This window comes from Melozone crissalis, unplaced genomic scaffold (genome assembly GCF_028551555.1).
Source record: "Melozone crissalis strain CALT ecotype California unplaced genomic scaffold, PUWL_Pcris_2 ptg000018l_1, whole genome shotgun sequence".
Taxonomy (NCBI): Eukaryota; Metazoa; Chordata; class Aves; order Passeriformes; family Passerellidae; genus Melozone; species Melozone crissalis.
Genome location: NW_026535796.1, coordinates 43384474 through 43528652, shown reverse-complemented (window position 1 = coordinate 43528652; position 144179 = coordinate 43384474).

Here is a 144179-nt window from a genome sequence, read left to right as displayed (position 1 = left end):
TTTTTCTCTCAGCCTTCAGTGAACTGATCCTATCTTCAGGATAGAGAAGAGGGGAGATCTGAAATCAGATATTCCTTGTTATGCTGAAATAAAGGCACACTAAATTAAACCTTCACAGTACTTCTGATTGGAAAAAAGAAAAGGAAAAAATACAACAACAAAACACTGCATGGATTCAAAATGATATGCTTATTACAGGAAAGTCCCTGATTTATTTTTTCCTTGATTTTTAGTGTAGTAAGGATAAGAGGATTTTTTGTGGAAGGATGGGACAGGGGGGTATTTACTTGCATCAAGAACTAAACTTCTGGTGTCAATTTAGCTTACTTAAGAATTTCTTGCTATAAGACTAGTTAAGATAGTACTGAATGGAGTATTTTTATTTTGACTTTTGTGGGACTAAGTGTAGTTTTTGGGTTCATTAAAGCTGGTTTGAGGAAAAGTAGCTTTCCTAACCCTGGACTACTGCTGCTCATAGCATGGAACACATGAAATGATGTGTTTAGAACTTTTACTGGAGGAGCAGTTGTAGTGTATATTGGAACATTTTACAGCTGCTGAAATAATCACTTTATTTATAACTGTAATAAATTTGCTTGCTAAAATGGGGTTGTTTAGAACTATTTTGCTGACAGAAATGAGGACAATATGAATATATGCTAGCAATTAAAAAACATGATTCTTTTAAATAACAAACCAGGAAAAAGTTAATATTTGAATTATTTTTCTTTGACAAGCAAGTGTATAGGATTATTTTTTGTCTGTAAGATGCAAGACATCTGCAAAGTCTGCCAGTAAACTAGATACCATTTTTCATATATTTTAATTGGATTCAGTGCTGTTGATTTAAAGTAGTATATTTTTTGTGTCTCATTAAAAGATGAAAGAAACTATGAAAGCTGCCTCTTTACCTGAAAATAAATACTTCCTGGACATGCCTTTTTAGGTAGAGCAGCAAAGGGAAATCAACATGATTGAAACATGTTTTTCTGAGCCAAAAAATCCTTTCCAACAAATTTAGCACGGTATTGCAGTGCGTGAGCCCAATAATGAAAATTTTGGGGGCAGGTAAGAGTTACACTTGCAACTGCACATTTGTTAAGTGACCTCTCCAGTGCCACTGGACCAAGCAGTGCCTGCCATGGGCTCTCAGGCACATTCTCTGTGCTGTGCTCCCTTCTGAGTGCTGCCATCACAGGCTCTGGCAGATAAAATGCTTCAGGATTGGGATGTAAGGAGGGAGGGCTGGACTAAAAGGAAGATGTGCCAAACATGTCCTTCAGCCATTTCTGTAAGTAACGAAGTCCAAGAAAGGCTGATTGGTGGCTGAGCCAAAGGAGAGCATCTCTGAACCAGATTTACAGTGGTACAAAGACGTATTTTTCTCTTTTTTTACCACATCTTTCATTTTCAGTGCCAGAAAAACGGAACCTAGAAGCACTGAGTTGAGCTTGGGCACTGGAAGGCAACACTTCACTTGCAGACTTCTGACCACGTCTTACAGCCAGACATGCACTCTGCCAATTCTCATAGTGTCATAGGTACACCCAGCTCTGAAACTATAGCTTTAGGTTTTACATTTCATCCTTAATCAAATTAAATTTCCCTTCCTCTGCAGGGAAAGGTGCTGAGAGGCACCATTGTGCTACATTATCCAGTTTCAGTTTTGGGGATTATTTTGTGCCCAGACAGTTCAAAACCTCAGCAGAGTAACCTCTCTCCCATCTGCCCACCAAAGAACCAAGGCCAGGTCTATACAGCCTCACTTCACTCTGGGTATGTCAGTATGGGAGGTTGGTGATGGGGACAAACACAAGCCATCAATCCTGCTTCTCTCCCCCTCAGGGCTGCCCCAAGGCTCAGTGGAATTGATGGAAATACTCACACCAGTGTGCACAAGCTCGGTTTAGGTCTTTCTATATCCAGAGAGGTACACTCATTCTGGAAAGGTCAAAATCACACCCATCTACCCCATCTTTTTTAACAGCTTGCTGCATGGATCTGATGCAGCAAAAGCTGTGCACAGAAACCTCTTTTAGCACTGATGACAGCAAAGTCTGTAAATTTAGCAAAGTTTCCAGCAGTGACATGGAAATAGAATAGATGATTTAAACAGGATTTTCCATTCTTGCTTCTCACTTGTCCATTTTTTTTTTTTTTTTTTTTTTTTTTTTTTTTTTTTTCTGAAACCTCTAAATAAAATTGTTAATAGCCAGAGGCCTGGTAACTTGGCAGGTCTGGAAAAGGCTGGCATGGGGAAGCTTGCATGGGCAGACTGCAGATTTGACATCCAGGTTTTGATCAGATCTGAACAAGAATTTTAATGAATCAGCAAAGGTATTTACCTCTGTTGGACAGTTATGGTAAACATGCTTGGGGCTGGTTAGTATCAAGATAGGTACCTTCCAGAGGAAAATAAGGAAGAAAGAGAGTGAGAAGGAAGAAAAGAGGCGCCACTCCTTCTTTTGAATGTCTGATAAACTAAAGCCCAGACTTCATTAAAGAATACATCTCTGTTAAAATGCCTTCTTCCAGATTAGATACATGTAATTGAGATACAAGATCACTTGTATTAATTACATTGAAACTTGCTTATTTAATACTGATACAACTCACAGAAGGTATTAACAATATGCTTTTGCTAGCAAAGAAATGTTTTATAATGTAGCTAATAATGAGAAACAGTATTATTGGTACTATTAGCAGATGTTTTTTCCGTGTCTGTACCTGTGAAATGTTCTTGAGCTTTTGTCATGTGGAAGTTTGGTGAAAATCTGGGGTTAATGTTCTAGGCTGATTCTTTAATCATCTTTTTGTATTTTTTTTTCTTTTCTAAGTTTCTTTTTCAGGTCACATACGTACTTCTTTTAGAATCTGCCCCTAAGAAGGGTGCCTCATTACTAGCAGCAGTAAACTCTTAAGATGATCCATTACATTTATCTGTATTTCTATTTTTTTAATTTTTATTCACTTACTTGGACGCTGGTAGCCCAATGCAATGGAGAAGACTTATTTTGCTGATTGTTTTGCAAATATTAAGAAGATGCCCCAGACAATGATTTAACAACTCTGACATGTTTTACTTCACAACCTTATGGTGTGAAGGTTTGCAGTGGCCCAGTCCATTTGTAGGAGGTGCTTCCTGTACATTCAGGTCTTTGGTGCAGAGCAGAGTCCATACCAAGGGAGAAATAAAGCTTCTAGGGACACAAAGTCAGGGCAGATTTCCTGGCAATGGTCACAGATCTTGTTGGCTGAAATGTCTACCAAGGACCTGCCCTGGGCACACAAGGGGACAGAAGTGCTGCGCCACTCTGTGCCTCTCAGTTTGTGCACAGGAGAAAAATCAAGGGGAGTAAAACAGGGGTAATTTTAACTAACACAGGAGAAAAATGACCAATTTTCCAGATATCCAGGATGAAGAGACTTGCTTGTGGTTTGCACATTTAGAGTTAACTGGTGGTGTGTGGCTAACACAGTTTGGAATAAAAGGGCAATGTAAAATATACATGATCTGTTGGTTTCTTTGCACAGAAATTTCTTTGATGTTTGCTATAGTGTCTATTTATAAAATTTGTGCTTCCAGGCGGGACAACATGTGATTCTTTTTTCTCCCTACAGCATTTCAAGTACTTTGTTTCATTTTTAGATTTTCTTTAAAATTAGGAGAAATACAAGAAGAAAATCCTAGCCCTTCCAGGCCAGTTGCAAAGATCCTTTGTGCATGTTTTTACACTGCAGGTTGATGACACAGCTACAGTTTTTATTTTGAATAAAATGTTAAGGCTCTACAACAAAAGAGACAAGAGACAATACTTTGAGTGTCACAGTCCTTGGACATAAGAAGAGATCTTTTAACCCTGTGCATTGGATTGTCCTATATTATGATGTCAATTGCCAATATAAAATGTATTTGATGTATGTCTTTATTACCATTGCTTTCAATGGTGTCAGATAAAAAAAAAAAGTGGTGAGTGGCAGGGGAATTGTTCTGTGTAATCACTAATCAAAAAATATAGGAATTAAATTGAACAACCAAGCAAATATCATCATCATTTTGAAGGAAGAAATTTAACAGAAAATTCAGGAAGAAAGAAAGTTTGGGAAGAACTAAACTTGGAAAATATCCTTGCACAGAAATTAATAAGAAAAAATAAATGAAAGAGTTTTTAATATATCAAGGTGTTTTTAGAAAGTGGTAACAACAGTGCAAATGACAGAAAAACCCCAAACAAATAATTTTAACAACAACATCATCACAAGATACACACTTAAGAATTCTTAGAGCTTGAACATATAGCTCTTGTGGGAAATTACACACTGGAGTTGCTGCCAATAATGCCCTCTTCTGGCGATGCTATTGCAGCTAAGGCGATGTGTCAGTCATCTCAGGACCCTGCATCTTCAGCGTGCAGGGCGAATTCGGCTGTAGACAGGGAGAGACTTTTATCTGAGTTAAATGTCACAACCCCTTTCTTTCCCCTGTTAGTTCCAAAGACTAGCTGTAGGTAAATTATTTTAATAAGGTAAGAGATACCACAGTACAGTTTTCTTTTCTTCCTTTTTTTTTTCCCTTACCCCAAATAATGCTCTCTATGTCATCTGTATATTTATGATAGCTCAAAGACATGGGTGTGTGGATCTAATTAAAAATGTGAAAGGGTTTAGCAGCCTGCTGCTTCCCTGTGAGTCTCTTGTTGCCAACTCTTGGCAGCTCTGCTGTCACTGAGCCAAATGTTTAGTCTTCAGCTGAACTACTGCCAGTGAGCTGCGCTGCATTCTGGGACCACAGAGCCTCGAGGTACCGTGTTAAACTATCTCACATAAGGATGTGCAGTGAGCTGGACTTCATATTCAATCACCCAAAAGAAAAGTGAAGGAGAAAGCCTACTTTTGCCTGGTGAGCCTTAACGGTGTACAAGACACAATGACCAAATCCTCCAGGATTTTGCATCAGGGAAAACAAATAGTTTCTTGAGGTGGATCAACCCATGCATTTGTTTTATCTGCCTATGCAGCAATGGCAGTAGTTATATTTAGCAAATTTAGTTTAAATCAATCTACTCTGGATAGGGAATTTTAAAAAGAAATAGCAAAACCCTGGCTTTCTGCAGTGTGTCTCTGGCCTTCATGTAAATTCCTCATGTGAAACAAATATATTCCAACTCAACTCCAGGTATACTTAGCAAGTATGGGGCAGTTTGGTACAGAAAAAAAAATTGGCATATGTGCATTCCAGTCAGCAGCAGGAAAGCTATGTTGATAGAAACGTGCTTAGCACAGTGGTATTGCTTAATAAATTCAGGTATAATGTGGAGATAGATGGGGTTAGAGGCTAAGCTGGCCTGTAGGCTTTGATCAGTGCTCCAACTCACTTAGGGCTTAAAGTGGACTGGAAGAATTGCCAGGTCTCATGAGTCAATGATGGATTTCCAGCAGATCAGAATTAAATTCTGCTTTTAGCTGTTCTCCCTGCACTCTTTTCTGCAAGGGAAATTACTTCTGCCAACAGCAAAGTAGTGTGTGTGTCTTCATGATATTTCTTTCTCTTTTCTATTTATCCTCTGTCCCATTTCTATCTTTTGTTCTCATGCTTTTCTCACTTTCACACCATTTTTATTCCCTTCCCTTCCCTTCCCTTCCCTTCATTTTCATTCTTCTCCTAAGATTTTTTCTTCATCTGTCTGGACTTCACATCACCCTTTTTTTTTCTCTAAACTTTTGCTACCCTTCTCTACATCTTCCCTTCACTATTGTAATGTTCTACCTGAGAGAATGAATGAGCCACCACTGATGTTAGTTCAGGGACTTAGCAGACACTTTATTCCTGAAAATATTTTCTTTGTAAGTTTTTGAAACCAGCACAATGGCAAAACAACAACAAGGTGCTGCTGATTGCACTGTTCCTCCAACTCTTAATGCTGGGTATTTAGGAATAAAACTACAGTAAAAAAATGTTGGCTTAATATCAAAAACTTGTCTGCGTTCATTCATAATGCTAAGTATAGATTAGACACACAGCACTAAAGGGGCAGAGAGAGAAGGAAAAAAATAAACATTTACACTAATGATCACGCATTTTTTTGCAAAAAGGCATTTAAAGAAATAGAAGTGGGCACAAGTGTGCAACACACCTGAACTCTACCTCTTTGATCTCTCCTCTTGGATCCTTTTTGTTGCAGTGGGCCAGCTCTGGGAAGGAGGTAGGACTCAGAAGCCGCTTGGCATCCAGCCCAGGCTTTGTGGGCCACTGGAGAGATGGATAGCTAGGTGCAGAAGTGCCCTGAGGCAGGTGTTAAAATGTTGTTCTTAGTTCCTTGGTGGTAATCATTGCAAAACAATCCTGTCTGCTCTATTCGTATCAACAAGCTGCTTTCCATGGCTCGTTGCTAAGAGACAGGACTGTTGCTTACAAGTTGCTTAGTGCCTTAGACTTTCATAATTTATAATTTATTATCTTAGCATAAAAATTTGTTGGGTTTTTTTGTTTTATTTTTCCACCAACCCAGTAATTGTTACATAAAACAAAGGTCATGTATCTACCAGAGTAGCAGTTGCTCTTATAATATAGTTCGCCTTTGTATGGTTTTGGTTCTGTGAAAGGAAAATGCTATTATAAACTGAAGATGAATATCATTTTTGTCCATTAACTTCTTGCATTATAAGACTCGTTAGGTCAATGGATTCCCTCAAGATTTCTTTATTATTGAAAACATTTTTCTATCCATCCAAAAAGGAAATGAATTGAAATTATTTCAATTATGACACGAAACATGTCGGCTCTTCTTGCTTTGCGCTTCAGCACCTAATAGTTTAACTCAACTATCCTACTTTCACAAAGTTAGTTGTAAAGACATTTAACCAATTCCAGAAATTACTTTTGTGCATTTCTCTGGTTTTGTGAATATACAAACATTACCTTGCTGAAGTGTTTTTTACTAAACACTGGTTATATCAACTCAGTGAGGAGTAATGCCAAAGAGGAAATGAGAATAATTTGCCAACTTGTTAAGTTGCAAAATAATTCTGTCATGGTTCACCAGTATAAAGAAAAAAAAAAAAAAAAAAGAAAAAAAAAGAAAAAAGGAACTTATTAAAGAAATTATTATTATACTCCCTGGTGTAAATTAAGGATACTGACTTGGAGTTAGGTTTTACTTTACTGTTAAACAGGAAAGATGTTCACACAGCTGATGGTGTGGTATTAAACTGAAACATATCCAAGAGTTCCACAAGTACAAAACACTGCTACAGTTGATGCTTTAGACAAATGGAGGCAAAGGAACTTTTGCTCCATCATGTCAGTGAAATTTTTATGCCAGTTAGAACCAAGAACTTCATCAAAGAGAGCTGTAGAAATGGCTCTGGAAATGGCTTGGTGCAGATAGTGCTCCCACTGCAAAGCTTTTCAGGGAGTGCCTACCCAGCAAAATAAAGGTGTGTTTCCAGCATACCTGACCTTTTTCCATCCAGCAACAGTGAAGTTAGGCTTGCAAGCACAGGGCAATACAGCCAGGGCTAAGACATGTATCACCACACCTTGCTGTCCCAGCTAACTAATGTAAACAAAATTATGTGAATGTGTTCTATGGTGACACCTACATTTTATGTTGGATGAGTACTCTTGAGTACTTCAGCAGTGTAATTCCTGTTTAGTTATGCAAGAAAAGTATATTTTAGTCAGTCTAAATGCATTCTGGAGCTGGGCCTCTAACCAGTGAAGATTATTCATGGAGTAGCCATGATCACTCAAAAGCCCATCCAATCTACAACAAGAAATTTTCCATGACTTCTAGTAGTCCATAAGAAATTTAGTTCCTCTCAATAGTGTGATGAAAGATACTGCCTTCACTTCAGGAAGAAAATGCAGATACAGCTTAAATAAATGAGATGCTGAAAACGTGTGTTCCTGAAATACTCTGAAATCCTGCTTATTAATTCTATTGTATCTCCCCCTCATACAGTTACTTATGTAAAATAGGATCCAAAACAACGTAAAAGAAGTCATAGTGAGTTGGTATTCTGTTACTTGTAGAGTTTGAGTGACATGGTGTTAACTTGAGGAATCTGGGTGAGGAGAACATCCTCCTCTCATTTTCCTTGTTTATGAGTATCTTTGGCAATAGTATCTCACTTTCCACAAAAAAGGGGTAATTTATATGCATGCAAGTGTAATGGTATGATCCATACCTCTTTTATATAAGTTCATGTTATTTAATTATTACTGCTGCAACCATTCACTTAAACATCAGAAGAGATGAATAGGGAGTAGGAATATAATTTATGCATTGACCTTCCAAGAAGGGAACTCCTGTTGACTCTATATATACATCACAATTCTCCACAGAACCAGCTTGAACATATTTAGTGAAAGGAAAAGGTGGATTCACATGCTAAGGAACTGATATGTTACATGAAATTTTACCAAAATTGTCCTTCAAAACCAATATGTATTTATCCTGCTTTATTGAAGGGGTTGGTGGAGGAGGATATAACCAAATGGCAATAGCTGCTCACTGTTTCTTAGATAACATGAACTGGAAAATGCATCAACAGTAATATGTCTACAGACGGAGACTTGACCTTCTGAAAGAGTTCCTAAAATCTGTGAAGGAGGATTTTTGGATTTTAAACTCTTATGCTTGTTGGGAATAGAAACAGATTTATAGTTGGCTGCTATGTTAAGGTTCTTGGGTGAGCAATAGGCACCAAATGTGTGGAAGTCATTGTGCAAGCACAAAAGAAATAAGCTGCAGAATGTGTTGTTAAGTGGCAAATCTACAGTTTTAGTCCTTAGGTGAAGTTTGGTGAGAGAAAGAATCAGGGATTGGATCTTATGACCAATTCTTCTGGAATTCATATGTGGAAAATATCCAAATGTTCTTGAAGGGCAGTGTTCGGTTGTTCCCTCAGGTATGTCAAGTCCATAGTCTAATCTGAAGGTTCATGTGTGGGGCTCTGTCAGAAATCTGACGAATTATTATATCATAGAAAATCAATGCATGTTCAACAGGCTAGATCCTGGGGTTCAGAAAGGTAGGGTTGATGGATCATTATCTAGGTACAATAATAGGTTCACTTGTATTTTATCAGGACAGCAGTAACTGGTCAAATAAGTCACGTGAACTTGTTAGACAAAAATAACCATAAAAAAGTGAAAATACCCTGAGCTTTCAACAGGTCAGTTAGAAGCTATTAATGCTTTTTAAATGGGGGATTGGGAGGTGGAGGGAAGGGGAGGAAGATTCTGTTGCATTTGTTTGGGGGCTTTTCCTCCCCCAATCTAAGTTAAATCTTTCTCTGTTTGGACAAAAAGCTCAGTAAAATCTGGGGAGGAGATATTGGTCTGAAGGGCTATAGCACAAACATGCTGCTGTGTCAAGAAAGCCCCCCTGGCAGATTACAACTTTTGGTGAACAGAGGAAATATATTTCTCTTGGTTTTGGATGATCTGCTTTCACAAGCACCTAGTATTTTTTATCTCAAGTAAATAAAAACTTGTGATTTCAAAAGAGTTTAAAAATAGAAGCATTTGATTGAAGGTTTTCTTTAATGTATTAACAAAACAAAACTGAAAAGACAAAGCTCATCAGAAATCAGTTTCTTAATTACCTGATTAATTTGTCTTAGGGGCTGCTGGAGCTCTCCTGAGAAGATACAGGGTCCTGGGCCACCCAGCAGCAGCTCAACATCTTGAATGCTCAGGCCCCTCATCAGGGAAAAGAATTAAAGGGAGGGCTCTTCACTGCTCCCCTCTCAGGCAAAATGCCCACTGAATTCAATAGGATTTTTGCATGAGTAAGTCAAGCAGGATTTGGCTCTGGAAGGACATAACAAGATTGAGCAGACTTGGTTCCCAGTAATGGCATCCCATTGTGCTGTGGTATGGTGGAACACGCAGTGCTGGAGTGCATTCTGTCAGTGCCTCTGTCTTCCAGAGGATATTGTAATATCTCATTATTGTGAACTAGAAGAAAGGGATCTTGTAGAATTAGAACTGGAGATTATTGTAGGGTTTTCAGAAGTACAAAAAAAGAAAAGCCAAGAAATGTAGTATTATGAACACAGGATATTAATAGCTTACTTTTGCTCTGTGAAATGTCTTTAATTCCAAGTATATTGAGGCAGATGACATGTTTGTCAGTGATGCCTAGTGGCTCCATTCTAACTTATGGATACATTACCAAAAGTCTGTCTAAAAAACCTAGCTTGTGAGTTGCTGATTGTCTCCTGAGAGTATCTAAATTATTTACTTCTCCCTGATCTTATTGGCTCTAAAAAGCTGGTGTCTTGTTTTGGATTTGTGAAGTGAGGCATCTGAAACAGGCCTTGAAAAGCATCCTGAGAATCTGGCTTTGGCAGCAGGGTGAAGTCTGGTATTTTCCCTGACTCAGGTCTGTGCATTCCTACTGGTGGACACTGGACACTTGATCACAGCATGGCACAGTCACTGTGTTCTAGGGTGATCCAAGCTCAGGTCAGCCACAAATTCCACATGTCTTGCAATGTGCAACCTCCCAGCCATTTCTGGAAGAGCTGGGATAGGTGACGTGAACCACAGGTTTTGCATGTTATGTGAGCATGCCCTGCCCATCCATGGAGTGGACTGCCATGTGCTTTGGGCACATGCCAGGGAGTAGCTCAGGCCATGCTCACTCCTGTGTGACTCAAACTTTACACCCACTCAGAGGCTTTTGTCCATGTGATAGAAGGTGAATGAGAACATAGGCTGGAATTTGAGTGAATAAATATTTGCTCAGAATATGTTTTAGACATGTCCAGTTTGCACCTACAAATACACCAGTGTCACTAGATGAACAAATTCCAGACCAAATCTTTCCCAAACCTGGGTATTATAGTGTTTGCTCTAGACTTTTAAGAGATACTTACTGAAGAATATGTCTGATTTTGCTAGGTCACCTTTGTACAAATGGGAACAGGTACCAGATTAAGGGGTGTTTTTGGAAGGTACCAGGTGTGTCCATGACCTCACCTCAACTGTGGCCATCCTCACCTGGTGTTCCCATTATTTGAAGAAAGTCCAAACAGGTGCAAGAGTTGCACAAACCCTTAGGAAGCTGGAACTTGCCTGTAAGAAAAACCTCTGAATGCTGTAGTAAGAGAAATGGAGTGATCCATGGGGTTTTTTATGTCACCCTAATGAAAACAAAAATCAATGGTTGTCCTGTCTGGGGTGTTTGTCCATTGATACAGTGCCTGCTGTTCTCTACTTGAAGAGAATTCCATGTGTAGGTCCTTTGACATACAGAAAGAATATTTTTGGAAAAGCACTCTAAAAGGTGATTTATACAGAGTTTATATGGGATGAGTTCATGTGTGTATACACATACACAAGTAAAATATTGGTAAACTGAAATGTGGAAAGTGTCAAGTACACAGAGAAAACCTCAAGGGTCAGTATGACTTAGTGATATTATCTAAAAATGCAACTATTTCTGCATTTACAGAGTCTCTGAAGCTGTCAGTGGTACCTGGAAGGCATAGCATGAACTTTTATTTAATACAGACCTGCCTCTGATGTGCGTTATTAATTGATATTTATAAAGAAGTGCATTAAGAGTTATCTGGGTATAGGCAGTACTATAAAGCTATAAATATATTTAGCTAGATTTTATTGTTCCTTAAGATCAGTCACCAGAGACAGAGAATGATATATATTTGATATGAATAACATCTGTATTTGTGTCTAAATAGAGGAGGAAATGCATCTGTCTTTAGTAGATGTCTCTTTTTAATGTTTCAGCCTGCAAGAACTGCACATTAATAGCAGCTTCTTCCCTGAGGAAGGTTTTGAACTGGAGTACTTGAGAAGAAACTTACAACAGAGCAGCCTAAAGTGCCACCCAGTCCCTTTTAATTAGCACATATAAGTCCCCCAACATCCAAGATATGATTGAGACTTTCTGCCATTTCATTTTAATATCAGTGTTATATGTTAACGTTTGTCAGACTAAGCTAAAAAACCACTTCTTTTTATGTTGTTTCCCACATGCAGAGCAGACCTCTTACATTTTTGTTGGCTGCTAACGTACTAAGCGTTTTTTGGCAGCATGCGGTTCTGGATTGAAGCCATGCATGCAAGTCTTCCACAGTAAGTATGGCCCAAAGGATTAGAGATCAATGGATTTAGTTATCTGGTGAAGTTCCCCTGCCTCTCTGGTGCTATTAAAAGGTTTTGCTATTGTAACGAGCACCAGAACTTTTCATTTTAAACTTGCTCAACTGAGGCTTCCACTTAGGCTGCAAAGTGTAAGAAAGTTACTGGACTTCTGCAGGCAGATTTACTGTCATGCCACTGAAATGAAAGTCCAAGAAAAGCCCCTAAAAAATACTTCATACATTGGAAGACAAAAATTTTTCATAAAGAAGGAAAAAAACAACACTGCAGTGTGCTTTCTCAGTGTAATCAAAATATGCTGTCTTAGAGAAAATTGCCTTCTAATTAGCTCATAATCAAATCCTGAGAAATAGGGCAGAAACTTTTAGGAAAAGTCTGATGCCTGAAGCCCTGCCAACCTGAGTAAAAGGAATCTTCCGTTCCAGGAGCTCAGGGGCATCCAAACCACAGACCTGGCCCACAGCTGGGCTGCTGCTGGCTGTTGGCTGCAGACTAGTGGACACTGCTCATTGCTCCCCACTCTGACACTGACTCTGAAGCTTTTGTGTGCTGTCCAAAGCTACTGATTTGGGCCCCAGAACACCTACTTCCTCCCCCTTTCCCTCCACAAGGAAATGTGAACAGCTGCCGCAGAGATTTTCTCTGCTGTGCATGTGTAGAGATTCCTCCTGTGTTTGGCGTCCCTGCACTAGAGAAATCATCATAAAGCCCTACAGGATTTGGCCTATGCTGTGTGGGAATATCTTAACTTTCAAGTTTGAGGGACTAAGTAGTTTTTCATTTTCTTATTTTTAAACATGGGACTTACCAAACAGAGGAAAATTCATAACCCAGGTGATATAGCTCTTTTTAAGCTGGACAGAAGAAGCCATTCCAGGCATTTTGCCTCCTAATGGGCATAGTAGGTAAAAATAGAGCTCAAGTTCGGGTCCACTCTGTGTGTGCAGGGAGTGGAAGGTGAGCAGGAACTGTACTACACTTTCCCACTATCTTTGCCCAGGCTTCAGTACAGATTCAGGCTCTGGTCCTGTAGTTACTAAACTTTATAGGGCTCTCTGAGAACCTTTATGACTACAAGAAGGGAAATTAGAGGAAGAAAATTATGGAAGAACAAATTCAACCTTCCCACCTTTTTATTAGCAAGTTGCAAACGATGACACATACCACACTGTCATGAGTGGCTGGTAAAAGCTGATAAAAACCCAGAGAGAGTCAGCAGGACAGATTCCAGCTTTAGCCATAGGTTAACACAGCATTAATTTTCTGTGTTCAGAGCTGTATCTTACATTGCACTGTGTATTTATGAAATTCTTTTCAGCTGAAGTGACCCACACACATCTGAACAGCCCCAAATCATACCAAGGTGGCCCTCCTAGCACACAGTTAAAGCAAGAATCACCAACAGCAAAGACTCCACAGCTGTTTACTCAAAGTCTTACTGGGGTGACAGCCACCCCAACATCTTTGGCACCTCAAAGTAGAACATAAATAAACCTGCCAAATGAAGGACAGGACAACATGTAGTGGAAGAGGGCACTGTCCTGAAAAGATGATCTGGTTTTGCTAAAAAGCTAGCTGTTGATTTCAGGATTTTGCTGTCCATGAAAAATGCCCTCAATTGCTAACTGTCCTGAAAAGCTCTTCAAACTAGTAAGTGTGCCCAGAAACAGACTTTCAGGCTACCAGGCTCCCCAGGGAAGCCACATAGTTCTATATTGCAGGGAACAAAATCTTAATGTACTCTTCTTAAGGGCAGCCAGATAAAATAAGAGCTAATCCAAACACCAAACCAAATCCAAAACCTTTGAGAGAGTGGAGATAAATATTCTCTAAGTTATCCATGTAAAGTATCATCCAGGCATAAAAAGCTCATCTAACTTTGCTGCTGTTCTAAAGTCCTAAAAAATCCCTTCCTGCAAGTATCTACCATTTTGAGATGATACAGATACTTTGGAGCTTCCATTCACACAAGCAGAAATTTTTGAGCCTTACCCAATGTGAATATCTAAAACTTCCCCAGTTTTAGAGCCTCACCCTTCAATTTTTTAATGTGCTTCTAGTTCTACCTATTTATCAACAACCCCGAATTCCCATCCAAAAGTTTCATATTAATTTCTGTTTTCAGATCTTCTGAAGCTCTGAAAAAGTAACTCTCTTTCTCATAGCTGGAGTGCACTAAAAGTTTTCCTTGTTAGTGTCTGCTACTGAAGGTGGTTTGAAGCTGGGAGCAAATGGGGATCAGAACTTTCTCAACATTGTAGCTGGTGTGTGTTTGAGATTTACCCCAAGGCAGTAGATGTAGGAGCCAGAAAAATACATCAGATCTGAATGCTGCCTGTTCTGGGGGAGCAGCTGTATCCTGAAGTCTCTCTTCCCAGCCACAACCCTTTCCCATTTGTGATTCCATTCCTAAGGCAGCACCCAGCCCATCACACTGCTCTCATTGTCAGCATCTGCAGGTGTCTCCAGGTGAAGCTTATTTTGATTTTTTTGTGTGTGTTCTCTTCTACTTCATTCCTATTTTAAGAACAATAATACTCTTAATTTTATAACTTTTCAACAATCTTATTGAACTATTAGCTTTAGCCTTCCCTAATTGAGCTCACATATACCTATGTTTACATTTTTGTGGACTTCCTGTGTGTTTGCCCATTTCTTCTTGCTTTTTTTTTTGTTTTTAGTGGTCTCAGAGTCCTAAACCATGCAGACAGACTTAAGAGATGTGCAGCACTGACAGGGACTGCAGAGGAAAAGGAAACCCAGCCAATTTCAGCCTCTCTGCCACTTGCATCAGAGCAAGAGTGGTTAGAGGAAGAAGCGTAGATTTAAGGCCATGATGTACATGGTGGCTAAAAGTAAGGCTATTACATCATGTGTGCCATCATAAAACATCCACCCATTTCCTCAGAAAAGTGGGAAAACATATTATAAAAAATAAAATATAGTGTTCTGTAGGAGCCAATAATTTAATAAAAAAGGGTTGTCTGGTCCTTTACTAAATTACATTAACAATTTTCAGTTTTCTTTGTTTCTTTCTTACCAGTTGGGGAATTGTGTTTAATTTAAAATATTTCTCAACAGCTTACAAAGAAAACAAGTCTAGAAGCAAATGTCCAAAGTTATTTTCTTCTGTTAAATGACTCATACTGATATTGTTCTCAGTCTGTGTTTATATGTTAATGCAATCATACATATGTCCTTCCCCTGATTTCCTAGCGTGTATTCTTTCACTACTCTTCTTGTAGCACTCCCCAAAGGTTTGCCTGTATCAGTCCACAGTGACTGATTTACACACCAGAAAGTCTCTGAAAGCATAAAGATGCATCATGCATAGTAGTGCCTTGGTTTAAAGCAGGGAGCAGCACAAATTAATTCCCATGATATTTATGGGAACTTAAACATAGAAGGGCAGAGAATTAAAAACAGGGATGCACCCCAACAGGCAGGGAGACTGCTGGCTAAAATTCTCCCTTGGATGAAATCTCACCAGGAAAGAGTTTGGAGCCTAACCTCAGAGTTTACACGCCAAGCTCTTCAGTCTGGTGCTATTCTAGATGTACCAGTTCAATCTGTGGCGGTGCGTGACTCAGCCAGACCTCACACAGCTGAACTGAGCTTGGAAGCCTCAGCCTATGAATTCCTGGGTTAGACTTCACTTTCTCTGCCTGTTTTCTATTAGCTCTGCGGGTTTTCAGGCTTTTATGGCAATCCTCTGACTGAAAATTGCTGCTGCCCAAGACAGCCTGACTGCCAACAAGGTTGCAAACACAGAAGATCTTTTTCAGTAATTCTTTGGGCCATGAAAGGTTGGTTATTTCCAAACTTTTCATTAAATGTACATTTCTGAAAGCTTAAATGTTAATTTCCATACGCTCTTCTCTCTCTTTTTCTCTCTCCCTCTCACTCTCCTTTTTAAGCTGACATCAAGAATTCAGGCACAGAAACAGAGAGAGAGAGGGAGAGGGAGGGAGTAAAATTATATTTTTCATGTAACTCTACTGAAGTCAAAGAACTCACACTAAGGAAAATCTGGGGCTGCTCTGTTTATTTTCTTACTCTTGGTTTGCTTAATTTCATGCCACTTAAAATTACATTTAATTGCAGCAGTTCTCTATTTCATTTTCAGTTGTGCTATTTTCCCAGCATGTTCCCCAGGACATTGGAAGAAGAGAAAAGCTGAATCAGTTTGGAAAAACATAAATATTTCTGAACGTGTGGACAGTTCTCACTTCTCATGTGTGGGAGGAATATTTCACTGCCCTCCTACCCATCACTCAAATGTCCTGATCAAGTTATTGAAATAAATTATCTTAAAGAATAATTATCTGAAAAGAATTCTTTTCCTGTCTCAAAAAGCACATCTACTACCATATAAGCTTTTTTACCTACATAGCTTACACACAGGCTGATTTCAATAAATAAACTGAATGATGCCTAAATCCTCTGAGGCACTCACTCTTCAGCACTCAATAGATCTGAAGTTGTTTTACTGGCAAATAAAAGTGTTCCCTCAAAACTCTCACTCTGGTCTAATTGCATTTTTTAAACAACAGCTTGTACCAATGAGACATTTTTACTCTGGAAGACGGGGCCCTGACATGTGGCCAGCTCCACCTGGGCTGGGGGAAACACAGATCGAGGATTTTGCTAAAAAGCCTCTTGCTGAGGTTCCTTGGCACTCATCAGCACAACCTCTTGGACCACGTTCACTCTTACTTTCATTTCCAAATTCAGTAGGTACTCACACAGTGGAGCTTAATTCTCTTGAAATTCATGGCCAGTGAGTTTCAAAGTCACACGTAGGCATTCACATGCATGAGTAGTCACAAAGGAGATTGCTCATGGACCAAAGAGTGAAACCCTGCCACGTGACTTAGGGAAGCACTCATAACTCAGTTACACATCTTGAATGCTGTATATGGAATATTTGGAGACAGCTGTTCATGATTAACCCAGAAAGGTTTTAAAATATTTACATTCTTCCTTGTGGCACTCATTCAGCAAGGTACTCAGGCATATGTGTAACTAAGCAAATAAATAGCAGAGCATGGTAGGAGAGCACAGCGAGAGGAATAACTGAGATGCTTTATTCCTTCTGTCAATGGATATCCCCTCCCAATTGATAGGTGGAAAGAAATTTGGGTATAAAAAACCATACAGGTAAGGAGAGGGCACTGGTCTGGAAGTGGACTGTTGTGACCTGTTCACATAACAGTGCTGGTCCTAAGAAATGTGGAAAAAAATCACACAAGAGAATAGAAAGCACATGGGATAATTTTTGAATGGAGTCCCAGTTTAATATATTGTTAATGTCAAAACCCCTTGTTGCAAGTAAGTTTTGCTTCTGGATTTTTCATGAGCAGGAAAAAAAATGATACATTCATTGGATGATTTATGCATTTCAAATTATTTGCTCAGCTCACAACAGAAGGAATTGATACACTGCAGAAATCCATATTACATCTATTTCACCTTCTTTTAGCTTTGAGGCTACATGGCAAAACAGCTTTGCTTAATGCTATATTCATGTGTCCTATGGGAGAATAACTACTTTTTTGTACCTTTTCTGAATCTGTATATTCATTAAAGACCCATACAAACACACAGAAGCACTGAAATATGAAGAGAACCCCAAAAGCCAAGGCAGCTGAGTTGGAACATATTTCTGAATTTGTTTGCAAACCTGTGACAGTGAACAACTCTCAAAAAATAATACTGCTAGGTGAGACTGCAAAGTTTTGGGGAAGTTCTTTGAACACATGTAAACATGATATGTGTAGGCAAATGTTTAACTTGCCTTTTTTACTTCTACAAATTATATTATGAAATCAGACATCTCTGACTTCTTAGGAATGTCAAATCAATGTATTCCTTCAAAACAGATAATTGCAGGGAACTGCTCTGCTTCTCTGCTTCTATAGTTTTGATTGTTCCACTTTCAGACTGATAATGATCAGACGCTTCAGTTGTTTTAGCAGTTCATTTACATAATACAGGTAGTTTGGGAAACATCACCTGCAGCCCCAAATGTAGTGTGTTAGACACTGCAGACTGAACAAAAAAGAAACAAACACATTGAGTTTATGCAACTGGAGGACAGAGACAAGTCTTGTGCTTTCATTCACTGCCCTTTGATCACAGGGACCTACATTTTAATCCATCCCAGGCAGAATCATGGAAAATGTATTTGATCTGATAGCTGTATCAGCACTACTTTAATACTCTTCATTCTCAGATTCAGGATTGAAGCATCTAGATTTAAAATGTCCTTCTGCTGCCAAAAGAGATTGAATTTGACAGATGAGGATTTATGAGTGCTGCTCACATGTGGCAGAGGTCACCTCATATGGTCACTCCTATATTGTTCCTACGAGAGAAGGCACTGTAGTGGTTTGGAAGCAGTAATAGGAAAGATATAGTGTGTGTCTTGTTACCACACACATAATTAGGATCTTAATGAGAAGCTTTCTATTAACATTGTATTAAGGCTAGTGACCTAGAGTGATACAAAGTCAATGGACCCATTACATTTCGTGCCATACTGTACAAAGTCCCACTGAGAGACACAGAATATTGAAGGACCGTCCATACGATGCCCTCAGGGTCTATTCTCTCTTTGATGCATATGTATAACTCTCATTAATGTTAATAGAAGTTACTCCTGAATAGCTGGGGGAGAACAGACCCTCTGTTTAATATGAAAGTGTACTAAGAGGAGATTCCACGGGAGCTTTGGGATCCCAAACAATGTCAATGCAGTTATGACAAATCAATAGGTGAGCAGCAAGTGAAATCAGCTGCACATAGTCCATATTGTATGACCAAAATACATTGGACAGAAAATGCTACCCTCTTCCAAACCTCCCCGAAGGAGATCTATGGTATATTTTACAATGGAAACCACCTAAGCCAAAACTGTCATATTCTTTGTTCATCCCTTCCTCTTATGTAATATGCTCAGGAAATTATACTCATTATATAGACAAGAAACCACCTCATCTAACTTTCATAGTCTAAAGATCAGTTTAATCTACTTTTCTAGACTCCTTTTATGATTCAGAGGGACCATAAGCCACCTAAAGAAGATAGTAAATTCAGATTGTGTTAAGACAAGATGATTCAGCCTCTAGGGGTACAAATTTCCCCCTGCTGGCTGCACAGGAAATGTACCCTCAACTGACTCATACAACATGAGATGCAACCACTTTGTGGTCCTAAAATGCTAATGTAGCTGCATGAGGTCCTCAACCTTGGTTTTCAAGGATCAGTCCAACTGCTCTATCCTCCTTAGTGCTTTCCTTTCTTGACAGACAATGACTCTAGGTCCCTGGCAGCCTTCCTATCTTTGCAAATGTAGAGTTTTCATGAAAAATAACCTCTGTGATGCTCAGTAGGTTTTTTCTTTGAGAGCAGCATATTCTCTGCAACAGTAAAACAGTAAAACATTGCAACAATGCAACAGTGCAACAGTAAAACATTGCTGCAGATGCGCTGCCTGGCACATGTACAATTATAATCATTCTCTATATGGATACCATGACGCAACCATTTGGATTATTTTAACTCAAGATTATAAAAGATCTCAACATGTACCTAAAGTCTCTTTCTGAAACCCCTGGGCAGACCCTCCATGACTGCCATAGACCTGGAAGAGCAGGGGAAGCTGGGGCAAGGCAAGCGGGACAGTGTGGGGTTGGCAGTCCCACTGCATGCCAGCAAGGAGAAAAGAGCAGATCCAGTGATGGTTACTGGTTCAACCCATGTCCAGTGACCATCCTTGAGTCCATGGAGGTGAGGCAGGTCCAAAGTCATGCCAGAAAGCCAAGCCAGTGTGGCTCAAGAGGAGGCCTAAAGTGATGGCCTGAACTTAAAGGCAGTTCTCAATCAAGGAGGAACAGGGCTCTGCTACAGCTGCAGGTCAGACACCTGTGTCACAGTGAAGATGGCTGTGACAAATCTTTGAGTCCCTGACTTCAGAGTGAATGTGGCATAAAATAGGAAAAATGGAGTGGGAACAATGGAGTGGCCAAAAAGGAAATTACTTTTAATGAGAAATAAAAACAGGGACGGTGCCCCAAACACAGTACATGGACAAGTTCCAACAACCAGAAACAAGGGAAAGGAAACAATATACAGTCTTGAGGGTGGAACATTCTAGAAACAATGCCATGTATGGAATACAAGTAACCAATAGGGGTGTAGAACTTGGCCTAATTAACATAACTACTCCAAAGGCTCTTTGGAAGAGATCTCAGGCTTGCCTTCACTCAGATGAACGTTTCCCAGGGCTTGAAGCTAAGGCTTGGTTTGTTAGGGGCAAAGTCTGGCTGACCATGTATCCTAGTCAGGCTGACTGCCACAACCAGCACCATATCTATGTTGGCCTTGGGTCCAGAGAGCCAAACTCCAGGCAGGAGTTTGAACTATTACTGCCAGGTGGTGAACTCAGGTTCTTAGCAGCTTTCCTTCACAGTGGAAATTTAATAAATTAAATTTCTAAAATGCTTATGCTGTTACATTTTATTGCGTACGTGCAATAAAAGCAATCAAAGTTGCTCTGAATTTTGAAAGAAAATATGGATGATATGTCCAACTGAGGGGCTAGAGGAGGGCCCTATCTAGGCATGCATCAACTGAGGCACTTTTAAGTTGTCATGAGAATGAGTCAAGGAGTCCTCGAGGCTTTATGCTACAGTTCTCTTCTTCAAACAGCAATGCTGGCAGTGAACCACTGTGTGTTGTGTCATTAGACCACCTTGGAGCTAGGACAGGCGCAAGGATAGATCTGAATTAGTGAAGGATGACAGAATGGGAAGCTACTCTACTGTCAGGTCTTCTCTATACCTCACCATCATATCTGGCCATCACTTCATTTAGGTATCTTCCCATCCCTTGGGCAATGCCTTATCTGTGATTACTCTATGACCACATTATCTTTTATCAGGCCCCACTCTGACTCACCCTGCCCTGTTCTGTACCTAGGAGCACGTTCCCAGGAAGTGGGGACTAGTCATCAGTTTCAGCACACCGAGGTTCAAAGGCATTGTTCACACCCGGGGTGAAATGCTCATAGTGCCTGGTTTAGACCCGTGCAGGAGAGCAACCACAAAGGCTGCTACCATTGTCAGCCTGAACTCCTACACATTAAAATAGTCCCTACAACCTCAAACATGGCTGTAAGGACTACATAATCTGTGGTTTGGAATTTTTCAGTGTTTCCGGTAATCACAGTCCTGGTGCTTGCGCTGAAAAATATACAACCTACAATATAATACAAGACTGAAATATTTTTGAACAAAACCAAGCAGTCAATGAAATGACTATGTATGTATAGGTATCTGCATACAGATATGCCTAAATTTGGCAGTGTGTGTTTGAAGATACGACTTTTTCTCCCTTTGTATGACTATACATTGAGACACATGCAGCCAGTGTGTGTACATACTACATTTAGTTAAAAAATAAAGACTTCTATTCATATCTGCCTTTATAAATGCATAAATGTACAGACAGTTTCTTGGCCACAGCTACTGCATGCTTGACAGATATGGTCACCTCATACCAGACCTCACCTAGACCTGGGGCAAAGACAAATCCAGTTTGATTGATTGGGATATTGTGTATTCATTCATTAGTCCAGGCTTTGGCAGACAAGACCTGGCAGGTATCTTCTTGTAAGCAGACGGCTTTCCTGGTGTGGTCTTGGCTTTTCTGGCAGCTTAGCTGTGAAATTTTATACACTTCTGTGGCAGGGACTAAGGCTATCAGGACTCCAAGATTTCTCATATATTAGACAGCATATGCAGATCAAACCCCATGCTGTATTCCCTGTCCCTAAGAAAATAAAGTCTGAAATGGTGCTTTTGGGCTCTTCTATGTAGGGTGGATCTGGGCCCATTTTTCAAAGTTTCTTTTTACAAAGAAAACACCTAGAGTTTGCAGTAGTTTCATATATTAAAGTTTCACATATGAAAATTGGAAGTATCTCTTCCAATTGATTTCAACACAGTCCCCCAAGCCTGGGCTGGATTTTAATATGCCCTCAAGAGAGAGAATTAAAATGAAAATTATAACCAAAATTAAGGATCAGAAACCAAATGAAAACTTTCAATGATAGTGCCTGATTTATAACTCAACTGCATGTCAGAAGTAAATATCTCTGGGTTTTAGAGATATCTCATCATTAAGGTTAGTGTTAAAATCTGAAGGCTGAAACCCTTTGGTTACTGAAGCAGCCAGCACAGGAAAGCAACTCATACTGGCCACTGAAATTCTTTTTTTCATTCGTTATTTTCACTAGGTCATAAATCCACCACTTTGTAAACTAGCCAAGAAAAATGTAAATTGGATCACATACAGAGGACAGAATTTGTTCAAAGTGAGGAAAGTTCATCAGTTAAAAAGTACCAATGAGACCAAACTAAAATAAATGTTCTCAAGCTTTACTTTCAGAAAACCTATTTTATGGTATTTAGATGGTAAAAAATGCATTCACATCCACTAGAAATCTCTTTATGTACCACAAGAATGGAATAAAATGCCTTATTATAAATAAAAATCAGGACTAGAATTTTGAGGGTTTTTTTATATTTGTAGATTCTTGGTGTATGAAGGGCAAAACAAGAATTTAATAAATCTGGTCTTTCCTTTCAAAGAAAGAGTTAATACAAATTATGCACTTACACTTTTAAAATTTCCAGATATATTAGGCTTTGAGAAGGAAAGCAAAGCATGTAAATATTGCTGGTCTGCTTCTTTTTTTTTTTTTTCATAATTCAGTCAACATGTAGTCTTTGTTTTTAATTGAATAAAGCTGACAGCATTATAGTCTCTGCACTCACATTCTTCCATTGCCAGATCAGAACTAAGCACAGTTTTAGACTCTGAACCTGGAACAGCTTAGATTAATGCTTGACTTGATGGGTATGATTTGTCTGTTCAGTGGGTTGTCTTCAATGCAACTTCTCATTCTTCAAGGAGTTAAGCAGGCCTGAAAGTAATTACAAGCACAAAGAATGAATACATTTATTGAGGTCAGTATGACATGGCAGAGGGAGATCAATATTCGTTTGAGGGGACACAGAGTAGTTATATTATTATTAAATAATTAAAAAATACTAAATGATTCATGCTTTGTTTTGCTTTATTCATTCAATGTTTAACAGGTAGAATTTTCTGCCACTTGATTAAAGACAGCTACATTTCCTGTGAGAGCATAGCCAAAATTATTGTGTAGCATTATCAAATAAAAGTTTTGATAAAATAGACCTTTAGCAACTGCTCACTAAACATACCTAATTTCTGCTAGTGAGATATTTACTCAGTGTGTTTTCTCTAGTACCTTGAATGAATTATCTTCCAAGTATACTAGGAATAGATGTCCTATAATTACTTACCTTTGGCATTAAGTAACTTTTGGGCTGTGATTGGTCATATCCTATTCTTTTTTTTTTTCCATCGGATGCCTAAATCTGTTATAGTTGAAAGATGAAACCTTCCCATTAACTGTAATTGGCTCTGGATCACACTTCTAGAGGAAACTAAATGGAGTACAATATAATTCACACACAAATGTGCTCACTGAGAATTCTGCTCACTGCCAATGACAGCACCATCCTAGGAAGTAGGTATCATAGCAAAGCTCCTAAAATTCAGTAGTCTAGTCTTACAAATGCAGTTTCATAAAAACCTCTACCAAAAATCTCAGAGAAGAAATCTCCAATGGGAGGGAAACCTGGAAATCTTTAATATTATTGATAGCAGTAATGTTAGTAGTACTAATAGTAATATATGTTTAAAGAGCCAAGAAAATGGTGAAAATTACCTCAGAGAGCAGCAAATTACAAAAATTAGTGTGGCTCATTATTCATTTTTAACTACCTTAATTTAAGGGAATCCACTTTTATTTTGTAGTTGTGTTAAGTCTGTGTGCAATTGACTACTCAGACATAAAAGATATTTTCAAAAATTGCTCGAACAGTTGTTATATAGGTAATCAGATATTTGTGCATCAAAGGACAGATGAGGCCACAAATAAAATGTAGTTGTGTAGATTGGAATAGAGATAAGTGTAACATTCCCTGCTTATTAAATACATGTTTAATAGATAAATGCTGCATCCTCAAGTGAGATTGATGAAAAGCCCACAGAAGAATATTTTTACAAACCAGATGAAAGTACTGTAGTCTGCTTGTTTAATGTATAAGCTTTTCTGGTTTTTTAGGATGACTAGCACAAAAACCTTGTTTTTTAATGCTACACCAGAGTATGTGTAGCTAGCATGGAAAATTCTATGTAAATAATGCTATAACAAGGATGTGTTCCCACAGCAAAATTGGACTCCCTGCAATATGTTTGTATTTAACTTGGTTCACTCAGGGCAAATGTTTTTGAAAAAGCAGCTATTCCAGGGAATTGATGTTTGACAGGCAGGGCTGTCCCCAGAATTGGCTACCCCTTGGAGTACTGAAATGAGAGAGCTTTGGTTAGTGAATGTCACTGCATTGCCAGTTCATCACCTGTTATTATGTGAGCAACTTATCAAGGCAGGGCTGCATGGCCCCCATAGAGAAAAATAACATCCTGACGGGAGCAGAATGGTTTATTTTGTACCCAATCTAAATAAACAAAGTTGAAGAGAACTCAGAGATCGGCTCTCCTTCCTACCACTGACTACACAATACATAAAGCCAGTGATGACAACTTTTCCCTCTTCATTGCTTTTCTAAAGAGCAGAGGCTGGTCTGAAAGATAGTGGGTCAAAGGATAACACTTGACAAAACAAAGGGTATTTTTCACCTTGTGAGCACAGATGAGGACCAGACAGACCAGTTTATGGGACATGACAACCTGCTGTTTTGGATGGACTGCCAATGCTGCCTTGTTCTGGAAGCAGAGTGGTCCCTGCTCAGCAAGCGCAATGCTGTTTGCAATGGTGGCATGGCAGCTGCGCCCTTGCAAAGCCTTGGTGCATCCTGCCTGCCACAAACACCAAGGCTGCAGGAGGTCCTGCTACTCCACCACTTCTCTTCCTTCCTCATCTCTCTTCAGTGCCCAGTTACCTGGACTATGAGCTAACACCATAATTGACCCCAGCTAATTTTTCCTCTCAACACTTCTCTCTTAAATGCATCAGTAGCCCCATTTTGCAAATGTTGAAAATTAAATAGATCAAGTGGCTTCTCTATGGACACTGAAGAGCTCTCTACTGGATGGGCTCAGTCCCAAACAGACATGCAGGACTGACTCCAGACATGCAGCACACTATTCTCTCAAACAGTTATTTTCGCATCAGTTGCAATGCAACTTTGTTCAGATGCCTGGTTTTTTGGTGTCTCTTTCTCAGCTAAAATTTCCTTTATAATTGATAGTGGGGAAGAAACTGTGCAAACTTCATGCAGGAACAAAATATTAGAGAGACCTGTGAAAAGAATTTCAGGGCACCATTACTTGGGAAAGACAGTAGTAACTTCCGAGGTCAAAGGCTAATTCTGGGCTGAGAATTGAGGCACAAAGAGCTTTAGTTGCTTACCTCTAGGGAGGTTGTGGCATTGTTGGGAGCTGAGCCCAGAATTTCTGAATTCCAGTCATGTTTCATGACCACAGGATGACTCCAAGACTAGCTGTAACCTACAACTGCCCTTGCCCAAGAATTCAGCCAGGCATCTTGCGATCAATGAGAAGTAGTTTATTGCTTTTGATGAAGTACAGATAAATTTCTAAATAAGTGTCTGAGTAAGTAGGAACCAAGTAGTTTTCCTTCAACAAGACATAACCTGACATATGACATATTACATTGCCTTCTCTTGCAGAGAACTTTACTTCCTCTCCTGGAGCTCTGTGAGTTTTTGAGGTTCCATCCAGTCTTGAAGGCATATGGCAAAACTGAGTCCCCCCGATCCAAAATAGAGATGAACCTTCTTTAGGGAATGACTTAGGTTTTCTTCTGACAGCATTAGTTTTCCAGGATTTATAATACGTTAAGATATTTTTAGGAAATAGCAGCACATGCCAAATGTTTGCCAGAGTGTTTTATGACCTTATGGTGAGGCCTTCTTAAGGGGCAGAACATTAGCAAAAAATGGTGTAGGATTACTATAGAGAAGTATATATAGATATAGATATAAAATTATGTATTGTGCCAGAAGAAGCAAATCAACACATCCTTGATGAAACTGGTATTCCCGAGGGAAAAACAAACAACCAAAAAACAACCCAACAGCAAAACAATATGCACAATATGCATAAAAAAGCCTAATAATTTTCGAGCAACAGATTTTACAGGAGAGCTCTCCACTACAGAAGATTTCTTAATCTTCAATTTTGCCTAATACAGTTCCTGGCTTCCTACAAGGGACTAAGGTGATCAAATCCCACTGGAACCAACTATGTGAGCAGATTCCTGTCCTTGAACTCACAAGTGTTCTCACCAGCTAAGTATAATGTTAAATTATTAAATATCATGCTAAATTAACAAGTAACAATTAACAGGGAAGAGAGGAGAGCAAGGGAACAAGCAGAAAAATACGGACCGGTTTTTAATATACCGCTTTAAAGTTGGCCATGTTGAATGGAGCTTGATCAAATTGGTCCAGCAAAAGACAACCCTGCCCACACTGGAGGGGTTGGAGCTAGACAATCTTTAAGGTTCCTTCCAATCCAAGATATTCTATGATTCTTTCATTCTATGAATTTTCATTAAGAATAATTTTTCTTTGAAACCAAATCAAATTCTTCCGTGGTCAAGGTGCAGTAGTGATACTACAGGCCTCTTTCATCCTTCAGGTTATTTTTCTTGTGAAACAGAACTAAAGGAGTTGGAAATTTAGTGAAATATCATGGGTAAAATCTTACAGAGTCAAATTACTTTCCCCTTAACTTTTAAGTGCACTAATGCTTCCATGCATGAAGGATAGAATTTGTATAAGGCACCTTTTTGAATACACGCAGTAAGGTCAAGCTTAGGAAAAAGAGGTTATAAGTACCAGTTCTATCAGTTAAGTGGTATGGAGCAGTACCAAACAAAATCCAGGGCATTAGAGCTTAGAGCTGTGACTGAAATCTGAATTAAATAATACGCTCTATTTTCAATAAATTTATTCCCCTGCTTCATAAATAGTGGGGAAGATTGCATCAATACTGCTACTTCTGGTCTTCTTAAAATTAGCATGACAAGCTTCATGGAAAAGTTATGAAAGAAAAGGAAGAAAGAAAAGGAGAAGGGAGAAGAATGAAAGAAAATTAGTCTGTTCCCCAGTCTAGAAGCACTGCTTCAGCAAGAAACTTAAGCACTTGTTTAACTTTCACTGCATATGTGTTTCTATTAAATTCAATACACTCTGCTGAATAAGACAGCTCGCTTCCAAAACTTCAATTTGTGATGCCCTGTAAGAAAGAAAAATATTGAAATTCAGGTTTGCCTGGCACACCAGGCTGTCATTAATCTCACATGGCAAAGCCACAGTGTCTTTAATTAATAGAATATCATATTACTAAAGCTAAGAATAAAAATTATTGCTTTTTTCCCTTAACTTTCATATGACACCTGACCACTGCTACATGGAATATTTAACTGGAAATGAGTTCATATAATAGTCACATATTCAAGAGATAAAACAAATATGTGTTCAGAAAAGTATGAAATATGCTTACCAAAACATATTTACAATATTTTTAATAACACTAAGTTTTCATGAATAATCAATTGACATTAAAGATGACAGGATAGATTCAGTTCATACTCATTCTACAAAATAGTGTATTTGAGTGGCTAGGAGCATTGAATTTTCACCAGTGCTTTGCATAAGAAACTGTATTGTCATATATTCAAGGTTACTTAATGACAGTGCTCTGGTATTTCCTCTGTTTAGGGTAGGTTCTCTGTACAACCATATGGGGCTCATCAAAATCTATCATGGAGTGACTGATCCACATTTTGGCTAAATTCAAGAGCAACTGAACTTTTTCAGTGATGCTGTAAAATAAAATGAGTAATGTTACAGTCAAAAGTAATTTACAGTCTGTAGATTTAGGCCTTGTTTATATACATAGTTGCTGCAGTTTAATTAAACTGGTGCCAACCTCCATTTGGACATCCTTCTGTTTTAGTTGGTTTAGTTTAAGCCTGTTTTAAGTGACTTACAAATAACCCAAAATATGAAGGTCCACACCAAACTTTCTGTACTATCTTAAACAAAAGAATTTAAAGTCAGATTTTTAATTGACATCAGTACAGCTCAACAAAGAGCCAAGTCTCAGATGCAGAAGGGATTATGTGAAGTGATGCAAAGGATGAAAGTCCACCTGATATCTATTAGTGGTAAGTACAATGCAATAATTTAGAAGCAAGTGCTAAAGGAATACAGATGGAAGGCATTAAGTGAAACTAACAATAATTACAAAGACTAATAACGAGAACAGAGAAACTCAAACGAGGTTGAACCAGACTCATGGCCTCATGTGTGCCTTCTGTGCGCTGGCCACTTTCAGCCAAATCCCCAGTAGCTCTAGGGTGGGTATGTAAGGTTTTCTTCTCGAGATTTAGATCACTGCCCTTCTGATGATAACAGAAAATATGGAAGACGGAGGAGACTGTGGTAGAGGCAGCAGGCACTGGGACAGGATTTCATTACATTCCCAGGTTTGTCATCTCTGCTTAGCACATCAACAGCACCTGCTGGTAAGAGACACAGCCTTTTCAGACAGAAAGCTCCAGTTTCTTGCTAGCTCACAGTTCCCCTGGGGCAGAATGGAAGACATGTATTTATGGCAGGCAATAAAGAATATGCATAAAGTCTTTTTGGGTCAGCCAAATACATTTTATTGAATCAAATTACTTCAGATTTCCCCGAAAAATCTGCAACTCCGGCCTCCCTAAGTATATTGGCACAAATTCTTCATCCTGATGGCAATAAGGTTTTTCCATGTACATCTGCACCAGAAGCTGCTAAAGGATTCCTACAGGCAACTACTTCTTGTGAGCTCATCCTCTTCCCTCATCCCATCATCACTAACTGTGGAAGGAGGATGCCAGCACACCATGTCAGAATTTTCCAGAAATATAAGGACTGGTACATATTTTAGTCCCATCTAATTCAATAGTGGTGGTTTGCACTCACTGCCAGGTGGCAAATGCTCAGATTTCCATTGATGTTAGGGGGAAGTTGTGCAGTCTCATCATGTAAGAGAGAAGGACTGCTGAGGCATGGATTGAGATGTAGTCTAGCAGGGCCTTTCAGAGGCTGATCAAATCAAGAGATTATCTTTTCAAACCCTTAGAAAAGAGAATCAAACCAGCTGGACTTTCCTGATAATTTATAGCATTACACTTATCCAATGGACATATAAATTTTGTTTTAAGTGGTAGCATAGGGTCCTCAGCATACATTGCTTCAAAAAGGCCATACAAAGCATGAAAGCATCAGACAGTATCAGGAAGGCACATACACATAACTTACAATTATCCACATTGATGTTAAAAATGAAACATTTACATAAATTAAAACATTCACTTTAGAATGATTCTCAGGTGTTTTCCTAGGAAGTAGCCTGTAAGCCTGGAACAAAAAGTCTGTATCATATAAACATTTCTAAAGACATCTAAATCATCTCACAGGTTATCACAGAATGGTAGCTGAAAGGGCACATTGGCTAGTTACATTTAAAAGCTGCTGGTTAGACAAGCATTTCTGTGGTAAAGGTATCTAAGAAAAGTGGTTGATTAGCTTTACAAATTGACAATCATGTTGAGATCTGTATAGAGTCAGACCTTGATACTGTCTTCCTTGTCCTAATGTAATTTATGTATTTGATGGCCTTGCCCACTAGAGAATATGTACTTAAAGCATAGCCTACTAGAGTCAGGTGCAAAGGAAAAACAGCACAGACTTCATAAGAATTTTATTTTCTTTCCTAAGCAACAAAGAAAAGGGGATAAAATCCTATCATTGTTTTGACCTTAGCAATAAATACGCCCATGTACTCATGTATTGTTTGAGTGCAATGAATAACAGACTACCCTGCTTTAAATAGATAAACAGGTAATGGTTAGGGCTGTCTCCTATGCAAAGTCATATGTTATACAAATACAATCATAAAACAATATTGCAAGCTTTGTTTTAATCAAGACTAACATTAGGACATATACATTCCTTTGTCAGGACTGCTTCTATCTGCAAGCAGTTGAAGTTTTCACACTTGGAAGAAAAGGAGCAGAAAAGATATTGAGCTGTCTAAAGTTTTTTTGCCTGTATTATTCTTTTAGACGTATTCAGTACGTGCAATTCACTGTGCTGCAAAACTAAAAGTTATCATATGTTAAAACAGGACTGAACCAAAACCCAATTAGTATATGCCAATGAACAAAAGTCTGGAAAAATCTTAGTTCTAGATGCTTCTGCCCATTTTCACAAATTGCCTATGTAATCTAAAACAGGATGTGGTTGTGAGTGTCCAGACTTGAGAGAGGTCATTTTATTGCATTGGCAAAGGAGATGATCTATTTTGTGTCTGGCTCAAGCTCTGTTGTGCACGAATCCACTTTTCAAACTAACATGTCAGCCTTTAGAGAGCAGAAGGCAGTGGGGCACATCTTCTTGGTCATGTGGATGCTTGCCTAAATCCTAAGCAGGATTCCTTAGGATTATACTATTATTCCTCTTTGGCCACAACGGCTGTGGAACTGCTGATTCCTTCCAAATCTGGCAACAGAGAAGTGTGAGCCCAGAGGCAGTACTTCAGGAATGCAAGGTGAAAATTTTTTTACTTTTTTCTCTAGAGAGGACTATTGAAAGGTGGGCGGAAATGATTTTACCACAGAAGATTTGCATTCATGGTTCTGGGTTTGTCCTGAAACAACCAGCAACATCCAGGAAAAATAGGTGGGCATGCTGTCAGTCATGCTGACTCACACTGGGCTGTTGTTTTCCACACTTCCTCCTGTCAGTCTCTTTTACTGCGTCTTATATTTGGACTGCAAGCTTTGGGGGAAGAGGTGGGGTTGGAGAATCTGATCCATGTGCACACATTGCTGAGGATAAGGACAGTGGGGTACAGTGTAAGGCCCACTGGTGTCTAGTATAGTGTTATCTCTGCTGACACCAAGGCTGACAACAGTGACACTATATGCAGGTAATTAACACACAGAACGCTCCACAGCCATGTGGCACTGACTCATTTTCCTTCCTCTTGATTTGAATGAAAATGCTACAATGAACAGAGGAAACTCTAAGCCCGCAGGCTTAAAATGCACAAAAAAAAAAAGTTTGTTTCCATACAAAAAAATTAAATTGTGAAACTCATTGTCATGTCAAGTAAAGATAGCTAAAAGTAAAAAGAGAGTTAAGAATGGATTATATAAATTTATGGATAATAGTACTATTGGTGTCTATTAAGCCCAGTGGGGTAGATGCAAGTCTGGGCTCACTAAATTCTTCAGATTATGTCAGTGAGAAACTGGGCAGGAATACCTTGGGAGTATCCCTTTGTATAAACCCAATCCTTTTTCACTTCCAATGTATCATCTACTCACCACTGTTACAGAATCATAGCATGTACTGAGTTGAAAGGGACCCATGAGAATCATTGAGACCAGCTCCTGACTCTGCACAGGACACCCCAAGAATCACACAGAGTGTTGTTCAGATGCTTCTTGGACTCACACAGGCTTGGTGCTGTGGTCACTTCCTTGGGCAGTACGTTCCAGTGCTCAGCCACTCTCTGGATGGAAAACCTTTTCCTCATGTGTAAAGTAAACCTTCCCTATTCCACTTCATGTTATTTCCTCAAGTCATGTTACCGGTCCTGAGAGTGAAGAGGGATAGACAGAAGAGTGGTGCTAACAACCTAATGTTCAGACTTCAGCCTGAATCAATATGTGTTCTGAGAAGGTTAACTGCACATACTCAAGATTTGGCCAGACCAAATACCCAGAAAGGGGACTGTGGCTTTAAAACTGGATTATTTGCCTATATCAGTCATGGTCTTGGTAATTTTTTTCATACCCGTGATTATTAACAAGTGTCACAGAATTACAGTATAACAGAACAGCTGAGGTTGGAAAGGACCTCTGGAGGTCACCCTTCCTGCTGAAATAGGGCCAGCTGGAGCCAGTTGCCTAGGTCTATGTCCAGACAGCTTTCCAATATCTCCAAGGGTGGAAACTCCAAAAGTTCTCTGTACAACTTGTGCCAGTGATTGGTGACTCTCACTGTGCAAAAGCCCCATGTCCTGATGTTCAGACAGAAACTCCTGTCTTTCATTTTGCCCAGTCTCTGGTCCTGTCACTGAAAACCACTGATAAGAGCCTGTCTCAATCTTCTTTACATTCTCTTTAGATATCTGTACACATTGATAAGATCCCCTCAAGTCCTCTCTTCTCCAGGCTGAGCAGTCTCAGCTCTCTCAGTGTTTCCTTACAAGAAATACTCCAGTCCCTTAACCATCTTAATACCACTTACTGGACTTTCTCCAATGGCTCCATGTCATGGGGGTATCTTTCTGCTACTGGGCAGCCCAGAACTGGACACAGTGCTCCAAGAGTGGCCTCACCCGTGCTGAGTAGAGGAGAAGGATTTTCTTTAGAAATATTTTGTCTAATCCAGTTCAGGATACCTGTAGCCTTTTTTGGGGTGACATTGCTGGTTCATGTGTAAAATGCTGTAGATGGCATGTAGGAGAACACACATTGTCATAATCATTCTAGTGGGTTTTCACTTTCCATGTATGGCCAACAATGTTTTGCAATAATAAAGCAAACATGCATACATGACATATACACTAAGCAGCCAGCTCAGCTACAGGATACATGTAGAATGGTCACATAATGCCCACCGCCAGCATTATTTTTGAGGTAAAGTGAGCTGCTCTATCTATATGGAGGTTTACTCCTTGGTTTCTGTGAGGAGACTGCCAGCAATGCTGGCAATTAGTGCCAGTTGTGGTGGACTTTTGAAGTTGGCCAGTAAATTAATTGGTGGCTCACAGGTGCCACTTGGAAATCTGGGAACTCTGTGGTCTCATAACTGTCCTTTTGGTCCCCATTCTAGCCCTGCCATTTCACCGGGTTGTTTCATCAAGGAAAGCAATTATAAAAGCTGATAGCTGTTTTCTCTAAATTGTTGGCAGGGAGCCAGCATTATGCTGTGGAGGTGCGGTGCACTGCATCAAGTGGTTGCACTGAGTGACGCTCTGTAATGATGTGATGTGGCTATGTGATTAAATACTGGCTTCCTGCCGAAACATTCTCCCCGGGAAACAATTGTCACTGCACTTAGCATCTCTCCCCGTTTGAGTGCAATGTGCCCTGCTTTTACAAGAAGGAAAAGGCTTTTATTGCTAAGGGTGAAAAACCTGATGTCTTTGACTGGTGCCTTCTTTAGCTAAGCTCTTCCTGAGGCCAAGGACATGAAGGTTTGGTCTCAGGAAGGTTTTGTCTTTCAGCCAGACACTGTTAAAAAATACTGAGGAAAACCTACAGGAGAGAAAACTCAATTTACACTGTTGTCTATCAAGTCCTTCCATCCTCCATATACTTTGTACCAGGCTTAATCCAGGGCCTACTCCAAACACTTTCTGAGTAAAAGATAATTTTTTACAGTCTGCTTCTATATCTGCTTCTAGTTTCAATGGGACTGTTCAAAGAGCCTCTGATACCTTGCAAAATATATGGGCAAAGCTTATTTCTCTGAGATGCCGTGCTCCCCTTTCCAGAGTGACAGCCAGTCACTCTCAGGTTCTCCCAGTCCCCTTCCAGGCTGGTTTTTGAATTACAGGAGATCCCTGTATTTTTTGAGAAAGAAGTTTAGTTTCTAGCACATTTGATAAAGGACAAACCTAATTCTAGGCAAAAATGAGACAATGCCAAAATAAAACTAGTGGTCCTCTACTTATCTTAAACTCCTTTGAAAATGCTGGCAGAAGAACAAATCTCCTTTGTGTTCATAAGAAACACACGAGCAAGGTAAATCCAAACCTCTGGCAATTTCCTAATTAATCCCTATTGACCTATTAGCTGTTAGGGAGAAAGTAGCTACTCTGGATTCCCAGGACTCGGTGGAAATACATCTCTTTGGCTCTGTAGCCAAAGCACTCAGGGTCCTTGGGAGAGCAAGGTGTGAATCAGAGAAGGAAAAGAGGGGGACACCTCTTTTATACAGCTAGCACCATCTAGTGACAGCTGCCAAAGGGACCTCCAGTAGGCAAGAACATGAGCACCCACGTGCCTATGAAACAAACAGAAATGCAAAAGATTGCAAAAAAGAAAACATTTAACCTGCCTGCACTGTCCTACCTTTCTCAAAACAAGCTCCACATACACAGCTTCATGTACATCTTCTGGAGACGTAAGGTTGTGATCATACAAACCTCTCCACAAGCACGCAGCTTCTGATATTAGCAGGCAGGTCAAACTTGCCCTGGACACTGGTCTCAGGTTGAGCAGTGCAATCAGTCCTGGAGGCACTGGTAGGTGTGTGCAAATGTGTAACAAAAAGATAAGATCTGAAACAGAGACAGGAGAAAACCTCCAAGGCATGGATGCCACAGGCAGGCAAATCTTCCATTCACACAGGTACAGAAATGTGAATGAGTGCCTGCTCCATCAGTGGGACAGAACTGAGTTCTTATAGGCACTGTACTTTCTTAGATCACTAAAAAAGTGTGATTATCTGAACACACATGATTCCTGATTCTCAGTAAAATGTCTCTTTTATCAAGGAGGAATTGCGAAACATGATGGCACGTAAAATTCCAGCAGGATTGTGTTGCTAATGGTTGCCTTTGAAAATTATGGGTAGAGTAGATGTTAATATTTTTCATGGCAATTCTTTTATTTTCTCCTTGCAGTATCCTCTTGAATACTCTTTACTAAACCTGCCTTGGTATCAATAAAGAGGACGTTTATGATGCAGTAAAATAGGCAACACTTTCCTCAGAGTTCCTTCACAAATAAACCTAACTTCTCCTCTAGGTTACAATTCTTTTTCCACTTTGAGTTAAATTTGAAAAATATCCTTATACCATTTTAGAATTCTGTTCTTTCTCTCATGTTGCTTCAGGAACTAAAAGGCTCGGTGTCCTTACCCATTAAGAAAAATTGGAACATAATAGTTTTCTCCACATTTATGGCTAAATAAGTGAAATATATTATATTATTCTAATCTTCATATTGATACTATCTGAAAGAAAACTTACAGAAAGTAAACAGCAAATACTTACATTGCATAAATGAATTTTCATTTCATCTTAACTCTACCTCCTTTCAGACAAAATACTTGCTTATGACAAAATGAGCCTAGACAGACAAAAAAGATTTCCCACATATTTAAAATGGATCATATTCTTAGACAGGCATAATATGCCCCATATCAGAATCTGACCTCTATGTTTGAGAATAAAATATTCACTATAAAGAAGTCATTATTTTCTTAATGAGATTTTTTTTTTCATGTAGGTTCTAATAAATTAATCTGTGATTTATTTAAATATTCTCTTTTTAGATTGTTGTACAGATTTTGTATGGAAAAAATGTGACAAATATATAACATCAGAATGGGAGAATACCTTGACACACCTCAGGGTATATATGTCCAGAACAGCCCAAGGAATTGTAATATTAACTTTACAGCCCAAAGTAGGTCTGCTGACAAGTTATGATGCACGAGGGATTTAGCCCAGATCTCCCCAATCACTCCTTGCAGAGAGGTGTTCATTCATCTCTAACGTGGACTTCTGTACACTTCATCTAAACTTTGATCAATACCTTTTCTTTTCTGTTGAATGTTCATCCAGAACAGGAACTTCAAGACATAAATGAACTAAAAATAACAGTTTATTCAAAAATAGCACATTGTGGATTGCTGTAATTTTTTTCTGTATTAAAAGGTCTTTGGGGAGAGGGACTACCTTCACTTTTTTTAACTTTACTGCATAATTCCAAATTAGTGGCCTTGCCAAATTAAGTACTATAACTCATCTTCCATTTTCATGTACTTTGTAAGTACATGCACGGATGATTATGAAGGCAAAAAAAAAAAAAAAAGAAAAGGGGAAGTGAGCCTCCAGGTCTAACACTCTCTCATTTCATTGTTGTTGCTTGTCATGCAACTGCATCACTCCCTGCACTGTGCATGAACAGGACTGTTGTTCCCTTCATGGCAGAAAAATTACCCCTTGGTGCCAAGCATTTAAACCAGGTGTCAAAGGAAAAAAGAAAAGAAAATTATATCCTACTTGACACTGGACCAGAATAAATTCATTTGCTATTGATTTCCTTATTCAGAAGCTTGATCTTCCTTACTCATTTCTCATACACAAATGGGAACCAATATGCCTCTTCTGCATAAAAAAAAAGAAATTACAGTATTAATCAAAATCAGATAAATGAGGCAAAAAGCTCAACCCTGCCCTTGTGCCTAACTAATTATTTTGAACAGCTCTGGTCTGTTCACCTCTGTGCTGAGTTGGTAATGTATCCCCCTTTGGTCGATTCAAGATCTCTAGCAACACCTATGGGAGAGTCTTTAATTAATCCTCTGTTACTGTTGTAATTGCATTATCCTGGGGGAAAGCCTGACTAGCCAGGAATATTATTTTAAACGTATACTGTAAACAACATATGTCCTCAGGAGAGTTCAGTTAATACAACCATTTTGACCCTTTCACTGCTGGGTGCTTTACAGTTTATTTTCATAACCACTAAAAAGAACTTTTTCCTTTTCATGTGGGGCTATTTCGCCTTCATGTTTAAAAACTATATAGTGCAATTACATATCTACCCACCAAATAAAATAATTGCTTGCAGGCTGCTCAAAGTATTTCCTACTAAATGAAGGAGGCACGGACATTTTTCTCTGTTCCAGTTTACTGTCTCATTATGAAACACAGTGCTTTTTGAAAACAGATTTCTCTAACAGTGGCATAACCTCTGCCTCTGTTGTGCCTTCCATACATGCTGCAAAGCAGTATGATATAGCCCAGCAGGATCACCTTGCTCTCCTCATTTCACTCACACATTTGATATAAAGGCAGGATTACACATCTTTTGGAGGAAGAGAGCAGGAGCCTGGAGTGCTGCTCCCAGACTCACAGTTCTTCCATTAATTTTATGAATTTTTATCAATTGTAATAGGTTAAAATATTCTGATTTCTAAAAATCTGAGGACTTTTTAAATATCCCAAGCTCTGACCAAAATTGTAAGGTAATTAATTTGCAGTGGCATTCTCCAGGGTTAATTTCACAAGCTTTCTGTTGTCAAAAAAAACCCCAAAAACATGCAACTTCCTTTGCTTTCTCAAGGAAGAGATGGGCAAAGTATTACCTGCTATTTCACCAGAGCTCTGGAAATCTGTGCAGTGTCTGAGACCTCCCCCTGGAAAGTGTTAAGCAAGTACTTTTAGCAAGGGCATGAATAAGAAGCAAAATAGGACTTTAAGGCTGTTTTTTATTGGATGCCTTGACCATTTTTTACTTCCCTGATCTACCGATACCAGGTATGACAGGTGCAGTGTAATGAGATCAACATATTAAATTAAATGTAGAATATTAAGGAAGGTCCATCTCACACAATTTTTAACACTTTTACTCATTTTAGGCACAAATATTACCTCTAAAATATGAATGGATTTACCTTGCTTTCTGATTTCAAGTAAATACATAACACCCACAGCTGGTCACTTATTTGTGCCCATTTCTCCTCCTAAATATTTTTCTTTCTTGTTTGTGAGACAACCACTCAATAAATAGCAGCTATCTTGCAAACACTCTCATTAAATACTCTTCTGCTCTTTGAAATCTCAACCTGTCCCAGGACCTCAAGTTCTTAACAGGCGTATTCAAATGAAGGCTCAGGAAACCTCCTCCCTTCTCTTGCTCTTTTTTTCTTTCTTTCTGAGTTATGTTGGTAACCTTTCCTGAAACTTCTGAATAATTATTGTTTGCAGGACAGACATAATGAAAAAAATCTCCTCAGTGGGCCAGTTTCAGAAATTAGACATTGATTGGATTGCACTCAGAAAAGTATGAGGAATATGTATACAGCTACAGACAAAAAAAACCCCAAAAGTGGCACAAACCCATTACCTAGAATGAGTGGATTAAAAGGCTTCTAGGCTGAATAGGACTCAGCTGAGCTCTTCCTCATGATTCTCCCCACACAAATAGTATTTTTCCAAGAAAAACAACTTGTATCATTCCAGAAAGACACTGTATATCAGGGGAAAAAAAAAAGGTTTTGTAGTGAAATCGTGTTTTCCACAGTGTGAGAAAAAGATCATGACCACACTTAAATCATACGGGATTAAGCCATAATGTATGAAAAACCTTTTTACAAACAGAAATATTTTCTCTGGATTTAAGAGAAAGTTCAACGGTAATTAATTTATAAAAGAAAAAAGCAAACAGTACATTTCTTAAACTAACAGTCCTGAGAAGATGGTACGTGTATCTCTCTTCTGGAAAATTTATTAAGCATTAGGAAACGGGGGAGAGAGAGAAAGAGAGAGACCAAATTGAATCTCTCTGTTCTTGCCAGTTTTTGCTGCTGTTGTGAATTATCACAAACTTCATAAATGTAAGTGAAATGGGACCCTTGAAGTCTCAGTCACTTTATTTCAACAGAATGTAACCATATTCCAATTTGCACTTGAATTAATGGGAGACTACATAGCTTTGAAAGTCTTAAAGTGCATGTCACACCTATTATAACACATTTTATTAATCAGTGACTTACATTAAGAAAGACCATCCAGCCCAGCTTTCTGCAACTCTTTCAGGAGAATTAAAAAAAAAAAAAAAAAGGGTAAAAACCCCAAAACAAACAGCCTTATTTGTTCTTTGCATACAGTAGCTCAACAATAACACAAACTGCTCAGTTGAACAGACACATTACGAATGTGCTATGCTGAACATTTCAGCTTTTCTTAAATCAACTTCACTAATATGTTCATGTCAGATATTTTAAGAACATTGAATGCTAGTCTTTTGATATCAAGGGCTTCTTTTCTTCCACTCCTTCTTTCTACACATCATCCCTCATGTCCAAGCTCCATCAGAGCAAATGCATTCTATCTCCCTTTGATGTTGTCAAATATTTGGATTGGAGTTTGACAATGTTGATATAGTGCTGTTAGTCAATATTCATTCATAGGTGTAACATGAAATGTTCAAGAAGCCCCTGATACATGTTGGGAACACTAGTGATACACAGTGTGTTCCAGTGGAAAAAAAAAAAAAGATTTTCTGCATACAATTCACAGCAATCCAGACATCATCACTTTGGGTGTCCTGCTGCTGTTATATTTTCATGAAGTAGAGAAACATAAAAATTTTTCTCTTATTCTTTCCATCTGAATGCCTGAGAGAACAGGACCATGCAATTGCTATGCATGTAACAGCAGTAGTATTAATAACTTCTGTGAGCATATATTATCCATATTCATTATAACAAATATAGACTAGAGAAACTATAAATAGAAATTGCTGTTTTGCTGAAATGCAGTGGGAATATTAGATCTACATAAGGAAAAGAGCAATATAAAAGGATTTGAATTGGCAATGAGTCCAAGTTTGGGAATGTTTATACACATGAGCTTTGTCTGATAATATTTCTGTACAGGAGACACACAGCAGCCCACAGAACTCTTCAGAAACTTTAGTGAGGCATTTCACACTAGTTCCAAATGAAAAATAAATAATGTCTTATAACCTGGATTCTTTGATACATTTCTCTTTTTCTAGGACACACCAGTATAATTCTTGGCAAAATAATCCAATGGGTTTTTTTTAAATGTTTGCATACAACTGTCGGGTTAAATTCTACCCTCCTAAGCATGAGTGGCAAGGACTTATAAATGATAACCTATGGCAAGTAGAGCTGGAAAAGATTCAAGAGCACAGAATGCCCCAGTTCTATCTATATATTAGAGTGTTTTGTCCACTTCAAGTTTAACTTGCATCAAGCAACCAGATTTTTGTCTCCTCCTTTGGGAGATGAACAGACTTTTCTTAAAAAAAAAACCACTTTCTGATACTAATTCTACTAATCCTAAACCTTCGTATCCTTAGGTTCATCTCTTGTTCATTAAACAAATAGAACCTGACCTACCAAACTGTAATTTATAGCACTTTCTACAATATACTGTGCCAAACAAACAAGCAGACTATAAAGACAGACACAGATACTTTTAATTTTGTTTATTTTTCATTTGTTCATTCTATGAGGCCTCACGTAACATCTGTGGCTGACCTCAAATTAAATTACATCCTCACTCTGCTTGCATACCCTTGATACACCAAACAAACAAGTGAACTCAAAGCTTGGCATTTCTGCATCTTTATCACCTCTACATGCAGCAGCAACTGAAAAATTTCTCCTACTTCTTGTGGAACACTGACAAGCTGTTGAAATCTCTTACATCAGGCAAATGGGCTTTATTATACAAGAGACCGCTTCATAAGTGCAAACCTTTTGGGATGACAAAAACCCACTGAATTCTCCACTTTCCACCAAAGCTGCCAGCAATTTCCTGGTTTTGGCAGACTTACTAACAAAATTCTGTTAGTGAAGGCAGAAATTCTAAGCCCAGGTCCAGTTGCTGCCAGTCTGCCACACACTGAAAACAGATCTCAAATTTCCACATCTGATCATTGTTTGAAGGGGCATTTAAAAGCTTACATTTGGGGGAATTTCTTTCTGTAGTGGGAACATTTAATCCTACTGATATCCAGACGATAATGAAAGAGAAGTAAGTCCATGGCAAAGTCACTTCAAATTAAATTGTTGTATTATTTCATTTATTAGGTGAAAGATGAGGGCCTGATCCTAAGAGCTGTCAATCATCCTCAGATTAAAGGGCTCAAAACACACTGCTAAAAATACTTTGCACCTTCCAGGCTAGAGCCCCTAATGCTATTAAAAATGTTTTCACTTGCCACACACAGAGGAATATGTGTACTTTAACTAGTCTCAGACTTTCCAAGAATATATTCAGTACAGATTTACAGTGCTTTATAATGAATAAATTATCTTGTTCAACTTGCATTGTGAAACTGCTGTCAGTGACTGAGGTTGGAGATGGAGATTATGGCAAAGGAGAACAGATCTCTATACTCAACTTCCCACTCTGAGCCCTCACCTTCAGCCTGTAAACAATGTTGTTTGAGTGGTCAGATAGTTCTGATATGCTCAGAGATATCCATGGATTATTCTATGAAGTCATGAATATAAGAAGACAAGAAGGGAATATTTATTTCTAAGAAGAAATTTACAAATAATTTTGAAAGAAAAGGTCCATTTTTTTTTTACCTACAAAACTACTCAATAGGTTGATTTGATTTTTTTCTCCCTGAGGGAACTTGCAGTATATCCACTTCCCTTATGAAAAACTTATCTTTTGGTTTGCAAGAAAGTGGTACAAGTCTCTGGGAATGTTCCCTTTGTGTAGAGGTCAGGGAGCATGGCTGCTAGTCTAGACCTAAACTGCTGGTTTTATAGACAGCCCATGGCTTTTCTCTCTGCAAAAGGCATGCTGAATTTTGTCCCTTGTTTGTGGCACTACAGAGGGGGCCTGTGTCTGCCCCCACAGCTGATGCATCCTATTGATTGCACTGTGCAGAGATACAAGCTGTGATGTGAATCAGTTGTGCCACTCACTGGGTTTAAAATCATTGTGGTACACCATAAACTACACAGCACCTCCAAAGATTGATAGCTAAAGACGGAGAGGACAGAAGGAGTTCCAGAATTAAAAATAAATTCTGAGGCTTCTCTGGCACAGGAAATTTGTGTGGAGCAGGCTAAAGAGACATACAGTGTCTGGAGAAGAAGAATGGCCTGGAATAAAAATGCAAGATAAATATTTATAATATCATGGCAAACCTAATTGCAACGGAATAGAGTTAGTACCTTAAAAAATCTGCCAAGGTTAATTTTTTTTTTCTGAATTAAAAAATGTGTTGCTGCATTAAAAAATGTGTTGCTACAGAGGGGTAGGTAGCTTTCCAAATGTGTGTAAAAGTGTAAGAAACAAATAGTAGGAGTTTGAATATAAAAGACAAGTGCATTAACTAAGCATCTCCCAAGCTATTCTGTTTTGTGATTGGTTTTGGTTTTATTTCTCTTGTGGATGAAAGAAAAAAAACAAGTTTAGATTGTTTAAGGTTTAATTAATTGGGTCCTCAAGAAACCTTGTCAACTATTTGGCTGAAGGATTGCAAATATTTCATTCATATGGGCCCAGGATTTAAAGAAGGATTTTTTTCCCAGTTTTTTAATATACTGGAATTTGTTCTGGATTCTTTGTATCCAAAACAGTCATTTAAACCCCACCTTTTTTCTCTTTTTATGTATTTGCAGCACACACAGACAAATCAAAATGGAAAATAAAGATCGAAATACATATAAAATCTTAGGGCTTAGACATTGTAAAATACTTCTATCTAAATGCAGATTTCTGGAAAAACATCCTAGAAAATTTACATCCAGCATGCAAATCCATGCTGTATGGAGAATTTCCAGTCAGAGTTCTTTTAACTAGAGTGAGGCTTGCATTTTGTTTTGATTTGGGTATATAGGAGATCTGAGAAATGTCCTGTTTTCTAGTGATCCCTGGCCCAAGTTCAGTGTAGCCAGTGTTCAGGTTTTCTGTAACAGCCCTGACTCGTAGGTTGGCTTAGATAGAAATTAGTACCATTAACACATGGTTATAAATTTATTTTCATACCTACTACCATGTTCAAAAGCAGAAGAATCAGTCCCAAAAAAGCCAAAAAAATAAAACAAAACAAAACAAAGAGTTAAGAAATAGCCAGCAAAAATTATACTCATAACTACATTGGCTTCAAGGCCAATGTAGTTATAAGTGTAATTCATAATTCTTCAAGGGTTTAGAAATAGTCTCAGCTCATTTTATTATTTAGAATTAGTGATGCAGGGCTCTATTTCAGCATGACAATCTGGAGGAGCAAGGAGGAGCAATAGCAGAATACCTGGAAATTTGGGAAATCACTGGATCTCATGATGGGATCATTTGCATAGTAATTCCCACAGTGCTGGTACCTCTTACAGGTTAATGTAACTAGCAATCCCTCCTTGGTGTTTTTTAAAATGTTATGTTCCCAAAACTTTCTAGCTTCTTTATTCCTCACATCTCATTCAAAGTAATGTTTGGTGGTCGGGGGCACCATCATGGTTCAGGGGGCTCTGGGTTCTACTTGACAGCTATGATTTATTTTCTAACTTCAATTTTTTTTTGTAAAATTACATAAATATCTAACAATTTGTGGGCATATTGACCTAGTTGTCCATGTTAATGGGACAATACATTTTTTCACATATAAAGACCTCTCATCTACATATCAGCACAACAGCATTCCAATATTGAGACCCCAGCTGGACACCTCAAATAGCTGTAAAAAACAACAGGGTAGGGAAGAGGGCATATATTGAAATACTTCCACTGCAGGACTGAACCACTTTTAAAGCTACATCAAAATCTTCTTGAAATATGGTATAAATGAAATTGTAAACAGTTTATAAGTTTTCTCACTCTGTTAGAAAGTGTCTGATGTACACAAGCCAAACGAGAGCAACATCTAAGAGAAATACCAGTACAGTATGTTCTCAGATTAGGGAAATCAACTCCAAAACATCAATTAAAGGTTTTTATTCTTAATAAAGTTTGTATAATGGTCTGAAAAATGCCTGTAAAGTTGAAAAAGGTCAGCTCCCTCAGAGGGCCTGTAATCATTAAAATTTTCTCTGATCATTCTGTCAGCTCCTGCTGAAGTGCCCTCAAAAGCCTCAACATCTTCCCAAATTATAAGTGTAAGTAAGATACACAGAAGAACTGGCTTGGCCAGTGCTGACTCTGAAACACATTGAATGTGCAGACAGAAGAAAAAGAAAAAAAAAGAATGCTATATGAAAGCAACTTCAGCTTAAATGGTTGAATCAAGCCCAAAATCAACAAAGCACTTTAGCATGACTTCACTATGTCATAAGCATATGCTTACATAATTTTGTTCAAAATAGGTTTAAAGCAGAGTGCAATTTTACTTCAAACATCTCAAATAAAACCAACAATTTTATTAATTTCCTTTTTTTCTCCCCTTTTTCTTTAAATTAAGGGTTCTGTGACTCTGCAACCAGTACAGCTTGTGGCACCACAGCGATATAATAAGAAATCCATGCCCAATTGGACACGATAACTTGACAATTTTGCTCTGAGTGTGAAAGTGTTCATACAGCTCTACCATCTAACACCACTGACACTCACTTATTCTATCTCACACTGCAGCTGTTTGCATGCTGTTTCTTCTCAGCTTCACTGCTGTTCTCTACTTTCTGACTAGCTAACCGGTGTTGGACCCAACTGCCGCTTGAATGCTTTTGCCTTCCCTCCGCCGCCAACAAAGACGGCACAACCTAGCGACTTGCTTCTAGTTTCAGATTTACTACATAAGGCTGAAAATTTCCAGTCTGACTCCATCAGTCACTAAATGAAAATGATAGAGTGAGCTTCATCCCTAGCACCTTTTGCAACTGCTTTTGAAGCCGATGGGAGCAACATGCTGCAACTGAGGAACCTGTTTGCCCCTCACTTTTTAAAAATGCCTGATGCAACCTCCAAGGGACTGGCCCTTTTTATTGCTTTACTGACAGACTAATATCCCAGATTGACAGATAGACAGAATGCTCACCCTGAAAACTAAATATTTTCTTTTCATAGCATTTTTTTAGCCTAAATGCATGAACTGCTGTACAATTCTGTGAGAGAGAGTGTGGCCATCACTTCACTGTTTGCAGTAGAGCACCCACTACCTGTACAGGTTATAACTTTTCTGTATTTGAGAACTGAGAATAAGAAAAATACATTTTGTTTCCCTTTTGGACCTTCTTCACTGTGTACAAGCAGTTATTTTTTAAACAACACTCACCAACTGTTGTCTTAATATTTCCACCTCCACTCCATTTCCACACAATGCACGCACATGTACATGTACAAACACTCTGTAGCCCTTGGAATTGGAATCCACAGCGAGATTTGATTTTACTTGCAGAGGATACTCTGCCATGACTGTCACCAAAGTTATATAATTGGAAGGAAACAATAAAATGACAGATTGCTTGTTCTAAATAATTGGATAGACAGGGTAGCAAACAGTGGGTTATGAAAAATATTCCTCAAAGGATGTCAAACTTCAATAACTCACATAACAAAAAGACACTGATATCTGTCCTCCTGTCACAATGGAATATATTTAAGATCAAGTTATAATTTTCTACATAAGTTTCCAAATATTTTTTTTTTTTTTTAGAAATAGGAAGATAAATGCTTGAGGATCACTGCTGAACTTCTTTAAAAAAATTACACCAAAATGCTCAACTGCATCTTTGGGGTAAAAAGTTTCTAACCTTTAAACTATGTGAAAATATCAAGCTCAATACTATTAATTAGTTTTCAGTCAGCAGAGCACACAGAGACCATGACTGAAATCACAACTCTGATGTGAGAGGTGCTATCCACATATTTTGTGAAAGATAGAAGTTTCTTATGGGCGATTTTATCATATAGACTGTTATTGGGGTCAAATAAAAATAAGTGATTTAGTCCAGAGAAGTGTGTTGACAAAAGAGCTTGGAATAAAATCCAGCGTTCTAGCTGCCTTATCAAGCAAGCCACTGTCACTGGGTGTTTATTTTTGTATATGCTAAATATTAGTGCCTGTACAATACCCAGCAGGATAAAAGCTACCACGACTAAAAGAAATAAGGTATTTCCATCACCCAGTTTTGCTGTTTCCAATTTAGAAACAAGCCCTACAGGTTTGCATCTTCAGTGACATTCTTCCAAAAGCTGCAGGAAAAAAAATCTGGAAGCAAATGGTGCAATCAGAGTTTGGTCTGCACTGTTATTTGTGACAATAGGACAAATGGCAAGAACTGGCAACACTTCCTGCTCCTGGAGACATCCATCTTCCTCAGCTGAAAACATTTTTCCCATTATGATTGCTCCATCATACATATATATTGCTCCAACATACATATATATAAAAATAGAATCGCTTCACTAAAGTCCATAGTCAGAGATAGTAAATGTGAATTCTGGATTAAGATTAAATCTGTGATATCTCTGTGATTTTACCTGGATTACATAACCATGGGAATACATGGAAATGCTTCCACTGAAATCAGTATTCTCCAGAGCACTTCTTAATCCACTGCCTATGTAGCATCAGACTTTTCACCAATAGAACATTATTTATTCACTAAAAAAAAAAAGGTATTAGCACATTTGTGGGTTCTAGTGTTTTTTTCTAAAATATTACTCTTCTGCTGAAAACAATACGTGCACCAGGCCTTAAAACCCTGTTCTTACTCTTTACTTCTTCGTTAATATTTTCTGGAACTGTAGAAGGTTTTACATTGCATTCATTTCTGTGGTAAATGAGAACTGGAAGTATAGGGTGTCTCTCTGTCATCTTTCTCTCCCACATGCTTAACTCCTTGAGTGAATCTAACCTGAGCTGAAATTCTGATATGGCCAAAGATTACACATAGCATTTCCTGTAAGCAGCTTCATCATATAAAGCCTTTTTTCTTGTATTGTTTCACTTTATACTGTGCAGTGTGATTATCTCTAAAAATGCGCATGCTGGCTTGCTTTTGTTTGTGATAGTGAATCTTCTTAATCGAACAGCCTCCACTGGAAAATATTTTAAATGGTGGAAAAAATGATAGAACACTGCTTTTCAACGTGAACTCAGTGCACAAATGAATCTGCAGTAATGTTGCACATTGTCTAGAGAACAGGTGGGAGCAGAGCTTTCAAAACTTAATCAGAACACACAGAACTGGCTGCAAGTGTCTGAAAAAAAATTAAGACAAGTAATAATGACTCACAAATCAATGAGGATAAACTTTTATTGGATTTGAACTCCCTGCTCCCTGCAGGACTGTCTAACACTAAAGCACTTGACTAAGAGGACCAAAGAACCACATTTGGGTGACCAGAGATCAAGATGGTCATAATTTTCCTCCTGGATTTAAAAACAATGGAGCTCAGAGCCTTATTCTGCATGTTATTTGCTGTTTGGAGATACTAATAAAGGATTTCATTAAGGAAAAGAAATAATTGTATTGAACCCTGGTATTTATAATTTATTATATAGGCTGTTGTCACTTCGAAGCAACCAACCTCTAGAACAGGACTGGTCTGGGAACAAGAAGAAAAAGGAAAACAAGCAAGCAAGCAAGAACACGTTTCTAGGCAGAAGATATGGCTTGAACAGTCTGAACATGTTTAAAATGCTGCTGTGGAGTAGCATGAATGATATAAGGTGGTGGTCTGTATGAATTGCTCATCCCTCTACAAATGGAGTGCAGTTGCTGCCAAGATATCATGGTAGTTTGTGTTAACTGCCAACCATAGTTGTCTCCAATAGGTTACAAAAAAACATTCATGTTTAAGATATATTAATGGCACTGCGTTATCTCATAATAAAGTACTTGCAAATATGTGTCATTGCTGAACACCCACATGGCACCCTATTCTAGGGCATATGGTACTGTATGCTTTTACTAGGCAGCAAGTGGACTAATTAGACTGTGCCTTAAATAGGTATTTAGTTTTAAAGGGCTTCATGGTATTTAAGTATACATTTGGTTTAGTGAACAGAAGATGCATTTTCCTAACTGGGTTCCAGACTAGTAATTCATATTTCTGACCGTATATTTTGGTAAGCATCTCAGAAAAATGAGGTGTTAATTTTTAGAAACAATTATCATCCTGACCTTGATGATTAAGTATGATAATTAAAAGACGTTGTGAGTAATATGTTTTATATCATAAACATTCCTTTCTGATTTACTTACTGAAAAAAATGCCATTTTAGAAAAGGAATGGGTATTTTTTTAACATGATTAGCAAGCCATCTGTTGACATTTCAGAACGGTCTCTTATGAAAGTCCCTAGCTTACTGCTTCAGTTTTAACATAGGAAGAACCCAAAATAGTAATGCCTTTTGCAGTTAAATCAGAATAAGGTGATTTAGAAAGGGCAGATTTGAGAGAATAATAAAATACATGATTCTTCGAGCTCTGCAGATCTTTCATAATGAAGCCTGAAGGCAAGGGGAATTCACCCCGTTTGGGTTTTTTTTCTGTTTTTCTTGCTGGAAACTGGTCCAGATTCCACAAAAGATTAGCTGATGCTGGCAGTCTTTTCAGCTAACCTCATCAGCATTTCAAGATATCTTTGCTAAGATTCAAAGTTTCAACCTGGGTGATGCTGAGGTGAAACCCATACAAGCGTAGGGTTTGCCTCCCTAAAGAAAAAAACCTACATGACTGAGTTGATACACTATATATTTCAATCTTTAGTATGCCCCACTCTGAAAGACAAAAGGTGCTTGACCAAAAGTGCTTTATGCTTCTCTTTGTAAGTAGAACAAGCTATCCCGCATTCAATTGTGCTGAAAGTTTCCCCATAAACACAAGATAGCAAGGTAGTAATTCACAGCCTCACTTAGCACACACAGACTTCTCCCTAACCACATGCTGAAGATGAATGGAAAAAGGCAAAAGTCAGCACACACTTACTCATCTCATAATTACACACCAGTACCCTCACAGTGAAATTAGCATTAAATTCATTAAGCCCAATTCACCACCACAGTAGTCCACTTATGGAAATGTAGACTTTGCCTATCAAATCCCTGTCAAAGAAAGAGGACTTAGCTGAGGTGTATATTATGTCCCACATGCTGACCATGTCTGCACAACCCTGACAAGCACAGTTTTCTAAGTCAAGCATTTAGCATTAGGAAATAAACTTGAGAAGATGTGTCAGAATTGACCAATCTTTTGAAAAAATCCAAGTCTGCAGCACCCCATCACACAGCAGCAGATCTCCAGTGATGCAGCTCTTTGTTCTGTGGAAGGAAAATACATCCATAGAGCTCAGAGACCACTGCAGAGCTTGGATCAGGAAAATCTGACCCATTTCACGCTTGCAGAAACAAAGATTTTCTAAGGACCCACAAGACAAAAGCAAACATAGGAGCAAAATCCACTTTCATGGACTTCAAGCCCATCTCTGAAACTACCCTGATTCTTATTTAACTTTAAATAAACACCTTTTTTTTCTTTTTTTTTTTTTTAGACAGTGCACTGAGGAAACCTACTTCCATTTCTGAAGTATTCACTAGGCTAAATATGCTTCTCAGCACCCATTCTCATTTCCTGATATAGTTCATGTACAATTTCTCTTCTCCCACCTGCTCTCAATCTCCCCTCTCTTCTTCTATTTCCTATTTATAGGTAGTCATGCAGGAAGGGAAAGGGAAAGGCAGTAACCAGCTAGCTCACAACTGGGAAAGAAAAACAGAGGGGAATTGGCAGTATTATTTTATGTATTTACTTGTCCTAATTTTTCTGATAAGCATCAGTTAAGCAGAGCTTTAGAAAGACAGCGTTGACTTCCCTATTGTCTGTGAGACTTTTGCAGATAGAGAATAGCTCCAGGGCTACTCTAATCTCCCCAAGCCACCCAATTAGCATTCGAACCCATTGTGAGAAGCCTGTGCATTGAATTTTCAGTCACCTGGGCCTGGCGGACATCTGTGGATGATGAATGTTTTCGTGTTCTCACGATACAGGGGTCCTGAACAAGTGGACAGCATATGTACCATAATTTCCAGGCTAAACACCGCAGTTCCTTGCTAATTATTAAAGATGCAGAAGCGTCTTTCTCTCTACAGCCCTTTCTCCCTCTGTCTCTCTCACTTTCTTTATGTCTTTGTTCTGAGCAGCAGCCTCAGCAATGGAAGAACGGCAGTTTAGACGCCACAGTGTCTTGCTTGATTGAAGTGGGTTGAGTACAATATCCTTTCGTTCTGTTATATTTACAAACCAGAACAGCTGAACTCTACATCAAAGAGCAGCCAAAACATTTCTTCTGTCACTTCACAGGCACTGTATCTCACCAATGTCTGCTTGTTATAAAGTAAGCAATTAAGATTGCATTGAGCTTCTCAAAAACACTGTTACACCTACTTTGGGCTTCATGCTGTCTTAGATCCAATCATCTTAATCTAATAAATTCTTTGGTTTATGTTAGTGTTTATCTTTACATACATACATACATACATACATACACACACACACATATATATATATCTGCACACACACATATACATATAAACATAAATTTTTTTTTTTTCATATATATATATGTAGTTCAGTGTGATTTATTTCTGGTCACTTTTGTAATTGAATGTACTCAGGTAGAATGGGATTTAAGAAAATGTTAGACAGACTAGGGCAAAAGGATGAAAGGACTTTGACCCAATGCATCATTTCAGTCACATCCTGCTTTTAATCTTTTATTCTGTGTTCTTACAAGAAAGAAATGCATCCTAAAATATAAAATGAGGTAGACATTAAGGGCTCATTTACAATCCCCAGTGCACAACCAACAAAAAAAGCATACTTTGCCCTTCTTCCCGTGTGTGGTTTACTTGCACCATGACAGCTTGCAGGATGGCAGTGGGGAGTGAAATCAGTCACTGCCTTGGAGGAACAGGGGAAGGGCAGGCAGTGGAAGAGCTCTGAGTCCACCCCGCTCAACCACTGCTCTGGTCCTAAACCAAGAGACAGGCAATGGAGTGCTAATCTGGTTGCCACATTTTAGCTCCCTGCTGTGATCAGATGGCTGTGTTCACTCTGGTCTGGCTTCCATGAGAGCTGTGCAGCTCTGCCCAGTCTCAATCTGATGGGGTGGCAGCACTCACAATGTCACCTGTGGGGCAGGCCTGACAGTGGCATCAAACCTCCCCAAGCATGGCAGGCATTCACCAGTGAGTGCAGCTGGACTTGCTCCATTTTAAAGCCAGATCATTGCAATGAGTAGGGCCATCTTAGCATATTCCACATGTGCACCAATGTTTCAAACCAAGAAGATTGTGAAGAGTGAATTCCACTGAACTCCTTTTAATGTGGTCTTTTGGCTGTGGTCAGAAGTAATGCACTCCATTTAGAAAATGTTTCAAATGCTTTCCATGTTCATTATGAAATAACAATGTCCTCTGATTAGAAAGCCATATCAAAGCCAAAGGGGTGGGTAGCACAGCTTTCTCCAAGGAATGTTTCAATTAGATCTGAAATGGTATCAATAAGAAAAAAAAGTGACCCATGCACAGAGATTTTCCTCTCTGCTTGTTCCCTTGCTGGGCCTATGCAGACACAGTCTTCAGAGAAACTTTTTTCTTTCAGAAGGGTCTGTGTTTGTGTGTGAGTGTGCATGGGGCTGGGGGAGAACAGGGAGAAGTTAAACTGCACAGCAGCTTAGCCAGACACTGAGCACCTTTGAGGTATTTAGATGACTGATCTTCTCCATTTAACTGAGTTTTTTAAACCTTTTTGAGCACTGCACAGCATGTTTTATTGTTAAAACAATAACTTTCTAAAGGAAGTGCCGCAGAGCCCTTCTTTGTGTCAGTGAAAAATGGCAGTAGCTGGCTCTGAACCAGCAGGGTCAGTGCAGGTGACTGTGGGCACAATTACCACTGCTCCTGCACAAACACGGTGACCATGCCTTACCTTGCATGACCTGCACAAACAATGCATCAATCAGAGAGCAGATCCGTCTATGTACTTACTTGTCTGCCTCTCATTGCTGCTTGCCTCTGATCATCGCAGTAGTACGAAACCTTTCCTAATCCACCTACTGTCCCTCCTCTTCGCTCATTCATTTTGACAGTGATAACTGCTTGAGCCTTCCCTGTCATCATTTGCCCTTGACTCTTTGGAAGAGTTTGGAGATCTTTCAAAGGCTTGGCCCGTTGTCAGTGTCAGACTGTGGCAAGGAAATGGAAGGTAACAACATACAGAGAGGTCTGTGCTGTGGAACATGCTCCACAATTCATCTACTCTGCCTGAAAATTAACACTCCTGAAGCTTTCTAGGAGCATCAGTGTTCCTAAAAACACACATGATATTGCATGGACTTTAAAAACATTTCTAGTGCCTAACCATCAAGCAAAGGATTCTGTTTGCCTGGAAATTATTATAGCTTATTAAAATATTTTCCTTTGTGGTGTATCACACAATCCCATAAGTCCACCTTTGTTTAGAGTCTTTGCCTCCTTTTTTTTTTAAGATGACATTGCAGGTTATTGCTGTTTGATGCAGTTGGAGTTGGCATTTTAAAATATTCATTTCAGATCAGAAGTGATGTATTTGCTTGAGACGTGAGTGGTTTATAACTGCCAGCATTGACTTTAAATTTAATGACACAAAGAATGTCACGTACATGTGACACAGTCATCATTCCCTTCATTGTAATGCAACTTTGTGGCACAGACGACATCATTTGTATGCAAGTTTCCATGCAAATAATGTCATTTGAATCCTTTTAACAGGAGATAATGACACAAAATTCCAGGAGTACAGGGAACAGGCCATGAAATAAGGACTTTCAAGTGACAAATGGCAAGTTACCTTCCTTATTTACATTTCTCTAATTTTTCTCCTTTTTCTTCTTGCTCGAGGCCAGTTGCACCCAAAGGAATGGTCAGGCAGGGAATTAGAGCTACAAACACCTTCATGTCCCCACTAATACATAGTCTGCATAGAGGGGCACTCCCTCTGGGCTGCACTCAAAAGTTACTCTGATAGGTTTTTTTCCATTAAAAGTTAAAAAAAATAAAAGACAAAACAAAACAAAAAAAAAAAAAAAAACCAAACAAACAAAAAGGAACTTTTCACCTTTCACAAAAGAAATGTCACTCCCTTTTACCAACGCAAGCACACCCCCATGATCTCAGCCCACCTGATAAGGGGTAGTGTCTCAATATGGGTCTGATCCTCCCCTCTTTGTTCTGCCTTGATGTCACCCTTCACAGCTTAGCCAGATTTTGGGGGCTGCTGTAACATCTTGTCCCCCATATTATGCCATGGTGCTACCCACAAAGTGAGGGCCAGATGCCCACCCTGGCACTGTTTAGTCCAGCCATACTCCTGCTTTGGGGAACTGAAGGCTTGGCTCCTGCAGCCCCATTGATCCACAGAGGTCAGGTGTCAATAAATAACAGCAATGTCCTGGGCTCCTCAGCCCAGCATGGAGAAGTAGAGCTCTCTGTGCCACCATGCATCAGGATTGATGCACACACAGTGCCTTGTAGATAGATTGTGTTCAGTTAGTTCTTCTTTATTGATTCAAGCGTGTCTATTTCAGAGTGAACTGAAGTGCATCATTAACTGGTTGAAAAAATAACACATAAAAGCACAGATTTTCTTTTTTTTTTTCTTTTTTTATTTCCTGTGTAATTTTACCAGTTTTAAGCACAGTGGTTTGTAGTTAATACTAGTGAACAGAGGCACTATTTTGGAATTTTTCTCCACTTCCCTCCCTCTTTAATTTATGCATACATGTCTTTTCTATCCCTAGCAATTTTTTGAGCAGAAGGCTGGCTATGTTGCCTCTCTTCACTCTGCATCCTGAGATGGGATTTGACACAAGAAATCAAATCACTGATCTATCATGCCCCTCACAACCTTTTCAGGGGCGCTTGATGTGTCAGTGCCTGCAACAGAGGATGAGTCTGTTCCTTTTGTCCAGTAGCTGCATGTTTAAACACCCCTCTCCTCTATGGATACGTATATTGTCCATAAGGAGACACATTAGGGGCTTGGCACAGCTAGTCTCAGCATCCAATTTGCATAGCTTTCTGACACAAAAAGTGGCTCTCCCTATGGAAAGTGAAGGGGTCAAAGGATTGCATGGGAAAGGCCATTATTCACAAAAATGTGTTTGTCTCTTATGTCGTCTCTCACAGCTTTAGGATCCAAAACTTCACTACAGTGATAAACAGCCCTCTGGAGGTAAAAAGACAAGGGTCAGCCCTGTGTCTTCACAGGATGAGAGAACAAATCACTTTTCTCAAAGCGGTACAAACACGTTCCCAAACTTGAAGCTATTTTGAGTGTTTACCTGTTGCTATTTTTGCTGAACTTTTCACATCGCTGCAAGAATCATCTCATGTTGCCTGTGCTGTTTGGATGGTTACCCTCAGAGCACTCACCATGTCTCTGGATACCCAGCTCTCCTTCCTGCTCACACAGCACTGCCTGCCCATGGGAAGAGGCAGCCCATAGACTGCCACTGCTTAGGGATCTGTAATTTCCAAGGCAGCAAGCAGCCCTTGGAAACACCATGCTGAGCATGACACACCACTGTTTGATTCCCTTTGCATCTCAGGATGCAGAGTGTAGGACAGCCTTGTGGGAAAAGCTAGGGCATGCTGTGATTGAGGTGTTGGAGTCTTCCAAGAGGAAGGAGAAACAACCTGACAGTACCTGATCTTGCTGCATTAAACTGCTGTCTGCTTCTAAGCTATGTTACCTTGCAACATGCCCCAAACCCCAAATATTCAGTGTGGAAACATAGCAAGATTGCCATGGATCCCTTTGATCTATCAGTTCAGGTTTTCTGCAGGGTGAGATCATGGATAGTTACAATGAAGAGCTAGAGCTGGAACTTTAAAGTGTCTCAGGCACACTAAGGACCCATAAGCACAACGGGTTTTAAATTGGAAGCATATGAAATGCACAGATATCAAGGCAAAGCAGTGTAATTCCAATTTTAGCTTGCAGCACTGGGGCAAGTGCTGTAAAGTTTGAAGTCTGTGTAACCTGTGAAACACATCCATTTTTGCTGTGGAGACAACAGCACAGAGCAGCTCATATGCACTGAACTACAGTAGCATGAGGCAAGCTGATCCTTAACCTACAAGCCCAGGGCCTTCCCCAGCTGCTGCCTGAGTCAGACTGTATGCATAAGTTTCTCACCAAAATGTAATTAAAAATGCCCTTTTTGAGGTCCATACGAAAGAGAGATATATGCTGCCTCTCAATTTTTTCCAGACTTCAGGGTCAGACGGTGACCAGACACGCAAATAACAGTCAAATTATACAGGAAGTTGTCAAAAGGGTCCTAGCATAGGCAGAAAGGACTTTTGACCTTCCTGGGTGTCAAAGGTCTGGTTCGAGTTTCTTTATAGTAATCTGTAGCTATGGCAATGAAAACAGACTCTTTGAGTGAATCAGTTTGTAGATTTTGCTTTGAAAGTTTCTTTGACTTTCATATTTGAATTGAATTTTAATTAAAAAAATTGCTTAAAGCTATAACCCAAGAAAGACTTTATTTACAATAGAAAAAGAACTGAGGCTGACAGCTATAAGGGTGGGCTCAGGAAAAAAAAAAAAAAGAAAAAAGGACAAAGGAAAAGCACAATGATGCCTCCCCATACCAGAATTAGACCAAGGGGGTTTTTTTTCTCTCTTCCTCCCTATTCCCCTCTCCCCAACCACTTATGGAAGAGGTTACCTGCCTTACACTTTCATAGACCCTAAAAATATTTTCAGAGATGTAAGTAGCCTGTGAGAAAATCAGTAGGATGTGCTGACAATGCCTTCAAAGTCAGACAGAAAAAGAGAAGGCTAAAGGCAAATTAAAATAGTTTGCAAAGAGCAGAAAAAAGGCTGGATTTTTTTTTCTCCTCCATGGTCACTTGTCATAATCAGAACCATCCTTATTTTTTTTTGTTGTTGTAGTAGTAGTTGTTGGCTTGCAGATTCATTAATGCAAACATAGGAGAAGATTAAAAGAGTTTAGATTATGACACAACTATCGATACTGGTGCCTGACAGCAATATTATCACCTCATTGATATAAATGCTGAGCATAGGTGATTTTAAAAGTGTGACTGATTAAAGCAACATAAATAGTGGTCTTGGCACTAATGCTGTCAAGAATAAATCTGGGACATTGACAGTATTGTGTGAACCCAGCCTCTGACTGGCCTGAAAGCCTCCTTTTATATCTCATCGGGAACATGCCTGTCACCTCTCTTTTTTCCCCTGTTTTTAACTGAGGACAGCAAAAATTGGTTTTATTTTTATGTCTTTTACGTGGATAGTATCAGAAGATTGTCCCTTGGTATGTACCATATCTTACTTGGTGTTTTTTTTAATTATTTAAAAAGAGGAAAGTTGATCAGTGGTTGCCAAGACCATGCTGGAGAAAGCCCATAAGAGGGGATGTGATGCTGCCATGTTTTGTAACCAAGGAAATGTTCATCACTAGGCTATGTAATGTCGTTTTATTTCTAGGTGTCTTTCTTTTTCCTCCTTGAAAACTCCCTGCTGATGGCTGCTGAACAAAAGCATGGTGCAGATGGTCTGTGTTCAATGCATCATGTCCTTGGCCCATTAAACAGTGGGTGTATGTGTTAGAAACTGGCCCTAAAGGTGAGGGTAAACCAGGTTCTAGTTAAAATATCATCTCCAGTGGGTTATAGTGAAATTACACTGATGCCCCATCAGAAGGGATGAATACCCTCAGGCTGAGGTGTAAATGTGAATGTCCCATGTGAATGTGACCTTCCTGGTGAATGGGTGTAAGGGAGGACAAATGGCTTGATATAAAGCACTGACACCTGCAAGATCTGCCTCTTATCTGGCTCAAAGCCCTTCTTGTAGCCTTTGGTGGTAGGTGTTCACCCCCTCTGTTCTGTGCAGACAAGAGACTTCACCACCACACACACAAAAACTCACCTCTTCTCCTTCAGGGGGTGCAAACATGGCCTCAGCAAGGCATCCTGCCAACTCCAGAAACGGGAGATTGTTTTGAGTGATTAATCATTAATATTTCAGTCTCTCACAGCATGTAAACCTCCTCTGTAGCATATACAATATTTGGTCTCAAGTGTATATCAAGATCATTATTCATAAATTTCCAAGAAAGAAATTTAGGAACATGCAATACAGCACACACCCAGCTTTCCCTTCACTGTGCTCCTTACCCTCCACCCAAGAGCAGCTCAGGTGCACATCAGTGAGTGCACTGGGGATGGCAGGGAATCTCTCCTTGCTTCACAACTTAGGCTCAGCCATTGCTTGCTGAGTGTTGAGTGAAATCTGTGCTCAAGACCAGAGGTATCCACAAGACAGGTCACACATTGATATGGGAGGTGAGCACTCAGCATCCAGATAGCAATGACATTTCACCCATGTGGTCCAGGAAACCTGGCTAGACTTGAGCTTCTCCTGAGTAGGAACAAAATGCTTTGAGTCAGAGGTAGAGCTGGGCTGCAGACAGCCCTGGGAGAGGATGAGATGGGTTAGTGTTTCTACATTTGTTCTTGTGCTCTTTTACACCTCAGTAGATACAGGCACCTCCAGTGTCACCCATAGCACATCTGCACTGATAGAGGAGGAGTGGAGGTTAAGAGGATAGTTTTCTATGAAATAGTCATCCCAAGCTGTCCAAAAATATATTATAACAGGGCCCGTTCTTTATTTCCCATTGCTTTTAAGATTGGGTTATGGTCTCACTCTTTATCACATTCACCCTCCAAAGATAGCCAAACAATTGAATCAGACACCCAGATTACAACAAACACTAGAAGCTGCAATATCCGTGCACCATGTGGCACAGAGGAAATGGTATTCCTGAGATCACTGGCCCTAATAAGAGAGGAAATGTAGTCTTAAAGTAACATATGCACACACTAGGTCCTGTACACTGAGAACACCCTGTCAGGGATCTAAATGTGTTCTGTTCAGGTCTGCGGAAAAATTTTGTGTATTTTTCACTTATGCATTACAACGTATTTTGATTGAGGATCTCCTTACAATTGTACATGAAATTGTGTTCCCCACACACCCTGGAACAGTCAATGTTATTTCTCTTTTTTTGCACATAGAGGACTGGCTTCTGACCTTCACTATGCCACAATTATTTCAGGGGAGTATTTATTGTTTTAGTGGACCTCAGCACCTGGGGTGTTTGGGCTCTGATGAAGCAAAGCTCTTTCTTTTTCCTTTTACACCTTTCTGGATAAAATTAAATGTCTGCGTACCAAATATAAATAATCTCAGAAGACCTCACCCAAACTGCCAAGGGAAGATAAGGAAAGGTAGAAAGAAGTTTAGGGAAGATAGGGAAAGGTAGGAAGATATTTTGCACAGAAAAAATATCTGTGCAAAATATCTCCATCAGATTGAGCCAAAATTTCTAGATATTCCTCATCAAAAGAAAGGAGGAATAAGAGCACACTATGACTACCATACTCCTTTACATGCTCCCCACAGTCCAGCACATTCTTCCATTACAGAACTCACTTGGGATATTGAAGATTCACATTCAGATCTTCTTAGTGCCTGATATGGTATTCTGATTTTAATCTAAGTCTCTTCCACTTCAGTGAATGACCACCGAGTTACAGATTATTGCAGGGCAAATCTCTGAAATCTTCTTCACAAAAATTGTGTCCCAGAGGGCATAAATCTTTTTTGGCCAGTCAGTATTCTGGAAGATAGCAAAGAGGAAAATACTGAAGAAATCCTTACCAGCTCCACTTCCAAATCAAATACAGCACCATTCTCACTCAACAGCCAAAGGATAATCATTGCAAATTATATAAAGTCACATTAAAAATTTCATTGAATCCTGAGATGACTAAGTTTTAAGCCCAGATATGTGTACTTTAAAATAGCTCTCATATCTTTGGTTTTTTTGTTAAAAGTTACTGAACAGGAAAACATGAAAATTTAAAAGATAGCCCATGATCAGCATTCAACTATGTGATCCTGACCATATTTTGTCTCAATTAATTAATTTTTGCTTTTATTTAAACATTTTCCTATTTCCAATGCAAGCAAAACATGGCCTAATGCTTTTCAGACAGTCTTTATGGCCTTATTTTCCAGAGTACAGTGAATGGGAGATTAGCAGAAGCTAGTTTTGGTCAAGGCACATGAGTTCCACGATGGAAGCTTTAGACTAAGAGGATACCCAGAGCTCTTGTATTTCTTCTCCTAGCATTCTCACGTTTTCAAATGTTAGGAGCAAGTTAAATGTTGCACGCTGCAACTTTAGTAACCGATTATAGCAACGTGATAATAGCTATTTGGATGGAAATTCACCATAGCTGTTTTTTTTCTTCCCAGTCCCTCTGAGTTATTCAGTTCCAACCTTTTTGCCATTGCAGGAAGTTTTCTGTAGTTGGTGACTGGGAAGGATAGTACCTTTTTTAATAGGAAGAAAGTTACTGAAAGAAAGGGGTGGGGAAAGCCTGGTTTCTTGGGGTTTTTTTTCCTTTTTTTCCTATATACAGCGGTTAATTACAGTTTTGGCAGGCAGCATGTAATGGGATTGACCTTATTTAGAGTGCCCCAAACAACTTTCCACTAGGCAGACAGTAATCAGGTTTAAACTAATATTTTTTGGTCTTTGTGCCAAAACACAGAATTGTTCTTATTCAACTAATAAGGTATATAAACAGTGCTTGGCCTTGTGGATTTGTCTGCTGCTGTTTTGCAGGAGAGCTGTCAAGTACAACCTAGGCTGCTACAACTGCAAGAATCATCCTTTGAAAGGATGGTTAAACCCAAACACTCACTGATTAGTGTCAGGCAGAGAGCCCAATTCCCTGATGTACTAATTTTGCAGCTTGAGGAGTAGAGGTGGTGCTGTGTGTAGTTCCTGCAAAGTGGAGGAGAATGGGAAGTCTTTTAATTTCAAACTTAAATGAGAACTTAGAATCAGAAATGCCTGCCTCTCTGTTAACCTTTATGACAAAAATGTACAATTTGCATTAAGAAAGACTGTGTATAGATTGCAAGTTCCCAACCATCTGATTTCAGCAAAATAAGCAAGTAGGGCACTATTTAAAATAAAATCTCAAGTCAGTGTTTTAATTTGAATCCTGAGAAAAGCGTGTCAGGCACCTTGCAGTCTTCTTGGTCTGTTTGATGATCTAAGTGTACAGAAGGATTCATTTATAGAGAGGTGTCATGTGAAAATCAGTCTGGTAGACAGACATTATAACTGAGGGGACTAAGGGTTTTCTGCCACTGCTGCAATTCTTTCCACAGTTGACTTTACCCTTTCCTTTTTTTTTTTTTTTTTTAATTTTTTTTATAAATAACTGTTAATAGGAGGCTGAAAACTGAAGTCAGAAGAAAACTTTGACATTGCTGGGTTAAAGATCAGTTAATTTGATTAACTTTCCCACACTACATGTTTATCTGTACAGGTCTCTAAGGTCAGTGCCTCTCTGTGCACATACAATTTTATAGCACATTCATTATGCAGAAACTAAGCATATTTTCACTATCTTCTTCCAGCACAGATCAGATTTCCTTTTTTTTCTTTTCATTTATTTCTTGATCTCCACGATTTTTTTTCTCCCAGTTCCTAATAGCTCTGAGATTACTACTCTCCAAGACACCTATGGGAAGCTGTTGGTAATATCTCAGAGCAGTAACTTAGTAAGAGTCACTTAGTATGTCCACTGAACCATCAGAGAGTCTGACCTTCCCCACTTACCAGGAATGTACCTTTGATCAGTCCTCCTTGTTTCAGTCAGAAATTTAAAACTGTGATGATGAAAGTGAGCATCTTTTTGAGGAAAGGCAGTAAAGGAGTTATTGAAACTGAACCTGCCAGTGAGAGGAAAAGGTTTATATTTAAAAATCAACTGATTAAATTTAATTCTCGCAGTAGCTAGAACTAGAGAAGTACACATCAGTTCTTCTCCATGTTGGTGAGAATCCTACTCTCTTCATGTTAAGAGATTGCCAAGAAACTTAAAGTAAATCTCTAAAAGGTTTAAGAAAGAGCACATTAGTTTAATGTACCAGATCCCTGTGTGGATGCTTTCATTCAGAAGCAGTCTGTGTTAGCCTCAACATCCTGAAGCTATGTTACCTTACCCAAAGGCTAAGGCAGCAAGGCACCAGCTGTCTGGATATTCTTGAAGAAACAGAAAATATCAGCGAATGAGGAGAATTTCAAAGTTCTGTACAGGTCTTGATAAAATCATACCACAATAATATGACAGTGCAAAATCTGGACATTTAGTTCACTCTGGAATTATTCACCTTCCCAGAGTAACTTTGCTCATGCTGAAACTGATCTCTCACTTCTGCTGATGGGGATGTAAACTACAAAAAAAAAAGACATTTTTCTATATTGATATTTATTTCTTTGTGTTGTAGAAAAGCTTTTTCTAGAGGAACAACCTTTTTAGTTGCTCAAATTTGCTTTTCTGTGAAGGTGATATGTACTACTAAAACTTTTCTGCTGGCTACCTCCCTCTTCTTCCTTCTACTCCTTCTAGTTCTTCTCTGCTCCTCTTCTCTACTCTTTCTTTTTCTCCTCTGTGCATTTCCTGGTCAAGGCACATTAACATTCTAACATAATGATAAGTGGGTTCCTGCTTCAGTCTGAATTTTTTGTGCTTCCAGAATGTACTACGGAACACTGCAATTACTTTTGCTTACTGGCAACGATGTTTACTCATTCTAGCTCACGGACAATGGGACCAATGAGGTTTAGGGGCCACATTCTGAATGCAGACAGAAGTTTTTTTTTGATGTAGCCAAAATGAATATAAGGCAAAAGTGAAAGGTGTGATTTTAGCAATCCCATGCCTAAATGACCTCCATTTAGGTCACCATTTCTATTTTTCACTCAACTGTGAAGTTCCTGTGATTAGAGTCTTTGTTCAGTGTCTGGCCAAATGGCCAGAAACTGACCTTCCAAACCATTCTCCTTGAGTTCTTCTGCCCATACATATTTCAATTAAATACTATAAAATAGCAGGAGCAGAAAGGTGAGGAGGAACTTTTATTCACCTCTCAAACTCTAGTCTCATATGACATCTGTGATTCTCGCAATCTCTGGTTTTTGATGAGGTGCTGTCAGTGAAACAATTGCAGAGCACCCTTTTATTTCATAATGTTTTAGTCTTGACATTTCTGTGTTTGCTTCCCAGATCAGACATCCTCCTGAATGCCCCCACACCCTTATGCCTACCTGGCTTGTTTTCAGGGGACATCAGCTTAGCTGACCATACCTTCATGGTATTTATCCTACTGTGCATGAGGTCCTCCCAGAAGCAGCACAGACAGGGCAGAAAGAGCTGGAAATTATTTCATCTCCCCCTAATACCATTTAATAAATGGAGTAGGATGGACAATAGGGGATTGAGATGCCAGGCAGGCGGGCAGGTGACATGCATAGTGTCAGGCAGGGTGGACACGTGCCAGAACAACTGGAGGGCCAGGAGCCTATTAGCTGCACAAAATCACAGACTCATTTAGGTTGAAAAAGACACCTGAAATTGGAGTCCAACCTTCAATGATTACCACCTTGTCAGCTGCACCACAGCAGTAAGTGCCAAGCCTACTCATCACTTGAATATCTCTGGGGGTGGTGACTCCATCGTCTCCCTGGGCAGTAAATTCCAATATTTAACAAACCTTTTCCATGAAGAAGCTCATCCCAATGTCCAACCTGAACCTCCCTGGTACAGCTTGTGGCTGTCATCTTGACCTGTCACTGGCTGACTGGGAGAAGAGACCCATACTAACATTGCTTTATTTCAGGCAGCTGTAGAGAGTGATAATGTTCCCCTGAGCCTCCTTTTGTCCAGACTTTATACCCACAACCCCCTCAGATGCTCCTTATATGACACTCTTAGACCCTTCACCAGCTCCACTGCCCTTCCCTAGACACACTCCAGCACTCAATGCCTTTCTTCAAGCAACGGGCCCAGAAATGGACACAGTACTCAAGGTGCAGCCTCACCGGTGCCAAGCACAGAGACACAAACTTTTGCCTGATCCTGCTGGCCACATCACTTCTGATACATTTTCCAACCTGCCCCCAGCCTCCCTCCATGGCATCCCAGAGGCTGAATATTACTGCAGCTGTACAGCTTGTGGCAAGGCTACCAGCACCCACCCACATGATTACCTTGGTCCACTATGAATTACCTACAGTGGGAAGGAGCAAGACCACCAGCATGACTCTCCCTATGCACAGAGGGACTCCAAGTTTGGAAAGCATCACAGAATTGGGATTTCTACCCTGAGTGAGGTGTCAGTTAGAGGATGTTATCAGGTTAACCCCTTTACCTTGAACCTTCAATGAATAATTCAGACCCTTCACATTTAATATTTGTCCACATCACCTCAGTTGTCACTCAAGGGTCATTACTTCCTATCCATGTCCAATTTTATTTGTTCCTGAATCTTTCCCTCATATCTTTATTAAGTGGTTACCACACATGGCAGAGATCCACAGGGTCTCTTGCCAGCTCCATCCCTCAAGCGGTGATTACTGCACCAGGCCGCTGGGAGTGTGATTTGTATGTTCATTCATTCTGAAGCTGTAGACTATGAAATGTATTCTCAGCAAAAATACATCTTAGAACTGCCCATGATATTCAAGTTACTTAAGACTGAAGAGAATAGCAAGTCAGGAAGGATGGAGCTCTGATCCTGTACCCTAATTACAGCCTTAAGATGGAGTGCCCTTGTCTGATATCCTGGGAAGTCCTTTCTTACCAGCCCTTCTGTCAGGCTCCTATCATTGCATTGGTCTAGATGCCTAAAGCTAACACAGATCTTTTCAGATATAATGGCCTTTGCTGTAGCTTAAGAAAGAAGCACTACTGAACACTTCCTTAACAATATCCATGAAAGATCCTAATGTGTCTCTCCAATAATCATTTACAATAGACCCACACAAGTGGCCTCACTGAGTTGCTCATACCAAGATGAATGTGGAAAGAGAGACATAACCCTGCTGAACCAGACATCAGCTGGTTCAGGTGACAAATATAAAAACAAAGAAAATACAGCTTTTACAGTTACATTAATTTTTTCCCCCATACTCTATCCCAGACAGGCTGCAAATGCTCACTGACAGTTCATTGTGGCATTTAAAAGAAGGCAGACAAAATTGATGAGTAGTAAAGTGTACCCAGAACCAGTTTACAGCTGCAATATATCATAACAATGCAGAGAGTTGAAAGCAGGACAAGATTTGCTTCCCCTGCCTGCAGAAAGGAATCTCCTCTGAAGATACCACAAGAACCAGTGATTCTGTAGCCTTACAGTTCTTCCACTTCTGCTTCCAGCCAGAAATAGCAAGTGCAGAAGTTCACAAAAAGGCAGTTATGTTGGAGAAAAAAGTCTGATCGACCTCCACCAAAAATGATTTGATTTGATCCGATCCACTTTAAAAATATGAACAAAATTTTTGCACTGAGTCAGACTTTGCATTGTCCAGAGCGTTCCTAATTTAATTGAGATGTGTGTTAGTGGTGTATAGTGAGAAGGGAGATCTTACTGCACTGCAGCTTGTTCTCAGAAATAGCTAGCTGTGTAAAGGGATCCCTGTAGTAAAGGTTAAGTGTACACTGTATATTATCTCTCTTTCCTTTTTTTTTTTAACAAAAAAAAAAAGAAGAAAGAGAAAAAAAAAAATGTTGTGAAAGTTTAAAAGTATGACCTCCAGAACCAGACATGCTGAGACTGGGCAATATTGAAGCTAGAAACAGAAGGGGTTGGATAAAAGGCTTTGTGATATGAATCTCTGTCTCTCCTGCCCTCAGCAGAAAGGCTTAAATATCTCCTTCTTGGACAAACAGATCAATACAAGCTTTTTAACATCTTCAATGAGAGCTCATTAATGCTCTCATGGTGTCCTCTTTTGTGCCCTGGTGACCTGGTGGGAGTCAGGGAAACTGAACTGCAGCTTAGTAATTATCACAGGAATAACACTTCATATTATCTCCTAGCGAAATGTGAATTGTTTTCCTAATTATTCAGGACAGCAGCGAGCAAAAGCGCAAACTAATTGAAAAGACATTATGATTTATTTGAGTGTGTGAGATTGGACCTATTAGTTTGGGTTAAATGTTAACCAATAGAATATTTGCTATCTCTTTGAAGAGCTGAATGCTAGGAAAGCACAAGAACAGAAAACTCAATTTCCCTACAATTACTTCTTCATTGTATGTAGTTCATGGGTTTTCTGTTGCTACTGAATGCATCTGGACATTTCCCCTTATAATGCTGGTATCCAGGCTGGGCTCAGGATTTTGAAATCTTTTGAGGATCTGAGTGGGATGTAGAGTGGCAACTTTTGCTAAGACAAATTGTGAAAGTGGGACATTTATATGATTGATATATCAAATGATTGAATAAATAATGTTTTATTGGGTTCAGTACCAGATGGGATTTTTAAAGGAAGGTCTCTTGTTTGTTCACACAGATCAGTTGCATGTCCACATATTTTTGCATCAGTTTTAGTCTTCAATTAATTTTCACATGTGTTTATAAATCTTCGATAAAGTAGAGGCAAAAAGAAATTTTCAGTTTAAAATATTTCCCTTAAACTAAAAAAATGTACAACACATGCACAAGAAGAAGAGATTAACAGAGTAAAAAATGACTAATGTAAAATAGTCTGTGAGGTTACTCACTGCATAGGTGTGACCCAGCATCCAAACTGACCTATTTGATTGAACTCCTGAGTGACAGGGGAAGAAAGGAGGCACTCAGACATTTTAATGAAGCTGGATCTTCCATAAACACTGAAAATTAGAAAATCAGACCCTCTGCATATGTCTGATTTTGAGCCTTAGAAGACTAGAATACCCAGAATCACTCACCGCCTTTGAAAATTGGAGCCATGTAGTTGAAAATAGGTATTTAATTTATGTAAGAAGTTTGCTCTTTCAAGCACCTGTCTCAAACAGCTTCTTATTACCGACAATGTAGGTTGCCACAGTGCCCAGCTATTACTGGTGTATATCAGCCTGCAAATAACGCTATATTCATAGAACTGGGAAAATTCTTTTCATTTTCACAGATAGCATGTAATTTTTGGGGTGACCCATCTCTTAGCCAGGCATGTAATAGCTAATCAAGATGCAGTGCAAAGATACCAGAACTAATATTTTTTTTAATTAAAATAAAAATATAAGGGAAAAAAAAAATAAAAAGCACATGCACACACAAAAAAAGCGCCCTGATCTATTTTAGTCACATATTATAATTCTGTTTTTAGTGCAAGAATTTAATTATACATATTTTCATCATTTCTCATGTTCTGACATATTAATTAAGGATGCTCTAATTCAATTTCAGTGGCACTATTGGCCTATCCTGTAAAAATATTTTCCTGTTTTGGTAAAAATACAAAAACGATGAGGAAGGTAAAAGCAGCACCACAGTTTGCTGCCTACATGCCGCTGTTTCTTCTTGTCATGGAAATAGCAGACTAATTATTTTATAAAGTGATAGATTCCCCCATCTGTACAGTGTTTGGTGGCACTAACACTTAATAAAATATACATGGGAAACCAGCAGTTTCCTGAAGGCTCCTGCACTGAAGTGTGTCTGTCTCTGATGGCAGAGCCACAAAAACAAGGTGAAAGTGCCTCATACTTTCACTATGACGACACATGGACTCTGTCCCCATTACACTGTCCTTGAAAACTTTGTTAGTAGGCAAGGTTAATGGACTCACGTCTTCTCAGTTCCCCCTTAAGACCCTCAGGAACTAGAAGGCATCGCCTTGGGGCTAAAGGAGATGGCTAAGCTTGGTTTCCATTGTTTTTGTCATAATATATTTAGTTTTTCTGCTGCGAGTTCAAAGTATTTCATATGCAATATGCACAAAGAGATGTCAGCAGCAGCTAATAAAATGATATGACAGTAAACAGTACACAACCTGTAGTCAGATAACTATCAAAATCAAAGTTGCCCTTCATGATTCAAACACACCAATATCTGCAGCTTGTCAGCCTTTAGAAGCAACTGCCCAGCACCAGCTCCAGCCACTTGAGACTGGGGCTGATGGATGAGGTTGCCACAGAGAGGGAGATGGCTGGACCTGCCTCACACCACAAGCCAGGAGCAGAGCCCAACCTCATGCCATCGGTGGGGTTGTGCTTCTGCACCATGAGCACAGCCTGAGGATGATGTTCAGTCTGAATGTGTGCCCTTCATCTGTTTCAGGTTGGCTTGCATGGAGGAGGCAGGTGCAGCTTTCCTATTCTGACAATTACCCGCCACTGTTATTGCTGTGGTACATGTCAAAGTGTATTCATGCTGGGTTCAAGTCAAACCACCTCAAAATGCACAAGGGGATAATGGGAGCATTAGTGACTAACGAGGGCTTTAGCCTTGAAACTGAACACAAAATACTCTGAGGAGCCAAGAATACTCTGAAGGGGACAACAAGGCTCACATAAACACTGACACATCCACACAAGGGAGAGAACAGAATAGCCTTGGACTCTTCAGTACTGGCAGGTGAAATATGTCTGTAGAAGTTTCTCAGACTATCATTAACATATACCTGATAAGTATGGCAGTGGGATCTCAAGGTCTCCACTGTAATCCTGCCTTCTTTTAATTCAAAGGAAAGTGATGTACCTTAAAGCAATGCAGACATGCAACAATCATTTAGCTGTCCCCAGTTCCTGTCAGAGGGACATGAGCTGGTTGTGAATCATTCCCTCAAGAAATCTTGGTAATCTTGACTATTTTTGCATTTCTTAATATATTTTGATTTAAAGCCTAAATTAGACTTAAGCCAGCGATAGTGTGTCTTGAACCACTTTTGAAAATAAATGAGATATGCTGATGCCGAAATGTTGGTAAAAGGGGATTAGGAAGACTAGGCTGCTTTCCACCCCAGTGGCTTTGCGTTGCTATTAGGAGGGATGGATTAATATCAGATTTCTGGTATCTGGTTCCTCAGTGATACTGCTTAATTATCCAGATAAGTGATCAGAGTCAAAGCATGAGTGACAGCATAAATATAAAGAACGTCATCTTATAATTTTTTTCCCCTTAAAAAACATGTATATTAGTTTTAGTATCATAAAGATACATTTTTAAAGTGCTCATTAAAGTTAAAATTTTAAGTAGCTTTTAGATATTCAGCCTAGGTTAGTCATCCTTTAAAAAGTTGCAGTTTATTTATTCATTGACAGGCATAGACAAGTGGCTCACACTGAAAGACTTCCAAAAACACTGTCCTGCTTGTCCCTACATTAAGCAGCTTCTTCCACTCATTCCCCCTCAATCAACTATTCGGTTTTCTTCCTTTTGTCTCTCACTGCCCCATTGCAGAGCCCTCACCCTTGCTGAAGGGGGTGGGCCACTGAGGCTGAAAACACCTGATCTCCCTGCTCAGTCTGTAGAGGGGAGGTCTGTGAATTCCCAGGTTGCTTCTCAGCCCTGATCTTCTTTATAGCTCTGGTCTCTTTTTGGTTGGTAATTTTATCCAGTAACACATTTGATATGTGTAAGTGTGTGAATGCACTTGTGTACTTTCAATGTAGACAAGTACTTGGACTAATCAGGATCTTGGGATGGGAGAAAAAGCTTTGGCACCTATAATTCATTCAAACAGAGTCACTTTGGCTGTGTTTTTTTGTCCCTTGATAAGTCCTTTTTCAAGAATCTGAGTTGGGTGTCAGACATGCGGCGAGGAGTTAAACATGATTTTAGTAAAACTTCCTACTGGAAACTTTTATGTCATCTATGCTTGCCCTTCCTCACTTGCCAGCAGGGCAGGATTTCCAGATATCTTGAAACTAAAAGGTGGAGTAGAAATTTCTCTGTTGGGGGAGAATGATTTGCTCAGTAATTTAAGGAAATGAAAGATAAAAGATTTTCACTGGGGTGGTTCCTCCATTCTGTGAGTAAGCAGGAAAGAGAACAAGCTGTCTCTATTCATAATCTTTAGCAAACAAAGAAAACGCCATAGAAGAAAGTTTGGGGTGAAAAATCTGCACATAATAGGCAGACAAATCTGAATACAACCTAAATCAAGAACTAGAGTACTGTTTGCTCCTCCAAATGCCCAAAGTTCTTCAGCCATATATATTTTATACTTCATTTCCATATATATTTTAGACTTCATTTGTTTCTAATAAGATTTGCATGCTTGTATCGTGCACTGTAGCACACAGCGGCTAGATTTCATACTAGAGAGCAAATATTTTTCATTTTAGTTTCTGGTGTTCTGCATTCCAGACATTGCAACTACTGCAAATTCTTCACAGATTTTCCTGCAGTTCTTCTGCAGAAATCCAGATGAGGCTTCAATTCACACTTGCCCTCCACCATTTCCAGTGAATAGCAATGCAAACAGGTGCTCACAGAAACTACTCATACAGAAAACTGCCTCCCTCTTTCTTTCATTTTCTGCCTCCTCTGGGAGGGGGGCAACAACCTGATGTGGATTTCAGATAGAAAAGAGAATTGAAAGCTGTGGACTTGAAAACTCCATACATATTGAAAGCAGTCTAGACCTCATACAGGTCATTCCTGTACTTCTTTCTGTAGGTCTCATTTGACAATGACTCAGAAGTAGGGAAGACTTGTCATACTTGTTCAAATTTGAGTCTGCAGTGGGAGGAGGATTTTTGCTATGGGTCCAGCACCTTCATTTCTGCAACTGAGGTAAACTAGAGGCTCAAGAAAACATCTTCCAGGGTTTTGTCTTTTGGTGGTGGTGGTCTGTGGCTTTCTGTTTTTTTGTTTTTTTTTTTTTTTTACATGGTTTTAATGTTAAAAGGAAAAAGACAATTTGAAATGATCCTTGTGTGTTGGACACACCAGCATGCAGGTAACTAAACATAAGAAAAAATGCAAAATAAAAATAGAATAGAGTTTCTGACAATGATCTGCATAGGGTATTTTATACTCTTTTCTGTGACATACTTTTCTTCAAGGTTCATCTAACCAAGGCTCATCTCTTGCCAGAGGTTCCTTAATCGAATAAGTCTGGCCAGCTGTTGTGTTAGAGAAAGCCAAAGAAAAGCCTCCTAAACTGCTGTTATTCACTGACACTCACCTGAGTTAATAATATCATAGCATGGTGTTAAAGACTCTTTAATGTGGGAGGTCACACCTTTAGAAGAAGATGAGATTAGTCCTTGGCCATCGTCTGCCATTTATCCCACAGTGTTCTCTGGAGTGACTATTCATATGTCCTAATTTAATTGCAGCCAACTGTTATTCTCAGCTACACATGCTTTTCACCTCATATCTATCTACATTGTATTTTTTTTTCTGTGGATAAAGCAATATAATGGTATTTCAAAATATGTGACTTTCAGTGTTAGGAAAAGGGTATGGAAAGTGAAAAGGTCTCTGTTCTGTCCTTTCTATGGGTCAGGTCTGTTCTCTTCCTGGAACTTTTTTGATTTCACCTTGTAAGGAAAGTATAGAAACTTTCCTAGATTTTCACAGATGCTGTAAGAGCTGATGTGGCTGACCAGGACACTTAAGTGCTCACAGTGCACATTCTTCATTCTCAGTAGTAGAAGAGCAGGGGATCCCTTGAGTACCTGTCCTCAAACACAAACATGAGACCATATGGCTTTAGCTCACTCCTGAGTCATCTGCTAATGCCACCCCCAAACAAAATGCAATAATAAATAATCAAAAAATTAAAGCAGCAAAAATGTTGTCTACAGATTTCATACACTTTCCTGGAAATAAGCTTGTACTGCCCATCATGAGAGAGAGATGGTGACCTTGGTAAATTTTCCCAATTGCAAAAAAGCCCCCCATATAGCTTAATTTTTAAATGGACTGCTGGTGATCTCCCACTAGACCATACAACCTTTCTCAGGCTATTTAAAATTGAGACATTTTTTCTTCTGAAAATATATCAGACTCACTTGCAATCATCACTATCTGTCCTGGTTCCTAAGCCCTTGGAAGCACAGGCTGAGCAGAAGGAGGCATCAAGACCTCCAGTGTGTATCCAGAGGGAAGGAAGGTTGCACATTCCTTGAAATGTAGCTTTCTCCATCCTACAGCTGTCCCCTTTAGTTAATCATCCTGGACCCATGAGAAATGCAATCTTCCTGGTCTTTCTGAAACTACCCCACCACTGGGCCTGGGAAAACCCAGCCCAGCTTACAATTTTTGCCTCCTCTCTCCATAAAATAAGTAGTGCCAGAACACAGGTATGAGTACTGCCCTGTTAAATCTGAGCTGCATACTTGTTAGCATGCTCCTTGGAGAAGGATCTCTAAAATCTCAGAATAGCAGAATAGGCCTCAGAATATCATATAGGATAGAGGAGGGATATCAAGGCATATGATTAGCAGAAACTGTTTGCATTTCTGTGTCACCCATTTATTCTACTTTACATCTAGTTTACTATATTAGAATGGCAAGACAAGTTCTGGACTTCATTAATTTTATCTGAATTTTAGAAGTAACTAGAGTCAGAAAATAACATTTCTTGTCTGATAGATACGTTAAGTAAATCTTAAACCTCACTTCACATAAATAAAAAACAAGCAGAACATGCCTAAAGTTATTAATTGCAGTATTTTTCACTCATTAGTGTGAGTAGACATAAAGAACAAACAAAATTTGTGTCAAGTTTCTTGCCTTGGCCACTAATATGAAACATGAGTGTTGAAACATTGCCCAGTGAGTTTGTTACATATGCAAGGACCTTGTGCTTGACTTCATTAGCACCATCTACATTGATTTTGCTGTTCATATACTCTGATATATTCTATACACACATACAAAACCCACTAATATTATCACAAGTATATAATACAAACAAGGGAACACACTATTAAAGGCAGTCTCATCACAGAAATATTGTCCCAGTATCAGCCACCTGTGAAGCTAAAGATTAAATACATTATTTTTCCTGAGCACACTAGCTACAAAAGAAGACAATTTCACCCATAAGTTATACAGTTGTTTGTGTCAATGATAATTTAACTAAGGCCAGGAAGTAGAAGCAACGCTTTAAAGAATTATTACACAATACCTTTCTCAGTTTATTTTGAGCTATGTCTGACTCATCAGAATGCTATTTTATGAATAGTTTGAAGGGCTGTTAATGTTTCATCTAAGCAACAAGATTTACTTCTCCACTTCAAAGTCTGTTTGTATGCTATTTTCATTTGGTTTTGTTGGTATATTTATTTATTCTTTTTTTTATATTCAACACCAAAATTTCTTGGCTGAGATTTTAAGCAGTCACACACTCTAGAGAAAAGACATGTGCCAAACTGTACCACCTCAAAACCCAGACTGTCCATGATGCTTTTGTCAACAGAAGCAGCAATGAGATTTGGATAGAGCCCATGCTTCTACAATAATCTAAAGATTTGACAAGGGTTCAGTGCTAAGCAAGGCATTGAGGTGTCTAGCAGAAAAATTGAAGAGTCAATCTCTATTTCCCTCATAATAATTTGCAGCCCAGATTTTCTACTAGCTTTACCCCTTATTTTGTGTCTGTTGTTTTCAGAACTCACACCTTGTAGCTACTATTCTCTGATACAGCAAAACAACATTTCAGCCTCAAGAACTATTTGTGTAGCAACTTTCACAGACCCTCAAAGAACTTTAAACCAAAATGAAGACAGATCCATGAAAGTCTGATAAGAAAAAGAGTACATTTTCTTCTTTCTCCTGAAGAATTTAGGGTGTCAGGAAATGTCAGAAATATTTTAGTATGGGCAGGATTCCTTCAAACAGCAGTACTCAGACTCTGCAAAGCAGGCATTAAAAATGTTACAAATACTGATCTCTCAATAAATGTTTCCTTCTTTTCTTTTCTATTTTTTTTTTTTTTGATAACAGATTCACACATTAAAGTTAGATCTGGGGCTGATGTAAAATCCATTTAGCTTCATTGAGGTTAATGAACTGAAGATGATATACACCCGTTGAGAATCTGCCTATGTGTGTGATCAGTTACAATGCTATTTGTTTTTATTGGCTTAGCCATTGATGTACTACTAGGTGATTCTGAGATTTTTTAATCAATAAGAGTTAGCATACTTGAAAACTATGCCTCTGTGAAACTAATGCCTGAAAAAGGCTCTCTTGAAACTGGATTTCCTTTGAGATGGAGGTATGGTTATATACTGCAGAAATCAGAAGATTTTAAACTGAATTTTCTGCTAAATAAGTGAGTCAGCACACATTTATCCTCCATGAGAAACAGAAGAAAATTTGAAAAATGAGTGCATCTTTCACCCCTCATAAGGGGTTATCTTGCAGTAGGGGAATATCAAGACGAAAGAAATATCTCATGCACACAAGATTAAAAAAAAAGCATAAATTCCACTTTATAAATAAATGCAAAACAGTATAAAAAAAGCAACACGTTATGAATAGATACCTTTGGAAATAAATTTCAGAAGCCTCCAGAGAGCTTGAGAAAATAACTAGCTTGCACAGCATTAAGTGGAAGGAGTTCCCCTAAGGGAATCAAGGGATCAGAGATATCCTGTCTTGGTTAGTCTTTGATAAGTTTGCATCTGTGTCTTTTTCACACTGCTGGTAATAAGCTGAGAGATGCAGTCTTACATGGAGGCAAATGGCAAAATTGTTTCTTAGGCTGAGAATACTAAAAATGATTGATTTTATTGGAATTATATTAGCACAATTTCACACCCTATTCAAAATGCACAAGGGGAAATGGATTCAGGGTTTGCTTTCTCCCCTTCTCATGACCTCACTGTGTAGCCTTGAACAGAAGTGCTCAAAACAGCTTCAAGCACAATATGAATCTGTGCTGATGAAACTAAACATAAACCATCCCTCTTTGCTGATGTCTATTAATAGTTTTTGACAGACCTAGAGAAACAGCGCTCAGTTTCTTAAATGTGCTTAAAATAGAGCAGGATATGTCAGCACATTTTTCTAAGTCAAAAAGTTTGTAATTCTTGTGGGTAGACAAAGAGTGCAGGACTCATCTCACCCAGCATCAGCCACAAACAGAATATTTATCTCTAAGATAGTTAGCCTAGAGTCCATTTCATCAGTAGAACTTTATAAGAACTTTAAGGCGTGATTCATTGGGCTTATTTCAGAGATCTACCTTTTAATGAGATACACTGCTCAGAAAAATACCTGATTCATTTTGTTTACTGTATAGGAAGCTTATATTGATTAACTCAGAAACACTTTTTAGACATCCATGTTTGGCTAGATGAATGTCACTGGATAAGACTGAAAAATAAAACTCTTCTCTGCAAGTGACCATAGTTTGTGAGATATTTATAACTGCCAAAGTGATCACCTTTTTTTCTGAAGTCTGAGATTTATTTTTCTTTATTTGTGAAAAGAGGAGTGTAGCTATTTGATCAAGTCTCCTGGGTCCCTTTCATACTGGAAATTAGTGACAGAGGTCTGTGTCAAAAAGCAAATCAGACTCAATACCCTGCCTACAACTGCATAAAGCCCAAGACCAAAACAAGATTTAAATCTAGCCAGGCAAGTCTCTGTACCTGCAAGCTCAGATTCGCAGGAACTGGAATACAAGCAGTCAGAGATTTGAGGTACTTGGTATACAAATAAATACAAACCCCATAACATTTATATCAGCTAAAAATCTCTAAAACTTGCTCGTCTGAAAAACTGAGCTGCAAAACTCTAAAACTGAACAAAATCCACTGAAAAACCAGAGAGAAAGAAAAAAGTGTTGCAAATACAATTTTCACACCGCTGGACTCTTCTTTTGAATATTTCCACACACTGCTTCATATAAGGAATTAGTATTACTTGAATTGTCTCTCCTTTTCATTGGTATAAATCAGTAGTGACACAATACTTTGTGGAAAAATAAACTATTGTCAGAGCTCTTGTAAATTACTTGATGATACATATTTCTTGTAGGAAATGAGAATTCATGGGAGACAAATTCTATGAAACATGTCTAATGTGAGGAAGTGTCATCTAAAAAATATAATGATACATTACAATAAAATCGGAAAACTCCATTTTGACCACTACTGTTAGCTGTCATCTAGAATTACTATTGAATTGTGATTAAAAATAAGTTAAAGTAGGAAAACAAGCAATCTGATTTAATCAAAACATAGCAATTAAACAAGACCATTTTATAATTCACAAAGCTTGAAAGCATTTGAAAGCATTGATTTTGTTTATTTTGTGTAAGGAAAAAAACCCCACAATTCTTATTTTTTTAAACAAAAATATCACTCTTCTTTCTACCTTGTTAACAAGGCAAATCTATGGTGAATAAGAGAAAAATCACACACCTAAGAAGCCAGGAAGCCATTTAAACCCATACCCCCAAAGACCTAATTTTTATGGTTCTAATTCCCATAAAACATTTCAATGTGACATAATTTATTTAGAAACTCTGAACTTCATAAGGATGAGGAAACTAGAAGTATGTAGAAAATACATGAAAAATGAAGCCACTACAGAAGCCTAAGCATGTTAATAACACATTCCAGTAATAACAGGAGAAAAACATAATATGCACAGTATGTTTTGCATTAATTATTTATTTTACCTATATACATATACTAGTGCACAAAAAATTTCTTCCCAAATAATTGTGTGTTGTTAATGGGGAAGTAGTACAGCATATATTTTGACAATTTCTTTCAAAGTCATAGTGGCCACTTTATTCGCCTAAAGAATTCAAAACAACTGAAAATGATGGCACACCAAAGACTAGAAATATTTGCATGTGACAAGCTTATAATGTGACCCAACACTATCTGAGTGAAGTTAAGAATTACCAGGCACACAGTGAACACAAAAGCTCAGGAATCTGCCTTTCACTCCCCTCCCTGTGACTTCTTATCAGAGGAAGATCTTAGCGACACAGAAACAGTTTTGTCATTGACTTATCAAGGACTGAATTTCAGTCCTGAAATTTCAAAGAAATCCAAGACAAGTGTTAATAATATATCAGAATATAAATAGGCTTAACAGACGGTACCTCCACCTTCCTCCTTTCCATTATCTACCACCATATTCTGTCCTAATTCAAATACTTGCCTTATGTAAGACAGAGCTTCCAGTGAAAAACAGCAAACCCACCACAATAATATCAGTAAACTTTTTAATGAGACCAGATGGGGAAAAATATTTGGAGGTGGACAAACTGAGGTATCACTGTCCTGGGCTTGTGGCAGGAGCTACAGGGCACTGACAAGAGCCTTTACCATCTTTGACAGCTGCCCGATGAAGCTTAATCAGCCTTGGATGCATTCCCCTCTGATTTTGCCCTTTATTAGCCTCCTTAAAAGTCAGCAGTGACATCAAACTTACAGGAGCTGTTCACCTGCTGGAGCTGCAAGTTCCACACATGCATCTCATATTCTGCTTGCATCTCTTTACTGAAAGAAAATTATTTTAATGATGAAAAAGGGAGGTAAACTTGTTATAAACTCACCACAGACATATTTATTTACATTTCAAATGTGAATAGTATGTCTAAGATGTGTTATTCCAGTTTCAGGTGCATTGTGTTACTGCAACACAGAAAACAATTAAAAAATAGCATATACAAAGAGAAATGCAAAAATACCTGTGCATTTTATGCACTGTCTTTAATTATTATTTCATTGTATAATAATAAATGTTATTTGAGGGTCTTGAGCCAGTACTGGAGAATTCTTCTGTGTTTCTAATGACAATTTTTAAAGGTTTAAGCAATATCTACTTACCAATATATTTATACAACCTTAGTAAATGTAGTCAATGATAACAAAATAACAATTACAGAGGAAAGCCTTTTTCTTAATGTTTTATCTCATAGGCCTTGCCAAACAAAAGGAGCTGAAATGACCTAGTTATGTGAGTTCTTTCCCTTCTGCATCCTGACAAGGATCTACAGGCCCTAAAGGAACCTGGATCGAGCATTTTCTTCCCTGGAGAAAAATTATTAACACTAATCCTTGTCTTTGAACACAGCAACCTTTTGATTGGTGTAATTGAGCTACATTACCTCACTTTTCTACTTCTGTCACAGCATCCTATAGATGTAGCACAACTGAATTCATGAGCCTCATACAGAAAGGGTCAGAGTATTAATATGTTAATAGTGTGCTGGCTTGCAAATTATGTTTTTTTTATAAAGTCTCAGTTAATTACATTGCAAGGTTTTGAAGCCAGACTGAATTTTACTCCTGTGAATTTGCAATGCTAAGTGTCCTTAAGTAGACAAACTGCGAGAATTTCATAAGAATTTGGATAAAATACTTGGACCTGATTTTTAAAAGAGACATCTGCTTTTATAGATGCCCAATCTCATGTGCATGACTAGCTGTTACATGCCTGAACACATAAAATGGAAAATGCTTACTTCTTTTTTTTTCATATCACATGTTGAAAAGAAAAAAACAAAAATAGTAAAGATAGGAAGGTCTTAAACCCCCTACCACTTTCCAGCCTTGAGCAGTGTGCTATAAGCCAATCTATCTGAAACTACTCATCAATTCTTTTAAGTAATTTTAGACAGTGATAAAAATTATTAAACACTGGGATGTACGTCCACTGCACTGATGGGATATGGCAAAAAGTTGGAACAGCAGTTTTCAGATGTGTCATTAAAGCTTAAAAAAGTAATGTAAAATTATACAATTCAAAGTCCTCTTAATCTAATAATGTCCCAAAGACAATCGAGGACTTTTCAATTTCCATTTATCTGGAGCCTCCTGATTGCCATGTTAGCCAGCTTTGGGGAGAACTTTGTGCCATGGAAATTATAAGGGCATCTCAGTGGAAGATGAAGAAAAAATTCAGGCTGGGCAGGGTTTTGAATAATCAGATCCTAGTGCAAAAGGTCTGTGCCCACAGCTGGAGGGCTGGAACTGGATGATCTTAAGAGGTCCTTTCCATTCTATGACTCCATGAAACAAATGCGTTTGAGGGTAATGACCAATGCAGAAAGAATTAAGTAAAAAAATAATGGTGGAAATCTGGAGCAGGGGACTTCCCACCGAGTGACAGAATCACTTCTAATATAAGATGGCTTCACTCAGAGTCGTACACTTAAGGAATGTGAAACTTCTTTGATTAGAATCTATTCCCACACACTTGAGATCGAAAATCTCTTTGTGACTGTGGTGTCAAAAGCACTTCTAAAAACATTTACCTTTCTCCAGGTAACTCTTCTCCTTTCATCACAGTTTTTAGGATTAGCACTGAAGGAAACATCGAGGGAAGAGGAAAGGAGAACTGGAGATCTTCCTGGATTTGTCTCTCCTGAAAGAGAAGTCAGGATCCCTATGGTTAAAGACAAGAAAATAAAAGCTCAATTTGGCCCTTTCTCTAGATGATGAAAATAATATAAAATTATGTTCCTAAAAGCATGGAAGTACAATCTGATGGTTCCTTGTGAGAAGTTGAAGCACAGATCTGTCTCTGTCCTTATCCTACCAGAGAGGTCTGCTGTGACCTGAGAGAGGCCACGGCTCACAGAGTTGATCTCATCTAACTTTAAAGATCTGCAGTGCACACACCTGAGCCAGTTACCCATGTACCTTTTAGTGTCAATTGAGAGAAACAGGCATCTTTAGGGAATTTTTTTTAAATCTAGCTGAGTTTCTTCTTCAAGAGAAGCCATGTTGTGTAAGTTACAGAAGTATGCACTTTATCAGACTGCTTCCACCACTGGTCTTTCTATGTATTTGGGCCTTTTCTTATGCTTTTACCTGACTTTGCTATTTGGATTTTCTGCACAAAAGATGAGTGCTACCAAGATGCAGCTGGTTTGCACAAGGTTAGATTAGCTGTTTTCTCTATTCAACTGGGGAGAAGGTGACAAAAGTACTACCGGCAAATCAGTAAAAATTTTAATTTGTGTTCATTTTCAAATAAATTGGTAGAATGGAAAATAAATATTTTTTTATTTTGGCTTGTGTAGGAGTAAGAATATGTTTATATCCAACATATAGCACAACAGGAACTCAACAGTAGTTCAGTTCCTTGGGCTATGGAATAAAAATAATATTGCTTTAAGATGTGTTGGTCTATGGCCACTACTTTATATTTCTGTATTAAGGGAATTTTAAATATTAAATCAATCATTCTATTCAGTCTTTCAAATACTGAAAGCCTTAATTTTGCTACATTCTTCAATTCTGGAGTGTCTTCATAATGACAGTTTTCCAACTGTTCTAAACTGTTTAGAGAAGACTTTTGTTATCTACAGAGTTATATGCTGGCATTAGTGATAAAGTGACAACTGAATAAAAGATGTTGTATAAAATTTAGGACTGATCCTCAGAGATGCCTTTGAGTTACTAGTTCTGAGACTCAAAAGGGACACTGCATCCCTTCCATGTAGGAATCTGAAAAGAAATTTACTCTTCTTTTGCTTTTGTTTCCCACCCCAAATTTCATCTAGTTAATGTGTACAAACTGGAACTCAACATTTGCCTGAAACAAAGTGTTTATATAGCACCTGGCTCAAGGAGGCCAGAACACTCATTCTTTGCCTCTTCTGTAGTCATAACTGCTTCTGAAAATCATCAAAGGACCTGCCACTGAATGGAGATGAAGTACCAGTGAACTAACACCATGATGCAGCGTACATTCTTACAAGTCACTCAACTAATCAAGTTAGATTGCTGGAATATAAAATGCAGCTCTTTCAAGCACTAGCTGCAAAGGTTTCCTTTTACCACTGCGATATTGAGCAATCATGGGAGATGGTCATAAAGATTTCACTCACACCTGGCCATCCTCACCTTCTCAGAGCCTCCTGCCACCATGCAGTGACATGCCAGCTGATCTCAAAGCAGCCACAAATCCCATACAGTGAAAGCCAGGGCAAGAATACATCTTTAAAAAAGCAACATCTCAGGGGAATCTTTCCATCTGAAAGAAAGGGAAGGCACAGGCAAAAGCAGGAACATCTGCAGCCCAGGGAAAGCTATTCCTCCTTGTGAATATCAGCTCATGTTGTGAAAAAAGACTTTCCTGCATATATTTTAATAGATGATTTTCTGCTCTGCACAGCCTTTAAAAGGCATATCAAAACCAATAGCCAATGACTTTTTATCAGGTGCTGATCTAGGCTGGTGGTTTTAGTGGTCTTACTGATTTGCAGTGTCAGCTAACTGCTAAGCTAAAGCTGTACCTGGTAAGTGGCTGCTTTCTCACCACAGCCAATTTGCAGGAAGACATGCTGGAACTTTGTTGAGGGGCAATAGGTGGAGGGACACCAGCCTGTCCCACTGTTCCAACCTCGCTGCAGTGGTGACAGGTCTGGGTGCACCCTATTTGCCCATATAATGTTTATACCCTACAACCACAACACCCTGACCTGGAGTGTAGTAAAGGTTGCCACTCATTTTAGAACAAATATAAAAACTTGAGCCATGCTATCTCTTAGGATAAAATGCCTGGAAGAAGCAGGGGTTTGTGTGTTCCATGAAGAAAAGGACTTCTATATTTGACTACACAGGCAGATTAACACACGGATCTACACCAAAGGGTTCAGATCTTGGATATAAAGACAACACAAGTTATTTTGGTGATGCAGAATCAGGGTGCTCTCTGGTGTATATTATGGACTGTTTCCACCCTCATATGCAGATCAAAAGGTAATGTAATATAAGGGTGCAGAATTAAGCACAATGCATTCTGAAAAGATAGCAAGTCTCAGATAAGGCTGTATGTTTCATGAGAACCATTCCATTTGTATAGATGAGCCCCATCCTGCACACTTGGTATCAGCAGTCCTTATGCTTACACTGGAATAGCTGTAATGCCACAAGGTTTGTTTCTGTGGATAGCTGTTAAATGGGCAGAATAGTCAACATTTTGATAGCATTACCCCACAGTGTGGGGCCTGAGCATCTGCAGTTTCAAACTACCATTTAGTCTCGATACATCATATGCCAGCACTTGTTTGTCTAAACACATCATTCAAGAAAACACATTAGTGTTTTTAGTCAATTATCTATTCCATTTGTTTCTTATCTGCATGTGCCCGTGAATGGTTATCTTAGCTTGCTACTGTGGTTCTGTGAGGTGTGTCCAACACTTAGAACACTATTTCTCATGCTCACTGAAGCAGAGAAAAAAGAGCTGAAATCAGCACTTATTCATTCAGCATGCATGTTTGGATCTGAGTCTGCCATTCTTTCAAAATAAAAATCCCAGGAAATCAGTGACAGTCTTTACTGAATCTAAAAGCCCTAGGATCAGGGATCATTAAGGATCAGGCTCATAATGAATACTTTAGTGGCTGTACAGGCATACTGAAAATAAGTTGGTACTTAGAGATGTCCAACTAGTACTGGTATGACTGACGACTGGTATATAATTTTGTGAAAAAACAGAGTTTGTCTGGGAGTAGAACTTCTACAGTCTTGAAGTCAATGGCAGATTTTCCCAAGTTCCTAGAAAAAAGGTCTAAAAGGACTTCTTCCGCCATCTAGTCTATCACCTTGCAATACTGCTGATTTATTTCCCCTCAATGTTAGCAAGAGTGGAACTACAGGCAGATAGAGGTCAGCCCTAAGATTTAAGTTTCCGCAGGACTCTCTTATCGTTCTTGCAGAAATTGGCTCTGAAGTGCCACAAAAACACAGGAGTTCTTGTTCTTTCCACTGTTCAACAGGCTCCAAGGAGTGAATACCATATCCTCTTCATTCAAGATCTCAGGATGGATTTGAACTGAAGCTGCTGAGGTGAAAGAGCTTGACAAGGCACACTGCTGCCTTCCTCTAAACAGCTGGAATAGTGTCAAAAATCTTTCATTCCATGCATCTCTCCTACACTTTATCCTGAAGGAAAATAATGCACTGTCTAGTGAGCTGTATTTTAAAAAATAATAGCAAAGAATGTCTAATTCAAACCAACTGAACTAATTGGACAAAAAAGGATGCAAACAGCCCAGCCTACCAGACTGTATTTAAAACAATTGTTAGCAATCAATAAATCCTGCTGGATTGTTTGATTTCATTAAAGATGTATTTGTTACTAAGCAGCTGGCACCCAAACAGCTGCTTTAAATAGAGAGATATTTTTCCTGCTCTATTTTATCATGGTCTTCATTATTTTATTTGCACATTTTCAGAGACAATGACTACTGAATAGAATCAAAATGCAGATAAGCCTATCTCATCCTTGTCTGAGCATGTGGTGGGTCAGGGGAATGCATAGGAGAAATGACAGCCTGCTTCCCTTTCTGCTATCCCTGAACATTATCTTTCAGGCTTTCAACAGTCAGTCATGAGTATAAAACCAAGCCTGAAACTGGCTCACTGATTAAATAATAAACTAAAGATATCACAGCTTCTTTTCAAAGCCCTGAATTTGGCTTTCTGTGGATACTGACCTGAACATTCACATCCATCAAGCAGAGTGGTCACAAAATGAGGGCTCCCTGGTGTTATAATAGTGCTTCACAGTGGAGTTTGTTCCTTTTAAAGACCACTTTAAAGTATATTTAAACTGAACCCTACCCAGATGAAACCTCTACCCCATTATATAACACATATAATGAAGGTAACAGTTTTTATGTTACATTTTGATAGCAAACCAGGTAGCCTTCCCTTGCGGCTATGTTGTCACCAAGCAAGAGTATTAGCAACTAAAGCATGGATAGCTTTCACAAGTGAGAGCAAAATCAGATAATAAAACAGCCACAAATTTGAAATCAATCCCAGGATCACATGGATACATTCAGCTGAGCCAAATTCCAGAGAGTAGCGTGAAATCAAGATAAACTTAGATTTTCTTGATTTCCAGTCAGATTTAGCCTCACTGTGGCCACTGTGATGCTCTCAGTTCCACTCATGCTCAACAGGACAGTCAGCAGGAAAACCAAGGTGGCATTCCCTGCCAACATTCTGCCAGCTTGCTTTGGGCATAGAAATGTTTGGTTTTGACCCTTCTTCATGAAGCAGTAGAGCTGGGCCTTGGGGCTACAGATATGTTTGCAGCACAGTTGACATGACAAGGGAGAAAGATGTCCTCTGGTGTCATTATTCCTAATACTTGCAGAAGACTTTATTTCAAATTTGAAATCCTTACTCTACCTCACTAATCTACCTCTTCACTAATCCCACATCTTCCTCTGTTTTCATGGTGTTCATATTTGTCTGCAATGTGCATCCATCACCCTCAATTAAGATGCTCATGGTCTAGAGTTCATCTTCTCTTCAAGTGGCTAAAACTGGCTGTGCATAGGCTTCTTCCAGGGGAGCCCCAGCTGTTTTCCTCAGTGGTGTTCCCAAACAGTGCAGCAGCTGAGAAAGCAAGGTTCTCAGGCAGTATGAAGTCACAGTCATGGCATTCAGAGTACAGTATAAGATGAGGGAAGATATTTCTTTTTCAATTAATTAATTAATTTTTTGGATTGCAGAAATTATGTAAAGCAAAACTGGGAGGGGTTAGCTTGCAAACAAAAACTGAAAAACCAGTCACAATAAACCTTGACACAGTCATGTGATATGGATAAATCCATATCACATTGGTAGCCAATGGCCAGTGTGGCCAATGTGGCTCAGGTGATATAGATTAGCACTTTAATGAAGTTGTGAAGTACTTGGATCAAGGGGTTTATAGGCTTGTTCTATGATCAGCACAAACAACTGAAATCTCAAGCAAAACCCAAATTAGAGTGATCACTCCTTGAAGACAAAAAAGGACTGAACCACATTGATGCTGACTTATTTTAACTTCCCTTTGATTTTTATGAGGCAGATCCTGAGCTGACGTCATCAGAGCTATGCTGATGTGCATGACCCCAATCCAAACAAAACTGAAAAACCTAATTACAGAAACATCACACAGCACTTTATTCTTGCAACATTTTAGATTCTTCGACAATTGGGGGGTGGCAAGAACCTCCTAAGAATAAAGCTTGTCTGTCAAGCTTATTTCTAGACCAAAGAAGTTTGCGTAAACACGCAAAGTTTTTAGATTCACATTACAAACATTTTAAGTCTGCCCAACACTAATTATCTGTCACATGTCAACCTACGGCCATGCAGGTTCTTTGCAGAGTGACAAGAAAAAGGAAGCAGTAGGTATTTTTTTAATATCCATCTATTCCTCTGTAGTTTGAAAAAATAAAAATCCTATTTTAGACAGGCGAAATGTTTCAATGGAACTTTAGATTCATCCTAACATCTTAGGCCCTGCTGTGTTGACCCTCCTCCCCTCTCCCTCTGCTCTCTGCAGAATTTGTATGCAAAATCCACGAAATGATTTTGGAACAGGCCATACATCCAAAAGCTTTTGACAAGGAATAGGGACTACTTGAAAGAAAAGGTCTTCTGAAGCAGCTTTTCTTTTCTTTCCCCTTTTTTCCCCTGAATTCACGCACCTCTTAACAACTTCACTGATACTTTAGCCTGTGTGGGCTTCGTCCAGCACAATAAATGAGAGACTGCAAACTCTCTGTGTTTAAGACACTGATGGAAGGGAGAGGCTGTGTATGCCAAAAAAGAACCTGTTTTGCTTAGGAAGGATGTGCTATATCCAATGCTTATTAGTTCCTGTTATAAACCAGAGGACAACTTATTTTCATAATAAAACACACCTACAACATAAAACTTTGGGCCAGATGTTTTCAAGCAAAGTCATCAGTGATAATTCCTCTCAGTGAAACCTGAGCAAGAGTGACTTTCAGCAAGAATTGGAAGAATGGGGTTTTCACATATTCACACAGATTAAGTAGGGCATGTAGAATTAAGACCAGGCATCTGCCCACATCAATTTCAGGCAGCTGAATGTTACATTTTAATCCTTCTATATCCCACACATTACTTGCAATGTGCATCAAAAAGTTTATATGTGTCTAACGGGATGATAATACCTATGTTTAAATGTTAGGTCCATTGCCCCAACTCAGTAAATCAGAAGAAGATGATGCAAGAACAGAAGGAACTTTCATGCATTGTGTTTTATTCCTGGCTGATTTGGAAAATGGATGAGCCTTTTCTACAGCCTCCTAAATCCTCCGTGCTTTGCCTGCCCCATAACATCCCAGTGGCTAAAATAAATCATACTCTATGAGTCTAGTACAACAGAAAGTGGCAAGGAGCAACATAAAGCAACATGGTGTTCAAAAAAATATAAAAGTAAGGTAATTTTTTACATACATTATGGACCAAGTTTGACTGCAGGTTATGCTTTTAACCATATGATCTTTTGTAAGAGTTCAAGAGCTGACTGTGTGAGACCATCTGAAATTCCCATTGATATGATCTACTACACTGCTCTCCACTAAAGCCTATTGGTGCAATTTACCTGGCTTAAATACTGTATAAATCGAGTCTTCATACAGGAAAATACTTCTTTTGAAACCAAAGACATATGGTTTAGTAATCATAGCTTAACATGTAAATGTGTGTCAGCTCAGCTAGGCCATGTACATGATGTTTGCTTTAAGATATGTACATGGGCTTATACACAGCTACATCTTGAGAAAATATCTCATTCTCTTGCATTTAGTGTGGTCTAGCTGTGTCCTGGGTAGTTATGGCAATTCACTTTACGTAATTTATTACATAATAGAAATATATTAGAGTATAAGTCTCAAATGGTGTTACTTTAACTGATTGTGTTCAGCCAAAGACCCCTGTTACTTCAGTTTAAAGGTCACATTTGTCAATTTAAATTAACCCTGTTAAATTAAGATTTAATCTCTGTCAACAATAATCAGACTTCAATCAAGTGGAAAAGTGTCCATCCTTCTTTTGTTCCCCCTTAGCTACATCATTTCCAGCTTGGACTTGGGAGAGACGTCATCTTTTGATTAACATTACCCTGACTTGCTTTCCTCCTTGTCTAGGTATGCTACAACAGTCAGGTAGAGTCCTAGGCAAGGGTGTGTGTCTGGAGCACTGCCAAAATAGTGCAGGGACTGGTGAATGTTACCCACTCCCTTGTCTCAGAGGTGGCAGAATAACAAAATATTCCATTGACCACAAATACAATTCCTACAATGTGGTCTGGCTTGGAAAAAATCAACAGTTTTCTACCAAAAATACTTGAGTTAGCTCAGGTCTTTGTTACAGGCCTGGTTTAGTTTGCAACTAAGCATGTCTTTTGAATGAGACAAAAGGAGCAAAGTTTGGTCACAGAGATGAATTTAACCGAGATAACAGAACAAAAGTACAGGCTCAGTTTTCCTGTGCTCACAGCTGTGCAAAAGCTGAGCAAAAGCTGAGCAAAAGCTGAGCAAAAGCTGAGCAGCTATTTCACAGTGTGGAACAAAACAGAGGCCAAGCTATAATACACTATATTTGGGCAGCTTAAAACTGGGACAGTGGGAGAGCACATCTGTTCACAGTACCTTAGGACAGCCCATCTTTCATGAAATGGCAAGAAAAAAAGATGAAATATGACCAAATTGTAGGAGAATATACAACTTACCTGTGTGTGTCCGGCCAGCCACAAACTCACTGTGTGAAAGAACAGTTTTGTAAAGTTCTAATCTCCACCCCAACTAACATACCCATAGTTTTATCCATTTCCCAGACACTCAGACTCAAATAAAACTGTAGCGTTTCTTGTGCCTGATTCACAAAAGCCTCACCAGTCCTACAGAATTTAGCAGGCAAAGAGAGAACAATTAGGAGGAATATTTAAAAGCATTCTTTTCATTATACTTTGGGGAAACATTTTTTTTTTCTAATTTCCTCGATGATGTGTTGTATTGTGCTGTCACTTTGGGCTTTGTCAGTCACGTCTTCTAGTGTAATACAGTATGACTGACACAACATGTGACATGTCACCATGAAATGCATCACTTGGAAACTTTGGCAAACACATTGAGAAGAAGGGATTGCAGCAAAAAGGCTAACTTTCTTTTTCTTTCTTTCTTTCTTTCTTTCTTTCTTTCTTTCTTTCTTTCTTTCTTTCTTTCTTTCTTTCTTTCTTTCTCTTTCTTTCTTTCTCTCTCTCTCTCTTTCTTTCTCTCTTTCTCTCTTTCTCCCTCTCTTTCTCTCTTTCTCTCTTTCTTTCTCTCTTTCTCTCTCTCTTTCTCTCTTTCTTTCTCTCTTTCTTTCTCTCTTTCTCTCTTTCTATTTCTTTCCTTTTTTACTCTCTCCTCTTTTCTCTTTTCTCTTTTTCTCTTTAAAATAAGTGGGGAAACACTTATTTTAAAGATAAAGGCATAATCAGCAATAGCACATAAAATTATTCTCTGAGTGAAATCACTTCTTAGCCCTTTATTAACCATGGGAGAAACTATGACAGCAAATCAGCAGGCTAAGAAGTTAATTTCCACAAGTAGCCTGAAAAAAACTTACCCTTTTTAATCTGCCTTTTAAGAGGTTTCATTAAAATATTTTTAGTTGTCATAATAGGTAGTGAAGCTTCTACAAAAGCAAATTCTAGACCTAGTGAAACTGCTAATACAGACATAGAGAGAACTTCACATTTTAACAATCTCATCCTGATGACAGGGTGGAAGTGTAATAGTCAGAGAAGCACCCAACTGTGAGACTGACATTGGCTTCTTTAGGCTGATGGAAATCAGGACAGTTTTCATTTGTTTCTTTGAAAATCCTCAAAATGCCCTGATTGCAGGAGCTGGTGGAGACTTTCCAGGAGTTTTCCATATTTCACTCTCTGGATTGTAAATAGTTGCAACACACATCAATGTGCATTTGTAATAAAAAAGTGTATGAATTCTCCAGAAGATATCAGGCAGGCAAACTTACATAATTAATTTGAAGACGTTAATAAGCTTCTTTTTTAATTCCTTGAAAGACTGAGTGTATTGTGTTTTAATGACAGTAGTGTCTTAGAACTGCCCAGCATTACCAAAATAATCCCTCCTGACCCATTACTCCCTAGTTTTGAACTCAGAGTTGGATGCAGTGCAGTTATGCTCATTACATTCCTTTATATACCTCTGCTTTTTGGAGGTCAGAACAAATTCTTCATTAATAAACAGTACTACCCTCTGCCCTACCATGAGCATAAATAAGGAAAAAGCCCCAGTGCAATGACTACACAAAGTCCATGATGAATGCCTGACAATTTGTTGCTTTTATTAAAATCAATGTAAATTTTGCACAATCTGCATGTATTTAACCTTACATCTGGATATTTTTGCTTCCTTAAATTTGGAGCTTGCCTTCTAAATTTCAAGAAATATGCTGAGTAATAAATACCTTTTTTTGTTGTTGTTGTTATTGATAGGAGTCTAAACACTATATTATATTTTATTTCATCTTTTTTTTCTCTGTCTTGGTTTTTATTTTCTTATCTACATTAAACCTTTCACCAAACCTCTATTACAAATGCATCTGTCAAGTATTGTGCGCTGTTAATTATGTAGTCCTAAAAAAAGTTCATGAACAGTCTTTTTTCTTGCTTTCGGGAAATGTTACCAGTTTATTTCAAAGTCCAAGGTCTGATGGTAAAATGTTAGATTGTTATATTTTTTTGGTCTATGATGAAAAATTTGGATGATGATACCTGAAAATAGCTTTTCTGTGAAGAGATACTTTTTCTGTAATTTATCTCTTTCTTTTTTCTGCTGCACTTTCATTGGACATTCTTATGTATGATGTGCTATTTAAAAAAAAAAAAAAAAAAAAAGAGTTTTAAGTAACTGCAAAAATAACACACCCTGAAGTTTAACTGACTTATTCATTACCGTGTGAACATCTTGCAGGTTTGCATAGCAAACTCTTCTCAGGAGGTTCGTGGGAAAGGTATGAGCAGGGTTACACACAGTCTGGTAAAGGAAGGATATTCAGTGCTGCTGTTCTTACATACTTGTACTTTTATCACTTCCTACCATCTCACTGGTCGTTAACCTCAAAAGTAGGACAAACTGCTAGAAGTGCTATTATGAGGCACTTCTAGGGTATCACAAATTGGTTAGAAAAAGAAAACAGTGCAGCAGTTAACATCTGTATTACTAGGCAGTGATACTCAGCAATCATAAAGTCCACTATTCCTCACTGCTCAGCTTGTTTTAACCTGTTTTTGTGTAGAATAAGAGGGCCTTGGAAAATGCCTGACAGCATTTAGGCTCTTAATCTGCAGTTTTCTGAGCAGCTCTGTGTTGCTGCTGTAAGAGTCCTTGTGGGCTTTGCTTTTGCAGAAGGCCAGAGTGCTTGCAGCTTTTTCTAGATGCAGAGGAGAGCCAAGGCCACCCAACACCTGTGAAAGCGGCACTGCCTCTTTTAGTGCTGCCTTGAAATACAATTAGTGGGGGAGAGGGCAGATATTAGGGTTTAAAGAAAGAGTGTGTGTGGAGAGGCTGGTCTCAGTGTATTAAAGGAAAAAAAATATGGAAAAATAAAAACAAAATATAAAAAACAAAAATAAAAAAAAAGACATAAAGAAGAAAATTGCCTTATAGCATTTGGGCATTTCAGCTTCACCCACCCTGAGGGATGTAAACAGGAAAGAGTGGTGATCCTGATAGGAGGGTCATTGTACATGGAGGTGTCAGTGATCCACTGCACAGCTGGCCTGGGTGTAGCCAGGCACAGGCACAGGCAGCATGGTCCTTTGCTGCCCAAATCCCTGGTCCTTTGCTGCAAATCAGCCCCCACCAGAGTGCTGTGCCACAGGAACCTGTGGGCAGCTCCCTCGGGCCTGGCCCCCTCACCACCTGCCTGGCCTTGCCTTTATCTCACAGTGCAGCAAGAAGTTCTCGTGGGAAACTCCTTTCCTTTTGACTGCAAAAATGACAAGTAGAGTCATTTCCTTCTAAGAAAATTCTATAATAACTTGAAAGACCAAAACCTGAGAAACCTTGCAATCATAGAATTATTTGGATTGGAAGTGATCTTAAAGAGCATCTAATTCCAATTCCCCTGCCATGGGCAGGAACACCTTCCACTAGCCCAGGTTGCTCAGAGCTCCATCCAACCTGATCTTAAACACTTACAGGCATGGGTCATCCATAACTTCTCTGGATCTGCAGGGCATGCTGCACAAGGAACAGAGTGCTGTTCAGTCTTGCACCACTCAGGGCTCCCAGAATCTCAAAGGCTGTGTGGTTATCTGTGCTATTTTCATATTAGCTCTAAATAGCATTTTAAACAATTTCTCATATACACATTCTGTCTTTCAAAACAGACCTGCATCTCCTGATGCATTACACAAAGCAGGACGGAGGCATGGATCAGGGGGCTGGGGGCCAGCTGAAAGGGACCAGTGCAAACCCTCTGTTCAGATGATGACGGGATGAAAAAGGGCAAAGAGATTCCGAACACTCTCCAGTGAAGTCAAAAACTGATGGTTGCCATTCAAACCATGAGCCCTAAAAAATCCTCTCACTCTTCTGAGAGCCAAGATGCCAAGCTCTGTCCTTGCATGCAAAGTGCCACTCTGGACCAGCCAGACAGGAACTCCTGCTCCCCATCAGACCCCTCACTGGGCTCTAGAGGCTCTATGGGCCTTGGTATGAGAGTCATATTGCACAAGCTGTCAGAAAATGTAATGCTTTGCACTTGCCCTGAAACAACCACTGAATGTCCTGTTTCTAATCTCTCATAGGGGAATAAAATCAGGGAGAGGAAAATCAGTGTTTCTTGACTGTTATTTCAACACCCAGCAAACCATATGTGTATGAAAACAATTACCTTTAGATGAAAGAATGATGAGTGCATTAAGTGAGCATAGGTAGTAGAAGATGATCATAAAATATTCCATTGTCATTAATGCACAGAGTGGTTAACTAGAGAAATAAAGAATTAAAAGATTAGACCTCTCATTTATACTAATCTAGTCCTCATGTTTCTATATTTTACTACTATCTGGTGTACCTGCATATATTTCATTTACAGTGTGGGCTAAGTAATGCCCACTATAGCTTATGTTTTTGGCATAGCTTTATATTCTTGAAAGCTTATTTTGAGACTAATACTTTTCAATATTGTCCTTTGATCTGCAGTTAATTTATGTTTCAAGGAGACAGAGGCTAAAGTCTGTGAAAGTAACTGATTTTTCAGTTCTTTGGCTGTTACACAAAAATTCATCACAGCTCACATGTATATGCTCTGTTGTTTTGGAGCATTCTGAAATTTTCATTTTCAGGATTCCACTCGGTCTGCATAACAGTACTTCTGATTGAAAGAAAAGGTTTCTTCAGTCTGAAACAAAATGTTTCAGTTAAATTTGGTGTATTTTAAATTGAATAAAAAAAAACCAACTTAGGAAATGCAAGGCTACTCTCATAATGAGATTCAAGAACTAACCACAAGACTAAAAAGGGCTATACTTCTATCAGTGAGGCCAGTTCAGAGGGGTTATTCTGTGGTGTAGGGGGAGCCATGCTTCAAACCTTTATTTACATGATTCAGCACAGGACTTTGGGTTCTTGAGTACTCTGGGTGTTACTTGTATGATGTAAATATTCCTTAAGCCACCTTCGGTAGGCATTTTTCATGCTCATCTCTTAGGGCTGCTTGTATTACTGAATTTTGCAATTCCGGTGCACTGCAAAAGGAAGAAGTATTTTGCCCAGTGAAGGTGAGCCCAGTGACAGCTTATATTTGGGCAGGTACAACCCTAAATTAAGAGATGCTTCCTCAGGATCTGAAAGTTGTGTGGTCACGCTACCTTCAGGATGCATCTGATGTATTAATTTCTGTCTCTCAGGTGGGATGGTTGCTACCTCTGAAAATCATCTGTCCCACAGCTAGTTTAGTCCTGCACAGTTCTGCCACTTCTGTACCCTGTGAGTGCAGGAAGTATTAAGTGTTTGGCCTGTCCCCACTTTCTCCCGGCACATGCACATGAGGATGTAACAATCTGCCCACTCTAATTAGGTCTGTCCCAGGTCACATGTTCTATCTGTTCATGAGTTTAGCCTTTAAAAGACTCAAATTCTGAAATACTTTAAGGAAACTGCATTCAGGGCTTCTCATTATTTAATTTTTCAGTTAAAAAATGCTACCAAATGAAATTAGTATGCAAACACCAGCATTCCAGACGAATATTGGAATGAACCCTTTCTATGAGGGCAGCCAGGCAGGGGTAGAGGCTGTCTGGACAGGTTGTACAGTTGCCTACCTTGGAGGTTTTCAAGACAGAAATGGACAAACCACTGAACAACTTGGTCTCCTGAATGACCCTACTCTGAGCATCAGGTTGAGCTAGGGACCTACTGAAGGCTGTGCCAGCCTGGATTATCCTGGGACCCCAGGGTCCTGTCCAGGTGTTCCCTTCTCCCAGTTTCCACCAACTTAACTGAGAACTTCACTTTTCCAGCATGAGTGTGAAGAGGGACTAGAAACAGATTCATGAGAGAAATCTTGCACTGGTGTACAGTAGCAAAGTTACCGAAGAGGCAGCATTGCCCAGTGAACCAGACCCTGTGCCAAGCCTCAGAAAATTGAGGCATCCCCTGAGAAAGGCTCTTTATCTTCTATACCTGCCTGTACATCTCCCTTTTTGTCCTCATATATTTCAACAGGGACACTCTTCAGAGAGCAGCTGCCTTGTTGCACTTACAGTCTATAATAAAGCTAGCTTTTAATTTCACTTGGGACTTCGTGGCTCAGATATTAGATAAATAATAACAATTCAGGGCTTTCAGTGGATCTATGACAGTTTGCACCCTCTTAAGGGATAGTGAAGGCCTCAGGGATCATGTACTCTCTAATTATATACACTGACCTCCAAAAACTTCACTCAGTCCTCCAGGTAGTGCAAATAATTACGACAGGCTTGAGGCCTTGAAATAATATACTCTTTCCTGTTCCCAAATAAGTATTTACTAATTTAAATTTGTCACCTTAAGATGTCTAAGCACAGGTCACAAAATTCAACCTAAAATTAAGTATTAAAAAATGTCCTATCCATTAGTTGGTATCTGACAGTGCAGTCAGATAAAATAGATTTAGATTTAACAAAGATAGGTATTTTTAAGAGTTGACTACTGACTGAGAAGAACAGCATATTTCAAATATTTGCCTGAAAGAAGCATATCCAAGTGCATGGACTATCCATGAGCATCTGTGGGAAAAATTGCTGCCCTCCATCAAAACTAATGGCTCTGCATGCAAAGAAGAGTGATATGGGGCAAAGTGGGACTGCTGCAGGAACATGAACCTACAGAGTTCACACCTGAAAAATGGTGCTGCCTGGAAGCCTCCCTCAGGAGAAAAGGATGGATCACACTGCATCCCTGCAGAAATGTGAGGCTTAAAATTATGAAATGGGTTAGCTTATCACTCACCCAGGCAGATTGCAAATACTATAAAATCCTCTCTGGTTGTAGTTTGCAATAAAGTAAGTAACATAGTTCTGCATTTGCTCAGTGTCAAAAGAGGAAAATTCCCCCTGCATATCTGTCTTTAGAAAGCAACCCAGCCATTAGACTGCCTGTTCAGTAAAACGCTTTGTGTTTCAAACAATTTGCAGATTGTGCACACAAAATTTGCAAACTCTGTCCTGTCATACCTTGCTTGTATGAAAAATCTATTCAGCCAGTGTGTTCACTTCAAGGTATTCAAAATCAAAGATATATTACTGAAAAAGCCCACCCTTCTTAAAATCATTCCTTATAAACCTGTGTCTATCATGCAAATATGTATAGAGATGTGTATGCCCACACCACCTCAGCATCTTTATTTGGTTTATGGGAAGGCAGAGGACTTACACAAGCTGACAGGCAAGCCCTCCAGGCTGGGCTCTTTGGGTTTGGATTTAATTTGGAGTGGTGTCATATACCAGGCATAAGTCATGCACCTTTTACATAGTTCAATTAAAATCTTGCTTTCAGAAGCATTATATTAATTGATGGCTCAAAATTACTGAAGAGCAGTAAAAAATATTGCCAGGTAGCTTTGTGGTCACTTATATCTTTCATTCAGCCTAAAATACTTTCCAATAACGGTTTAAAATACCATTCAGAAACTTATAGTACTTCTACCTGCTATTTCACTAGTTTAATTGCAGCAGTCTGAGATGTCAGTGGCCATGGAAATCCTGAGTAAGAGCAGGGGAAAAAGGGAGAGATAGAGAGAGTTCTCTCTAAAAAAAAATAAGTGGGGGAGGTAGAAAGCAAAGTTAAAATTCACCCAAGGAATTAGTCTCAATTTCAAAGTAATATTCATAGACCATTTATAATGTCATCATGCTTCTTAAAAACTGTGATTGATGGCATTGGTTGGCAGGATAATGTAACATGGAAAAGAATATCAGACTGTATTAGATTACTTTTCCATTCCTCTTTTTTCTTCTTTCCAAATTTGTGGGTGAATTCTAATGTGCATGGGAATCAGGGAACTGCTAGTGGCCAAGGGTACTGCAGTCAGGAACTAAAAAGCATCTCCACAACCTCTGCCACCATGTCCTATTTTGCCCTTCAGAAACCTGCACACAGTGCTTCTCCCTACCACTTCACCTCATGAAGGAGGTTGGTTTTGCTGAGTGATGCCAACTCAAGTTGTGGTTTTAATGTGATTGGGAGTGAACTAGAACTGATGATGTGACTTTATCGTAGCAATATTATTAAATTTCATTCTAGGAGCTGTGGATGAAAAAATCCCAACTATTTTATTTTGCAAACATCTAAATCAACATTCTATTTCTGGCTACTGTAATCTATATTGCATGATTAACAGATTTAAAGAGATTTAGAGGTGTTTCTCATTTTTGAAGTAACCCTACCTTGCCACTCTATGGTGACAGGCAGTTACTAGGAGAAAAAAGGGACCTAGCAACACATAGAAATGAAGGGCTGTGCTGCCCACACTTCTCATGACCTTCCTTTACCTTTTTGTTTCTGATCTGTGAAATCCTATTTATTCCTTATTGGTGAGGCTTCTTCCCTTTACTGCCTTTCTTCTCAACCTGCTTGCCCTTCTCCCCAGCTTGTCAAGACTTTGCTGGGAAGGACACAGCCTAACAAGACTTGTCTCAGCCACTGCCACAGTCCCTGTCTTGCTCTGTGACCCCTGTACTTGAAGCCCTGTGTTGGTCTACAGGTGGGCATGTGAGTAAAAGGTGGGCATTTTTTAGTCACAGACCAAACTACTGAGGGAGACCCAGACAGGACAATCTTGTGAGCCCCAGATTCACTGTCAACACTTGCTGGGACTTTCCTCTGTGTCCTGTTTCCCTTCTGAAGGAATAACTGTGGCTTGAAGGGTGTATCAAATATGAATGCTGCCAAGTTCATGGCGCTGCCTGAATGGATCATGAAAGGATGCTGGACACTGGCAGAATCAGGAGACAGCGATGCAAAGCCCGTAATGGTTAGGATATACAAAAACCCTCCACTGCCTTCTGTATTTGCTATGGTAAACTGGAAAGCAGATGTCACCTGCAGGCAGATGCTTCACCAGAAAAACGTGAATGAAAATGTCAGCGCCTCACAAAGGTTATCACTGCAAACTCATTTTCTTCCTGAAGTTGGTGAAGACATTGTGGTGGGGCAGATGGGAATCTTGCAGGTAGGACCATAAAGGTGTTACTAACCAGGAGCTGCCTTGGAACTTGGAGCCATCTCTGCACCAGACTTAATAGGCTGACACAAAGCCAGAAGGATTGGCTTGAGCCCTCACAGGTACAATATTTCATGAGAAGAACACTGTCAGGAGGCTTAAAGCAATATTGTTTATCAGGACTGGTTTCATGCATAAGTGATAGTGGCAGCTACGCTATGGATGCCACGGTGGGGTTAAGATGAGCACACTCTCCATCTCCAGGCTCTGGCAAGGGGATTCAAGGTTTCCAACCAGAAACACAAAGCAAAATGCAGACGTTGCAAACTCATGCAAATTGAGACTGAAACAAAGGTCAGTATGAACCCTTGTGAACTACTGTTAATCTCGGAGATTCTCAGGGCTCTGATTGTGCGTTTTAATATATTGGAAAGGTTTTAGCTTTAGCAGAACTAATCAGGACACTGACTGGATCCTACACCTAGAGAATCAAAAACTTTTTATCTCCCTTGACACTGCAGGCAGAACCTCAGGATAGTCAAATCCGGTTCTGCAGGGTTTTAATGATTGAAATTCTGTGTTTGCATGCCAATTTTCCAGCTGATAACTCTTAGAGTTGTCAGGACACAACGACCTGAAAATGAGCACATTTCTAGATGACCATGAGTGTATAATTAGTCCATTAAAATTGTCAAGATGCTACTTTTGGTTAGTTAAAAGATGCATCAAAATCATTCTATTGTTTAAAGATAGAAGACTTTTTTCCCCTCCAAGGAGAAAGCAAGCTTATTCCTGCATCTGTGGTTTATGATCAGGGGTGTCTTGCTGTCCTAACACTCTGTTGACACCACAAATGGGCTTGCTGGTAATATCAAGTGTAACTGCAGGTAAGCCAAGCTTAAGTCAGTGAGAACTGTGCTGGGAATGTGTAAAGTAGTGAAAAATTTTAAGCCTTCAGAAAAAAAATCAGACTCTAGATTTTTCATTGTGAACATTCAAAGAAATCTTTTGACTGCACCTCAATCCCCATATGTAAAATGGAGATGATAACAGCGCCTTGGCTCACAAGGTTTCTGTAATGATCAGCTCGTTCAGTTTGTACAGAACAGAGGATCAGAACCGCCAGTGCCCCCAAGCTCCAATCTTTTACATCAGACAATGACCTGGCCTCGGGCAGAACATCATTCATGCCAAGAATCCTTCTTAATTGGTGGCCGTGTAACAGTGACATGTTGAGCTGGTTGTGCTGCAATGCAATGCTTCCTGAGACATGTACATTCTCAGATAAGAAAACGTGTTGCAATGAAGCAGATTCTTGTTTTTTGTATCAATAATTACATTTTGATTGTGATTTTCATTCTGAGAACATAGTTTTGAATGAGCAATTCCTGTGTTCACAAAGCTTGGAAAAAGCATGTACAGTGTTATAGAAAGCCAAAGGAGCTACCTGATTTGAATTCATAAGCTCCTTTTATTCTTTTTATGCCATAGTTTTTAATAGGTAAACACTGAGAATGGATGATTTGCAATCATCAGCTGTGTGAGAGTTGCTCTATATGCATGGCATAGTTTTCCCATGAAAAGCTTTGTCTGGAATGCAAAAATTTATATGTGAAAAATTATACATATAAAATTTCCAGCATATATCCAAAGAAGGATAGCAAGACTGCCTCTGCCAGTTGGCCCCAGAAGTCCCAAATCTGCAATGCTTGTTTGGACGAATTTGTTTTATTTTTGTCAAACTTTTTTCCCCCCATATCCAGCTTGTACAAACTCTTTGCATATTTTTTTAATACGCATGAATAAAAGATATTCCTGTGGACTGAAATAGTACACAGGCTTTCCAGATCAAATGTTTTTCTTCTCCAGGTGAAATGTGGAAATGAGAGATAGCGTTGTCATTATACTGTATTATTTGTTTGTTTGAACAAATCTGGCCACAGCAATCATTTCCATCGATTTTCTAAGAATAACAGTTTTCTTTTTTTTTTTTTTTAACAGAAATCAATAAATGCAAAATTTTCTGTAAAGCCTTCAGTTAAAAATATTCCTCCCTCAACCTCATGTATATTAAAGTGCACAGAATATGCTGACTAGCATAACGCAATAAAAGTGATTACTGGGAGGCAGTGGAGGTGATTAAATATCACACAGTAGTCAGAGTTACCTGGAAATATTATGCATCCAACACTCAAGAGAGTGAAAAAAAACCCCACATCACAACAAACAAGTTCCTTAGAAGTTTGCAACTCCTGGCCAGCCACCCTGTTCTACACATGGCTCTATGGATGGGGTTTTAATGGATGCATGACAGCAGGCATTGTCTTACACAATGTGAAAAACTTCATCATTAGGAGGGAGGCAGATGAATGTCCATTGTAACACATATTTTGACAAGGAAGGTTTAGGTTCTCCTGAGAAAACAACATAGGCAAAGAATCTGCCTGCTTACAATTGACATGGTTAAATATTGAGGAGCTTGTTCAACTGGTTGCTGGGCAAACTGGAGAATTTACTGCTGGAGCTGGGGAGACTAATTCCTCACTTGACGACCGGCTGACTTAGCCATACATTTCTTAGTCCGAAATACAGTAATGATTTAAAGCAGGGCAAAACCATCAATTAGTCATTTTCAAACTCCCTCGAGGTATTGAAAGTATGGAAACTATTATTTGCAGTGGGGAGAAGTAACTTAAGTCTTAGAGCAGAATATGTTGATGATGGCATGAAACTTTAACAAATACAAGACTCGTTGGTCTTCCTCATAAATTTATTGTCAATATGGGTGAAATCTGAGGAGGGAATATGAGTAATGAACCACAGATCAGAAAAATCCCTATAGATATTCTTCTATTCATTAGAACACAGATTCTCTGTTGAAAATGTACATATTGGAGCTGCTTCTTTTTACTGGACCTCTTCTTCATATCCTCCATCTCCCTGTAGTGCCACTGCAGCTCTTTGTCTCATTGCAGACTCCAAATTTTAATGCAATGCCAGCTTGCCAATCTAGGTTTTTTTTCAAAACTCTCTGAACCTTAATTTATTCCAGATCTCCCTTTAAATGAGAAGCTTGAGAAAAGTAACTTAGAGAATGGATCTGGTCCCAGGAGTTCCTGAACACCTCCAAATCCATGATAGCTTCAGTGAAAACTGTAAGGTCTCAGCTCCAAGACCTGACTTCTGATTATTCCTAAATACACTATGTTGACTCTAGACCAGAGATCTTGGGTCTTCTCAACTTTTTGCCATACATACACTCCACTTTATTTTATCAAAGTTTCCTGCATTTTAGCTGCCTCACATCTGTATGAATTGACTAGTTTGATCAAGATTTTCATAAGTAACATTTCTCTACACAGATTGTTGCTTCCTGGAGCCCCAGACAAAATTATAGATCAGAGCTGATCCTGTAAAAATGTAGCTTCTTACCTCTTTGTGCACACAAACCATATGCTTAAATTAAGCCGCACTGCCAAAATCAGAGGAGCTCTGCCCTGCAGGCTTCTCTCCATTCAGGCATGGCTGAGTAACCCCTTGCCTCCTCATATTCAGCTTTCTTTTAGATCCAGAGATCCATATTTAAATTTCCTGGAAGGAGGAGCACAGCCACAGCCCAGTATTCTAGGCATTTCTCCATGGAAGCAAAAGATGTGTAGTTCTCTAAATTTTTTTATGCCTTCTAGTGGGTACTTTTTTAGTCTGTAGTTCAAAAACTGCCTTAAAAGCAAAATTCCCAAGTCAGAGGTTTGCTTGCAGCATCTAGTGGGAACAAATGTTGGAGAAAGATTGAATGAGACCATATTTTTCTTGGAAGATTAAGACAAATTGCAAAATCATCCAAGACCAGTAAAAGTCTTGGTGTCTACTCATTGAATTACACAGATTTGGGGTTTCAATGGGGCAAAAGAGTCAAATCTGACTTGTCTTAAAAACAATTTAACATGTTAAACAAAAACATCATCCCAAAGCACCTGCTCTCACAAAAGGCTTACAAGAGCTTTATGAGCTAAAGGTCAAAGAATATTCTGAAACCCCAGTGTATAATAGGAGAAATTTCAGATAGCAGTGTCATGGCACAGCTGTTCCTGACATATCCAAACTCAAAGATTTTTAGAATATATTGCATAGTCTCTTGGGGTTTTTAATCTCTGCAACAAAGATATAGTTTCTAAGCTTTATTATTACTATTATTATTACGATTAGTTGAGGCTACAGAGGGAGCCTAATTACTAGAAAGAAATCTGAGACAACAAAGTTTAGGACTATATTTTTCTTATAACTTTTATTAATATTCTCTATAGTATTCTCTTTCATATGAAAAGAAAAATCACCTGAAACTTCTTTATAAATGTAAGTCTGGCCTTCGCTGTTAAAACAATGCCATGCTGAGGCTGTGTTCAAAGACAGTGAGACAATGGCAGCAGCAAAGCTTTGATTGTGTTTCTTATTTGTCTTAATAGGATGATAGCTTTAAAGAGCAGAGCCTATGTCTTTTTACATTGAATTCAATGGTAGATCTTTCACTGGGACCTGCCCTAAGCCCAGTGAATTGAAGATGCCTATTGTGTTCAAATAATTGTTATGAAACAGTAAAATAATTTATATTGTTCCCTTGTCTTTTTCTACCATATTCAAAGATTTTGCTTTTATTTGTTGTAGCTGTGATCTATCAGAAACACAGTGTGAGAAGGATGTTTCTGTCTGTAGAGCTGGGCTACTTTGAAGGGAAGGAAGGAAGCTGAGCTGAGAAGGTGAAGTGATGAGCCCGAGGCATTTCACCAGTATGAACAAGCTGCATTACAGCATCTGCTCACTGTGATAAAACCAGAGCATGGCCATGTTCTACCTTGGCTGACCACAACCATAGACAGCTCTGCCAGGCTGGTTTCAGGCTTGAGGCTTGTGGGTCATGGGTGGCAGTGGTGATCCTTGGGTGAACTCTGGGCACCCCTTGAAAATAATAATGTCATAGCTACACTTATTTAATGCCAAGACGGAATGCCAGGTGGAAAAAAACCCAGCAGGTACAGACAGAACATTTTTCTGAAGTAAATGTGGATAGGTGCAGCTAAATAAAAACATCTTTTGGTTGTTTTCAAACTTCAGTCATTGTTTCTTGAGTGAGACAGCCCAAACAAAAAATGCATATCACTACATTAATGGGAGAAATCACACCATAAAGGCAGAACTCCAGATGTCTCACTCTAGAAAATGAAGAACATAATGCTGATAATTTCCATATCACAAGGATACAGTTGTACTTTAATTTTACCCTTCTCTTGAAATATATTTTTAATTTTCCAAGGCTAAATTGAGACCTGAGATGTTTTCCCTTTTGATAATTACTCCAGAACACTATGTCTTTTCATTATGATAGCAGTCAAAGCCCTGAAGTTCATATCCACTTTACTAAAAATCACCTCCTTGACAACAGAGTTTGTAACTTTTCTCCTCAAAAGTTCTATTACAGATCCCAATTTCCTTGCATGGCACTTCTAGCAGGCCAAAAAACAAGACCAGATGTGGGAGCTCTGAGCATTTATCTTCATCTATCCACATTCAGAACCGTTGGACATGGACTGTTCTTGACCCAGAAGCTCAATAGCTATTTTAATCCTTCACTGTGCTAATCCAACATACCTTCCTGAGATTCGAGAAAGTAGTATTAAAATGAGGGGAAATGAGTGGTTAGGAAGAGCAGGAGAAAGACAAGCATTGTTTGAGCATGTGAGTAAAAAGTCAGGTTGGAATGCTGGTGTAAAGAAGCAGCGAGGCTACTGATATTATGAAACGTAGAGGTAAAAAACACAGCATCAGCCCAGCTTTGTTATGAACGTGATGAGAGGGTGAGTAACAAGGTTAAATGGAAACAAAGATCAAAAATTACCCCAAACCCCTCACACTGCAAAAAGTTGTATACTGCTTGGTAAGATATCTATGTGTTTTGTGTCAAGAGAATAGTCTTAGATTCATATATGCAGAATTTCAATTCAAGGTGTGATCTTAGCACTGACCTTTGGAAAATAACTGGAGTCATACCATAATCTAAGGAAAAAAAAGATACTGCTGAGTGAATAGAACTGAAATCTGCAATCTAGGCACCTCTCATCAGAAGTTTGGACAGGTCAGGAAAAGTAGCAGAAGGCTGTGAAGTCTATCCAAATGCCTTCTGAATTACTTACAAAAGCTATGCACCAAATCTTTCCTACCAAAAAAGCAAAAAGCAAAACCCACCTGGCAGACAAGCAATTTCCTAATCTGAGCTGTTTTGAAATCTCGATAATGTCTTTTTTTTTTTTTTTTTATATCATCAGTTATTCCTTTTCACGTCAGCCCTTTGGGTTCTATTTAAGAACTGAGAAGATCAAGCACTTCACATTTGTCTACATGAGGCAATGGTGTGCCAGATAGCCACAGAAATAGGGCAACTGTTGTCTGTCTGTGCCATGATGTGGCTGACCCAGAATGCAAGATGAAGAGTGCTGTTAAATGGCCGATCACAATCTCTTCAAACAAATTACTTGGAAGCAGCTTGTCTACCAACATAAGAACAGCAAAAGAAACGTTAAAAATTATCTCATGGATTAAGCATGGTCTGAAACCTTCAAAAGGAAAGATTCCTCTGAGTCTGAATGGATTTTGAACTTGGTTTAAAATCAATCACTCATTAATATAGGCGAGAATGTCAGAAAGTAAAGCACCTTGTGTGAATAGGCACACACAGAAATGAATTAAAACTAGAGCAGGATATATGATGAAGTATGATTGATACTGAACTCAAAAAATTTACTTTTGATATAGAGTGGGATTTTGAGAAAAGTTCAAACACTATAATTGTATATGTTCAATGGAGGAAGAGAATGATATCTTATTAGATACAATATAAGTTGTGGGAAAAAAGCCACACATAATTTTCAAAGAAAATTATTATTAAGAAAACTGTCAAAATGACTTTATGATAACACCACCTAAGGGGTAGCTATCACTGCTGGACCAGCAGTAACCCACTTCCTTTGTGTATGCCACTGTAATAATACAATGGTTTCTACAGAAATGCACTTGCCATGGGAATTAATATCTAGTCATTTACTATAGAATTTCCCTGTAAAGTTAAAGAGCAGTGACATAATATTTTTGTGATTCTTATTCCCACATTGCTTGAAAAGTATCTCAGCAAACTTTTGCATCCCTGTCTAGAGATTCCCTTTTGTAAATTTGGGTGTCAAACTGGGCATCACATGAAATCAACATATCATCAGCAAATATTTATTAAAAGTTTAGTGGCTTTGGTTTGCTTTTTTAATATATATTTCGCATAATTTTATGTGTCAGGTTTTTGTATGAAAAATAAATCTGAAAACTTGCAATTCACTCCAATTTGCATAATAATTACAGCATAGTGTCTTGACTCTATGATGTCTTACCCAGTCTTCACATTTATGGCTTTTTGGACTAACAAACTCATACCCCATGCTTCTGTACAGCAAGAATAATTTACCTCGCCAATGGCCAGAGGTGTGTATGATATGTTATTATTCATCATCAAAAGTGATGTCATTAAAACATCAATCACTGTAGTGAAGTATTTTTTATGTATTTCACAGAGCTGGACAGGTAGAAGTGCTTTAGTTTACTTTTTTTTTTTTTACAATTTCTTTCCTGTATAGGTGTTTCCTCAAAATGTTGCTTTCCAAAGAGCCGCCTTTACTTGCAGCAGTGTGAACTCCAACCACAACATTTCTATCCATGCTGGCAAGCTACAAAATCAGGCCTATTGCCAAAAAACTTCCATTCAAACTTCATGCAATCTATAACACACTGAAATTCAGATTAACCCCTCACATGATGAGTCTTGAGAAGAATGTTGAAGACTTGAAGCTTTTCACTGGAGGTTATTTAATTAAAACACTAAAGGTTTCAATGTATCAAAAGCCTGTTGGGCAGAGTGATATTAAATACAGGTAAATTACCTTTCTGACTCACTTGACTCATAAACCAGTTTTGCTGTAGTGCAGATTATTTGTAATAATGGTATACAACAGACTGGCTTGCTGCTATCACAGACAATCTTTACTATTAAAGATGAAAAGTATATATGTGCTATATAGATGCAGAAACATTGCAAGTGGTGACTGTTGCATATACTTTGGAAGACTTAAGTTTAAATGAACAGAGGAAAAGCTGATTGAGTTCAGCAAGTCACTGTCAAATCCCACACCCTTAGTTTCAGCAGTATAAGTACAAGAGATCACACTTGACAGAGGCAAGACCCTGGGAAAACAACAGTGTTATCTCTCTAAATACCTCATTATGTCGTCAATAGTAAATAAACGTTCACAACCTCTTGGTGCGCAGGGCACAAAAATGATGTGAGGATTACGACAGTCTCCATTTGAGCATTTGCTTCTATTTGGGTTTACTCAAAAAACTTATCATGAATCATAGGCAAGAGCAGTCCATTTTTATGAGGAAAATTTCCATCATTATGGGGCACTTAAAATAAGAACTATTCGTTAGAGTGTCAGTCTAAGTCATGGTATGGGATCAGAGTGAAGATCAGCTCTTTTCGGATGTGGTTACCTTGTATGTTTTCATAATTGCCTGCCTTATTGAATACAGGCTATTGACTATTTGTCATCTGGTTTCTACTCATTAACACTGCCAATTTAGAAAGCCCAATTCCTAGGGAGCATTAGTAAGGAAACTATCCAGGTCCTGAACTATTTTAGGGCTGATGACTTACAGAAACTGTTGACATATTTTATGAACACATGAGAAGTGTGTATAAGTACATGTTAGGGTTTTAGTTTAAACATGGTAGCAACATTTAATTAAATTTCAATATTATGAAACCTTCTGAGATCTACAGTTTTTCATAGTAGTTTTATTACTGAATTAAACTGAATTTACCTACACATAGACCTCCACTCCAAGCAAAAGAAATCCAGCTGCTGCTGGTAAACTGGATGCTTATCAAGGCAAACCCTCTGTGCTAAGTAGAAAGAAGAGGAAGGAAAGAGCTTTCTGAAAAATACCCCAAACTCAGCCTGGACACTCTTATGTCATTGGTCATCTCACAGACAGATAAATTCACATGTCTGGTTTAGAAATTGCCCTAGGAAGCTCTTTGGTGTAGTAGTTAACAAATGCAAATACAACAAATTAGAGGAACCAAGTTACTGATAGCAAAATGTGAAAGGAAGATTATCCTTAAATATAAAATAAGGTAAAGGTGAAATATAGATGGCATTGCTAATAAACAAGAGAAAAATAAGAATATGAGAAAATTGTTTTCCCTTGGCCATGAAAATCTTGGTTTTGGAGTAAAACTCTAAGATTACCTGTAAAATATTAATAGACCGTTCATGTCATTTACAGAGCTTTCCCAAAATGCTGGTGGGTGTATAAGGAAATTCTGAACACAAATAAACCTGTGAAGGAGAAAAAGAGCTGTAACAGTGACTTTCAGCAGTAATTTTGAAAAAGGCCAACAAAGTCACTGACCTGCAGGAATTTTTGCATAAAATGCAAGTCTTTAAGCTACCCTTGTGGCCAAACACCTTGTATTGTCTGTGCCACCAACAAAAGCCAAAATATGAGATGAAAATCTTTTCTTAGAAGCCAACATAAATGCCACTCAAAGGATATCTAGCACAGCCTTTGCTTTATGAACACAAAGTTAATAGATTAAAAAGGAGCAGATGATCAGAGGAACACACTATGATTTTCATTCATACTGCTTGCATAGCAGTTCATGAAAATATGAATATAGAATCATAGCACATGAATCCCTGACTCAGCTTTTTGCTACCTTTGGCTGGTGGCATCACAGAGCAGTGCAGTGCATGGAGTCAGACCGGTATGGGAAAACACAGCAAGGGCATGTGCATGTTACCACAGCCTCCACAGCAAACTGAGGCTGCTAAGCAGTCCTCCCCCAGTTAAATTAGTCTCTTTTGAAGACTTATGTCTGGTTTTCAAATATAGATGTCATAAAAAACCCCAAAAAAACAGCAGAGAGATTTCCAGTTGGCCTCCTAAGGACCTGGGCTGGGAGAAAACAATGGGGAGGGCACTGAGACCTGCAGTGTACAGGGGAAGAATGGAATGAGGCAAGACTGTGATGCCATATGTCATTGATTATCACATTGATTAAAAGCGAGTTTCTTGCCTTACCCCCCTCAACAAGCCACTAACCACAGCTATTTCATAGGGCCTGTCTTTGCCCTGCTATTTCATCCACACAAAGACAATTGCTGCGGTTCAGACAGTTTACATTTGGTTTGTTTGAAGAGTAAGAGAGAAAACGTCCCACTGTTCCCTGTGAAGTGCTGCTGGTGCACAGATAGCGCTCCTGGTTTTAACTATCAGGATGCAGAGGCTTTGTTGCCTCGCTTGGCGAGTGTCTCTGCTCCGTGCTGCTGGAATGCTGAGGGGTGGGAGGGCTTTCACCACTGGGACACAATGCAGAGCCTCAGGGGCAAGAGTTGTGCTCATGCCACAGGCGTGCAGTTAAGCACGTTAGCTCTCTGCAAGAAAGATCACAGCCGTGTTGCTCTGTAAGCTTTGGAGGACTTACTGGAGACATAAAGCAAAGCTTGAAGCAAAAAAATCCAAAAGCAAGCAGAATAACATAAACAATTACTTTTTAATCCTGTGGTAGGCATCATTTTGGCATATTTTCAATGTTTATTACACACTTAAAAAATATGTTACTGCCACAGAACTGTGTTATCATGAAGTTACATATCAACAGAAATTGTGAATAATAGCTGTGCATTTGTGGGGGCTTTTTGAATTTGAAACTGACTCTCACTATTTGTTTATATGAGTTCTGAGGCATTTTAATGCCTTTGGAAATCTGGTCTTGGTCTTAAAATCCATTTAGTGTCTAGTCAAGGGCATAGACTCTAAAACTGAAAATTAGTGATCATAATGAGTTCTGCTTTTGTCACAGACTACAGCTCAGTGATTCAGGCAGAGTGCTGTGGTGTTTGAAAGGTAAAGTGTGTAAGCAAGGGACTCTGAGTATTCCCTCCCAGCATTTTAAGAAGTAGAAATGTAGAATTTCCCTAACTGCTCCAAGTAGCAATATGACAGAGGGGAAAAGAAGGTGGACAGTTCTCAGATACCAAACACAACACTGAACCCCCAGCCCACAAACACAGATCCTGAGAGGAGGAAGGCAAGTCTGGTATCTCATGTACCCCTTATTCAGTATGCCTATGCCTTATTTGAGGATCATTCATATCATACAAGAGGTAATCAATGTCAAGGAATGTTAAATCAGTCTCAGATTATATATCAAGTGATTGAAAATGAATATTTGTATTCCATGTTACAAGTAAAAAATATTTGCGTCTGGAGCAGTGGGCAAGATATGCCTTAATATAAACCACAAAATTCATTTTGGTATGTTAACAGTAAAAGAATATTAAAATTGTAGAAGTCTGGAAAATAGAGTTAGGAATATAGAAGGATTTGCATATGAAGGTTGCAAGAGCTAGGATGATTTAGTGGTGATAAAGAAACACTAGAAGGCATTTAATTAAAGCATTTAAGATTATGAAGGGTAGAGTCAAAAACTAGCCAGTCCATCTTTTTAACAGTGTCTCAGAACACCAGAACAACAGCAGGGTCACTTGAAGTTAATGACAGGTAAATGTAAAACAAAAGAGAGAGAATAATACTTCACACAGCATGTAATCAGCCTGTGGGATTTCTGTCATGGAGGGTCACTGAGTCAAATACTTCAGCTGAATTTTAAAAAGGGGATGGTAATTTTATGACCAAGATGATAATTTTATGAACAATGGTATTTATGTTTGCTAAAATAGAGAACATTAAAATCCATGGTCAAGGATAAGACCATTACCAGGAAGGAATTCATTGTATCTCCCTTACTATGCACTCCAGACTTTTATCTCATGGCACAGTTGTCAAAGGATATTTTCTGATGCAATCACTATTGTTTGAGACTTAAGTTAAATGTCATCTCTAGAGAGGGAGATTTTCCACTCGAGTGCAGAGACTTGAAAACTGCACTTCTGAGTACGCCATAAACCAGGTATTGCACTGCTCAAATTCTCTGTAGCTTTGAGGGTACCATGGACCAGATGTAGCTCAAGTTCACATCAGCTGAGAAGGTCTACCACTGAAATCTGTGTGGTGCAAAGAAAATTCCATGTAGAGTCACTGTAGAGAACCAAATACTTCAACTGAGCTAGAGGTGATTGCACATTGTGTTTCTTACTTAGAGTGCAAGAAAGAGTAATTTCCTCTGGTACGAGAAATAAAGAATGAATGTTATGAATCCTGAGATGATAGCGGTCTGAATACACCACCATAATGCATACTTCTATATACAATAATTTGCATTTGACCTTTTTGTCTGTTGTCTTATGATCATATCAGGCTCTTAAAATGTAATTTTCACTGCTTAGTGCAGTGAGAGTTGAGAGGATTGATAAAGTGGGGATAGTTCATTTTAGTCACCTAAACTTTATTTATCATAACAATTTAAAAAAAAACAACTTTCTTCACTATAACTTCCATCTGTGAAAGGGCTTATATTTGTGTATTTTCAAGAGGGTCCTGTGAATAATTTCAAAACAGTTTTCAGTGTGAAATCATTATTGTCAAAAAGTTATTCCTCTGAAATCCAAAGGGCATACCAATGGTTTATTTAAAGTTTATAGGTGAACTACTTAGACTGAAGACTGCTAATGTTTAGATGCAGTTTTGAGGAAACTTGCACAAAATCTAATGACAATTATGTTCAGGAACATAACTGCAAGCTGGTAATGTTACTTACAGATATGATAGGAAATAATTGGTTCCACAGTACGAACCTTCCAATATGTTTCATTAGCAGCTTTATTATAGAAACAAAATTAATTCCCATAAATAAACGTCCATTAATTTTGAATTAATCTTGCAAATATATAGCAATTATGTAAAGGAAGGTGAAGGGGAAACCTTATTAAAATAGCATGAAACATAAATAATAAAAAAATATTAATATCTTTAAATTCTCAGCTTCACAACATGGATCTTGATCCTGAGATAATAGCATTATTAATTTAATGTTTAATTGATAATAAATAAAATAATAGTGATTATTAATATGCATCTAAAAATCTGTTTCCCTATACAAAGAGTTTAGATTGTGCCTATAATCACTCTAATAAAAAAAAAATGTATGCAAATAAAATATAATAATTAACCCAGAACATAAGTCGATAATCATGGATTTTAGAGCTTTGCTTGTTCTTTCAGTTCTTTCAGTCCACAGAATATGTTTATGAACAAGGCTGCAAATTCTGGGTTACCACTGAGCAGCGTGATTGCAAGACAGGGCTGCTGCAGTCAGTGTCTTTTCAGTGTGATTTGAATCACAGAGCAACTTGTCCCCAGCTGAATTTAAAATCCTAATCATAGTACTGACACTGGAAACCTGTGTCTAACTGTTATACCACTCCCCCAATCAGGAAAAAGAAACGTAGTATGTAATTATATTTCCAACAAACAGAGCTCAAAAATGAGCTACAGATCGAGACTTCTTCATAATATATTATCAGTAAAGCAATAAGAGCAAATGCATTTGAGAAAATCACAGTTTAATCCCAAACAATTCACACAGACAAAACTCATTCAGTGAGCAATTTGTTAAGATACATTCAGTTCTGGTTTATGCTTACATGAAGCTTTTAATATACATGAAAAACCTATCATTTTCACTGTTCCTTTTTTTTTTTTTAGGCAAGTTAATTTTCTTTATTTCCACTAAAACTGGTGTTACAGCTTCAGCCATATTCTGCATTTTACCATGCACAGATTTTACCTGTGGGGGGGAAAAACTTTCCATCTTTAGGTAAACATCATTGCCTACCCACAGATTGTGATGTTTGCTTAGGAAAGTTCCTTTTTTAAATGGAATGACCTTGCAATGATGGCTGAAAATGTATAAAATAAGTTTTTCATCTCTGAGGGCCTGATTCTATTAAAGTAAGTGCAAGTGATTCCATTGACCTCTGTGAACTTTGGAAATTGTCCTAAACTGAGAAGGGTTTAATGTGTGTGAGTGTGAATAGATGAAACATGAGCTGTGATACAATTGGGGTGGAGAAAGTACCTTTTGATGATCAGAGAAGTTCACTGAACAGCAGTAAGAGTTCTAGAATGAGTTAGACAAACATCTCCCAAGAATGACATAGGTGTGACTTACTCTGCTTTGAGAGTGATGTTAATGGCCCAGCATGATCTAGGAACCAAAAGACTTCAAAGGACCATTAAGGAACAAGCCAAAGTATTTCAAAGAACTCCTTTTAAAATATTGAAACTATTAATCAAATAATATAGTGAATTAATTTTAAAAAGTCTAGTGTATATATTTTATTAACAGGTATACATAGGACTCAATTTTATAAATACAGACACATTTTAAAACAATGTAGTGTCATTTACACACTTGTCAGCATTTCTTAACCTGTTAGGAAAGATTATTTGAAGGCAGTATGTTACAGCTAAATTTTGCCCAGGTCTCAATTGCATTTCAAGACAGCACAGATCTCCCCTCCTGCAGGTAAGAATCTCAAAATGAACACAGGTTCAAAGCAAGGCGAATGTCAATCTGAAGCAAAGCCTTCTTATCAATTATCTAATTATAGCAAGTGGATGCACTTCATTTGTCATCCTGCCTTTGGGCAGATTAGATCTAACCTTTGGCCTGAGTTTTACATCGTGTGGTTACCTAAACCAGTCTGCTCTTGGTCTGTGGTCAGCTCTAGTTGTGGAGGTGAAAAGTTAATTCTTTATGCAGTCTCTTGTCCATGACCATTTCCTCTAATTCATCTTGTTTTGAAATTTCTCTTTGGCCTTAGCATAAAAGATGAAGTTATACAGTATCTTAAGCTCTTCCCACATTCCCTCAATAATTCTCTGCATACCTTTCCTGATTTCAAGGTTAAGAGCACACCTCTTCTGACTTATATGCATGTGAAGTAACATTATTTTGGTCTGTGACTGGGGTCCCAGAATGATGTCTCACATCCCATCCAGATCTTTTTCTATGATTGAATATATCATATTACAGATAAAATTAATGTGATGCATGAAATTAAAATGCAGGAAATTGTGAAATCCAAACTTCTGTTCTACTCATTAGATCTGCCTTCTGGTGACACTTCTGAAAATCAGAGTGCAGGCACTGAGAATACATGAGGGTTTGAAGTCAGTAAGAATCAGGCCCCACTCGTGTTGGCTGCTGGAAAAATGCCAGGCTGCAGCCTGCTTTTGAATGTGTGTTAGTCTGGTATCATTGAATTTGAAAGACATTGACCATGACAAAGGGATTTTGGACCAAGTCTAAGAACACTCATTCTGCTGTTCAGTGGCAGGTAATCCCACAGACTCTGCGTGATTGTCATTCTGCCATTAATCCAAGCATAAGTGTTTGAAGGATCAGTCCATTAGATAATAGAGTAAATGGGTGCTCTGGATTCCCTGAACCATTCTGATAAATATGTCCCTGAGTAGCTAGCACCAGTAGAGACATCATCAGCTATGCACCTTTCTTGTGTTTGGCAGCATTGTTTAAAAAATATATTATTTTCTTGTCAAAAGCAGGGCAAATGAAGTAAATATACATATCACCCAGTTTCTTTCAATACCTTTGTCTTTATCTGAACATTTATCTCTGTAGGGACTCAACAACTCTCTCCCTTCACAGTTCAAATACCAGTTACACTTTATTTAGATGCCTTTAAATGTAAAACTTCTGTCTCAGTTAAAGTGAGGTTGTTCTGTATTTGTTTTTCTTGACTACGCATTTCAATATTGCATTTTTTAGTAAAAGTAAATAGCTTCCTTTCAGAAAGTGTAGAAAATGTTAATGCCTCTAAAATTTAAGCCATATCCTGAAATTTTAATTCTTCTATTCTATATCCCATAAATTATTTTAACTAGTGTCCTATTGAGTACTATTGCTCTCTTGAAAAGAGCAACACTATCTTTTCAAGCAATAGTTTTTCCAAAATTGCCAGTACCTATCTGGTAAGAAGTTCACCAGAAGCAAACCAAATGATTTGGATGTCACATGCTACAGCTGTGTTAGGAGAACCTGTTGCTGCCCACACTTCTATTACCCTGTGGCAATGGAGGTCCCTCCATTCTCTCTCTTAATCCTTGTTAAGATCTCTCAATCATTGGTATAATGTAAAATAAAAATTGTTTTAAAAATCAGTAAAATTTTAATTTAGTTCTTTGTTAGATGGTTTTGTGGCTTATACATATGTGTGTATATATATATATAATATATATATATTTTATATATATATATATATATATGTAAAAATCTCAAATAATCTTAAAAAAATCAAGGAGAGTCTTCCCATAAAAAACCCCAGGAGCCTAAGGAAGAACTGTCAGTCTTGCTGATTATTCAGCACAGCCCCAAAGCAGCTAATCACAGTATCAAGCCACACTGATGCATGATGTTCACTCACTGAGGTGAATATGATGGCTATATAGAATAGTAGACTCCTCTGTTGGATCTGCATTCCTGTGGGGATGTTAACATTTGGAATTGCATTGAAAGTCATTCTGTAGCTCTCAAGGGCATATGTCTGAACTTGTATGGAAGATCTCATCCTTGCATTTTTCCAATGATAGATGAGCACAGTGTAATGAAAATCACAATATTTTTTATTGGCAGCCACTATACTGGCAAAATTTTATACTGCAGGCTCTTCCCATGAGGTGGCATGCATTGTAACCTCATTTGAATGTGGTCAGATTGTTATGAGAGGTTAAAACTTTCTCTTTTAATGGAAATGTTTTTTACTGTGTTTACTCTAATTAAGAGCCAACGCTGAATGGCTCCTTGACAATGCCTTGAACTCTCTTTTTCTTTTTTTTATACTGAAGATGATAGTTGAAGTTATCTGCTCTGCACTTTAGATGAATACATGAGAGAAAATGATAATGTGCTAACTGCTGACATCACTTACTATTTCAGTTCCAGGTTTCGTTAACCTTTGTGTGCCAGCAGTCCAGAGAACACACTGATAGGAAATTGAATCTCAGACAGCTTTTCTGTTCTTTCCTTTTCTTCTTCTATTGTACTAAATAAATAAAAAAATAGTACTTCATATTCTTATTAATGTAGTAAATACTATTTTGACTTTATGTAGAAAAATTATGGCTAAAAATTGTACTGGTGTTCATTCATTGTCAGTAAGAGTATTAAACCTAGCATATGGCTGGATTTTATCTTTTTTTTTTTTCAAATGGCATGAAAACTTCATTCCTCAAACAGTTCTACCGATTCAATACAGTTACGCATAAATACAACAAGTCACTAACAACTAAAAAATTAACCAATAAAATAAAGGTACCAATCGAAATGCAAAAATGAAAGACAAAAGACAGATCCTTAGGAGGCTGTTGTGAAATATTTGCCTTTTTTCTTCACCAAAATTTTATATAAGAGCATGGTGACCTTTGTACCCAACCCCAGAAGGACCAGACTTACACAAACTTAAAGAATTAGCTGAGTATAAATTCCATGTACCTTGAATAAGTGATCAAAACTATGGAGAATCAAGACATCTGTAAATAAACAAGAAACACATATTAAGTCAGTATTACAACCAAGTGCTATATCATTGTCACTATTCATGTACTGCTAAATGCAATGTATTCAACTGTCCTCAGAAAAATATTGATTACTAGGATGCTCAGAGCTGGGAAGATAATTGACTATTCATCTTATTGCTTCTTTATCCTGAATATTTTCTGTTAGACTTGGCAGCATCTCTGGAACCAAAATGCTACAAGATGTGGAATATGCACAGGAGAATCTGTGACCTAACTATATCTATTCCTCTATAATTCTTGTGATAAGTCTAATAGAAAATGTTTTCAGCACTGACTGAAAGTATATGGACATCCAAGAAAGTTACTTCTCTCAGTAATAGGTATATTTATTATGCATAGGTTGTACCTGGATGTTTAATTACTGGACCTTTATATAATAATATTTAGCCAAACTTCCATTTTTCAATCCCAAGATATGACCTGAAACAACTTGAGAGCACCTGAATGCTGCTATGTCAGGCTAGATCATAAGAAATGCAATGAGCCAACATTCACATCTCAGGAAAGCCATTGCATACAAAGCAGGTTTCTTTTTTGCGTGCTCCTCAGAAAAAACAGCAATGGTATTGGAAATCTCTGGTTTTTCATAGCACACCTTTAGACCAGGAAGACTGGAGAACAGGGTAGAGATACCAGCTGAGAGTTTTTTTGGTTTTTAATCGGTGAACAGAGGATACCCATTTCCAATTCAGTGCCTTTCACAGCCACTAATCACATTAAAATAATGTGGAGCCATGCTTTCTATTGAAATTGTATCATTCAATATATCAGAGGAATACATTCTCTTTTCAGGATTTTAGCTTATATCCTGGCAGCAGAGCAAATGTGATTTCTTTGACTGATGGCTTGTTGCATTTGTGTGCATATTTAACCAACAATAGACTCAACATATAAACAGTCTATATCTCTGTGGAGTCACAGTCAGCCATACTCTGCTGTCAACTAAGCCAGGGTAATTCAAGAATAAATGCCACTGAAATCAGTGGAGTACCTCTAGATTTACAGTGGTGTAGCAAGGAGCAAAATCTGCCCCCCATTCTTTAGCTGTTGAAATACAACCACAGTGTATCAGTAGTGACCCCAAATTAAAATCTGTGCTCTCTAAGTACAGTTGAATTTCCTACATCTGCATTTTGACTTTAAATAATTTAAAAAGAGGAAAGAACTGAATTATAGTTTAAGTTGAAGCTTCAGACTGATTCTAATAATCTAATTAATTGGAGGACAGAGGGAGATCATGATTTGAGTTTCCATGGTACAGACATCACAAGCCCCAGCGGCTCTGTCTTCTCTTCTTGGGGAAACAGATCCTGATTACTCCCTGGCTCCCCTGAAGGACAAACAAGGTGCAGGAGTTGAAATGTCCCCTCCCTTCACCCTTGCAAGGAGGACTCCAGAGTGAGGATGGCCACTTGCAGTCACAGACAGGATGTAGCAGCGGCTTCACTTCCCTCCACCTAGGAAGTACTATCATTGTCCGCAAAAAAGAGAAAGGCTCCCCCTGAAATGGAACAACTTGGACCCTTCATTTATTTATTTTAAAAGTAAACTTAATCTGGGTTTTGTAGCATTTTCCTGTGAAACTCAAAGTGCCCTGAGCATTTGATAGTTCTGCAGCTGTACATGCTTTCTTAGCCCCAGTGAGGGCTGATTCAATAAATGACTTTTATTCATTCTCAAGATTCACACTTAGCTATTCAATAAGGGCTTTAATGAAAGGTTTTCATTGTAACAAATAAAAAAATATTAATGGGCAATGAGATATAAAATCCCATTTTCCATAATAAGGTCATTCAAATAAATCTAGCATGAAAGAAAGCAAGTACTCTGTGAAGTCCCAACAGGAACCTAAGTGGAGAGTTTGAATTTACACAATGTGTCTACATTTCAGAATGAAGTGCATGGTCTTTCCTCACCTCACCCAAGCAGAGAATGTTAACAACTGTTTACAGATTTTCCAGATCTTATTTCTAAGTCTGGTTACAAGTGTTTCAACTACTAATGAATCACCTGAACGCAAAAATGTGCTTTAATGGGTGTACTGAGGAACTTAAGAAGTTGTAAAATTAACCCTCTACAGGGAAGTCTGAACATCTTTGAAATACTACCTCAGCCACAACACAATTTTCTATCTGGTAACCAGTCCTTCCTGCCCTTTTCTGACCCTATAACAGCCTCTCCTTAAAAGCAGAAATTTACAGGTTTATATAAATGTGTGATAAAGTCTTGTGGCAATGCTTAGTTTTAGGACAGCAGGTTTGCATATACTCATATCCAGTCTGTGGTATAGACTTCATTGGTAGTGTTTTCAAAAGTCTTTGGTATAGACAGACTTTGAGAAGACTGCACCAGAAAATATTTCTGAGTGTTCCATTGTCTCTTTATCACAATATGAACTCAAGAAATTGTGCACAGGACTCAGATTTGACACACTACATTTGGATAAGGATGGAAAAAAGAACTCTGTCCTGGCTTGAGGAGAGAGTGCACAACTAATTTTCCTATAACTACCCCAGCTGTGATTTATTTACATCTTCCTGGATCCAGGTTAGTATTCATACAACATGCAAGCTATGGGCCCTCATGTGAGAAGGTTTCCTACTCTACCCTTATGCCTGATCAGAGTTTAAACAGAATCTGTCACTTTATCTTTGTTAGTGTCCTAAGTGTGCCCTTGGTTTAAACATCCTAGAATGGAAACTCAGTGCATGTCATATCTTTGCAAGGACTGGATGAATTTACTGACTGTCCCTAAAATTTTCTTCCCATTGTATCTTTAGCTTTCTAGGCTGACACTCCAAAATATTGCAGCAAACACTGCAGGAATTGCAAGCCTATTCCTCTACATTCTGACTCTCTTCTAAATCTAGATATTAACTATTAACAGTGAATAGATGCCTAAAGTATTGCTGTAGGGTACAGCATTATGCCATGCTGATATGCCTGTAATGTGCTTATGGTGGCTAACTATCACAAGCTATATGTCAAAACCATCTTTCCTAATGAATTCAAAGCAAGTCTGTCATGTGCTGCTGTCCAGCTGCCTCAATTTCAGAAGGGAAGGAGAGATCAAATATCCCAAAAGTTAGAAGATCCTAACCTTCTAGTCCTTGTCCTGACTGGCTACACATTTGTACTGGCTATACAAGTATACATTTATAGTGGCTGTACTTAACAACGTAGACAGAATTGAAACAGGTAAAATAGAATTCTCAATCTTTTTTTTTGTGATGCACTGGCTTGTAGTACCCATCTTTTCTGGTGAAGGTATCTGTCATTATTACAGACTGTTGTTCCAAATGACTGAGACACCTTAACCCTTCTCAGATCAGCTCATCATAACCAGTGGAAAACTGCATTTCAGTTCCTGCTTTGTGAGGAGTCTATGTTGCAGTTATTTCATCATCAGTTAAGTCTGGAATGCCCATAAACTGCAGGTTATGATACTGTGATTGTATCCCAATCAGACAGATCTGTGTGGATCGCACACAGAGCAGTGTTACCCCACCCACACATGCAGGAGGAGGGATCACACTAAAGGGCAGGGACTATTCACTTACTGTGTTAAAAATCTTAGTGTTTTAGTAAATGCTGCTTAGATAGATATTTTCCTAAGGCAAGTTGCATCTCTTTTTTCCCCCCTCAATTGTATTAATTTATGGATTCTCTATGTAAGGAGACTGGACAAAAGATTAGTCAGCATAGTCCATGTTTCTCATATATCCAGGGTGATATTGGCAAGGCAAATGGAGAGGAATTGATAAAAGTTTTGTTAAGACATCAGCTGGAAAAAGGTGGCATTGCTTAGGAAGATATGCTATACTCAGCTCACCTCCCTGTACAAAGAGAACTTAGAATTTCTCAGAAGTACAAAACCAAGGGCCATTTCTCAGGTAGGTGAAACATTTCTTAATGTTAAGGTCTATTTTCCTTATGCATAATGAATGCTATTAAATCCTTCTTTCTTCAGTTTGACATAAGCATCCTTCAATATTCTAGCAGGAAATCTCATTGACAAGTTCCCTGAAATTCTCTAATGCCTTTTTTAACAGATTTTTTATTTGCAGCAACAGAAATCCAGCACACTGAGCCACCCTGGCTTTCATTCAGTTAGGCCTTTGCCAGCATCATTCTTAGTGCACAGTGTGTGCCAGTTCTCTTCTACTCCTTGGCTGATATATTTTCTTGCCTGAATAGGCTTATCACCTGCAAAATATAATACCTCTGCTTTCTCTCCCTTCTTTATTAGCTCTAGTAAATAATAACATTCCAGTACCCCTGGGAACTTCATTTTTTGAGATATATTTCTCTGTAGCAGTAATGTTTGCATTGACATTTCTTCTCCATATGTCCAGGTAGGTTTTCCTTTAATTTGGGGGTTTTAGTTTGTCTTTTTGTTTTGTGACTAAGAAGAACAAAATACACAGATGATATCAGAATTGGCCATGCTGTCAACAGCGTAGTCTCCCCATCTCCAGCACTTTATCCTTTCACTGCCTGCCAGCAAAAGTTACAGTCTGATTACTCCTCCCTTCTAAATGTTTTAATTGATTGCCAAGAACTCTGTGCATGGTTTCTTCAAGGCTGGTTATTCCTTGGACTAACTAAAAATATTGCCAGCATTCATACCCTCTGACTCACCTCTGGATCCCAGATGTTGTGATGGTTCTAGATTGTGATTATGTTTGGCATATTACCAAATAATTTTAGGGGTTCCCTGTAGCTTGCACTACTATGTGCAAGGAGCCCAGAAGACACTACTCCTATAGCTCTGAAAGGATTCGAAAGTAGAGAAGAAATATGCGAGTCAAAAGGACATGGTCTGAGAGCAAGGAGTCCCAGCTTCCACTGATCTAGGGGAATAAAGAGAGGAGGGTCTTGAAGTATCTCTGAAAGGAGGCAAATTACTACCTGAGACTGCTGTTCACTGGCACCCAAAACCATTGTTATGAGTGCCAGCAGTCTGCACAGGACTAGAGGTCCTATTGAAAAGGACTGAACTCCATCTAAACCCCTGCTGATCCAACCTTGTTTCCTTGTGACTCACTCAAAAGCATTCAGGTCTCTTCACTCACCCAGCACAGGGTCATACATGCAATACAACCAACTATTTACATGCCATTCTGTCTTCTCTTCAGATTTTAAAATTGTCCATCATTTCCTCTACCCATGTACCCATTATCCTGAGATCAATGCATGACCTCAGATTTTAAGGTCAGAAGGAGCTTTTAGATCATCCCATCTGACCTAATTTATGATTCAGAATTTATAATTTCATTCCCTTCTCCTTGTATGTGAAAGCATAATGTACATTCTTATGTAATTGCTATGCATAACATGCAGCACCGTATAATTTAATAAATAATAATAAAGCATATACAAATGGCAACTCTGTATAAAAGAAGGCTGAATTCACCTTGCAATATTATTGGCCGAGAATTTCAGGCATTTGCTGGAAAGTTTAATGCAAGCTTTGAAATTTGGAAAGCACGCTTCTTTGTTAAGAAATTCTCCATTTCTCATCATGAGCTTCTCAGAAACCATTAACATTTTTTATTTAAAGTAATAAGCTGAGAAGAAGGGGATATAGCCATGAGATAATAGCCTTTGTGAAATCACTAGGTGTGCTGAGGTGAATCCATGGGTACTCAACATAATGACAGGATCATCAGCTAATGCCTACTTTTATAGAGTTTTAATATTCTAATCACTTTTCCAAGAAATAATCTTTATATTTAAAGGTATAAGGACAGTCTTAGAGCCAAAAATGTTAAAATAATATTATGTTACCCTATGAGTCTTGTAGAAAATTAGTTTTAATAGAATGTAATACACCAATCTGATTCACTAAGACAGTGAGGTTTTCAGCTAAAAGAATTACAGAGGCTATGCCTGCTCATTATATTTCAGCTCTAAGCCAATTCAGCTTCTCTTCCTCAGAGTCCTCAGGCTCCTTTGCTTGGTGTCTTGATGAGGATGGCAAGGGAGACCAATGGTCCCTTGTGGCTGGAGTTGTGATTGAGCCCCTCCTGTGGCTGAGTTTCCAGCATGACTGTGAAAGTCAGGACACACACATTTGACTCCAGACTCCCACTTACATTTCATTCTTATACAGAAATCCCTATTCCTACCAATCTAAAAGACAGATATAAAACCATGCCTGAATGCCAGAAGTATTGAGGAAGTGATGATTGTGCGAGTTTGAGACTTACCAATACAATGTTCTTGATAGCCTGAAATGAAAAAGTTGTTACTATTAAAATAATAATTTCTTCAAGCACTGCTAGCTTCTTGTAAGAAGGAGTTAGCAAAATCTTACTGTGAAAAGAAAGAAAACCAGAGTTGGAGAATTCCAATATATAACTGCATACTACAGACTTTACTGCGTTAGAGCAAATCCCCACTTTGTCAGCCATTTACTCCTTGCAGGTGTGAGTTCACAGTTTCTGAAAAGTAAGACTAAACTCATGAAATTTCTAGTGAGGCTACAACCATCTAGTAAGTATCTAACAATTGCAATTGTTTAAAAGAACAAGATATTTCAGAATAAGCAGGCAAACTTCTATCAGCATTTTACAGTTCAAAAGTTAATGTATGTTTTCAACAAGAAAGTTCTTTGCATCTGGGATAAGACTGTTTGTGACAACACAAGGGAACATGACCAAATAAGAGGGTTTTATTAACTCTATTCTATAACAAACTTACAAATTCATTTTACTCATATGTTTTCAGATATGAATAAATAGTAGACTTTTATATCTGACTCAAAATTCAAATGTTTTAGGTATAATAATGTGGATTTTACTACTCTGCTTGTGAAGCTACTGAGATCCAAGTCTCCCTGTATTAAAGTAAGCAAGAAACATTATGTTACTCAAGTTACATTTTCCACTTGAATTGGCAATGTGATTGTGCATTCCCAAGCCACAAGAATAAAATCTTAGGAAACTAAAAGCAACCAACAGTACATACTGGGATGTCAATGAGCCATAAAGGCTATATATAGATTTATATAGCAGATAAATATTATGCTGTCATTAGACAGCAAGCAAGGGTTTAATATTTGGATCCTATGTCAGATTTCTGCAGAACATTACTCTCCAACAGAGAGTACAAAAACCTCTTCTGGGGGACAGCAAATCAAGAGATAGCATTCAACAACCAGGCAGCCAAATCAACCACATGTTTCAATGCTAGCCTCAGATGGGATCCATTGAGAAGTTTACGATGTAAAGGGACCATGAAAATTATCTTGATCCCTTCTGTCAGTTCCTGGTGAGCCTAAGAGACAGCAATATCATCAGTTTGCATCATACCTGACATCATGTTTGCATTTGGTGCTCAGGAAAAGTCCACTCAGTAGCTTCAGTATGTCTGCACTGTGTTCAGTTCAGTTCATGGTGGCTTCCTAGTATAGAATTAGTGACTGTCTTAAACAATGAATACTTCTTCGGGGCTTTTTTATTTTTCCTTTTATGGCAATTTGCTGTGGGATTTCCCATTGTTCCTTATGGTTAAATTAGACAGATATGAAGAGACTATTTCTGTTTTCCATAACCCAAGAGGAGTTAAGAAAGCTCATCACTGTAAGGGGCCAACCACTTATTCTATATTCCTTCTGTGAAAGTGAGCTCAAACCAGACTAACTTTCCCTTAAGTTTTTTTGTCCTTCCTGTAACCTAAATCACTCTTTCTAACATACACAGAAGATCCAAACAAATGTCCTTTTTATTCATGACTTTTTCTCCTACAAATATTAAGAGTTCTTTCTTGACAATATATTGGCCAAAATTGTATTACTAAGATTTCTTCCAGACATCAAATAATATTCCTGTATTCCAGACAGCATAGAGACATCCTAGTAGTACTCTATTTGTATTTAATTTCCACCCATAGTAATCAAGATGGTGATATGAACAAGCTTCAAATTTGCTAGTGGCGAAATTTTGCAGGTAACCTTGTGTCTGTTGCCAAACCTATCTGCCTTCTAATGCTCTCTCTCAAGAAATGTTCAGTTTGTGACTATTGCATAATGCCTTAGCCATGTTTTATTTTGAGATGCAGTCTCTAGGCTGGTTTCCATACAATATGGAAGACTTGCAGAAGGTCTGCCTCTGTGCTTCATCTTCCAGCAGTAGAGTCTTCAGCATCCTCATGAACTTTTACATAATTTCAACAGGGAAGCATGAAGAGACCTTGCACTTAGAGCATTTCTACCAAATTACTCCTGTTTAATGATTTTGGAAGAGTTTTACTGATTAAGTCATTATTTTTACTACATCCTGTAAAAGCAGTTCAGCTCTCACGTAGTTAATATAGAACACTTTGCTTCCAAAACAGACTGATTTGGTTGCCTACATAAACACTTCCTTTCCGTTTCAGTATGGTAGTGGTTAGAATTGTACAATTCTTATATTATAACCATGGTAATTTTCAAAGACTTATAATATATATCCAGTCATTTTGCTGAGATATTGGTGGATCTTTAAGCCTTTTGTTTTGAAATTACTTTAAAAGTTCTGGAATTTTTCAGAGAATTAGACCAAGAACCTGATGAGGTTCAACAATTTCAAGTGCAAGGTGCCACTTCTGTATCTAGGGCTATCCCAGACATGAGTACAGCCTGGAAGAAAAACTCATTGGGGTCAGTTCTGCAGAGAAGGACAGGGGAGGGTAGGTAGGTAAGCAGCTGGACATGACCAGGCAATGTGCATTGGCAGCCTACCATATCCTGGTTGCATTAAAAAGGGTGAGGGAGGGGATTCTTCCCCCCTGCTCTGCTCTGGTGAGATCCCATCTGGAGTGCTGCTTCCAGCTCTGGGGACCACAGCATAAGAAAGACATGGACCTGTTAGAGCGAGTCCAGAGGAGGATCACAAAGGTGATCAGAGGGCTGTGGCACCTCTCCCATGAAGACAGTCAGGGTTGTTCAGCCTGGGGAAGAGCAACCTATAAGAAGACCTTATTGTGGCCATTCAGTATGAACAGGAGTGTATAAAAAAGAGAGAGAGAGATTTTGCAAGGATTTTAAAGATATCATCAAGGGAAATTATTATAATCGAAAAGAGTAGAGATTTAAGAGTCAGAAAGGAATTCTTTAGTCTAGAAAGGAATTCTTTACTCAAAGAGTATTGATGCACTGAAACAGGTTGCTCAGAGAAGTTGTGGATTCTCCATCCCTGAAAGTCTCCATGGATTGGCTGGACAGAGCCCTGGGCAACCTGATGTAGTGGATGGCATCCACCTGTGTCAGGAGTGTTGGAACTACATGAGCTTTAAAATCTCCTTCAACCCAAGCCATTCTGTGATTCTATGAATAAAACATGCCTTCATGAATCCCAGAGTCCTGAGAACAGTGAGAAAGTTTTGGAAGAGGGAAAGAAGACTTACCCTCAGTGAAAAACAATCAGGTTAGGCAATTTTTAAACACATTGGACGTACACAAGTCTGTGGGATTTACTAGAATACAGCCACAAGCACAGAAGGGACTGTCATAGTGATGTCATAATGAGGCTGCTCTCTTACATATTTGAAAGGTCAAGGTGATGAGGAAAAATCCCTGAAAATTGGAAGCAAATAAATGGCATTCCATGGAATTTCCAAGTTCCAATGAGGGATGAGGAGTCATCATTCTTGGAGATACTCAAAACTTGACTGGACACAGCCCTGGGAAACTTCTGGCTGACCCCACCCAGAATCATGATTGGGTTGGATAATCTCTAGTGGTGCTTTCCAGCCTCAGCTCTTGGGTGATTCTATGATATCCTGTGGAAGTTATAGTGCTAGAAAAATCTGATAGAAATTTTAAATGAGAGCATTGTGAACCTTGCAATATTTCCCATTACAGCGGGAAAAAAGGAAGGAAAATTTTTTTTACAAATTTAAAAAAGAGAAAAAAGACCACACCATCACCACCCTCTTGGGTGCCTCTCAATTAAAAATTGATATTCGTTTGAAGTAATTCTTTCAGAAATCCCAGAGTGACTGAGACTATTATAAAAGCTTTTGTTTACATGCATTAAATTACAACAGTTTTCCAAGAAGTTTTTTTTCATTCAGTTATTTACTCTCAAAAACAGGTTCCTTGAGACCAGGGAGAAGGCTGCTTGCAACCATATGGAATCCTCTGACCAACACAGCTTCCCTTTAGAAGTTCCCATCTATGCTTTGCAAATGCAAATTTATCTGACTCCATAAGACTTTCCAAGGCAAGAAAAGTTTATAATGCATTTGGAGGCCACTACACAGGAGAAATGAATACTTTCCCACTACACTCCCCCTTCTGTCTCATCTCCTAATGAAATTTGAAAAAAAAAAATCCAATACCATATATTTGTACTTGAGCTTAAATAGTGTTGATGGTTACATGACAGTGGAAAAGAGAGAGTCCTGGAGCTGGAGCTAACTCCAGATATTTAGTGGTTATACTTATTACACTAGCCTGTAAATTAAAGAGTGTATAACTCATAAACCCTCTCTTTTTTTTTTTTTTTTTTTTTTTTAATTGAAGCCAAATTCCACTTTCAGCCAGCAGAAATTCCTCGCCCCCACTGCTCCATTGTTGGGAGCCTCTGGAAAGGCCAGATGTTGGTGGCAGTAATTCAGGGGCTGAAGAAGTGCCTGAAATACCCACTGCCCTCTGGAGGACAAGAGCGTGGCTGAGCTGCTGGAACCTTCCACCAGTGCAGGCTGTAATGCATTGCATGCTTCTGTTGTGGTTTTGCCTAAGAGCAAATTGGGATTGAAACTGGAAACTACTGAATGGTGCAAAAAATTAACATAGCCCGAAAAGGCTTGGAAATTTAAATCTGAGTTTGTACTCACTGATCTTCTGTGGTGTGTCATGTTAATTCATGTCCTATTTTTATGTCTTATTATGAGAAATGTTGCTTATTATAGAAGGAAAAAATCTGTCAGATATGATTAATGTCTTCATGTCTAAGAAAGTAGCCTTGTAGCCATCCAGGCTTAGGGTTTAAAAGAAACAAAGTTTTAGGGAGAAGTCATTTTTTCTCTTTTTAAAAAATTGACACAGGTGGGAAAAGAACATGCTTTTCAGGCACAGTTCTTCAGTTTTTCAATTCCAAACTATTGAAATGTGTACAGATGAAGTAGGGCATAATTGATGAATATCTTCAATCATGTACTTAAGCAGAGAACCAAATTAAAACTTAATCTATAACTAAAGATTCCCACACTATGGAAAAAGTGGAAAAATAATGAATGATGAGCCACGACTTAAGTAGATTAACAACCATAAAATGTCATCACTCAAGATTTGCAGGAACATTTTCAGGTAAAAGTAAAACACATTTTTCCTGTTTTATAAATATAACTTCAAAAACAGAACCAAAAAATCTTTCCATATTTTACTTTCAGTGCAGCTACCTAAAGTTAAATCAGAGACAAAACTGTCTTTTTACCATTAGAAGAAAAAAACTCCAGTGCTGGTACATGCAAACTTCAGAGATACATTTATTGCAAACAGCAGTGGATACGACTGGTCCTTTCCTCATTGTGGTAGATGGAACACAAAGAGTCAGTACAAATGGCAGGGAAAAAAAAATTGATTTCTTTTGTAAAATGAAGAATTTTAACACTTGCAATGAATTAACACACAAGTCATTACACAAGTCCTTCTTGAAAAATCTCAAAAAGCCCTTTAAAAACGACAGATTAAAGAGCCTGACAAACAAGATCAAGTAAAAGGCATATAGTCCTCTATTCCATCCAACACTTTAAGTCATCCCTAATGATCCTAACACAAAATACTAATAAAGTGAAATTTGCTCTGGAAGGGTCTAGTATTTAAAACAGATCATTTGTAATGAAACTTTCCAAGATTCTTTCTCTCAATAATGCTTTATTTTCCTCAGAAAAGAAGAATGGAGAGCCATGAAAGCATTAGATTTTGCATCTGCAGGAGGAAGCCTCTCTGAAACCTTTTTTGACTTATTGTGCTCAAAGATGATGCACGGCCAAGTCATGATGGGACATGATATACAGCCACCAGGAACAGCAGTGCTCCCTCCCTTTGTCCCTGCTCTCCTCCCCCAAGATCTGCATGTCCTCTCTGTCTCCCTCCACAACACAGAGCTCTGCTGAGATCTTATGGAATAGTCCTGCAAACACACATACACCCTTCTCCATAACATCCCCTGACCTTTCTAGACCCTCATCCACTTTGCCTTCACCGACTTCCCTCAGCCCTCAACACCTCTCTGCACACAGTCATTGAATATTTTGTGTCATTATCACAAAATTCAATTTTGCTCTTGGGGGAAGTGGAAGTTAATGTTGCCTCCAGAACAGAAAAGCCTTGAGTGGGTCCTGGCACTACACGAGGAATTGTATCATTCAGTGAGGAATGCGATCTGAAGAGCCCTATTCAGCCTACAAATCATTTACTCAAAAGACTACAATAGACACCAGACAGAAAATAGTATGAATACAGGGAAAAAAAAAAAAGGCAGACTCAATCTTGCAAACACTTATGTGTGTACTTAATGTAATGTGGATGAATATTGATTTCAATGAGAGTGCTTATATGCATAAAGCAAGGCATATGCATGCTTATAGGATCAAGGCCAAGATTGTTAAGTACTGCAAGCTGAGCTTTAACGACTGATAAAGCAACTTAGAAATACACCAAAATATGTCATGGAAATATTCAGGATGCCTGGCTTCAATACTCATGAAACAGTATCCCTGCTCTCAGTCTGGAATAAGAAAAATAATTTGTTAGTAAATTAATGACAATCACATAAAATTAGAATTTAGTATATATAATGTATGAGCAAAAGGAGCACCCATATGTGGCTGAATAATTCTGCCTCCTGCTAGACTGCATCCATTTCTGTGGCAGCTATTGAAAAATGTACAAAAACATTACAGTTCATGTCAAAGAGGTGAATGATCCTCCCATTCGCAACAGCCAGGGCAAATTAAAGCTGAAAGGGAATTTCTCACAACAGAATTGATCCTGCAAGTATCCAGACTGGGATTTACAGAACCAATGGGTGATCATTTCAGACTCCACTGTACAGCTTGGTTTTAGTCTAGGTGGACACACTGGCTCCACAAATTCTCTCATGGTCTCTGTCAAAGTACAATCTGAAACACTGACCCAACATTTTATCAAAATTAATTTTTTCTTCAGTCTTCTATGAAAAAGAATGGATGTGAAACACATTGTGGAAATGCACATTCTGGTTTCTGTTTAAACGCTCTCAGGGAGACTTTAATTGCATAACCAAAATGACAGTTTGGGACAGTGACTGGTAACTTGATGCTAGAGGCTTTGAAAACCTAAGTCTTAATTCCCCACTCAGTAACAGCATAACAAATTTAGCAGTGACGAACATGGAAAACAGACTCTCAGCTCAGCCTGAATGCTGAACAGATACTGTTTTCAATTATGGTGACCGCTCTGGTCTGCAAGGATCTTGAGTGAGAACACAGTGCAAGAAGTGCTGGCTTGGCAGTGGAGGATACTCCAACTCTCCAGACCATAAAAGTCGGACACCTAAAATGTTTTTAGGACTATACTGCCTATTTTAGAAAGCCAAGCTGAAGAGATTTCTAGAAGTAGTTCCTCTTCCAGGGAAGGAGACTTGGCTGAGTGCTCGACTAATTTGCTGTGGTGAAGAGGCTGTGATGTCTCTAACATTGAAATTAGGTGGTGTAGCCCTGCCAGATGTGTGGTGTCCACACTGGATAGAGTTCAGAACTGTCATGAATCTTCTCTGAATGTGAGATAATGGATAAGTGTCTCCAGCTCTGGTCAGCTCTGCTAAAATGATTAGCTCGTGACTGTGGTGAAAATGGAGTGTTGCCGGAAACTTCAACGTCAAAAATTCCTCAAGAAGCTGTATGAGACCAGGATTCCTGCTTTCTTTATGCTTTGTTCTAGGATGATCAAAATAAAAATAACCAAATAACCAAATACAGTGACAAATTTTTAGCTTTCCACCTACAGGGCTTCATTGACTGAGGAAATAGCATGTCATCTACTACACAGCCTGCTTATTCCTGCCTGTCTAGCGGACTGTGGTGGCTGAGCACTGGAACAGGCTGTCCAGGGAGGTCATGGAGTCCCCCTCTCTGGAGGCATCCAAAACTCACCTGGACACATTCCTGTGTAACCTGCCCCAGGTGACCCTCTCTTGGCAGGGGGATTGAATTGGATGATCTCCAGAGGTCCCTTCCAACCCTAACAATGCTGTGACTATCTGACTACTGTAAAGACATAGAGTTGAATTATTTTTATTCAAGGTAAGTTTTACTTTGGTGTCTAGAGACTTCAGGAGCTGTTTACACTCTGACCTATCTTTCTCCCCACCTCTCCCTGCCATGTGGCTGCTTCAGGACCTTTCTAATTTTCCTTCTTTGGTTTAACTGCAATACAAGTCAGTGACTGCTGTTTATCAGTCTGCAACACACTGAGTATCAGTGTAAGAAAGGCTATAGAGAACAAATTTAGAGGCAGAAAGGGTAATGCTTTTTTTTAGTATGTGAAGTGGCTATTAAAAAAAAAAAAAAAAAAACCAACCCTTTGTTTGTACTGGCTGGTGTAGAATTGTGCTACTTTTCTTCTGAAATTATGCTTTAACATAGCATTCTTTGGCCAGCCCTACAGTTTTCATCATATCTTCATATTCTTCATATTCATCATATTCTTCAAGGAAAAAATAAAACAACATAGGAACAGCTCAGAAATTAAACTGTTCCCCCAGACTGAAAAGAAAAAACCAAAACCAAACCAAACAAAATAAAAAACTCCCAAACTTGTGAACTTTGAGGATGGTGCTTCAAAAAATACAAGGGTACCTTAAAAATATATCTTTAGGTGATGAAAATGCCTCCACTGAAGCAAATTAAATTATGCCAAAACACACCAGGCAAGCATTTGACACTCAGTTGTGTGCAGCAATTCCCTGGGCTGTGGCTGCTTTAAGAACAGTTGAACTGGCAGTTTGTTCAGGCAGGTTTTCGACTTGTCCGTGGAACTGCAAGGATTTTCTCACCTTTCATCAACGTGGATCTGCAGCCAACATCTTTAAAAATATATCCCCATCTCATTCAGCTCGAAGCTGTGTATTGAAGTAAGGCAAGCCCTGAGATGAATTAGAGGCAAAGGGCCCCTTTGCACACTTGAACTCTATGTGTGGCTTTTGTTGACATCAGTGTGAGCTGTGTCTGCAAATCAGTGACCGCCTTTTGTTATGGAGCAACAAATCTTTAGCACACAGCCTGCTTCTGACAGAGTCAAAGTCTTCCTTTGAAAAAGCACATTCTTTCCTTAGATTCATGCAAAGATATCAACCAGCATTGCCAGATGACATGCTCAGAAAATCAGGATGCTATCCTGGACCAGCAGTGCAAAGACCAACTGACAAGGACTGCGCAAATCTGGAGAAAAAAAAAAAAAAAAAAAAAGACTCTTATTACTTATGTGAGATATCAGGAAAAATACTTCCAAAATAGGAACATCCTAATTTTAATCATGGTTACTAAAGCCTAAAGCTAACTAACTGACAGCAACACTAATGACAGCAGAAATGTGTCTGAGGTGTAGGAAAAGAGTATGCAGGGTCATAATTCAAATTTCTCAACACATTCAGTTAAGGCCATATTTTGCAGGAACTCATTTAAGCAATATTAAAAGGATAAGATTTTTCAAGCCTTCTAAGCATCAAAAAGCTTCTGGCTCTGTGCATAATCAGATTTTTCAAATATCTCTTTTTCCCAATGCTGAGAATTTTGCAGACCTGAGTCTCACTGTGGACATTTCTGAAATGTTGACCATGCCATGTAACTTACTCAGTTGAGAAAGTTCTGCTTTGAAGTCCAGCAAATAAACTCCAGTCACAGAGCACACACTACTCACACATAAAGAAAATAGTTTTTGTTCTCTGAGCTTTTACTCATTAAGTGGTTAAAAATATTGAAGGGCCACAGCTATCACCACTGAGGGAGACAGTGAGAGAGAATGGAAGGAGGAGCGTGGTACTGCACTTTGCAAACTCAGCAGTTCTTCAGATGTGGTCTGGCATGTAGCTCATAAAGTCAAGCAAGTCTGCTCAGTTCAGTCATACATACAGGCACATATGCATCAACAGAGATAGATACATTGATGCTAACCCTCTGAAGAGTGAAATAAAGCAGTGTGATGTACATCTTTAGTAGATTAGCAGTTACAAAGATTTGAAGGTATAAAAAATTCATTGCTTTGTACAATTTCAGCACAGAAACACAAGCCGAAAGTTTCAGGTTTGTGACAGCCAGGTTTTCTCTAAGAGGACAATGATAATGATGATATCATTTGAACTTTCTACTTTACTTTGAATTTCTCATGATTGTATTTTTTTAACGGAATTTATAGGAACATGATAACAGAAAATACTTTCATCTAAAAAAGCACTGCTTCATAAGAGCAAAGTAATTTCATTGAAACAAACAAATTTTACTCTTTTTTTGGCTAGAAATTTTTGAGATGTCTCTTGTTAATTCTGATTAGGGAGAGAAAAGGACAAAAGCAGATGGAGGGGGTGAAAACCAGAGAAAGAAAGAGGCATGTGTACATTCATGTAGGAAAAATAATTTTGGCAAAATTTTGGGCAACTGGATGATATGAAGAAGTAAATTCCAGAATGATGAAATACAAGAAGGAAATTGAGGTTTTCTCCCTAGATCTGCTTTAGTTTTTTATTATTGGAGTGCAGGATTTCTTGTTCTTCTGTGTTGTTTCTTTCAAAAGTTCTGCAGAATGTGGGATTTCTTGCACTATGCCAGACTCAGCAATGCCTGTGCATCCAGACATAGCACAAATGTTAGATTAGCCACAACAACTAATTAGAACAACTCACAGATCATAATACCATAGGCTCATTTAATGGTTTGGGCTGGAAGGAGCCTTAAAGATCATCCAGTTCCTACCTCCCTTACATGGGCACAGACACCTCCCACTAGACCAGCTTGCTCAAAGCCCCATCCAACTGGCCTTGATTTTTATCAGTGCATGAAAGAAAGAAAAGATTTTTTCAAGATTTGGGATGGGATAATAGGATTTGCGGTAATGACTAGGGATTTTTTTTCAACACAATATGAAGATGTCCCAGCTCAACATTGAGGGATTTAATGATGATTATGAGGCGAACAGGTACATTTCTGGAGATTGACAAAACCCTATGAGTTACCAATATAGCCATAGATCTTATTTCCTTTGTCTTTTGTCAAATAAATAATAAAAGAGGCATTTTTTGTTGCAATGGAAAACAAGATGCAGGTAGATCCTCCTCCAAACTGAAGCTGTTATGGAAGATTGTAGACAGAGTGAAAATGTGTGTGACTGTCTCAGTCTGCATGAAGCAGCATTTGATTTTTCACACTATGTCATGCCAACTTAGAGTAATAAGAAGCTATTGTTTCTACAGAAAATGGAAAATAGCATCTAACAATAAAATAAATGCATCTTTGGCTGGAATGTCCACATTCTCAACAGGCAAGTGTACAGCGTATTGCACAGACCTTCCATAGTCTGCTTTTTACACCTCCTTGAAGCAAAGCAGTTATGTTGTGTTGCCTAAAGTAAATGTAGAAATTCAAAGCTTCTTCACTTTTAGTATATAGGGACCCAAGAGAAGCCCATTTAATAAATTAGATGTGATGAACCACGGACAGTTTTCCTACCTACTCCTCTTTCCATCTGTGCCAGGTATGTCTTCTCTACAGCTTGGTTTCCATGAGTATCATGAGGATATTGTCCCAGTCTTTGGTTAAGGATATAATTCCTAACAATGAAAAAGAGAACATTCAGCAAAAATGATAGGTTGTGAACACAGCATACTCTTAGCCTGGGGAGGTGATTACCACAAGGTCACTGTGGCTCAGCAGCTGTGCAGAATTCAAAAAAAAGCTGGGAATTTTTGGAGTGAAAAAAATACACTGAAAAATATTATTGCACACATGTGTGTATATGTTTTTTAAACACATACATGCATACATACATATGCATACATATATACATAAAAGAAATATGTGGGAAAAAAGGCATAATTCAGAATTGAAACCAATCTCTATTGAGACTAAGGAAGGCATTTCATTTGGATTGATTATTCCTCAGCTGCCCTGTTCTACTTCGTCCTGTAAAGCACCCCACACTGATGGTTGGAGGAGATAATTTATTTTGAATTCCAGTTCCTAAAAGCTGTCAGCAAAAGGAAAGTTCTCAGACTTCAATGCAAGAATCTTCCATGTTACAGTCCTCCTGCTTTAGGTGTCATTCCTTGTGAAGAAGAACTTACAGATCTGCAGCTTATGATAGCCAAAACCCTAGAGACTTCTGGCCAGACCAGGGAAAGAATCATAGATGGATAGAGTGGCTTGGTTTGGAAGGGACCTTAAAGATCATTTGATCCAACCAAGAGCAGGGATGTCACCATCAAATATCCTGTCTGGTTTGTCAGAGCATGGATTCCTTCATGTGTTGCAACACACACCAGTGATGATGGCTGGTGATTTCACAGCCTTAGAAATCAGTTTAGGAAGCTTGCTAAGCCGTGCCATTCTTTGTAGCTCATGATTCACACTTCCACTGCACAGTTCGCAGGGCCAAGTTTCTGTAGCACAGATGAACCTCAGGCTCCCTGTATGCCATCTTCCCTTGCAGCCTGTGACTCTGACACAGCTGAATCTCAGACAACACTAATTTCTTTCTGGCTAATTCAAAGTGCCCTGATGTCACCACCTGGGCAGGTGGGTAGAGATAGGCAGACAGTCCATGGGGAGGAGAAGGCATGGCTTGAATGATGCTAAAAAGAACCTTGGATTCCCCAGAAATGACCCATCTCCTGGACTTCAGCTTCTGTCCAAACGATGTTGAGATAGCATTTGAAATACACACACTAAAAATTTTACTTATTGCAACTAATAAGAATTTTGAATTTAGAGTCGCGTCTAATTTTTCTATTTGATGAATTACCCTCTTTATTGCCAGATTGAAGTCCCCCATAAACTAGCCGCAAATTACCTATTGATACTTTCTTTTTTATTGTGTTTCTTTCCCCACCAATACAATTCTCTGCTATGTAACAATTGTATTTGCCTGGGACTATGGAAAGAGTTAGGATAATCAATTTTAAACAAACCATATATTGTATGCTTATATAGTTTCATTTCCAATAAATAACCTGGAATAGCTAGTCAACTTTACATGCAATCTTAATTTGAGTTTCATATGCATAACAGAAGCAAGGAAAAATGGGACAGACTTGAGAAGGCAAGAAAGATTATATGGCTACAAGCACAGTGCGATGTAAATTCATTTACAAGGGCATCTGCATCTGTATGTCCAGTCAAGTGGCACAGTGAATTGCGAGGGGATTATTGATTTCAAAATGACTTAACTGCAGTCATGCAGTACTGAGAATACCTTATTGCTTCCCTCAGCTTCATGTACTAATTTGATCATATATTGTATATGTCTCAGCAGTCACACACGTGAGTCCTGAAAATGAGGTGATTAAAAGGGCAACAACCTCAGAAAAAAAACAACAGTCTCTCACCATATAGGAGATCAGGTTTGCTCTTCAGTTTTGAACACCCCAAATCATATACTTATCTATTTGAATACCCCTCTTGAAATAATTAAAATGCAACTTACAGCAGTGCTGAGCAAAAGCCCTGTGAAAATCAGGTCCGATCAAACTGGAGTCACCCAAAGAAATTTATGTCACTTTTAACTTTTGAATGTCTAACTTCCAAAGTCAACGTGGATAAAACTTTCTGAATATGTGCACAACATGCAGCTAAGAGAATTCTGAATCGGCCCATTCTAAGCTTGTAAAACTTCCATGTGCATGCAGGCCTGATAACTTTTTAAAACTATTTTTCAAGAGAAGGAGCAAGAAATAAGCATCATCTCCCCTAACATATGGATTAAAATTTTTACACTGTCAGTAATTAAAATACCATGACAAATTAAGAGCTGATAAAAGGCCACAGCTAAAGATTTATGTTCTTTTTTTTTAAAGCTTCTTTAAGCTTTACCAAATGTACTGTGCTCTATGTACTTCATCTCTAACATCTGAATCCAGTTAGCAATGATTTTCAACTAACAGGGTGTTCCCTTGCATCAAAATGTGTAGCAGGATCTCTGTGTTACGCATGTCATCTTATGACAGTCAGTTAGCTCTCTTGCTGAAGTGCATTAGGAAACTGTTTTAAAGAGCTCGCACCTTTTGTCAGAATGGTTAAAAAAAAAAAAACGACATTGTTTAACAGCCCTGTATGTCTTACCGTTATACTCTCCACCTTTTGCAAAGGTCAGAGAAGTGTCATTTTGTGACTGTACTAATTTATTCAGAAAGCACAGCTTAACTCTTCCTGTGACTTGTTAAAATCATGACAACACCATATCGGGTGGGGGGAAGCAGGATTCAAAGTGTAGACAACACACGTTTAGTGAGTAGCTTTTTGCTTGTGTCTTACATCAATCACTCCTGACATTTCCAAGGAGAAATCCTATCTGGACCCTAAAAATCTATTTCCTTTTCTCATGACAGCTGTGGTTAAGGCAGGGCAGCTTGTACCATGAAGTTTTTTAATGATGAAGGCAGTCCTTCATGTCAACTTTCTTCTTAAAGTTGCAGTTATCAGAAATATTCCAGTGCAAAATATTTCCCCTTCTATTTGTTCTGTGCAGATTTCCAATAAAAATGAGGTTTGTTTGGGTGGTTTACAAAACTATCCCTAGACGTCCACTACAGCCAGTAAAGAAACAAGCTTCAGGCTTCCAAAAGGTAAAGCTGGTTGCTTCTCAGCACAGCACCTGCTATTTCTAAGGAAGAGAAGAGGAATCATAGTGCCAACTTGTCATTTGGAGTCACTCTCGCATTGCTTTGTATAAAGTGGATGGGACGTTAGAGTGGTTCAGTGCCTCGTGTTATATTAATGTTCTGCTCAGGGCAGTGTAGACTCAAATCTCATTAAATATGGTTGTTTGAAACGACTTAGACATTGAATGGCATTGGGTCTGTATTATGAGCACTTACAGTGGGTCCAGAGGCTCATTGTCTGAGTCGTATCAATGCACAGTTTCACTACCTTTTCTCACTTATCTGAGAAATACCCACACTAGTTAAAATTAGAAATGTTCTGACAGTGAATTATCTGCCGCTCACTCCTACCCATAGATGATGGCAAAAATAAAAAAAAAAAAAGCCTACTTTTTATTGAGTTAATAATTACCAAACTTTTGGAGAAAGAAAATGATCTATCTTTACATTTCTGATATGCTGCCACACAGGCCTCCTTGTCACATGATTCAGCATTCAATAACTGGACTTCAGGAGGCAAGAACAAGTCCTGTGCTACACTAGAAGTCAGAAACACTCTCTCCTTTTTCTCTCCACTCTTACCGGGTTACTAAAGTTTATATCAGAGCCATCCACTGGTTACTGAATGTTTTCCAGCACTTCAGCTTCGGAAGTTTTTTCTCCTCTTTATGAAGGGCACTGTAATTCTGTTGGGCCTCAGATGGGTTTTCAATATCAACCTGAGGTCAAGTGTGTGAATCTCAAGACAAGATCAGGACACATCTGGAGGACTGTGCATTACTGTCCTACCCTATTAAAAAACAGCAACAACAACAACTGCTTAGGAGTTCCTGGGGCTGAGCCTGACAGTGAAAACAGATGGATCACACTTCAGGATTTAATTTTCAGATGTGATTCCCCCATGCAGACGAATGGTTGGCACAATTTATGATCTTAAAACAGGTTAATTTTGAAAAGTCAAATTCTGTTCTATGATGTACGAGACATCATAAGAAGCTGTGATAGCCTCTTGTGTGTGACATATTATACAATGGAACTGTGTGGTGGAGAATCTCCATTGGAAAAAACTCATGGGGCCTCAGTGTCTGTGTCAGTTTGGGTAGCTGCTGACCTGGCTGCTCACCTTTCACCCATGGTTTGCCTTCTTCTACCCACTAGAGCAGGCAGTAAACCAAAACTCATCAACATTATAGCATCTTCATAGGTAACTCCTAACTCTGACCCATTTTTAGACAAAGACAATTGAAAATAGGAAGCAGGAAAATAAGTATACAAAGATGATCAGGATCTAAGTGTCTAGTTTACATACTTGCCTCCCTAGATGGGGATCAGAAAGTTATGTGCTGCTTATGGAAGAAAGCCAGTGCCTTTTAAACATTATTCATGACAAAATTCAGCCTGCCAGTCAACCACATGCCACAGATGAATATAAGCCTAGGGCTTGCAAAGGTTTTTGTTTTTTTTTTTCTTAATTTGGTGAGGTTTTTTATTTTTCTTTTTTTTTCTTTTTTGTGCTAGAATTATATGCATGCTCTCAATATAAATATGTAATAGAGAGGCTGCTTGCTTAAATACCCTCACCCCCACACTCACACCTACATGCACAAACACATACACCACACACACACACACACACACACACACACACACACACACACACACACTGCTCCATGCATCATTATCGTACCATAGGGGTAGGCAGAAAAAGATAAGTAATCCCTATTTATTTGCCTGAAGAAAATAGGCTGATTTCATAAAAGCCATCAATATACCCTGATGCATTTTCTGCACTGTATTTCAAATTAAGTGCCGATATGTTTTTGAAGTTTCTGCTTGTTCTTGATAAGAATCTTTAAAAATCATGTTTTAATCACTTAAATACACGTTCCTGAAGTTGTGCAAATAGCAAATATCAGACAAACTTCCAGGCTGAAGGCACACCTTAGGATTTTACAGTGATCCATAAGCCCCTTTTTCTGTGTATAATCCTGACAAGGTCCCAGAAGCCAATGTGTGTGTGCTTTCCACTTTGGCAGTATAGGTTCGTCTGTCGTGCACACCTGTGCAATGACTGTTGGAGAGATGAAAGCACAGAGGAGACATAAGCAGAGTCTGGATCTATAAAGCCTTCCCTTTTCTGCTTCAACTTTGCAATAATTCAACTCTCCATGACTCCATCCTGTTTTTACAGTGGCCCATGTGGAAACACGAACTATTGAAACACCCAGGTCCAAATCTGCTGTTGTCTACCTTTCAACTAAGTCAAGGGAAGCCAAAATGCAAAAATAAACAAAAAGTATCCAATAAACAAGTTTTTGCATCAGACAAAAGAAAAGGATTATAATTTTGTTAACAACAAGGTCTATCAGTTGTCACTTAAAAAAAAATAACATTTGTCAAAGAATTACCATCTGGGATATAGAGATTTTAACAGTAATCGGTACATGAAGAGTCTGTAAGATCTTAACTCTGTTAAGTTTATTTCAGCACTATCAAGCTTTTATTGGATTTAAGGCTAAACAAGTCTATTCTAAGTATTACCCATTATTCTTCATTTCCTGTTGTACCTGGTATTCCTTCAATTAGCCGCATATGTCAAAGCTTGACTTAATGATAGCTAATCTTCAAGCACTGCCTGTTAATTTTCTTTGTCTGTTTCTGGATCAAGACAGAGAGCAGGGAACTACCCATTAGCTAATATATCCTTCGAGCTCAAAAGCAGAAGAACAAAATAGAAGGGAGAAGTAGACTCAAATGAGGTTTTCTCACTCCTGTGGGAAAGAGCAGTCTCTTCTAACCACCAAGTGTCATGTAGTCATCTGCTCCAGCCTGCATTAGAAACAAACAATCATAATTATAAAGCAGGAAAAAAATAGCCCTTCTTGTTCAACTAAATTCAGAAAGTTGAAACTTTCAGAATATTTATTTTTCTTTATTTTTCATTTTCCCATAATTATTCTATAGGAGGAAGAGTATTCACAGTTTGGAGAAAAAATATTTAAGGGAAAGAACATCTGAGTTTTTGTTATTAAAAGGAAAGGACCACTTCCATATTTTCAAGACTCTTGGTATGAAGTTTACATACAAGGTAAGAAGAAAAAAAGGTAATTACATAACTCCCCAGCCTACCACAGGGATTTTTCCTCAACTAAGTATTGCATGCAACAAGTAAAATTTCCTTAGCAGAGCACAATCATTCCCACACATCTCTTGCGAGCCATTGATATAAATCCAGATCAGCTAAAGTCAAAGGCCCAAAGGCTTACATAATCAAATTAATCTTTCTCTTCTCATCACAGGATTCTGTTCTCTGATATCTGAATGTACAGTGATGTACTGACATATATTGTGGATTAAGCATATATGTTTCACATAAATGGTAATATTTATGAAAGCACTTATTTGTCTGAATGCTTGCAGTAGTTGTTGCAGTTTTGAAAAAAAAAAGGGAATTAAGAGTCTACAAGATATTTATTAAATTTAAAATGCTAATAACATCCTCTAATTTTTTTTCTTTCTTTCAGATGACATTTTTCTTATCAACAATGTCTCCCCAAGAATGCACTTATCATATGGCAGTAAGACAGGATAAACATGTCCTGCCCCTACTACCAATACAGTTTTACATTCATAAGTATCCTAGTTCCCATCAGAACAAAGTTATTTTTTTACAGTAGCCAGGCTGAGCCCATCAGATCTCTGGAGCGCAGCATTTCTGGGCTGCCATGTGCTGTGCTGAGTGGGCATAGCTAAGACCCAAATGTTATTCCACACCCTCTTAGGTCATTGCCAGGGATTGGGAAGAAGGGATTCTTTCTTCTGACTTCTGTGAAGGAAGGTGTTCCTTTTCCAGTGGGGAAAATGTTGCTATGGACAGATCAGGCTTTGAGATGAACACTTTTGTATATGAATCATTCTCTCTTTTTTACACTTTTGTTATTAATGTAGTTGCTGTTCGTTCTTGTTTTCTTATCTCATTGTTGTTTCCAGTAAATTGATCTTAATTCAGCTTGTAATTTTTATCTTTTATCTTCCATTATCAAGTCCATCCCCAGAGTGGGAAGGATAAGTGGGGGAGCAAGGGGGGTGGGGAAATAAGTGGTTTCTGGTTTGGGAGATCCCTGGGTGCAGAGGGAGGAGGGCCACTAAATTTGGGGATTTACCCAATTTTGCCATTCCTAAAATCACAACATCAAGCCGCACATAGGCAAGATTTCTGAAAGTAACTAGCAGTTCCAGGTACCCAATGTGTGACACTTAAATATAATATAATTTTCAAAATGCAGGTGCTTAAAGTATAAAATTGCCTCCTTCCTTGAACCCTGGTCACCTTGGAACTGAACTGTCCTTAACTTATATTCTACATTTAAAATGGTGCTCAAAATCATTTTCATCCCAGCTAATAAGGAATGCATGTTATTTGCAAGGCAATTTGTATATCATGGCTAGAAAATTTAGTGTTTAATTTTAAAATGACAGGCACATGATATTTCTGACTTACTTAAAGTGATCCTAGAACCCCCCAATACCAGAAATATGATGGAGACTTTGAGGTCCACACTTAATTTAATGAGGTCCTGTATTTAGTATATGTTTATAAATATTGCTGAAAAAATATACCTGCACAGTATTTCCAATATGTTTAATTCTCTTACAGGGCTAAAGCCGTGAAGTATCTTCAGCTAAATTTCTCAGCCAGGAAAAATAACTCAAATTGAGAATTAATAAATACACCTCCAAATCATGCATTCTTTTTTGAGCCCTCTCAACAATTTTTTTCCTAAGTAATTCTCACAAAGAACATTGTGACTTACACTAATTAGTTAAATTTTCTCTTTCCCCCAACCTACCTCCCCCTCCCCACTTTGTGTTGAAGTAGTTGCTATATTGTAAAGTAATTGGTTCAGGGGTTAATCCCTGGCTTCCTTTTTTTCTCAGAGGCAAGAATGTACAAATATGTCCACTCTTTAGAATGTTATCACAGTGCCCTCTCTTGTCAAAAGTAAATCAAGAGGGACTAACAACAGATAAAGGCTGTGGGATTTGGTTTTTTTGTGAGGGGCGAGAAGGGAGGGAGATGTTTTGTTTCGGTTGGCTGTTTTCTGAGTGTTTTTTACACACCAGATCCAAATCTAACTTTCTCTCTGAAGACTCACTGAGCAGAGACACCTTAATGAATTGCTCAAATGTGTTGCTAAGCTGCATACGAAGAACAGACATTCAGGAAACTGACACCAGTATCACATATGTTTCATAGCATCACGTTTTATCCTTAACCCTGAAATTCAATTATTTGCTATAAACTGGAACAATAATTGCAAGATTAATCCAAGCCTATGATACAAATTAACTTAATTTGTCTGCAGTTGTTTAGGAAATTACAAACTTTTGAGTCTATAAACAGTTGCAAATCCTGGGAATAATTCAAAGGCTTGTGAATAGGAAATTTCCATGACAGTTATGTCAGACAAATTTAACAGGAAATAAATATAACTAAAAATGCCCGTTTTCTTTTAGCACATAAAACCAGCAGAGTTTTCAACAAAAAAGAAAACTGTTTTTTATTTGTGAGTTCTGCAAGTTAAACTTGCCACAATGATGATGTGTAAAATGAGAAGGAAGATAGATAACATGGAGTGACACACCTGAAGGAAACAGCTCCCTTTATGGAGAAATGAGGATTTAAGGTATAGCCTTTTCCCCAGGTTTCTGTTAGAATACAGAGAGGTGGACATGATTGAAATTTGCATTTAAATGGAAATGGTTAAAGGTAAAGGCACAATGTTTAGAAAAATGAGAGTATCCATTTTTCTAAGAGGGAGGCATACTGTTATTGTATACCATTAAGGTGTCACAGAGCCTAAAAATGTTTAGAAATATTAGACACTGCTGCAGAACAAAGAACAGCAAAATGCCATTTGGAAATGACTATACACTGTGAATGAATCTGACCGAATACTACATCATATACAATTGTCTTTAATGTTTTCTGCTGCCATTACCTAATGTGAGTCCTGTTCACTAAACAGTAGAAGATGTATTAGATAGCTTTCTGATACTTCTCTACTGCAATATAATCCAGAATCCATTCATCATTCTATCCTGGTGATTTTTGCAGGTCTTTCTCCATAGGATATCACCAGACCCTAAAATATTTGCCTGGTACACTTTCTGAGAACACATTGTGAATTTTAACTGTGTCACATGAAAACCCTGATGTGTTTCTGTGATACCAAAGAGGAGACACACATATTGCTAAAGATAATGAAATATAGAATGCAACGAGTCACAGAACTGCTCACATCTTGTGTTGACTGGAAATTGCCTTAGTGAATATTTGTGTGTGGATCTGAGACAGACACAAGAAAATATTTTCAAGAGAAAAAAGTAGAAAATTCTCCTCAGTCTTCCTTTCCCAAATGAGAAGGCAGGAAATAAACTTTGCATGTGCATGGACTCTTATTGATACACATAGGCATAAATACACAAGTATTCTATGATAATAAATGAGTGTGCATGCATGTGTACACAGACAATAAGAGATTTACTCATTAATTCATTTAATTTAAAAAGTTTTGGATCTTTTCACATCTAACTTTTTTAAGCAAGTGAAAATGATGAGACTTGAAAACATTTCGGTGTTTGACATTTTCTCGCGATTATAATTTTTCTCCAGCCTTTTTCTCTCACCTCCTCTCACCTTCTCTAGCCTCTTTATCTCACTAGTTCTCAGTAATGTTAACCCTCTACTTTAAAATAGCATTGTTGCAGCTAAAATCAGAAGGTACTGAAATCTCAGTCAGCAGGATCATTTTCAGAGCATTTATCTAGGAGAAAGCAGAAAAGACCGGAGTTGTCTGCAGTAAAGCTTCAAGTAGAAATGACTTGAAGCAATTGCAGCCCAGTTAAGTTTCATATTTACCCCAAATTTACTACAGGACTTTAAAAGTTTTTCTTAGCCTTTCTGAAACCATAAAGGTGAGCTCCAATTCACCTGTCTTCTTCTGTACTGACATGAAGGACTTCCCTGTTTTTCCAAGGCAGTGGGATTTTGGGTTTATGAACATTTCTTCAGGAGGAACTCAAACTCCAGTTCATGGATGGTGTTAGCTCATGTGACACTGTGCTTCTCCCATTGCCAGTCTCTCTCAGCCTCCCAGAGCCTTCTGATAATAATAAAAGAAAAAAAAATCCTGCCCATCATGGTGTTCACAACTGAAATACGGACAAAGGATGGATGTTTTGTCATGCACCTGTTGGGATAGGATCCTTTTGAAGAAAAAGATTCACTTGCATACCCTGGCCCATGCAACCAGGTTTATGGCTGTGTAAGACACCAGAATACATCAATAAATCAGTTTCTGGGCAATACCTGTAAGGTTCTCTATTTACAAAAAATCCCATGTAACTGAAGACTGACTTGAGCTCTGCACACTCAGCAGGAGTGGCCTTGTCAACTGACCATTTTTGCACGCTTGATACTATTTGAGGTTGGTGTTCTTTAAGAGAATTTAGTCTTAGATGTCTTTGATAAGGCATTTAGCAAGGAAAAAAAAAAAAAAAACAAACAGTGCCAAAGGCACTGGATTAACTTCAGCAAGAATTAGACTTACTCCATCATTGAACAGCCTGACAGAGGAGGTGGAAGTCTTCTCTGGTCTTTTTCCACAGACTCAGGTGTCCAAGAACTAAAAAGTATTTATCTCAAGACTTTGCATTCCAGTTCTCAGAAAACTACACACAAATATGCACCATGCACACCAAACAAAGTCAGACTAGTGCCTTTGTGATTAACTGGTTTTGTCCTTGCACAACTGGTTTAATTAAGGCTGACCCCTAAAAGACTCATAAAGAGCTGCAGACTCCTAAACTGGGTCACTATTGCTAGGGGAAAAAAAGGTAGAATATAAAGGAAATCTTCAAGTGAGTTCAAACAGATTAGGCCCCCCAAAAGAGTCCACATTTTTATATAAATGTCATGTATACCCCACATGAAAAGCCACATAGTTCAAATATATACATCTCCACCATTAAAGATTCTTTTTTTCTTACACCTGTGAGTGTTTCTACTTCCCAAGACTTCAACTGTCTGCACTGTCAGGGACCAAAAATAAAATTGTAATTGAAATACAGATAAGATAGAAACCTTTAATTTACCTTCTCCCTGAGCAACAGGACCTTTCCAGCTGCATCTGATATACTTTTCTTTTTCATGCCTGGGCTGGTGCAAAATTATCTTTAGATAAAATATTTTAGGGATTTAGGGATTTTGTGTGCCTCAGGACAAAGGACAGTGTTTGTGAGAAGATCACTGCCCTCTTTTTGAGGCAAAATTCCACCCTTATTGAAATTTCAGTGTAACAGAAAAGTATGCCATTTCATTACCATACTATCTGTCATAGACTGTAGTCACTTTTACTACAGGAGTGCTTGAACATCAACAGCAGAGTGTCAAAAAGAACTGGTAGTAGAAAATTACGTGTATTTTCCCAATAAATCCATTGGGATTTTTTTTTAAGGTTTTTGATTTTCTCATATAAATGAACTTCTTTTTAGCATGCTACAGAACCATATGCAAAACTCATTCCAGGAAAATAGGATTATGCCGTAACTTGTTTGTCTGATAACATTGGGTCCTTCAGTATACATTTGTGAATAGATAAATGATAAAACCAGAAAGTGCTGAGGGGAGAGGACAATGGTATGACCCCCATTCAGGACTGAAAATAAAACATTTCTACTAAAGCGTTGAACAGGTTTGAAATAAACTCCTGGAAGCATATATTTTTAATAAATATATGTGACTACAAAGCTTTTCAGCTAAGCAAAATACAGACCACACTAAAATACTGTAAATATGCCAAAACCAACTTTAAAGGAATTATGCTGATTTATGGCACCTGATGATGCCAATATCTGAACTCTGCATAATTTAATCTATTTCCCAGGTAACATTTTCAGAAGTTACTCTTAAGAAGTAGTTCTGTGCTCTTCCTTTGTTACCTGTTTCATAAAATACGCCTCTGCTGCAGGTAGGCTAGATCTTTCCCTTCATGTTCTGCATTCTGGTTAATGATATAATGGACCAGTCTAAGTATGTTGCTATGACAAACACCAATTCCCAGTCTTGAAGGGCAGAGGCAGAGTGATTTAGTAACTGTCTCAGTTCACTTCCCACATGTGTGCAATTCTGTATCTGATCAAAACCCCCCTGCAAAGTAGTGGGAAGAACAAATACTGAAACATCTAAACTGAACTTACTTGATTTTTGCGGGTCTCAAAGCCACCATTTCTGATTTATTACATCTTCCCATTGGATATCAGAGGAGCATCCCTTTCTCCTATCCCCACGCCAATTCCTCTTTATTTCAGATAATAGAAATAGGAGCCTTTTAACTATAAAATCATTCAGAAAAGGAAAATTCTTGGTTATTTTCATTTGTATAGCACCTAACTATACAAATGAAAAGTAAGGTTCCTTCTCTGATCAGGCAGTGCACCAAACCCATGAAAATCAAGACATGTAACAAGTGCATGACTCCACTATTCATGAAAGAAAGGCAGGAGGAGATGAAGATTTACCAACATCTCAGCTGGTTGGCTGATGGTCCAGACTGCCTAACACCACAACCTCAAGTTGTAGAAGAAATGAGAACATCCAGAATATAGTAATTTCCCTGTTTATATCTACACTCTTATTCCTGAAAATGTGGTCTCATATTATCACTTCCTCATGATGTTTGGCACTGAGTACTGCAGTGTAAGTACCTGGATAACAAATATCCAAGCTGTTTTAACTGCCTAAAGTCCTTCCACAGAAAATCAAATTTCCTCCATTATTCACTATAGCAACCGTGATAATGGAATAAAAGTAAGCAAAAGGTTTTTGTCATAGTCTTCAGCAGATATTCCAGACACTCTTTCAGTCACACTGAGTAAGCACTTCTGCTCAGCCTTCATTCATGCATTCGTCTTTTGGCCATACAACTGAGGATTAGGATGGAAAGATATGACTGGAGAAGTCATGCCAAAGCTCTGAAGAAGGGAAATCCCTTTTCTTCTGATAAACCCATGCAATAAATTATTGCCTTCTTCAAAGACCTGTAAACTACACACTTGTATGCCTTACTACTTAACCTGGGTGTGTTGAGTTTACAAATGTTTATGTATCAAGAAACACTATTTATTTTTTTTAAATATCATGAATGATATTCTGCACTGGATATACACTTCTTTGAAATTGGAGTGTTTTGACTCCAGGCCTCCACACTTTAAAGTATCATTTTACTTTTTCCCTGAACCAGTCTTTGTTTCCTATTTATGTGCTAATGAGCTCCCTGAACAGTCAAAAAAAGTCCTTGCTGATTATTTACACTCACTGAAAACTTAGCCTGTTAATAGATGTAAAAAGAAGAAAAAGATAAAAAGGAAGAGAAAGAGCAAGACACAGTAATTGATAAATAGATAAAGTTGAGGGGAAAGTTTAGGCTGAGAAAAGAAAGAAAAAAAGGAA